Source organism: Staurois parvus, unplaced genomic scaffold (assembly GCF_062004578.1).
Source record: "Staurois parvus isolate SC_StPar_1 unplaced genomic scaffold, SC_StPar_1.0 ptg000282l, whole genome shotgun sequence".
Classification (NCBI taxonomy): Eukaryota; Metazoa; Chordata; class Amphibia; order Anura; family Ranidae; genus Staurois; species Staurois parvus.
Window position 1 is genome coordinate 14,681,917 of NW_028318078.1, and position 144,179 is coordinate 14,826,095.

The 144,179-nt window shown below is 43.5% G+C and overlaps 1 protein-coding gene across 2 annotated transcripts; it reads left to right on the forward strand.

Moving 5' to 3' along the window:
* The first annotated feature begins 49,741 nt into the window (after positions 1–49,741).
* Positions 49,742–84,608, forward strand: LOC149458684 (protein shisa-4-like). 2 transcript variants are annotated; one of them, XM_089681973.1, is made up of 5 exons: positions 49,742–49,895; positions 56,347–56,509; positions 71,967–72,079; positions 77,201–77,407; positions 83,160–84,608. In XM_089681973.1, exons 1-4 carry the CDS (start codon positions 49,754–49,756, stop codon positions 77,401–77,403), a joined length of 621 nt encoding a protein of 206 aa, XP_089538099.1. In that variant the 5' UTR covers positions 49,742–49,753; the 3' UTR covers positions 77,404–77,407; positions 83,160–84,608. The 2 variants fall into 2 exon arrangements, with proteins under 2 accessions (XP_089538099.1, XP_089538100.1); XM_089681974.1 differs by having other exon boundaries at positions 77,201–77,365.
* The last annotated feature ends 59,571 nt before the right edge of the window (positions 84,609–144,179 follow it).

Sequence of the window (144,179 nt, forward strand, 5' to 3'; positions counted from 1 at the left end):
AGTCTCGACTGTAAAAGGGGGAAGAAGGTATACCCTTTTACGGAGGATAGACAGTAGGACCTTTTTGCCTGGAGTATCAGCTTTACAGCCAATCAGCCCTTTTATCTTTGATCCATAGAAAAGTAGACAGACAAATATATAGATAGACCCCCACCGGGCATCCGCTTTTACCACAGAGTAAACTCAGACCAAATAATATGCCAGAAAAGTAATCCACTCTGGCCAGAGCACAACACATGGAAAAAAGACACAATACTGACAAGAACATTAGATGCCACACGCTCAACATGTTTCTGGCTGACATATTTTTCCTTGCTTATTCACAATCAAAGGAAAAAACTTAAGACCGACAAACACTTACTGTGTACTCTAAACAGTATATGTTACTCCTGGCCCTTTCTCTGCACTGTCTATGCTGTGCATTAAACTCCTCTATTATCTTTCTATAGTCTGTGTTACACTGTACATTATACTTTTGACCCATTCTCTGTGTAGTGTATGTTATACGTTGCACTCCTGACCTTTTTTCTGTATAGTCTTTATTGTACATTAAAAAGCTATGTTTCACATTACACTTCTAACCTCTTCTCAGCAAATTCTGATTCTTTGATATGAAGGGCTTATGGAGCTTCTATACTGTTCGCAAGTACGTCTCTTAGAGGCTGATCCCTCTTTGCAGATCCCTCTCCTAGGTCGATCACGGTGTAAAGAGGTAAATCGCATCTTAGAGTTTGGAAATGAAGAGTTGGAACTCTGCACTGCTGTCCCGTCGGCGTGCCCAGTCTCGACTGTAAAAGTGGGAAGAAGGTATACCCCTTTACGGAGGATAGACAGCAGGGCCTTTTTGCCCGGAGTATCAGCTTTACAGCCAATCAGACCTTTTATCTTTGGTCCATAGAAAAGTAGACAGACAAATATACAGATAGATAGACCCCAACCGGGCATCCGCTTTTTCCACAGAGTAAACTCAGACCAAATAATGTTCCAGAAAAGTAATCCACTCTGGCCAGAGCACAACACATTTAAAAAACACACAATATTGACAAGAACATTAGACGACACACGCTCAACATATTTTTGGCTCACATATTTTTCATTGCTTATTCCCAATCAAAGTAAAAATCTTAAGACCGACAATCACTAACTGTACTCTAAACAGTATATGTTACTCCTGGCCCCTTCTCTGCATTGTCTATGCTGTGCATTAAACTCCTCTCTTATATTTCTATAGTCTGTGTTACACTGTACATTATACTTTTGACCAATTCTCTGTGTAGTGTATGTTATACGTTGCACTCCTGACCTTTTTTCTGTATAGTCTTTATTGTACATTAAAAAAGCTGTTTCACATTACACTTCTGACCTCTTCTCAACATATTCTGATTCTTTGATATGAAGGGCTTATGGAGCTTCTATACTGTTTGCAAGTACGTCTCTTAGAGGCTGATCCCTCTTTGCAGATCCCTCTCCTAGGTCGATCACGGTGTAAAGAGGTAAATCGCATCTTAGAGTTTGGAAATGAAGAGTTGGAAGTCTGCACTGCTGTCCCGTCGGCGTGCCCAGTCTCGACTGTAAAAGTGGGAAGAAGGTATACCCCTTTACGGAGGATAGACAGCAGGACCTTTTTGCCCGGAGTATCAGCTTTACAGCCAATCAGACCTTTTATCTTTGGTCCATAGAAAAGTAGACAGACAAATATACAGATAGATAGACCCCAACCGGGCATCCGCTTTTTCCACAGAGTAAACTCAGACCAAATAATGTTCCAGAAAAGTAATCCACTCTGGCCAGAGCACAACACATTTAAAAAACACACAATATTGACAAGAACATTAGACGACACACGCTCAACATATTTTTGGCTCACATATTTTTCATTGCTTATTCCCAATCAAAGTAAAAATCTTAAGACCGACAATCACTAACTGTACTCTAAACAGTATATGTTACTCCTGGCCCCTTCTCTGCATTGTCTATGCTGTGCATTAAACTCCTCTCTTATATTTCTATAGTCTGTGTTACACTGTACATTATACTTTTGACCAATTCTCTGTGTAGTGTATGTTATACGTTGCACTCCTGACCTTTTTTCTGTATAGTCTTTATTGTACATTAAAAAAGCTGTTTCACATTACACTTCTGACCTCTTCTCAACATATTCTGATTCTTTGATATGAAGGGCTTATGGAGCTTCTATACTGTTTGCAAGTACGTCTCTTAGAGGCTGATCCCTCTTTGCAGATCCCTCTCCTAGGTCGATCACTGTGTAAAAAGGTAAATCGCATCTAAGAGTTCGGAAACGAAGAGTTGGAACTCTGCACTGCTGTCCCGTCGGCGTGCCCAGTCTCGACTGTAAAAGTGGGAAGAAGGTATACCCTTTTACGGAGGATAGACAGTAGGACCTTTTTGCCTGGAGTATCAGCTTTACAGCCAATCAGACCTTTTATCTTTGGTCCATAGAAAAGTAGACAGACAAATATACAGATAGATAGACCCCAACCGGGCATCCGCTTTTACCACAGAGTAAACTCAGACCAAATAATATGCCAGAAAAGTAATCCACTCTGGCCAGAGCACAACACATGTAAAAAAGACACAATACTGACAAGAACATTAGACGCCACACGCTCAACATGTTTCTGACTGACATATTTTTCATTGCTTATTCACAATCAAAGTAAAAAACTTAAGACCAACAAACACTAACTATGTATTCTAAACAGTATATGTTACTCCTGGCCCCTTCTCTGCATTGTCTATTCTGTACATTAAACTCCTCTCTTATATTTCTATAGTCTGTGTTACACTGTACATTATACTTTTGACCCATTCTCTGTGTAGTGTATGTTATACGTTGCACTCCTGACCTTTTTTCTGTATAGTCTTTATTGTACATTAAAAAAGCTGTTTCACATTACACTTCTGACCTCTTCTCAACATATTCTGATTCTTTGATATGAAGGGCTTATGGGGCTTCTATACTGTTCGCAAGTACGTCTTTTAGAGGCTGATCCCTCTTTACACAGTGATCGACCTAGGAGAGGGATCTGCAAAGAGGTAGATCGCTTCTTAGAGTTCGGAAATGAAGAGTTGGAACTCTGCACTGCTGTCCCGTCGGTGTGCCCAGTCTCGACTGTAAAAGGGGGAAGAAGGTATACCCTTTTACGGAGGATAGACAGTAGGACCTTTTTGCCTGGAGTATCAGCTTTACAGCCAATCAGCCCTTTTATCTTTGATCCATAGAAAAGTAGAGAGACAAATATATAGATAGACCCCCACCGGGCATCCGCTTTTACCACAGAGTAAACTCAGACCAAATAATATGCCAGAAAAGTAATCCACTCTGGCCACAGCACAACACATGGAAAAAAGACACAATACTGACAAGAACATTAGATGCCACACGCTCAACATGTTTCTGGCTGACATATTTTTCCTTGCTTATTCACAATCAAAGGAAAAAACTTAAGACCGACAAACACTTACTGTGTACTCTAAACAGTATATGTTACTCCTGGCCCTTTCTCTGCACTGTCTATGCTGTGCATTAAACTCCTCTCTTATCTTTCTATAGTCTGTGTTACACTGTACATTATACTTTTGACCCATTCTCTGTGTAGTGTATGTTATACGTTGCACTCCTGACCTTTTTTCTGTATAGTCTTTATTGTACATTAAAAAAGCTATTTCACATTACACTTCTGACCTCTTCTCAACATATTCTGATTCTTTGATATGAAGGGCTTATGGAGCTTCTTTACTGTTCGCAAGTACGTCTTTTAGAGGCTGATCCCTCTTTACACAGTGATTGACCTAGGAGAGGGATCTGCAAAGAGGTAGATCACTTCTTAGAGTTCAGAAACGAAGAGTTGGAACTCTGCACTGCTGTCCCGTCGGTGTGCCCAGTCTCGACTGTAAAAGGTGGAAGAAGGTATACCCTTTTACGGAGGACAGACAGTAGGACCTTTTTGCCTGGAGTATCAGCTTTACAGCCAATCAGCTCTTTTATCTTTGATCCATAGAAAAGTAGACAGACAAATATATAGATAGACCCCCACCGGGCATCCGCTTTTACCACAGAGTAAACTCAGACCAAATAATATGCCAGAAAAGTAATCCACTCTGGCCAGAGCACAACACATGTAAAAAAGACACAATACTGACAAGAACATTAGATGCCACACGCTCAACATGTTTCTGACTGACATATTTTTCCTTGCTTATTCACAATCAAAGTAAAAAACTTAAGACCGACAAACACTAACTATGTATTCTAAACAGTATATGTTACTCCTGGCCCCTTCTCTGCATTGTCTATGCTGTGCATTAAACTCCTCTCTTATATTTCTATAGTCTGTGTTACACTGTACATTATACTTTTGACCCATTCTCTGTGTAGTGTATGTTATACGTTGCACTCCTGACCTTTTTTCTGTATAGTCTTTATTGTACATTAAAAAGCTATGTTTCACATTACACTTCTAACCTCTTCTCAGCAAATTCTGATTCTTTGATATGAAGGGCTTATGGAGCTTCTATACTGTTCGCAAGTACGTCTCTTAGAGGCTGATCCCTCTTTGCAGATCCCTTTCCTAGGTCGATCACGGTGTAAAGAGGTAAATCGCATCTTAGAGTTTGGAAATGAAGAGTTGGAACTCTGCACTGCTGTCTTGTTGGCGTGCCCAGTCTCGACTGTAAAAGTGGGAAGAAGGTATACCCCTTTACGGAGGATAGACAGCAGGACCTTTTTGCCCGGAGTATCAGCTTTACAGCCAATCAGACCTTTTATCTTTGGTCCATAGAAAAGTAGACAGACAAATATACAGATAGATAGACCCCAACCGGGCATCCACTTTTTCCACAGAGTAAACTCAGACCAAATAATGTTCCAGAAAAGTAATCCACTCTGGCCAGAGCACAACACATTTAAAAAACACACAATATTGACAAGAACATTAGACGACACACGCTCAACATATTTTTGGCTCACATATTTTTCATTGCTTATTCCCAATCAAAGTAAAAATCTTAAGACCGACAATCACTAACTGTACTCTAAACAGTATATGTTACTCCTGGCCCCTTCTCTGCATTGTCTATGCTGTGCATTAAACTCCTCTCTTATATTTCTATAGTCTGTGTTACACTGTACATTATACTTTTGACCCATTCTCTGTGTAGTGTATGTTATACGTTGCACTCCTGACCTTTTTTCTGTATAGTCTTTATTGTACATTAAAAAAGCTGTTTCACATTACACTTCTGACCTCTTCTCAACATATTCTGATTCTTTGATATGAAGGGCTTATGGAGCTTCTATACTGTTCGCAAGTACATCTCTTAGAGGCTGATCCCTCTTTGCAGATCCTCTCCTAGGTCGATCACTGTGTAAAGAGGTAAATCGCATCTAAGAGTTCGGAAACGAAGAGTTGGAACTCTGCACTGCTGTCCCGTCGGCGTGCCCAGTCTCGACTGTAAAAGTGGGAAGAAGGTATACCCTTTTACGGAGGATAGACAGTAGGACCTTTTTGCCTGGAGTATCAGCTTTACAGCCAATCAGCCCTTTTATCTTTGATCCATAGAAAAGTAGACAGACAAATATATAGATAGATAGACCCCAACCGGGCATCCGCTTTTACCACAGAGTAAACTCAGACCAAATAATATGCCAGAAAAGTAATCCACTCTGGCCAGAGCACAACACATGTAAAAAAGACACAATACTGACAAGAACATTAGACGCCACACGCTCAACATGTTTCTGACTGACATATTTTTCATTGCTTATTCACAATCAAAGTAAAAAACTTAAGACCAACAAACACTAACTATGTATTCTAAACAGTATATGTTACTCCTGGCCCCTTCTCTGCATTGTCTATTCTGTACATTAAACTCCTCTCTTATATTTCTATAGTCTGTGTTACACTGTACATTATACTTTTGACCCATTCTCTGTGTAGTGTATGTTATACGTTGCACTCCTGACCTTTTTTCTGTATAGTCTTTATTGTACATTAAAAAAGCTGTTTCACATTACACTTCTGACCTCTTCTCAACATATTCTGATTCTTTGATATGAAGGGCTTATGGGGCTTCTATACTGTTCGCAAGTACGTCTTTTAGAGGCTGATCCCTCTTTACACAGTGATTGACCTAGGAGAGGGATCTGCAAAGAGGTAGATCGCTTCTTAGAGTTCGGAAACGAAGAGTTGGAACTCTGCACTGCTGTCCGTCGGTGTGCCCAGTCTCAACTGTAAAAGGGGGAAGAAGGTATACCCTTTTACGGAGGATAGACAGTAGGACCTTTTTGCCTGGAGTATCAGCTTTACAGCCAATCAGCCCTTTTATCTTTGATCCATAGAAAAGTAGACAGACAAATATATAGATAGACCCCCACCGGGCATCCGCTTTTACCACAGAGTAAACTCAGACCAAATAATATGCCAGAAAAGTAATCCACTCTGGCCAGAGCACAACACATGGAAAAAAGACACAATACTGACAAGAACATTAGACGCCAAACGCTCAACATTTTTCTGACTGACATTTTTCATTGCTTATTCACAATCAAAGTAAAAATGCAAGACCGACAAACACTAACTATGTATTCTAAACAGTATATGTTACTCCTGGCCACTTTCTCTGCATTGTCTATGCTGTGCATTAAACTCCTCTCTTATCTTTCTATAATCTGTGTTACACTGTACATTATACTTTTGACCCATTCTCTGCGTAGTGTATGTTGTACGTTGTACTCCTGACCTTTTTTCTGTATAGTCTTTATTGTACATTAAAAAAGCTGTTTCACATTACACTTCTTACCTCTTCTCAACATATTCTGATTCTTTGATATGAAGGGCTTATGGGGCTTCTATACTGTTCGCAAGTACGTCTTTTAGAGGCTGATCCCTCTTTACACAGTGATTGACCTAGGAGAGGGATCTGCAAAGAGGTAGATCGCTTCTTAGAGTTCAGAAACGAAGAGTTGGAACTCTGCACTGCTGTCCCGTCGGTGTGCCCAGTCTCGACTGTAAAAGGGGGAAGAAGGTATACCCTTTTACGGAGGATAGACAGTAGGACCTTTTTGCCTGGAGTATCAGCTTTACAGCCAATCAGCCCTTTTATCTTTGATCCATAGAAAAGTAGACAGACAAATATATAGATAGACCCCCACCGGGCATCCGCTTTTACCACAGAGTAAACTCAGACCAAATAATGTTCCAGAAAAGTAATCCACTCTGGCCAGAGCACAACACATGTAAAAAACACACAATATTGACAAGAACATTAGACGACACACGCTCAACATGTTTTTGGCTCACATATTTTTCATTGCTTATTCCCAATCAAAGTAAAAATCTTAAGACCGACAATCACTAACTGTGTACTCTAAACAGTATATGTTACGCCTGGCCCCTTCTCTGCATTGTCTATGCTGTGCATTAAACTCCTCTCTTATATTTCTATAGTCTGTGTTACACTGTACATTATACTTTTTACCCATTCTCTGTGTAGTGTATGCTATATGTTGCACTCCTGACCTTTTTTCTGTATAGTCTTTATTGTACATTAAAAAAGCTGTTTCACATTACACTTCTGACCTCTTCTCAACATATTCTGATTCTTTGATATGAAGGGCTTATGGAGCTTCTATACTGTTCGCAAGTACGTCTTTTAGAGGCTGATCCCTCTTTACACAGTGATCGACCTAGGAGAGGGATCTGCAAAGAGGTGGATCGCTTCTTAGAGTTCGGAAACGAAGAGTTGGAACTCTGCACTGCTGTCCCGTCTGTGAGGGACCGCCGAGCGGCACCACTAGCACTCCACTGGTCAGGCGTGCCCAGAGCGCGGAGTCTAAGCCCCAGGGTACTTGTTCACCAGGGCCCCTGATGGTGGGGATGGACTTGTAGTACCCCGGGACCAGGTCGCCACTACTGAGCACACCTGTCAGTGGTAGGGGTGTTCGCCAGGGGCTCCAACCAGGGAGAGCCAGATGTGAGGAGGTTGGGTGACCCCGATGGGATGGATGGATGGATGGCTGAGCAAGTGCGAAGGCAGACAGGCCGAGTTGGTAACATAGAGGACGGTAAGGTACAAGGGAGCAGGTAGAGAATCGTCGGGTCACACGCCAGGTCAGCAACAGTAGGTCAGATCTAATGAGGGGCATCCAGGGAGAGAGGTCAGGCAAATCAAGGGTCTGGGCAGGAGAAATCAGCAGGTCAAGAACAATCTGGGTCAAATAACTTAGGCACAGGTTCAGAATCACAGGAAGCAGGTAAGACCAGAAGGCAACGAAATGACAGCTCAGGGACATTTAAATATTCCGCCCTGTGCTGCCATTGGTGCCCAGCGGGCGGCCGCGGCTTCTATTGCGCGGCCGGCCCGGACCTAGTGCCCGTGTCCCTGCACAGGGCGGAGCAGTGCGCCTGCGCCGGGACCATCGCGGCAGGGATCGAGGGGATCCCTGACATTGCCCCCCCCTACGGGCAACCTCCGGATGCCCACCCGATCTCTCCACCACGGGTGATCACAAAGAAACCTCCGGAAAAGTCTAGGTGCATGGACATTATGGGCTGGTTCCCACGAATTGTCCTCAGGGCCGTAGCCCTTCCACTTGATGAGAAATTGGGTCTGGCCCCCCCTTCGTCGGCACTTCAGGATTGTCTCCACCTCGAATTCTTCTTCCTCTTCGACTGTTACGGCCTCCGGGGGCCTGGATTCTCGTTCCGGGAAGGCATCAGGGACTACCGGCTTCAACAGGGACACGTGGAAGACAGGGTGGATCTTGAGTGTCTCAGGGAGAACAAGTTCATAGGCCACGTCATTGACCATCCGTTTGATGCAAAAAGGGCCTATAAATTTAGGTCCCAACTTTTTTGACGGGCAGAGCATCTTAAAGTTCGATGTAGCCAGCCAAACCTTCTCTTCGGGCCGCAACACCAGATCCCCTCTTCGCTTACTATTAAAAGCCCTCTTGTAGTCTTCTTGGGCTTGACGGATGGCTTCCTGTAGTTTTTTATTGTTTGAAGTGAAAAAGGTTAGTGCATCCTGTGTCGCTGGAATTGGGCATTCCGGGACTAAATCCGGGAGGAAGACAGGGTGAAACCCATAGTTGGAGAAGAACGGGGACTGCCCTGTTGCTGAATGGCAAGCGTTGTTGTAGGCAAATTCCGCCAAAGGGAGAAGTGGCACCCAGTCGTCCTGAGAGAATGATGTGTAGCATCGCAAGTATTGCTCTAGGGTCTGATTGGTCCTTTCGGTCTGACCATTGGTCTGAGGGTGAAATGCCGAGGAAAGGGATAGCTTGATATCCAGGGCTTTGCACAATGCCCTCCAAAATCTCGAGGTAAACTGCACCCCTCGGTCCGAGACGATGTCTTCAGGGACCACATGCAGTCTAATAACCTCTCGAATAAAAGCTTGCGCCGTCTCGGCTGCTGATGGAGTCTTCCGTAAAGGAATGAAATGGGCCATCTTGGATAAACGGTCCACGACCACGAGAATTGCTATGTGGTCCAGTGAAGGTGGAAGCTCGACTATGAAGTCCATAGAGATTTTCTGCCAGGGCCTTATTTCTTGAAGGCTTGTTCCGCTGGCAGATGGCACAGGAGCCCACGTAACTTTTACAATCCTTGGCCATGTCCGGCCACCAGAAGGAACGTCGGAGAAGTTCCAGGGTCTTGACCGGGCCAAAATGTCCTGCCATCGGGTGGTCATGGCAATGTCCCAAGACTAGGGTTCGGGCTTCCTCCGGCACCACAGTCCTCCCTCCATAGGAGTCCCCCCTTGTTCTGGAGGGGCGCCCCATCGGAGGTAGACATTGCTGTGGACGCTCTCAGTATCTCGGAGCGAAGGTTCGTCTGGAGGGCCAAGAAGTTTCCCGCAGGCAGAATAGTGTCAGGTACTGGGATCTCCTTGGCGTCCTCGTACATACGTGACAACGCGTCTGGCTTCGTGTTTTTGATCCCGGCCTGTATGTGATGTGGAACTGGAACCTCGAGAAAAACAATGCCCATCTTGCTTGTCGTGGGCGCAAATGTTTGGCCGTCCTCAGATATTCCAGGTTCTTGTGGTCCGTGAATATCAGGATGGGATGTGAGGCACCTTCCAGCAGGTACCTCCATTCTTGTAATGCGGTCTTGATAGCCAGTAGTTCTCGATCCCCAATGTCGTAGTTCTTCTCCGCAGGGGTAAGTTTCCGTGAGAAGAATGCTACTGGGTGAAGTAATTCCTTGGCGCCCTTTCGCTGGGAAAGGATGGAGCCAACCGCGTTTTCTGACGCATCTACTTCTAAGATGTAGGGCAGGGAGGCATCGGGATGACCCAGAATGGGTGCCGAGGTAAATAGCTTCTTTAGTGCTTCAAAAGCTTCCTGTGCCTCTGGCGTCCATCTGAATCGTGTCCCAAGCTTGGTTAACTGAGTGATGGGGGAGACCAGACCCGAGAAGTTCTTGATGAACGTCCGGTAGAAGTTTGCGAACCCGATAAAACGTTGGACGCTTTTCCTGTCCGTGGGTTCAGGCCAATCTAGGATCGCAGAGACCTTCTGAGGGTCCATTGCGACCCCCGTGGTGGAGATAATCAGACCCAGAAATGTAACGCTAGCCTGTTCAAAGCAACATTTCTCTGCTTTAGCGTACAACCCATGCTGCCGCAACCGCCCCAATACCTTTGTTACATGTACCCTGTGCTCCCCCAGGGAGGATGAGAAAATCAAAATGTCGTCTAAGTAGACGATGACAAAGATATCCAGGAAGTCCCTAAAGATGTCGTTTACAAAGTGCTGGAAGGTGGCCGGCGCATTGCACAACCCGAAAGGCATGACCAGGTATTCAAAATGGCCGAAACGGGTGCGGAAGGCCGTTTTCCACTCATCCCCCTCCCTTATGCGAACCAAGTTGTAGGCTCCCCTTAAGTCCAGCTTGGTAAATACTACTGCAGCTTTTAAGCTCTGGAATAATTCTGGTACCAGTGGTAATGGGTAACGATTTTTGATTGTGACCCTATTCAGCTCCCGATAGTCAATACATGGCCTCAAAGTCTTGTCTTTCTTTTCTACAAAGAAGATCCTTGCACCTGCTGGGGAAGTGGAGGGATGGATGAATACCTTCCGGAGGCTGTCCTCAATATAATCCTTCAGGGCCCCTAATTCTAGCTCAGAAAGGGGAAAAATGTGCCCGAAGGGAATTTCATAACCGGGTAACAGATCAATAGGACAGTCATATGGGCGGTGGGGGGGTAGAGTATCTGCTCCCCGTTCACTGAACACATCAAGAAACTTATGATAGGCTGCAGGAATCACTTGTTTTAGGCTGGCATCCCCTTCAGAGCACAGGAGGACCTGGGGGACCTCCGGGCCAAAAGTTCGGCACAGTTCCCGACAGTATGGGGAAGGGAAAGAGACAACCCCAGTCTCCCAGTCAATTTGGGGGTTATGGGCCCGCAACCATGGGAGCCCCAGAATGACTGGGAAAAGGGGTGATGCAATAGCATCCAGGCGGAGGAGTTCCCGGTGCTGACCGGCAATGGAAGTCACAATGGAAGGGGTCTCCTGGTTAACCACCCCTGACTTTATCCGGGAACCATCAGCCAAAAAGATGTGAAACCCCTTCTCCTTTGGACGGAGGGGGATGCCCTGCTGGTGAGCAAAATTGATATCCACAAAACAGCTGCATGCCCCCGAATCAACTATGGCCGTCACCTCCACGGTCCTTTCTGAAAGCTGAAAGGAGAGGGGGACAACTAAGTATTGGGACGGATTCATATTGCCAACAGATAAAGAAGATGAGGTGAACTTACTCAGTTTCTGCGGGCAGGAACGTACCATGTGACCAGCTTCACCGCAGTAGAGACACAGGTTCTGGGAGCGTCTGCGCTGGCGTTCCTCTGGCGGTAGTTTAGGCCGTGCCAGGCCTAGCTGCATGGGTTCGGGAGCATCTTCAGACAGCAGGTTCTGGAAGTTTGGCCTAGTATGTTGACTGGATCCTTGGAATGACCCCCAGGTATTTCCGCGACCCTGACCAGACCTCTCCAATCTGCGCTCCCGTAGCCTACGGTCAATTTTAATGGTGAGTGCAATCAAGTCCTCTAATGTCTCGGGCACCTCCACCCGGGCGAGCTCGTCTTTCAGAGCCTCAGATAGGCCCATACGGAACTGGTGCAAAAGTGCAAACTCGTTCCAGCGAGTGTCTCCCATCCAGCGCCTAAAGTCAGAGGCGTGTTCCTCAGCCGCTCGCCGACCTTGTCGGAGTGCGTATAATGTGGCCTCGGCCGAGGCCGCCCGTTGTCGGTCATCGTATAAGATGGCCATAGCGTTAAAGAAGTTGTCAACCGTAACCAGATGGGGGTCATTATTTCCCCTTAGTCGGTGGGCCCAGTCTTGGGGTTCACCCTGCAACAGGGAGATAACAAACCCCACTTTCACCGATTCTGTCAAAAAAGTCTGTGGTTGCAGTTCAAAAAAGAGCAGACAGGAGTCACGGAATGACCGAAAGCGTGTGCGATCCCCGTGGAAGCGCTCGGGTAAGGGTACTCGGGGTTCCACCATAGGGAGTGATGCGGAAGGCCCAGGAGCCGGCTCGTGGGCTGCTGCGACTGGAGGTGCAGGAGCCGGGGCCTGTGAAACAGGAGCAGACATGGTGCAGGTCTGAAACCGATTCTCAATCTGCAAACATCTGTCCTGTAACGTGTTTACTGCTTGCGTCAGGGTAGCCAGGTGCCTGCAAACCTCCTCCATCAGGGAGGGTCCTCCTTGAGGCTCAGTCGTGGCCTTCTGGTACTGTGAGGGACCGCCGACCGGCACCACTAGCACTCCACTGGTCAGGCGTGCCCAGAGCGCGGAGTCTAAGCCCCAGGGTACTTGTTCACCAGGGCCCCTGATGGTGGGGATGGACTTGTAGTACCCCGGGACAAGGTCGCCACTACTGAGCACACCTGTCAGTGGTAGGGGTGTTCGCCAGGGGCTCCAACCAGGGAGAGCCAGATGTGAGGAGGTCGGGTGACCCCGATGGGATGGATGGATGGCTGAGCAAGTGCAAAGTCAGACAGGCCGAGTTGGTAACGTAGAGGACGGTAAGGTACAAGGGAGCAGGTAGAGAATCGTCGGGTCACACGCCAGGTCAGCAACAGTAGGTCAGATCTAATGAGGGGCATCCAGGGAAAGAGGTCAGGCAAAGCAAGGGTCTGGGCAGGAGAAATCAGCAGGTCAAGAACAATCCGGGTCAAATAACTTACAAGGCACAGGTTCAGAATCACAGGAAGCAGGTAAGACCAGAAGGCAACGAAATGACAGCTCAGGGACATTTAAATATCCCACCCTGCGCTGTCATTGGTGCCCAGTGGGCGGCCACGGCTTCTACTGCGCATGCGCGAACTCGAACGCCGCGGCCGGCCCGGACCTAGTGCCCGTGTCCCTGCACAGGGCGGAGCAGTGCGCCTGCGCCGGGACCATCGCGGCAGGGATCGAGGGGATCCCTGACATTGTCGGTGTGCCCAGTCTCGACTGTAAAAGGGGGAAGAAGGTATACCCTTTTACGGAGGATAGACAGTAGGACCTTTTTGCCTGGAGTATCAGCTTTACAGCCAATCAGCCCTTTTATCTTTGATCCATAGAAAAGTAGACAGACAAATATATAGATAGACCCCCACCGGGCATCCGTTTTTACCACAGAGTAAACTCAGACCAAATATTATGCCAGAAAAGTAATGCACTCTGGCCAGAGCACAACACATGTAAAAAAGACACAATACTGACAAGAACATTAGACGCCACACGCTCAACATTTTTCTAACTGACATATTTTTCATTGCTTATTCACAATCAAAGTAAAAAACTTAAGACCGACAAACACTATGTATTCTAAACAGTATATGTTACTCCTGGCCACTTTCTCTGCATTGTCTATGCTGTGCATTAAACTCCTCTCTTATCTTTCTATAATGAGGTATTACACTGTACATTATACTTTTGACCCATTCTCTGCGTAGTGTATGTTGTACGTTGTACTCCTGACCTTTTTTCTGTATAGTCTTTATTGTCCATTAAAAAGCTATGTTTCACATTACACTTCTAACCTCTTCTCAGCATATTCTGATTCTTTGATGTGAAGGGCTTATGCAGCTTCTATACTGTTCGCAAGTACGTCTCTTAGAGGCTGATCCCTCTTTGCAGATCCCTCTCCTAGGTCGATCACGGTGTAAAAAGGTAAATCGCATCTTAGAGTTCGGAAACGAAGAGTTGGAACTCTGCACTGCTGTCCCGTCGGCGTGCCAAGTCTCGACTGTAAAAGTGGGAAGAAGGTATACCCCTTTACGGAGGATAGACAGTAGGACCTTTTTGCCCAGAGTATCAGCTTTACAGCCAATCAGACCTTTTATCTTTGATCCATAGAAAAGTAGACAGACAAATATACAGATAGATCAACCCCAACCGGGCATCCGCTTTTACCACAGAGTAAACTCAGACCAAAAAATGTTCCAGAAAAGTAATCCACTCTGGCCAGAGCACAACACATGTAAAAAAGACACAATACTGACAAGAACATTAGATGCCACACGCTCAACATGTTTCTGGCTGACATATTTTTCCTTGCTTATTCACAATCAAAGTAAAAAACTTAAGACCGACAAACACTTACTGTGTACTCTAAACAGTATATGTTACTCCTGGCCCCTTCTCTGCACTGTCTATGCTGTGCATTAAACTCCTCTCTTATCTTTCTATAGTCTGTGTTACACTGTACATTATACTTTTGACCCATTCTCTGTGTAGTGTATGTTATACGTTGCACTCCTGACCTTTTTTCTGTATAGTCTTTATTGTACATTAAAAAAGCTGTTTCACATTACACTTCTGACCTCTTCTCAACATATTCTGATTCTTTGATATGAAGGGCTTATGGAGCTTCTATACTGTTCGCAAGTACGTCTTTTAGAGGCTGATCCCTCTTTACACAGTGATCGACCTAGGAGAGGGATCTGCAAAGAGGTAGATCGCTTCTTAGAGTTCGGAAACGAAGAGTTGGAACTCTGCACTGCTGTCCCGTCGGTGTGCCCAGTCTCGACTGTAAAAGGGGGAAGAAGGTATACCCTTTTACGGAGGATAGACAGTAGGACCTTTTTGCCTGGAGTATCAGCTTTACAGCCAATCAGCCCTTTTATCTTTGATCCATAGAAAAGTAGACAGACAAATATATAGATAGACCCCCACCGGGCATCCGCTTTAACCACAAAGTAAACTCAGACCAAATAATATGCCAGAAAAGTAATCCACTCTGGCCAGAGCACAACACATGTAAAAAAAGACACAATACTGACAAGAACATTAGATGCCACACGCTCAACATGTTTCTGGCTGACATATTTTTCCTTGCTTATTCACAATCAAAGTAAAAAACTGAAGACCAACAAACACTTACTGTGAACTCTAAACAGTATATGTTACTCCTGGTCCCTTCTCTGCACTGTCTATGCTGTGCATTAAACTCCTCTCTTATCTTTTTATAGTCTGTGTTACACTGTACATTATACTTTTGACCCATTTTCTGTGTAGTGTATGTTATACGCTGCACTCCTGACTAGAGATGAGCGAATTTTTCAAAAATTCGATTCGGCTGATTCGGCGAATTCCAGTATGAAATTCGATTCGATGCGAATTAATTCGCTACGAAGTTAACTTATTAAAAGGGTTTCTAGGCTTCAGAGAGCCTTTAAATTAGTGCAGAACACTGTACCTTTAATTTAAATGCCCTTGGAGATGAGGAAGGAGAAGGAGAAGGATGAGAAGAAGGAGAAGGAGAAGGATGAGAAGAAGGAGAAGGAGAAGGATGAGAAGAAGGAGAAGGATGAGAAGAAGGAGAAGGATGAGAAGAAGGATGAGAAGAAGGATGAGAAGAAGGAGAAGGATGAGAAGAAGGATGAGAAGAAGGAGAAGGATGAGAAGAAGGATGAGAAGAAGGAGAAGGATGAGAAGAAGGAGAAGGAGAAGGATGAGAAGAAGGAGAAGGATGAGAAGAAGGAGAAGGATGAGAAGAAGGATGAGAAGAAGGATGAGAAGAAGGAGAAGGATGAGAAGAAGGACAGTTCTGTGACAGTTTCTGTCTATTTCTGACAGTTCTGTGACATTCACTCCATACAGCGGTTTCAACCGCTGTATGGAGGGAATGTCCCAGAACTGTCAGAAATAGTCTATTTCTGACAGTTCTGGGACATGTATGGAGTGAATGTCCCAGAACTGTCAGAAATAGTCTATTTCTGACAGTTCTGTGACATTCACTCCATACAGCGGTTTCAACCGCTGTATGGAGGGAATGTCCCAGAACTGTCAGAAATAGTCTATTTCTGACAGTTCTGGGACATGTATGGAGTGAATGTCCCAGAACTGTCATAAATAGTCTATTTCTGACAGTTCTGGGACATTCCCTCCATACAGCGGTTGAAACATTGTATCTATTTGTTTCCATAAATGGATCCATTTATGGAAACAAATAGATACAATGTTTCAACCGCTGTATGGAAGGAATGTCCCAGAACTGTCATAAATAGTCTATTTCTGACAGTTCTGGGACATTCCCTCCATACAGCGGTTTCAACCGCTGTATGGAGGGAATGTCCCAGAACTGTCATAAATAGACTATTTATGACAGTTCTGGGACATTCCTTCCATACAGCGGTTGAAACATTGTATCTATTTGTTTCCATAAATGGATCCATTTATGGAAACAAATAGATACAATGTTTCAACCGCTGTATGGAGTGAGTGTCCCAGAACTGTTAGAAATAGTCTATTTCTGACAGTTCTATGACATTCCCTCCATACAGCGGTTGAAACCGCTGTATGGAGTGAATGTCCCAGAACTGTCAGAAAACATAGATACAATGTTTCAACCGCTAAACATGTGTTCCTTCTGTCAGAGAACTGTCAGAAATAGCGGAGCTCACTGCAGGGACACTTTTGCCGGCTGATCGGGAAATATTCGATTCGCGCACCCGAAGTAGGCAAAATTTCGGATTCGACGCGAATCGAATATTTCCTGAAATTCGACTCGAATTCCGGTTCGCCTGGTTCGATTCGCTCATCTCTACTCCTGACCTTTTTTCTGTATAGTCTTTATTGTACATTAAAAAAAGCTGTTTCAAATTACACTTCTGACCTCTTCTCAACATATTCTGATTCTTTGATATGAAGGGCTTATGGAGCTTCTATACTGTTCGCAAGTACGTCTTTTAGAGGCTGATCCCTCTTTACACAGTGATCGACCTAGGAGAGGGATCTGCAAAGAGGTAGATCACTTCTTAGAGTTCGGAAACGAAGAGTTGGAATACAATCTCCTATAAATTATCTATAATATTGTACAATCTCCTCCCCTATAGATTATCTTTAATATATAAAATTGTATGACCCTCCTCCATATTATAATTGTATGATCACTATTTATAGGTAAACATTTATAGGTAAAGTTGATCCAGGGAATATCCGATTGCCTCTCGGGGAATCAGGAAGGAATTTTTTTCCCAGCAGGTGCAAATTGGATCGTGCTTTGCTGGGGTTTTTTTGCCTTCCTCTGGATCAACTGTGGTATAGGATCATAACTTTTTTTTTTTTCTATGGTTGAACTGGATGGACTTTTGTCTTTTTTCAGCTGGACTAACTATGTAACTATCACCACCCTCACATATTAAATTTGTATTATTACCCCACCCCCACATATTATAATTGTATGATCACACCCCCACATATTATATTTGTATTATTACCCCACCCCCACATATTATAATTGTATGATCACACCCCCACATATTATATTTGTATTATTACCCCCACCATATTAGAATTGTATGACCACCACCCTCACATATAATATTTGTATTATGCCCACCTTATTATAATTGTATCTTACGTCCTCTATAAATTCTATATTTTTTTTTAATATATCTTTTTATTAACTTTTAAACACATAAAAACATATGCATAAGAACATAAAACATTGGTTCACATGTGTCCTACCCTTGCAGGGGTGGAGAAGATCAATCAACATTAGAGATGAGCGAAGTATTCAAAAATTCGATTCGACTGATTCGGCGAATTCATGGAAAAATTTTGATTCGAGTCGAATATATTCGCTGCGAATTTAACTTATAAAAGGGTGTTTCTAGGCTTCAGAGAGCCTTTATATTAGTGCAGAACACTGTACCTTTAATTTAAATGCCCTTGGAGTCTGCTGGGGAAGAGAAATAATACTGACAGTCAGTATGACATGCAGATGAGTGCCGTCGATCTTAGAATCACCGCACACTTCACTCATTTGGGCAGTCACGGGGCCAAAACCAGAGTGTGGTGCCACAGTGTGGCGGTGGAGGCAGCAGCAATGGGAGGCCATACAGCACCCTATGACAAAAATGGAAACCACCAGCAGTGTGAGGAGACCTGAAAGTGGCACATGGCAGAGTGTGGCGATGGAGACAGCAGCAATGGGAGGCCGTACAGGGACCCATGACACACTCTGGACCTGGCAGCAGCATGAGGAGGCGGTACGGGGGCCCATGACAGATTACGGGCCTGGGAGCAGCATGAGGAGTCGGTACGGGGCCCATGACACACTCTGGACCTGGCAGCAGCATGAGGAGGCGGTACAGGGGCGCATGACAGATTAGGGGCCTGGCAGCAGATATGGGAGGCCCGTAATCTGCCAGCACCCTATGACAAAAAATGGAACACACCAGCAGTGTGAGGAGACCTGAAAGTGGCACATGGCAGAGTGTGGCGATGGAGACAGCAGCAATGGGAGGCCGTACAGGGACCCATGAGAGACTCTGGACCTGGCAGCAGCATGAGGAGGCGGTATAGGGGCCCATGGCAGATTACAGGCCTGGCAGCAGCTATGGGAGGCCCGTAATCTGCCAGCACCCTATGACAAAAAATGGAACACACCAGCAGTGTGAGGAGACCTGAAAGTGGCACATGGCAGAGTGTGGCGATGGAGACAGCAGCAATGGGAGGCCGTACAGGGACCCATGAGAGACTCTGGACTTGGCAGCAGCATGAGGAGGCGGTATAGGGGCCCATGGCAGATTAGGGGCCTTGCAGCAGCTATGGGAGGCCCGTAATCTGCCAGCACCCTATGACAAAAAATGGAACACACCAGCAGTGTGAGGAGACCTGAAAGTGGCACATGGCAGGGGCATGATTCATGGCGGATTTAGTCAGTTGTGTCAGGAACTGGTGGTTTGAAATCCAGACTAATCCACGCCTGATTCATTTTCACAAACGTGAGTCTCTCCACACTTTGGGTGGACAGTCGTGTCCTCCGCGGAGTTACAATACCTCCTGCCGCACTAAACACGTGCTCCGATGCCACGCTACTGGCCGGGCATGACAGTCTTTCAAGGGCAAATTCAGCTAGTTGAGGCCAAAGGTCAAGTTTCGTTGCCCAGTAGTCAAGGGGATTGTCTACCTCGGTTGGCAGGGTGCTGTCCAAGTAGGCCTAAGCCTGTTGTTTGAGGTCCTGCTCCAGGTCCACCTGATGCTGCTGCTGCTGCGGCTGGTTAGTAGTTTCCTCACTGCGCTGGTGAAGAAAGCTACTCATCATCGACTGCAGACTGAGGCAGCCGCTGCTGGTGGAGCTGCCACTGCTCCTACCACCCCACCCCTCCCCTGCTGCCATGGCAGCGGAACGCGAGCGCACAGGGCCCACAGTGTCTGAGGATGGACGTTGGCGCAGAAAGGCAGAGACCAGCTGACTACATAGGTGTGTCAGGAATGGATTCAGCACTGGTGGTGGGACTCTCCTGCCGTGTGGGCTGCAGTACCAGAGCTGACCAGCGGGTGCTCTCAGCACTGGTGGTGGGACTCTCCTGCCGTGTGGGATGCAGTACCAGAGCTGACCAGCGGGTGCTCTCAGCACTGGTGGTGGGACTCTGCTGCCGTGTGGGCTGCAGTACCAGAGCTGACCAGCGGGTGCTCTTAGCAGCCAGAAGCTCACAACCAGCCAAACCTGGGGCTGATTACAGAAAGGTGTATATAAGGCATGACCAGGCCTGTGCTCTGGGCCTTGGTGTATGGTTTCCCATGAGCCCCTGTATCCTGTTCCTAGTTCCTGTGAGAAGATACCTTGTTGCCGACCCTGCCTGATCCTGATTCCTGTTGACCGTCTCCTGTTCTGACTACTGGCTCATCCCTGACCATCCTTCTGCCTGATCCTCTGTACTGCGCTGTCCGTGAGTTACTGAACCCGGCTTGTGACCTTGACCATTCTCTGCCTGCTCCTTTGATACCTTGCTGCCCGCACGTTGCTGACTTGGCCCGTCTGACCACGCTCACTACTCTGCCATCCATCCATCCTGCACGGATCCAGCCGTACCTGCACATACCTCTGGCGGATCCCTCTATCACTAGCAGGTGTACTCAGGGGCCGCGACCTGGTTCCTGTCTGCTCCAAGTCCATCCCCACCATCAGGGGCCCTGATGAATAGCAGACTGGGACTTAGACTCCGCGCCCTGGGGAATCCTGCCCTGAGGACCGCTAGAGGTACCACCAGGCAGTCGTTACAGAACCCTACGGCCGGCCTGACCATTCCACCTCTCCAGCCCTGATTACGCCTGTGTTCCTGCACCTCCTAAGATTAGTGGAAGGTTAGTTTTCTCACTGTGCGTTTATATATATATATGGGTGGCTAATAATAACCTGTATTATACTATACCTGAAACCTGCGTTTCCCTGTGTCAGTCCACACCTTTCTGGTCATTCCTTGATTCCTGACATCACACCAAGGCCTTTCCTGACCAGAAGTGGCTGCACAGGGAAGCCATCTTGACTTGTGAAGGATGCATCCTGATGAGGTTATATATTTGTCTATGCTAGTCTTTGTTGACAGGGAATATGCCTATCAGACTCTGCGCGAGTATACCCGGGATCAGCTGCTAGAGTGCATACGGGTCGCTCATTCCCTAGTAGGTCAGGACCTAGAGCTCTCTGAGGTGCAACCATTGATTCAGGCTTGTATTGAGTTGGCTTCATCTAGTACCCCTGAAAGCAGGGATGAATTTCTTCCTCCATTCAGGGCGAGTCAAATAATATCACTGGTATGGTTGTTGGAGGATGATCCGGATTGCTTCTTGGAGCATTATTCAGCATATTCACCACAGGTGCTAAAGAAGTGTATAAACGCAGTGCAAACTTTGATCAGACAGGCCTTGTGTAAGCTGAGCGTTGTCCAACCCTTACTGCAGACATGGTCAGACTTGTTACACCCAGCCTCAATCAGCTTGCAACGAACCAGTCCTGTTTCTCATCATTCCTCTGCTCAAAGCTCTTTTCCTGCATTCCCGACAGCACCCCCGGTGACAGCCCCCCCAGTGACAGCCCAGTATACCCAGCAATCTGCCACATGTCGGTACCCTACTCCCACTCACTGTACCATCCTGCCAGTTGACTCGGTGCCAGTTGACTCGGTGCCCGCTGTTGAGCCGGTTGACTTGATGCCTGATGACTCGGTGCCCGCTGTCGCACCAGTTGACTTGGTGCCAGTTGACTCGGTGCCCGCTGTCGAGCCGGATGACTTGGTGCCTGATGATTCGGTGCCAGTTGACTTGGTGCCCGCTGTCGTACCAGTTGACTCAGTGCCCGCTGTTGAGCCGGATGACTTGATGCCGGTTGACTCGGTGCCCGCTGTCGTGCCAGTTGACTCGGTGCCCGCTGTCGTGCCAGTTGACTCGGTGCCCGCTGTCGTGCCAGTTGACTCGGTGCCAGTTGACTCGGTGCCTGCTGTCGTACCAGTTGACTCGGTGCCAGTTGACTCGGTGCCCGCTGTCGAGCCAGATGACTTGATGCCTGATGATTCGGTGCCAGTTGACTTGGTGCCCACTGTCGTACCAGTTGACTCGGTGCCAGTTGACTCAGTGCCTGCTGTTGAGCCGGATGACTTGATGCTTGATGACTCGGTGCCCGCTGTCATGCCAGTTGACTCTGTGCCCGCTGTCGAGCCAGATGACCTGATGCCTGAGGACCCAGTGCCCGCTGTTGCGCCACATAACCTTATACCTGGTGACTGGGTGCCCGCTGTCGTGCCAGTTGATTCAGTGCCCACTGTTGTGCCAGGTAATTTGGTGCCTGTTGTCGAGCTTGGTGACCCGGTATCCGCGGTTCTGCTAGATGGCTCGGTGCCCGCTGACATGCCCGGTGACTCGGTGCCTGCTGACTTGCCAGGTGACTCTGTGCCCGCGGTTCTGCTAGATGGCTCGGTGCCCGCTGACATGCCCGGTGACTCGGTGCCCGCTGACTTGCCAGGTGACTCTGTGCCCGCGGTTCTGATTGATGGCTTGGTACCCGCTGACGTGCCAGATGACTTGGTGCCCGCTGTCGTGCCAGATGACTTGGTGCCCGCTGACGTGCCTCTGCCCGCTACACAGCCCGACATGCCAGCCCCTGATGTCCAGTTAAACTGGCCGATAACTGATACCCAGCCTGCTCCTGGAAATCCTGTGCCCAGTGACCTGCCTTCCTTGATTCTCCTACACAAAGAGAAGTCTACCAGCAGGAAACCCAGCCAGCCGGTTTACTCCGGCAGTAGGATATTCAGCCAGTTACCGGACCCGGGCGGTGGAACATTTTGCCCACTAAGGACTGTTTGGAGCGTCCTGAGGCCGCTCCTTGAGGGGGGGGTTCTGTCAGGAATGGATTCAGCACTGGTGGTGGGACTCTCCTGCCGTGTGGGCTGCAGTACCAGAGCTGACCAGCGGGTGCTCTCAGCACTGGTGGTGGGACTCTCCTGCCGTGTGGGCTGCAGTACCAGAGCTGACCAGCGGGTGCTCTCAGCACTGGTGGTGGGACTCTCCTGCCGTGTGGGCTGCAGTACCAGAGCTGACCAGCGGGTGCTCTTGGCAGCCAGAAGCTCACAATCAGCCAAACCTGGGGCTGATTACAGAAAGGTGTATATAAGGCATGACCAGGCCTGTGCTCTGGGCCTTGGTGTATGGTTTCCCATGAGCCCCTGTATCCTGTTCCTAGTTCCTGTGAGAAGATACCTTGTTGCCGACCCTGCCTGATCCTGATTCCTGTTGACCGTCTCCTGTTCTGACTACTGGCTCATCCCTGACCATCCTTCTGCCTGATCCTCTGTACTGCGCTGTCCGTGAGTTACTGAACCCGGCTTGTGACCTTGACCATTCTCTGCCTGCTCCTTTGATACCTTGCTGCCCGCACGTTGCTGACTTGGCCCGTCTGACCACGCTCACTACTCTGCCATCCATCCATCCTGCACGGATCCAGCCGTACCTGCACATACCTCTGGCGGATCCCTCTATCACTAGCAGGTGTACTCAGGGGCCGCGACCTGGTTCCTGTCTGCTCCAAGTCCATCCCCACCATCAGGGGCCCTGTTGAATAGCAGACTGGGACTTAGACTCCGCGCCCTGGGGAATCCTGCCCTGAGGACCGCTAGAGGTACCACCAGGCAGTCGTTACAGAACCCTACGGCCGGCCTGACCATTCCACCTCTCCAGCCCTGATTACGCCTGTGTTCCTGCACCTCCTAAGATTAGTGGAAGGTTAGTTTGCTCACTGTGCGTTTATATATATATATCTGGGTGGCTAATAATAACCTGTATTATACTATACCTGAAACCTGTGTTTCCCTGTGTCAGTCCACACCTTTCTGGTCATTCCTTGATTCCTGACAAGGTGGTTTTTATAGTACGTTATTTTGGCCTCCCTCTCAGCAGGTGTGAAAAAGGCCACCATTTTTGAACGGTAGCGAGGGTCCAACAAGGTGGACAGCCAAAAGTCATCCCTCTGTCTGATGGTTATTATTCGGCTGTCGCTACGCAAGCAACCGAGCATGCTATGGGCCATTTGTGCCAAGGAATGCGAGGGACTCCCTGCCTCCATCTCCACAGCATACTGCCACGGTGCGTCTGGGTCCTCTGTCTCCTCCTCCTCCTCCTCTACCAGATGCTCCTGCTCCTCCACTCCTGTCAGCTGAGTGGAAAAACCACCCATTTCACTCAATAATTCCTGAGCACAAATGTCCTCCTCTACCTCCTCCTCTTCTTCCTGTCCTGCCCCCACAGGGGTCATGTGGCGTTGAGATCTGTGCGCCACGTCTACCGCACCCTGACCAGCCATTGTTAACAGCATTTGTTCCAGGACGTGCAACAGAGGAATGACGTCGTTCATCCCATAGTCCTGCCGACTCATGAATAGCGTGGCCTCCTCAAAGGGCCTGAGCAAGCGCAGGTGTCATGCATGAGCTGCCAATGGCTGACATCTAAGTTACACAGGGAGTACCTTTATCCGCTTTTAACATCAGGAAATCTGTGATGGCCTTTCGCTGTTCGTAAAGGCGGTCTAACATATGTAGGGTTGAATTCCACCTTGTTGCAACGTCACAGCATGAGGAGTCGGTACGGGGGCCCATGGCAGATTACGGGCCTGGCAGCAGCAATGGGAGGCCCGTAATCTGCCAGCACCCTATGACAAAAAATGGAACACACCAGCAGTGTGAGGAGATCTGAAAGTGGCACATGGCAGAGTGTGGCGATGGAGACAGCAGCAATGGGAGGCCGTACAGGGACCCATGACACACTGTGGACCTGGCAGCAGCATGAGGAGGCGGTATAGGGGCCCATGGCAGATTAGGGGCCTGGCAGCAGCTATGGGAGGCCCGTAATCTGCCAGCACCCTATGACAAAAAATGGAACACACCAGCAGTGTGTGAGGAGACCTGAAAGTGGCACATGGCAGAGTGTGGCGATGGAGACAGCAGCAATGGCACGCCGTACAGGGACCCATGAGAGACTCTGGACTTGGCAGCAGCATGAGGAGGCGGTACAGGGGCCCATGGCAGATTAGGGGCCTGGCAGCAGCTATGGGAGGCCCGTAATCTGCCAGCACCCTATGACAAAAAATGGAACACACCAGCAGTGTGTGAGGAGACCTGAAAGTGGCACATGGCATGAGACACTGTGGACCTGGCAGCAGCATGAGGAGGCGGTACAGGGGCCCATGGCAGATTAGGGGCCTGGCAGCAGCTATGAGAGGCCCGTAATCTGCCAGCACCCTATGACAAAAAATTGAATACACCAGCAGTGTGTGAGGAGACCTGAAAGTGGCACATGGCAGAGTGTGGCGATGGAGACAGCAGCAATGGGACGCCGTACAGGGACCCATGAGAGACTCTGGACTTGGCAGCAGCATGAGGAGGTGGTACAGGGGCCCATGGCAGATTAGGGGCCTGGCAGCAGCTATGGGAGGCCCGTAATCTGCCAGCACCCTATGACAAAAAATTGAACACACCAGCAGTGTGAGGAGACCTGCAAGTGGCACTTGGCAGAGTGTGGCGATGGAGACAGCAGCAATGGGACGCCGTACAGGGACCCATGAGAGACTCTGGACTTGGCAGCAGCATGAGGAGGCGGTACAGGGGCCCATGGCAGATTAGGGGCCTGGTAGCAGCTATGGGAGGCCCGTAATCTGCCAGCACCCTATGACAAAAAATTGAACACACCAGCAGCGTGAGGAGACCTGAAAGTGGCACATGGCAGAGTGTGGCGATGGAGACAGCAGCAATGGGACGCCGTACAGGGACCCATGAGAGACTCTGGACTTGGCAGCAGCATGAGGAGGCGGTACAGGGGCCCATGGCAGATTAGGGGCCTGGCAGCAGCTATGGGAGGCCCGTAATCTGCCAGCACCCTATGACAAAAAATTGAACACACCAGCAGTGTGAGGAGACCTGAAAGTGGCACATGGCAGAGTGTGGCGATGGAGACAGCAGCAATGGGACGCCGTACAGGGACCCATGAGAGACTCTGGACTTGGCAGCAGCATGAGGAGGCGGTACAGGGGCCCATGGCAGATTAGGGGCCTGGCAGCAGCTATGGGAGGCCTGTAATCTGCCAGCTCCCTATGACAAAAAATTGAACACACCAGCAGTGTGAGGAGACCTGAAAGTGGCACATGGCAGAGTGTGGCGATGGAGACAGCAGCAATGGGACGCCGTACAGGGACCCATGAGAGACTCTGGACTTGGCAGCAGCATGAGGAGGTGGTATAGGGGCCCATGGCAGATTAGGGGCCTGGCAGCAGCTATGGGAGGTCCGTAATCTGCCAGCACCCTATGTCAAAAAATTGAACACACCAGCAGTGTGAGGAGACCTGAAAGTGGCACATGGCATGAGACACTGTGGACCTGGCAGCAGCATGAGGAGGCGGTACAGGGGCCCATGGCAGATTAGGGGCCTGGCAGCAGCTATGGGAGGCCCGTAATCTGCCAGCACCCTATGACAAAAAATGGAACACACCAGCAGTGTGAGGAGACGTGAAAGTGGCACATGTTTGAGGCATGATTCATGGCGGATTTAGTAAGTTGTGTCAGGAACTGGTGGTTTGAAATGCAGACTAATCCACGCCTGATTCATTTTCACAAACGTGAGTCTCTCCACACTTTGGGTGGACAGTCGTGTCCTCCGCGGAGTTACAATACCTCCTGCCGCACTAAACACGCGCTCCAATGCCACGCTACTGGTCGGGCATGACAGCCTTTCAAGGGCAAATTCAGCTAGTTGGGGCCAAAGGTCAAGTTTCGTTGCCCAGTAGTCAAGGGGATTGTCTACCTCGGTTGGCAGGGTGCTGTCCAAGTAGGCCCAAGCCTGTTGTTTGAGGTCCTGCTCCAGGTCCACCTGATGCTGCTGCTGCTGCGGCTGGTTAGTAGTTTCCTCACTGCGCTGGTGAAGAAAGCTACTCATCATCGACTGCAGACTGAGGCAGCCGCTGCTGGTGGAGCTGCCACTGCTCCTACCACCCCACCCCTCCCCTGCTGCCATGGCAGCGGAACGCGAGCGCACAGGGCCCACAGTGTCTGAGGATGGACGTTGGCGCAGAAAGGCAGAGACCAACTGACTACATAGGTGGTTTTTATAGTATGTTATTTTGGCCTCCCTCTCAGCAGGTGTGAAAAAGGCCACCATTTTTGAACGGTAGCGAGGGTCCAACAAGGTGGACAGCCAAAAGTCATCCCTCTGTCTGATGGTTATTATTCGGCTGTCGCTACGCAAGCAACCGAGCATGCTATGGGCCATTTGTGCCAAGGAATGCGAGGGACTCCCTGCCTCCATCTCCACAGCATACTGCCACGGTGCGTCTGGGTCCTCTGTCTCCTCCTCCTCCTCCTCTACCAGATGCTCCTGCTCCTCCACTCCTGTCCGCTGAGTGGAAAAACCACCCATTTCACTCAATAATTCCTGAGCACAAATGTCCTCCTCTACCTCCTCCTCTTCTTCCTGTCCTGCCCCCACAGGGATCATGTGGCGTTGAGATCTGTGCGCCACGTCTACCGCACCCTGACCAGCCATTGTTAACAGCATTTGTTCCAGGACGTGCAACAGAGGAATGACGTCGTTCATCCCATAGTCCTGCCGACTCACTAATAGCGTGGCCTCCTCAAAGGGCCTGAGCAAGCGGCAGGTGTCACGCATGAGCTGCCAATGACTGACATCGAAGTTACACAGGGGAGTACCTTTATCCGCTTGTAACATCAGGAAATCGGTGATGGCCTTTCGCTGTTCGTAAAGGTGGTCTAACATGTGTAGGGTTGAATTCCACCTTGTTGCAACGTCGCAGATCAGGCGATGCTGTGGAATTCCGTTCTGCCACTGCAGCTCAAGGAGGGTGTGCTTTGCGGTGTAGGAATGGCTGAAATGCATGCAAAGTTTACGTGACATTTTAAGGATGTCTTGCAGTGGGATGGTGGATTTTAGGAACCGCTTGACAACCAGATTGAACACGTGAGCCATGCATGGCGCATGGCACAACCTTCCTTGACGCAGAGCAGACACCATGTTCTTTCCGTTGTCGGTCAACATGGTTCCGATTTTCAGTTTGCGCGGAGACAGCCATCTGTCGATTTCTCTGTTCATTACACTCAGAAGTTCCTCCCCTGTGTGACTACGTTCGCCAAGGCATACCAGGTGCAGCACAGCGTGACACCGTTGCGCCCTGCACATGTGATATGCCGGTCGGGTAATGGGACTTGGCACGGGGGTGGCGGCTGAGGACAGGAAGGAAGAAGAGGTGGTAGAGGCGGACATCTTTTGTGGACCAAGGACGTGCAAACGTGGAGGCAAAAGCGGCGTGACCTGTCCAAGTTGCTGGTGCGGCTGTGACGGCACCACGTTCACCCAGTGGGCCGTAAATGACATGTACTGTCCCTGACCGTAGTTACAGCTCCACACGTCGGCGCTGCCGTGCACTTTGGCGGAGACCGACATGCTCAAAGACTGGCCCACCATCTCTTCTACATGTGAATGCAGGGCTGGCACTGCCTTTTTGGCGAAGAAATGACGGCTTGGCACTCTCCACCGCGGCGCGGCACAAGCCATCATTTCTCGGAAAGGTGCTGAGTCCACCACTTGGAAAGGGAGGGACTGCAGCACCAGCAACTTGGACAGGAGGACGTTCAGCTTTTGCACCGTCGGGTGCGTGCTCGCAAACTGTTGTCTCTTGGAAACGGATTCCAAGAAAGACTGCTGACGGAATCCGTGAAGAGGAGTAGCAGGAGAAGGAGCATCTGAACGAGCGGAAGATGGCAACGAGCGACAACTCCCCTCAGCAGAGGTGTTGGAGCCTTGACTGGCTGATAGAGGGCGATTGACGTCGGGTGACGGAGCAAGTAACGGAGCGGGTGATGGAGCGGGGGCTGGGGCGGGCAGAACCGCCGTATCTTTATCACGGTTTTCCCAGGCCACCAAATGGCGACGCTGCATATGCTGCCGCAATGCTGTAGTCCCAACATGGGCCCCCTGGCCACGCTTGACTTTCTGGCCACATAGTCGACATACGGCTACGTTTACTTCCTCGGGCGGCTTGACAAAAAATTGCCACACCGCCGAGTAGGAAACTTTGCCCTCGATACTCCTCACTGGCTGACTGCTGCTTCCTCCGTGCACACCGGCACCACTACTGGCCGTGGTGGTAGGCTGCAGTGGAGCTGGTGCTCTACTCCGTGGCCGTTTGCCTCCACTGACACTGCTGCGACCCTGCTGCCTCCTGGGCAACCCACCGACTGTTTTGCTCGCTGCCAAGCTGCCACCCTCTTCTCCTGATGATGCGGAAGCAATAGCCTGATGACGACGAGGCTGCCAAGTGCGATCAGCCTCATCATCATCAATTAGGGTCTCCGCCTCACTACTAGCCCCCTCGGCTGCGTGTGGGTCAGGAGACAGACCTGTCTCTAGACCGGCTACCGAGCCACTCTCCTCGCCAGTACTTCTTCGCCTGGCTGCTGAAGAGGCGGATGTCTCCCCCCGTTCCTGACCGCCCTCTGTTAGCTCTTCCTCACTGTACAGTGGGGCTGAGCCCACATCATGTGATACTTCGCTTGGTGAGGGAACACCAAAGGACAGGGGCAGGTAGAGGACACGTGATTTCAGTGGGCTTGCTCCCGGGCCATGCCAACTAACGGTTGTGTCTGACGTACCCACCGACCGTTGGCTGTAGGTGTCAGAGGTGACCTGGGAAGAGGAAGACGACCGAGCCAACCAATCGATGACGGCAGGGTTGTCGGTGGAGACACGACCGCTGGATGACACCGGGAGCACTGGCCTCTGGCTGCGAATAGTGCTGCCTCGACCCCTTCCTCTGCTGCCACGTCTGCTCGCTCCTAAAACATTGCCTCCTCTGCCACTCCTCTGCATGTTGTCTGACATACTCTTTAATTAAACGATTCTGTGTCCCTGAGTAACAATTCTGTGTCTGTCCCTGAGTAACAATTCTGTGTCCCTGAGTAACGTTTCTGTGGCCCTAAGTAACAGTTCTGTGGCCCTAAGTAACAGTTCTGTGGCCCTCAGTAACAATTCTGTGGCCCTCAGTAACAATTCTGTGTCCCTGAGTAACAATTCTGTGTCCCTCAATAACAATTCTGTGTCTGTCCCTAAGTAACGTTTCTGTGGCCCTAAGTAACGTTTCTGTGGCCCTCAGTAACAAATCTGTGAATGGGAATATCCTCCTGCGCTTGGTATGGGTGAGTCCCTATCCTAACAGCTGCTATCACTCTGCCTTAACCAATAGGTGAAAAAGTAACAAACACAAAAATAGTGAAGCGCTAAAACGAATCCCTAAATACGCACACAGTGCATATAATAATAAATGAAAACCATATCTCATAAATCAAATATATCCGTGACATAAAAAAATATATCAATAGAAAAACAAAATAAAACCTTTTCTATGCCCCTAAATTATTTCTTTAAATCAAACAATGATAAAAAATAGAAAATCCATGATAATAAGAATAAGCAGTGATGAAACAAAATATATATAAAAAACTGTGTTAATTAATATATATATATATATATATATATATATATATATAAATATATATATATATATGTGATAATACCAATAATAAATGTGACACCTAACAGAATAAAGGCATATAAATAGTGAATCTCAATCAAATACGTGATTATTGTGAAAACACCATATATTAAGCTATTACATAAAAAAATCCACTAAAACTTGTGATGTTTAAATATGAAAAAGTGTCCATAAATGAACAAACACAGTCCATGCAGTAAGGTGAAAACGACACTCAGTGTTCTTCACTTCTAGTGCTCATGAAAAAGAAAGGGAAGAAATCCTCCAATGGCAGCAATGCCTGCTCACCTCCCCAACTCGACCCGCAAAGGGCCACAAGGCTATATCTCTCCTCCAGGTAATCCTTTGCTTCCAAGCAGCTCAGTAAGGAATCACAGGACCTCCTCTCCACCTCCTCTCAAACGTCATATAGGACACAAACAGAGCTTCCCATAGTGTAATACCATTTATTTCAGACACTCCATATAGCAAAAAGTTTCCGCTCACATGCGTATTGTTAGTAAAATGCAATCCTCCTCATTCCCTGGGTGCATTCACATGTACATAGGGAAACCAATATGGTCGCTGTGCTCGGACATCCATCCCCACGTGACCGGAAGTGATGTGTCTCTGGGCTGGGAAAAGCGTTCCGACGCGTTGCGTCACGTGCGTCGTGACTTCATCAGGGTACCGCCCCCCAGTGCCAAAATGTATTTATATAGGGAATGGTCAAATTACCATTCCCAATAGAAGGGCGGCCCTTCTATTAGAGCACAGCGACCATATTGGTTTCCCTATGTACATGTGAATGCACCCAGGGAATGAGGAGGATTGCATTTTACTAACAATACGCATGTGAGTGGAAACTTTTTGCTATATGGAGTGTCTGAAATAAATGGTATTACACTATGGGAAGCTCTGTTTGTGTCCTATATGACGTTTTGAGAGGAGGTGGAGAGGAGGTCCTGTGATTCCTTACTGAGCTGCTTGGAAGCAAAGGATTACCTGGAGGAGAGATATAGCCTTGTGGCCCTTTGCGGGTCGAGTTGGGGAGGTGAGCAGGCATTGCTGCCATTGGAGGATTTCTTCCCTTTCTTTTTCATGAGCACTAGAAGTGAAGAACACTGAGTGTCGTTTTCACCTTACTGCATGGACTGTGTTTGTTCATTTATGGACACTTTTTCATATTTAAACATCACAAGTTTTAGTGGATTTTTTTATGTAATAGCTTAATATATGGTGTTTTCACAATAATCACGTATTTGATTGAGATTCACTATTTATATGCCTTTATTCTGTTAGGTGTCACATTTATTATTGGTATTATCACATATATATATATATATATATATATATATATATATATATATATATATATATATATATATATATTAATTAACACAGTTTTTTATATATATTTTGTTTCATCACTGCTTATTCTTATTATCATGGATTTTCTATTTTTTATCATTGTTTGATTTAAAGAAATAATTTAGGGGCATAGAAAAGGTTTTATTTTGTTTTTCTATTGATATATTTTTTTATGTCATGGATATATTTGATTTATGAGATATGGTTTTCATTTATTATTATATGCACTGTGTGCGTATTTAGGGATTCGTTTTAGCGCTTCACTATTTTTGTGTTAGTAACAAATCTGTGTCCCTCAGTAACAATTCTGTGTCTGTCCCTAAGTAACGATTCTGTGGCCCTCAGTAACAATTCTTTATCCCTCAGTAACAATTCTGTCTGTCCCTGAGTAACAATTCTGTGTCCCTAAGTAACGTTTCTGTGGCCCTAACTAACGTTTCTCTGTCCCTAACTCTCTCCCTGAATACAGCCAGGTCTGCCTCTGTTGAATGACTGGAGGCAAATGGAGAATTCTAAAATGGCCGCCATTTATAGCTCGACCATTACACTGTGCTGGCTGGCTGGCTGCTGATTGGCTAATGCGATCACATGTCATGAATGAATGCATTATGGGTCAGCGCGCCTTGTCTGCGCGCCTTCCCAGACATCCCCGCTCCGTCGCCGCACATGTCGCCGCCATTTTAGGAAAAATTTCGATTCGCGCATCCGAAGTCTGCTTATTTTCGGATTCAACGCGAATCGAAATTTTCCTAATATTCGAAACGAATTCCACTTCGCCTACTTCGATTCACTCATCTCTAATCAACATCCAAAAATTACAACAAGGCTGCATTGAAAGAGACTACGAGGCACATGGTCGTTGTTACCAACTGAGAGATAAATGTGTAAATATTAAGTGTCCCATACTAGTGCATATTATAACCAATACCATGTCCCAAGGATCAGTAGAAAATAAAGAGATAGTATGAAAATACAATATTACTCAGGTTATGGCATGTCAGAGGCAGTGGAGGGTTCGTCCAGCCATTTGGATCATACACTATCACATTTTTTGGGGCATCCTCTGTGCATATAAGTATCCTTATAAAGTGGTAAATTAGCATTAATTATCCGCTTCCATGACATAATAGGGGAGCAGGTTTCTTGCAGCACAGAGTGATGGCCTTTCTAGCGAAGTATAATAATAGACTAATCAGGGTACGTTCAGCCACAGTGGGCAGGAGATCACTATCCAGACCTAACAAACATACCGAGGGTTGTATGAGGACCGAGGTCAACATATTGTACAAGGATATTACATCCTTCCAGAAATCAGACAATGCTGCACAAGGCCAAAACACATGGGCAAAATCTCCCAGTGAGCCCCCACAATGCCAACATTCAAGGGAGTGTGATGAGCTCATTTTGTGGAGCCTATATGGGGTGTAGTAGGCTATAAATTCTATTTTTGATACAATGTTTCTGTCTGGATTATGGAAGTTATACAATTGTCTCCGCACACATCACCCTCAGGAGGTATGACATGCACACTACACACACAGCATAGTGATTGACACTCCCTACAGCCAATTATCTCAAAGCTCGGGTTCCTTCTGTCACTGTCCGTCCAATCACAGACCGCAGCTGTCAGTGCAGTTTGCTGGAAATGTATTTGAATTTAATGGGGTGAAGGGAGCCTGGCCCATACTCATCATTACCCCACATGATCTTAACCATTTGCACTACAGAAGATACCCCCCTTCTTGACCAGGCTGTTTTCTTGTGATACGGCACTGCGTTACTTTAACTGACAAGTGCGTGGTCATGCAATGCTGTACATATATGAAATTTATGTCATTTTTTTCACATAAATAGGGCTTTCTTTCATGGGTATTTGATCACCTCTGCATTTATTTTTTGTGCTATAAACAATAAAATTTTGATTAAAAAAAAACAATATTTTTTTTCTTTTTGCTATAAAACCTATCCAATCAAAAATTAAAAAAATAAAATTTCGGCCAAAATGTAGTCTGCTACATGTCTTTGCTAAAAAAAAAATCCCAATAAGTGTATATTAAGTGGTTTACGTAAAAGTTATAGCGTCTACAAATCGTGGTATATACAGTATACTGGAATTTTTATTTTTTTTTTATACTAGTAGTGGCGGAGATCAGCGACTTATAGCGGGACTGCAGCAGGCCTTCTGACACTGTGTGGGAACTGACTAACTGCCACTGACATCTCCAGTGACACAAATCAGGTGATCAGTGCTAATAAAAAGCACAGACACTGTACTAATACACTGGGCAGGAAGGAGTTAACATCTGGGGATATCAAAGGGTTAACTGTGTGTTAGGAGTGATTTTATTGTGTACAGTGTTGTGTTTTACTAAGCAGACCTGCTGCTTTCTATCTCTTTGCTGTGCAGATAGAAAGCAGCATGCCCATACTGATAGGACACACAGATCTCTCCCGTCTCAGCTTCGCCAATGATCACCGAGTCCCAGCAGAAAATCGTCGGCCAAGACACGGTGATTGACATCCTCAGGAGCCAATAGTAGCGCGGGTAGGGCAGCATGCACGCCCCCTACCCGGAAATGCAAAATCATGTATACAGTTGCATTCAAAATAATAGCAGTCAGACATAACTAACCTGATAAAAATGCATTGACTCCTGCTGCTCTTCTCTGGGTAAATGCATCTATTTCCTATCTCCGCTCTTAACTAGAAAAACGCATTGACTCCTGTTAAATTCAGAACAAATGGTGTATTTATATTTGTGTGTATGTTGACCAGTCCTCACCTCTAGCTGCGCTCAGGTTTACGACTGTAGCCTGTTCCCAATGAAACATCCCCCACTATTCATGAGATCCTTATCAGCTTCTAATTGGGGTGGAGTTGAATGCTCATTTGAGCATCTCCCTATAAATTTAGATCAGCTCATGGGGGGAGATCACTGATGAGGGGCACAGTCTCTGATGGGGGTGCTGCTTTTGCGTGAGTGCTGCGTTGAAGGAGTGAATAGAAGAAGCAGTTAAACACAGCAGTTGAACTAAAGCAGGAGAACTTAAGCAGCAGGAAGACACAACAACAGCAAGAAATTCTACTGCATGCTGGATAGACTGCAAGCAATCACCCTGGGAAACCTCTCTTACATACCTGAGTCCCACTCCGTGTACCTTTATATAATACGCCCCCTCTTCTCCTAATCATATTCTATCCTCTGTTCCCAAATCTCATTTCTTTACCCCTCTGCTCCACCCCAAAACTTGTACATCTCCCCCTCATTGCTATCATCTCCCTACTACTGCTCTCATCACCTCCCCAAAATACCTCTTCCACTCCTCCTTCTCATTTTCCTCTCCTCCGTTCCCAAAATCCATTCACTATATCCCTCTGCCCCTCCACGGCACCCACCACCTCCTCCTATTACTCCACTTTCCCACTGACCCGAACACCTCCACTAGTAGTTTCTCACGCTCCTGCACATCCTGCTCCCATGCCACCTTTCTCACCCTTCTCCTCCTCCTAACCGCGGGGGACATCTCCCCGAATCCTGGCCCTCCACCACCTCCCTTACCCGCACAACACCCTCCCGCCTCCACGTCCCGCCGCAACCCCCGCAACTTAGTATCTGTCCCCCTGCTCCCTAAAATCTCCCCCCCGTTTTCATGTGCACTCCTGAACGTCCGATTGGTGTGCAAAAAGCTTACCGCCATCCACAACCTCTTTGTTTCCCGCTCCCTCAACCTCCTGGCGATTACGGAAACCTGGATCCAGCCCACTGACTCTACCTCCCCTGCTGCACTCTCCTACGGAGGTCTCACCTGGACCTACTCACCCAGGCCTAATGGTCATAAAGGTGGTGGGGTTGGTCTGCTCCTGTCACCGCAGAGCACCTTCCAAGTCCTCCCAAACCCCCCTCTCTATGCTTCTCCTCCTTCGAGGCCCACTGCGTCCGACTATTCTCCCCAACCCCCTGAAGATTGCTGTGATATACCGGCCTCCTGAATCCATATCCCTCTTCCTGGATGACTTTTCCTCCTGGCTACCCTTCTTCCTCTCCTCTGAGCTACCCACCATCATCCTTGGGGATTTCAACATTCCTGTCAACCTCGACAACCCAGACACATCCCATCTCCTCCACTTAACCTCCTCCTTTGCACTTGCACAGTGCATACAATCCACCACCCACTCCCACGGTAATATCCTTGATCTTGTCTTCTCCAACCGCTGAGCTCCCCACAACCTCACTAACACCCCCTTCCCTCTCTCTGACCACAACCTGATTACCTTCTCTATCTCCACATCCTCTAACGCCTACCCCTCCAAATGTCACACTACTACCAGCCGTAACCTCCGCAACCTTAACCCTGCCCCCCTCCACTCTGCAGCTGATCAACTCCATGACAGCATCCTCCCCCTGTCCTGCCCCAACTTGGCTATGACTGCCTACAACAACACGCTGTCAACAGCCCTTGACTCACTAGTGCCTTTAACCACATGCAACATCAGAGCCCGACCGCTCCAGCCCTGGCAGACTGATCACACCAAAACCCTCAAACGACACAGTTGTGCCCTGGAGCGACTATGGCGCAAAACCAAATCCCAACAAGCCTTCACCCGCTACAAATCTGCCTTTCACACCTCCTTCCTCCATGCAGCCAAACAAGCCTACTTCCTGACCCTCATCAAGGCCCTCTCCTCCAATCCTCGCCGACTCTTCTCCACCTTCAACTCTCTACTCTCGCCACCCCCACCTCCACCTCCACCCAGTACCTCACTCACTGCCCTTCAGATTGCCAATCACTTCAAAAACAAGATTGACACAATTCGCAAGGACATCGCCGCAACTCACACGCCCTCTCAACCCGTCCCCTCTCACACAGCTACCCCCTCATCCCCCCTCCCCTTCGACATAACCCGCAGGGACTTCGTCGCTGCTCAAATTCCCTCCAACCCCGTTCCCCCTCACTCAGCTTCCCCCTCATCAGCCCTCTCCCATGGCCCCACCACTGCTCTGACCTCCACTTCCACCCCACCCTACATTCCTCATACTGAAGCTCCCCCAACACTCCGCACCTTTGACCTTACTACCATCGAGGAAGTCTCCAAGATCCTCTCTGATGCCTGCCTCACCACCTGCCCCCTCGACCCTATCCCCTCACAACTCCTACGACCTCCCTCCCCCTCCATCCTACGCTCCCTCACCCACATCTTTAATCTCTCCCTCTCCTCCGGCACTTTCCCCTCCCCTCTGAAACATGCACACATCACCCCCATACTTAAAAAGCCCTCCCTGGACCCCAATGACCCAAACAACCTCAGACCCATCTCCCTGCTCCCATTTACATCTAAACTCCTCGAGCACCTAGTCTACACCCGCCTATGCTCTCACCTCAACGACAACAACCTCCTTGATCCCCTACAGTCCAGCTTCCGTCCCCTACACTCCACCGAAACTGCCTTACTCAAACTCTCCAACGACCTGCTAACCGCCAAAGCTAATGGCCACTATTCAGTGCTCCTACTCCTTGACCTCTCTGCGGCCTTCGACACAGTCGACCACCCCCTCCTCCTCAAAAAACTACACTCCCTCGGCCTCAGAGATTCTGCTGTCTCCTGGCTCTCATCCTACCTGTCACAACGCTCTTTCAGCGTTACCTATAATGCTACCACCTCCCCCTCACTCCCCCTCTCTGTTGGGGTCCCTCAAGGCTCTGTTCTCGGGCCCCTTCTCTTCTCCATCTACACCTCCTCCCTTGGCCAACTGATACACTCTCACGGCTTCAACTACCACCTCTATGCCGACAACACACAGATCTATCTCTCAACCCCCCACCTCACCCCCTCGGTCTCCGCCCGAATCACACACCTACTGAGCGACATATCAGACTGGATGTCGCTCCACTTCCTTAAACTGAACCTCTCCAAAACCGAGTTTCTTGTCTTCCCCCCAGCCCGGACACCACTCCCCATTGACTTCTCCGTCACATCCAACAACGCCACCATCAAACCTGCCCCGCAGGCCAGAGTACTTGGTGTCATTCTGGACTCCAACCTATCCTTCCAGCCCCAAGTCCAATCTTTAACAAACTCGTGCAGACTCCACCTCCCCAACATCGCCAAAATACGTGCGTTCCTAACTCCAGAAACCACTAAACAGCTCATCCACTCCCTCATCATATCACGACTCGACTACTGCAACTCCCTCCTCACTGGCCTGCCTCGCCGCTGGCTATCCCCGCTTCAGTCGATCCTGAATACGGCTGCCAGACTCATTCACCTTTCCAACCGCTCCATTTCCGCCACCCCCCTCTGCCAATCCCACCACTGGCTTCCGATTGCGCAACGGATCAAATTCAAAATCCTAACGCTGACGTACAAAGCTGTCCACCATACTGCCCCGAACTACATCACTGACCTAATATCCAAGTACCGCCCAGCACGCACACTCCGCTCCTCACAAGACCTCCTTCTCTCTAGTTCCCTGGTCTCCTCCTCCCATGCCCGCCTCCAGGACTTCTCCAGGGTGTCACCCATCCTCTGGAACTCCCTGCCCCAACCCATCAGATTATCACCTACTCTCCTCTCCTTTAGGCGCACCCTGAAAACTCATCTCTTAAGGGAAGCCTACCCCACCCCCTGCTAACTTGCCGACCTCCTCCACTCTTCCTACCACTCCATCCCCCACAGCTATCTCCTCCTGTGCCACCATTCCTTCCCTCCTAGATTGTAAGCTCGAAAGAGCAGGGCCCTCAATCCCCTCATGTTTTGCATTGTATTGGTATTGTTCTGTCACATGTTCTGTCCCCCTTTGTAATGTACAGCGCTGAGTGAACTATTGGCGCTTTATAAATACTGTATAATAATAATAATAATAACCTGATCAATCACTGTTTTTGGTAGAAATTATATTTCTACATGGCAAATAATTTACTGGCAGGTGTAGTAGAGTAATAGAAATCCAACAGACCCAACAGTCATGATATGCATGCTGCTGATTCTGTGTAATTGAATCACTAATTGAAAGGGACATGTTCAAAATAATAGCAGTGTGGAGTTCTATTAGTGAGGTCATTTATTCTTTGAAAAACAGGTGGCAATTATTGCCCTTATTTAAGGAAGGAAGGCAGCAAATGTTGTACATGCTGGTTACAGTGCATTTCTCTCTGAAATTCTGAGGAAAATGGGTCGTTCCAGACATTGTTCAGAAGAACAGCGTACCTTGAATAAAAAGTTGATTGAAGAGGGGAAAACATATAAAGAAGTGCAGAAAATGATAGGCTGCTCAGCTAAAATGATCACAAATGCTTTAAAATGGCAACCAAAACCTGAAAGATGTGGAAGAAAGCGAAAAACTACCATTCGAATGGATAGAAGAATAGCCAAAATGGCAAGGACTCAGCCAACAATCAGCTCCAGGAAGATCAAAGAAGGTCTAAAGTTACCTGTGAGTACTGTTACAATTAGAAGACGCCTATGTGAAGCCAAGCTATCTACAAGAAACCCCCGCAAAGTCCCACTGTTGAAAAAAAGACATGTGCTGAAGAGGTTACAATTTGCCAAAGAGAACATTTACTGGCCTAATGAGAAATGGCACAACATTTTGTGGACTGATGAAAGTAAGATTGTTCTTTTTGGGTCTAGTGACCAGAGACAGTTTGTCAGACGACCCCCAAACACTGAATTCAAGCCACAGTAAACTGTGAAGACAGTGAAGCATGGTTGCACAAGCATCATGATATGGGGATGTTTCTCATACTACGGTGTTGGGCCTATTTATCGCATACCAGGGATCATGGATCAGTTTGAATACATCAGAATACTTGAAGAGGTCATGCTGCCTTATGCTGAAGAGGAAATGCCCTTGAAATGGGTGTTCCAACAAGACAACGACCCCAAACACACCAGTAAACGTGCAACATCTTGGTTCCAGACCAACAAGATTGATGTTATGGAGTGGCAAGCCCAATCCCCGGATCTTAATCCAATAGAAAACTTGTGGGGTGACATCAAAAATGCAGTTTCTGAGGCAAACCAAGAAATAGAGAAGAACTGTGGAATGTAGTCCAATCATGCTGGGCTGGAATACCCATTCACAGGTGCCAGAAGTTGCTTGACTCCATGCAACACAGATGTACAGCAGTCCTCAGAAACAATGCTTATACAACTAAATATTAATTAAGTGATTCAAAGGAAAGCAAAATTTTCCAACATTTTTCAGTTTATATAGTGAATGTTTGAGTTTGTAAAGAAGAATACAAACACTGCTATTTTTTTGAACAGTCTAATCACTTTTCTTAAATTTTGTTAGAGGAACAACACAAATTTGATATGTTTTTCTTCATGTTTTGATTTGGAATAGAATGTGTAGTGTTCCCAATGCATTTGTGTGTATGGAAATAAAAGCTATTAGAAGGATTTTGAGCTTTATTCACTTTTTTTCAACACACTTTCGTGAGGGAGGGAAGTGCTGGTCGGTGTCAGGGTCTCTCTTTGGGGGGGGGAGCCAATTCACGGGAAGTGAGGGGAACTGTCTCTAAAGTAAGGGAAATCCCTTGTAGTCACCAAAACTAGTGTGCCCATTGGAAGATTTTCCCTCTCTTCATCTTCTGGTGACCACTCAAAATTTGGGATTTCCTTTCAGGTTTAGTGAAATCAGAACAGAAAAAAAAAGTGAATCTCCTTAATGGCGACATACGCATGACAGGTGTTCTAATCCTTCTCCACTCTATCCAAAGCAAAAAAAAGCATTGCCTTCAGTTAGGTGGTATTCGTGCAGGTGTTTAGCCACGGTGCAAATCTCAGCATCAAGAATCTACACGTTCCTGCGATTGGGATTGACAGCTGTGTTTGGATAGCTACGGCCACAGCGCTTGCACACTGCAATGACAGACTGCTGGCAGCTGCAGCTATTTGGACCTGTTTGCACAGCCAGTGATTACCTGGGATGAACTTGCTTTAGAAAACTGACCTGCTGACCAGTGATGTATTTAGGTTTCATGCTGCCCTAGGCAACACAAAAATTGGCTCCCCCCCCCCCCAAAGAGAGACCCTGACACCGACCAGCACTTCCCTCCCTCATGAAGAAAGCCTGACATTGACCAACAACACCCCCAGCCCCCCACCCAAAAGAGCCTTCCACTACCACCACCCCCCATACACTGGCAACCCCCCACCCTGGGATGAGATAAGACACTCACTTTCACAGCTCTGGAAATCCCCAAGAACAAGAGTCAGGCTCTGCATACACCATCAAGCAGCCCGTGGCCTCTCTCAGATCCCACCTGGTCCCCATGCTGCATGTGTCCTTTCTTCCATCTCTTCTTTCAGGGCCGCACTGCCCCCTTAAACATGCTGCTGCTCCCCTGAAAATTGACACCCTAGGCAAATGCCTTGTTTGCCTTGTGGTAAATACATCCCTGCTGCTGACCCAAAAATGTATGCAGATTAGGACTTTCAAACTTTTCAACCTTCTTATGTGTTCCAGGCCAGCAACCTAGGGAGTGTACCACCATAAAAGCCAGCAGCTAACATTTTCAGAAGGAGATCAGCAGTGGCAGCTGACATACTGTATTACTGTGGTGCCAGGTTTACTTAAAGCCTACAGGGCCCTTATACCCCCTTCCTACCCAGGCCAATTTCCAGCTTTCAGTGCTGTTGCACTTTGAATGACAATTGCGCGGTCATGCAACACTGTACCCATATGAAATTTTTGTCATTTTTTTGTGACAGAGCTTTATTTTGGTGGTATTTAATCACCTCTGGTAAACCACTGAAAATTTTGAAAAAAAAAGTTTTTTCTTAGTTTTTGTTATAAAATTTTGTAAATAAGTGATTTTTCTCCTTCACTGATGTGCGCTAATGAGCCTGCACTGATGGACACTGATAGGTGGCACTGATGAGGAGGCACTGGTAGATGGCACTGATGGGCATTGACAGGCATCACTGATGGGCACTGAAAGGCAGCACTCATATATGGCACTGATAGGCGGCACTGACTGGCACTGATAAGCGGCACTGACTGGCACTGTTAAGCGGCACTAATAGGCAGCACTGACGGGCACGGATAGGCGGCACTGATGCACACTGATAGGCGGCACTGATAGGTGGCGCTGACTGGCATTGATAAGTGGCACTGACTGGCACTGATGGGTGACACTGAAAGGCAGCTCAGATGGGCAATGATATGTGGCATTGATGTGGCACTGATGGGCACTGAAATGTGGCACTGATGGGCACTGGCAGGTGGCATGGATGAGCACTGAGAGCTGGAACTGATGGACACTGACAGGTGGCGCTGCTGGGGCTACACAGATCATCAGGGCACACTGATCATCAGTGCTCTGATGATCTGTGTACATGTCCCCTCCGAGGAATGTCGATTTCCGCCTCTCCTCTCCTCACGAGCTGTCAGCGTGACAGCTCGTGGGGAGAGAAATGCAGATAACCAGCATTTCCCTGTCTACATGTGATCAGCTGTGATTGGACACAGCTGATCACATGACCGAGCCGACATCTTCAGCTCTTTCCGTTGATCGGTGATCTGCTGTGTCCGAGGGACACAGCACACCACCGATCGCCGTGCTGCCCTGCTCCCGGAGCCGCGCATGCGTGGTTAGAATGGGAGGATGTCATATGACGTCCTCCCAGAACGAGAGAACCGCCTTGCGTCCGTCATTTTACTATATGGTAGGCGGCGGTTAAAATGTTGTCATCTTTAGGGCTCTTGCACACGGGCCACCTGAGGCCTGTTCAATGCAACTGCTGCCATATATCCTCCACCCAGGCAGCCCAGTTGCAGCATACAGCCTTTCATTAACCACTTGCCCTCCAGAGGATTTATCCCCCTTCCTGACCAGGCCATTTTTTTGATACGATGCTGCGTTACTTTAACTGACAATTGCGCAGTCATGCAACGCTGCATCCAAATGCAATTTATGTCCTTTTGTCACAAATGGAGCTTTCTTTCTTTGCTCACCTCTGTGTTTTTTGGGGTTTTTTTGCGCTATAAACAAAAAAAAATGTTGAAAAAAAATATATATTTTTGACTTTTTGCTGTAAAACTTGTCCAGTAAAGAAAATTTAAAAAAAGTCAAATTTTGTCATAGATTTAGGATACAATGCATTCTGCAACATGTCTTTGCTACAAAAAAAATCCCAATACGTGTAAATTAATTGGTTTACGCAAAAGTTATGGCATCTACAGATGGTGGTATAGATACTGGAATTTTTAAAAAAAAAATTTTATACTAGTAATGGCGGTGATCAGCAACTTATAGCGGGACTGCGGCGAGCATTCTGACATTGGGGGGAACTAACTGTCCCTGACATCCCCAATTACACTAACAGAGTGATCAGTGCTAATAAAAAGCACTGACACTGTATTTATGACACTGGGCAGGAAGGGGATAACATTTGGGATGATCAAAGGGTTAACTGTGTGCTGTGTGGGTTTTACTAGGGAGGCATGCTGTTTTGAATTGCTCTGCTATGCACAGCAATACAAAGCAGCATGCTGGAGCTGACAGGGGGGAGATCTGTGTTGTTTACATACAGACCTCCCCCCCCATCAGTGATACTTGGTGATTGCCGGGTATCTCCAGCCAGGACCCAGTGATTGACAGCTGTAGCCGCCAATGGCAGAGCAGGTAGGGTGCGCATGCCCCCTACCCGGAAATATAAGTTCAAGTATATATACGTGATTTTGCATAGCCCTGCCGCCCTGTAGCAGTAGTTCTGCTATAGGGTGGTCAGGAAGTGGTTAAAGCTTAACTTGAGGTTTGCTATGACTTTAAGGGTGGGTTCACACTGCCTGCGCACTAAACTGCAGATGTTTAGAGTGTGGGCAGCTCTCCTTTCCACCAGCAGTAAGGTGTGGTGTAATGTGCGTTTTGTCACACAGTTCCCTCTTTTGTGTCAACTTTATTTAAAGTGCACAAAGTGGCCCTTCATTCATGTCACTGTACAGCAGCTTGATGCATTGTGCTGCTGTACAGTGACATGCAATCCCTTCCTGTACGCTGCAACAAAATGTAGCATGTCTGCATTTTATCGCAGCTCACTACAATAAACCTCCAGTGTGAACAGGACACATAGAAAACAATAGTTTTATGTGTTATAGCAGTGATCTGCATTCATCCAGTGTGGTAAAATGCAGGTCACCGCACTGTGTAAACAGGGCCTAAATTGTTTGTTTGGGCCAAGGTGTCACAAATGAATTTCTTCTTTCACTAACAGATGTGCCTGCCAGGAGAACTGTATAATTTGTAAGTAGAATTAGCTACATACTGTATACATTGCTTGTGTTCCAACAGCAGGATGGAGACTTCCTGTCCTGTTCCTTGAACAAAATCGAGTCGAGCTGAGCGCTGCTCAGCCATTCATAGTAAGCTTTGTATTTATAACTGAATACAAGGCTTCCTCTAATTGGCTGAGGTGAAGAGGCGGGCAGATGTCATCATAATCTCTACCTCAGCCAGTCAGAGGAAGCCTGGTATTCATTTATAAAATACAAAGCTTTGTATGAATGGCATCCCGGTTTGAGTTTATTTTGGGAACAGGACAGGAAGTCCCTGTCGCCCTGCTAGAACCCAGCACTGTATCCTGTATGTAACTGATGCTACATACATTTTATACAGAGCTCCCAGCAGACACATCTGTTAGTGAACAAAATAGTTTCTTTGTGCCAACTTGACCCAAGTGAAATATTTAAAGCCCTGGTGCCCAACCTGTGGCGCAAGGACTGCATGCGGCCCTTTGATATGATGTGCGGCCCTCCGTCCTCAGCAGTCTGTAGTGGAGACAGTGGAGGCTGACAGCATACTAGCCTCATGTAACATGTTCCCAGTTTTGCATTGTCTTCCGCAGCATATTCCCAGCCAAAAATGTAGCATGTCCACATTCTCTGACCCTCATTTCCTCTATTAGGTTTGTAGTTTCTGACAGTCCTCTCAAGCATTGCATGTATTGAACATTATTAAAGCGTTCAGCAAACTGTTGGCGCTATATAATCCTGAATAATAATAATAATAATAGTATGTGTGGCCCCTTGGTGATGTCAGGATCCACATTTAAGAGCCTCCTTAGCTCACAAGTTGACAACCACTGATTTAACCTCTTCACGCCAACTGTAGGCAAATATGCGGCCTCTCAGCTTTGACACCGAGCATCCACATATTTGCGTACCATTTGTAAACAAACATGTGCGGAGAGTGCTCGCCCTGCGTGCTCCCAGCACATGTGCCAATGTTCCACGGAAAGGTCCCGATCTCTCCTTGTGATCGGGACCTTTCCGATCATGTGACTGTCATGACAACCAATCACGGTGGTCACATGACCCTAAACCCCGGCCCGCCTCCCGGTGTCAGAAACCCCTTAAAGGGCCGGGAGGCACCGGCGTGAATGGGGTTAAAGTCATAGGAAACCTGGAGTTAGGCTACAAAATGAAATGCTGTACGCTACTGTACTTAGGGCCGTGGATAAAGGGGTACCACCGGTCCTCCTGTACGGGGGCCAGGCAGCAGGGGGCACGGAGGGTGATCAGCTCAGTTTGGGGAGACAATTACTGGAACCGATCCCCCTGTATGGCTCTCTCGGCACCAGCTGAAAGCTGGCTTCTTCTCCTCTCTCTCCCGCTGGCTTTCAGCTGCTGCAGAGAGAGCCATACAGGGTATTGTTCCAGTAATTGACGATTGTGCGCAATAGAGACATGGACGCTGTGTGCGACAGCCATCTTGTTCAGGTCTCAGCCATGTTGTTTTTCATTTATAATAATCTCTCTCTCTCCTCCCTTCTCTAGAAAATGGAATTTGTAGCTGTAAGTTGTAACAACTTCAAAAGAGCCTCTTATCTGAAATAAAACACAAATAGAGGCCAGCTCCAGAGCTGTAAACCGCTAATTAGTCCTGTGCAGGATGTCTGGTTTTCAGGAACTATGAAAACCCCTTTCCTCTGCCCTATCGTAAATCAGTAACTCTGTCAGCCCTCACACATGACCTGTTAGGCCATTAGGGCTCTAGGAATATAGAGCATGACATAAGACATCCATGCCACATGTCACAATTTCACATACAGTTCATAGCATCCAACAGGAACTGGGCACATTAATATTAGGTATATATTTGTATAGAGCATTTCATATTGAGCCAAACAAAGTCATACATGACTATGTTGGCACATATGAGAGAGAAGGCGACACCCCTTTAATATCATAGAAAAGGACTGACAGGCCTGGAGAAAGGAGCTCTTGTTTAACACCAATCAAGAAACATCTAATGGACTTGAGAGCCAAGGCAACATTTTTGCTCAGACAATTGGACTCTGCTAAATCCAGGACTTTGCAAGTATTCTGCCTTCTTAACTCCTTTTTTTTATTTCTCTGTTGCATTATTGTTCTCTTTGAGTCTTTGTAACCCCTTTTTCTGTAAATATTTTAATTGCACCATTTTGACCTTTTTAGTAATAAACCCTTTTTTGAAAAGTGTTGAAACTGTCTCTAAAGATTTTAATGCAAACTAAAGAATCCCTGTCTCTTGAAGAGTGCTACTGTATGTAATAATCCTCTGAATATCCCTGTCTGTGGTGACAGTGTGTGTTACAGACATTTATGCTAATATCATAGTGTTATTACTAGGATTTGTGAGTTTCCTCCTCTGTAAAAAGGTGGTGGTGGCAGTGTGAAGGGTTAATTGTGTGACCAGTTTTTTCTTTGTATGTTAACTTTGGAGGTTCAGTGGGTGCATTGGACACCCTGGCTGCCGTTGTGCTACATGCTGGGTGTCAGGTGTGCTCCCATGACCTTAATGAGGGGTGGGCTCCCTCAGGTTCACCTGCCCTTGTTTTTATCCATTTAAATGCATGTGCCTCCATTGTGAGGACTCTCAAGATTTATAGAGTTAGGACCACAGATACCCAGGGTGCCGTGATGTGGCTCTGTGGCTTACGTATGTATTTGCAAATGTGTGCTAACTAAACCCGTTTTTAAATGCATGTTCTTAGATAGGTTAATTTGGTTTTTGATAGTTGGCTAACTGGCTGGCAGTTTGAACTGGCTTTCTTATCCCCCTCTTTTGATAAGTTATACTTATCCATGTTCCTTGCCGACAAATACATTATTAGACTGGGGTAGGCTGGCAAGTTGAACTGGATAGTCCTATTTTTTAATTGCGCAATTAACCTGACCCAGTAATAATCGCTCTCAGGCTGCTGGCACATAGATTGTTGTCCTGTGAGCTGGGTGCAGCTGAGGGTACAGCTGAGAGTGGCATTGTTATGCAAGTGGCAGCGCTGTGTGAGATCGGCTGCTCCTTTGTCCCGAGTTGGTGAGAAGAGCAGGGGTCGGGTGATGCGTTCCGTCACACCCCCCACTGCAAAAATCACCCTACCTGTATACCATACATTCCCCCTGTTGCCCAGGCCCCCCCACCTCCACAGTGCTGCCTGCTTCCCTCCTCTCCTTTCCATTGGCAGCTGCAAGCACACAATAGGATCCTTCAGAATGGAGAGTGGGGGAAGGGTATGCGCCACATTTACCAGACCCTTTCTTTCCTGAATGAACACAATGAGTGATTGGTACTGATCACTCAATGAGTTCATTCATAACTGAAGCCTAGTAAACTGTGTTTTTTGGGGAGGAGGGGGGTCCTGTCAGATTGGCTGTTTGGGGCCCCGTAGTTTCTAACAGTAGCCCTGACTGTACTCATGTACTGTATATGGCAGTGCTATTGTAAACACAAGCACAAGCTTTTGCTGGAACACTGCACCTGGGCTGCCTAGGCAGAGAAAATACGGCTGCGGTTACACTGAACAGGCTTAGCTGATCCATATGCAAGATTAATTTTTTTTAGAAAGTTAGATTTTTTTTGTGTACAGTGTTTTATGTGAACTGATCTAAAATGTACATTTCATTGCTGCATAGAACACTACAAGTATTAACTTGCATCAAGGTAGATATGAATCATGGTCTGTTCTTCTAGGGGTGGAGATGCTATGAGAAGATTAGGTAAAGGCCCCCTTCCTGTAAAGGCAGTGCGAGCTCAGAGAAACGAAACTAACCTGACTAAGAGAATTCCCAGCATCCTCCACTCCACTGGGAAAGGGAGAATCACTCCCACACAAAGGAGGGGGGAGAGCTCAGGAGGAGACTGCTGCTGGCTGATGTTGCACAATATGGCTTCTAAATACCTAACTTTTGTTTTGTGGAAATTGCAAAGAAATTTACTTTTTATTTCTCAAAGTGCTTTGCTTTCGGTATTTGGCAACATACAGGAAATGCACAGGTTATCACTTCATATGAAGGGCTCTTGGGCACCGACATGAACATTTACTGATGTATATATGCAGGAACTTGATGGCAAAGCCTGGCAGAAAGATCCTCAGGAAAAAAACATAAGTTGCAGAGTGGCCTCGTTTGAAGTTCTCCATCCTCTTCTAACTGGCAGTTTATTTTATGCCTATACACTCAAATGTACTTGCATATATACGCTTAAATCACTGTGCTCCAATATAAAATGTTCAATTTCTGTCTCTGAATGCAACGCAGCATTATGGATCTTTACCAAAGGCATTGTGTGTGAATTGGTGTTCAGATCCATTTAAAAAAATTGCTACATTGCATAAGCACTTGATTACACCCGTTTTGCTCTATGAAGTGCGACTTGCGTTCAGGTCGCTCTTCAGAAAGCATTTGATAGGCTGTGAGGGGGCATTGGATTGTATACTTGCTGTCTGTTTTAATGACATCATCACGCCCATAGACCGGCTCTGGACACAAGGACAGCAGGAACAATCTACCACTACACCGGGGCAGCTGTCACTGTGCCGGGAATCCGGGATCACCCCAGTAACTGGCCAGGACCTTCACAGAGCCCAGAAGCTCAGCTGGCATCCTGCTCCTGCACCCCCTGTGATGGTGTCACCCGACGTGGCCCACACTCCCCTAGGGAAACCACTGCCTTGCGCCCCTGGACAAAACAAGCAGTTAACCCATGCAGTGCGGGCACTGCCTGGGGTTCTTCATTAACCCCCCAAATACATTGTACACGGCAACAAGGCCCCATTCATTTGAACAAGGTGACAGGATATAATTGCTGCTGCATCTATGAAACAAAGCATCAATGCCGCGGCATGTGTACACCCCAGGCTACTGCCTTTGCAGCAAAAGGGGGGCGATTGAGGGGCGGTAAAAACACAGCTCAATTGCAAGGTTTTTGCCACCTCGCAATTGGAAGTGTAAAGGATCCCTAAGGCTACGTTCACACTAGCGTTGTGTGCAGATGGCAGAGAGGCGTTTGGGAAGCGTTTTTACCGCTTCCCAAACGCCTCTGCCAATTCTGCACATTACAGCACATGGTGCTGTTCTAACGGGAGCGTTTGCGTCGCGTCCGTTGCTTCGCGGCAAAACGGACGCCTCTGATCGAGTCAGGAGGCGTTGAAGCCTCCTATTCTCGTCTATGGTGCCGCTCCGCAAACGCCCGGCCGGCGTTTGCGGTACGGTTGCGACACGGTTGCGGGGCGTTTGCGGAGCGGTAACACCACTCAAACTGCATTATAGGCGTTTGTGGGGCGTTATTAACGCTCGGCAAACGCCTAGCATCCGCCGCTAAACCACGCATGCGGCATTTCGGGGCGTTTGCCAAGCATTAAAAAACGCTCGGCAAACGCCGGACCAATGCTTGCCAAACGCTATAGGGGCGTTTGGCAAGCGTTGGTAAAACAGCCAAAAAATAGGCTAAATATATATATAAAAAATATCAAATAAAATAAATTATAATTTCCCTTTGGGATTAATAAAGTTTTCTAAAAAATAAATAAATACAAAATTAAAAATGAGAAATATATATATATATATTACTGTATGTACTTCTTGATGGCATTGATGAAATTAATGCAGTAATCCCTTTTATTTTGTACATGCAATAGATAGATAGATAGATAGATAGATAGATAGATAGATAGACACACATACTGTATATATGTTTGGCTGGGATATATGTGGTTAACAGGATGCCTCTCCCCACCTAGGTGAAGATAGAGAGGAGGGGCCTGTCATGCTACAGGAGGGATTTCTATTACAGAACAGAGCCCAGCAAGAGATTGTTCTAAGCGGGGAAAGAAGACTGAAAACTCTGTTCAACATGGATCAAATCTTCAAGCACCTTACAATTCTCGGTCTGATATGCATAACAAGAGGTGAGTGCAAAACATCCACACTACATGGAATAGCAAGGAGAAATTGGCTGCAATATCCATAAGGCTAGATGGACTTTGGGGAATTATTACAGTATACCTGGAAAATAAAACTTTTTTTTTTATTTTGGATAGAGTATAGAGAGGTCTGCTTGCTGTCACTTTCATTTCCCATAACATCAGAGCAATTAGGGCTTGTTCACACCATGAGATGCGTCTGAGCACACAAGCCTTTTTTGCATGCATGCTTTTTAATATTGTGCCACAGCAAACTGTATAGTACTGTGGTATCATGCGTTTTGGTGAACATATACACATTTGTTAGACACATGGGGATGCCATTAAAGGGTTATTAAACCCAAAAGCAAACATTTTAGTATATTGCAGCTTACCATTTCTTAGATGTGATGGCTGCATTCATTTCTCGTTTTTGGGTCTTCTTTCTTGCATTTTATTTTCATTTAGTAATCCAACCAGTAAGTCTGTTGTTTTTCAGAAGAGCAAGTTCTCCAGCAGAATGTATCAGTTACAGAGATGAGATAAACCATTTAACACTGACAGGTGTGCTTACAATGACAAAAAGGAAAAAAAAACAGTTTGCTGTCTGGACAGTGCTGATTGGCCCTGTGCTGATCACATGCATTCTGCCAAGAAAAAAACAAAAACACTCTAGCAATACACACTAAACAGAGCATATGCAGCTTGCCCCCAAGGCTCTGTTCTATCAGCAGATGGATTGAGGACAGTAGAAGAAGGGGAGGAGCAGAGAAGACAGGATCAAACATCCTTTTTACACTAACAAGGATAAGATAATGGATAAGTTTATTATGAGGATACAAGAAGACTAAGAAGTAAATGAAAAGAATAGGAAGATGGAGGGGTTTGGGAAGTAGATAAATGTAAGAAGAAATTGTATTTTATGACATTTTATTATAAAGTGGATTTTGTATTACGGAAAAATTAATAAAGATATAATTAAAAAAAAAGCCCAAAACAAAACATTCTTTTTACATAGGGGGGGTGTGGAGGATTAACCCCTTAGGTTCCACTGTGAGTATAACAAGCATGATTTACTGCATATACAGACTGATTTTACTGTTGTGGGTTTAGTAACACTTTAATTAGTGTATTTAAATCTGCTAGTACATCTAACACTCCCCTCCCACCAAACTGACAATGGTGATGTCCATATGTATCAGAAAACTCCTGCGCTTAGGGAGTGGGCCCGAAAAGGTTAGTAGACTGCAGTCATGTCTTGGCCCTCATGGGATGCACTCGCCTTGCTGCCCTCACAAGACTGGGGAGGTCTAGAGGCACTGCAATAACAAACAAACAGAGGGCGCACTGGCTTAGTGCATTATCCATAAAATATGGCTTTATTGTATAAAATTGTAAGTATTATACTCACAAAATAGACTAAAAGTACATGCTCCTCTCATGAAAGCAGCACAGTTCAATCCGCAAAACATCATGACGTAACAGAATGATGGAATCTCAACAGGTTGACGCGTTTCGAGGACTTATCCTCTTCCTCAGAGCCCACAAGACTGTTGGCTGCTCCCAGACTAATATATGGTGTTGGTGTCAAACCCAAAAATCAGTCCAGGGGTTTCCAGACCGCCTATGGGCGGGGACTATTCCTGTGTATCCCATAAAGCTAAGTGACAACCCCCACATGTATTTCTCTTACCGACTGCAAGGAACATGGATGACCTCAAACAATGACACCATTATCAAATCTAAAAGGAGTACGTGATTGGCAACTAAACGATAAAATAATATAACAATAATCATACTAGTATTCATTCAGAGTAAGTGGATTTGACTTACCCATTATCCAAATGCAAGTATTGTTTATACCATATCCATATCCATCTACAGTAAGGGTCAGAGGCCGAATATGGATATGGTATAAACAATACTTACATTTGGATAATGGGTAAGTCAAATCCACTTACTCTGAATGAATACTAGTATGATTTTTGTTATATTATTTTATCGTGAGGGCACTCTAATACAGGGAGTGTGTTACTGGCCAGAGCACCGGATAAAAACAGAGGGGGAAAACGCCTAAGGAAAGATAACTAATGCAGCCACCACATTTAATGATTGGTAAGCTGCAATATATTACATTTTGGGTTTAATACCACTGTAATAATTAATGTCACCCATATAATTTTGTATTCTTTCTCACACTGCATCTGGTGTGAACAAGCTCCCTAATGGAGACACAGACAGCAATACAAACTTGACAGGGGTTGTGACCCCATCAGCACTCTCCAAATCTAACAAGTTTTTCCTTTAGTTACACTTCAGATTTTTACTTTAAGGCTCATTTACACCTGCTTTGCTTTTTGAAGATCAACCCATGATTGGATCGCTCCTCAGAGAGCTACCTCAACACCTGTTTTAACTGCACGCATTGTATGCATTTGTGGGGCAGGTGCAGCATGGCCCCGTTCACTTGAAGTGTGACAGGAGTTATACATTTTTGCCACTGCATGTGTACACCCACCCCCAAAAGGGTTAGCGGTGGAGGGGCAGTTAAAACATGGCTCAAACAGGACTTTAGTCCTATTTAAAAAAAGATCAGCAGCTACAATTGTGTGGCCAGGAAGGGGGGAAGCGAGCCAAGCTGACATGATTCTAGCCTAGGCAAAAATTGCAGAAGTGGGTACCAATTTTGTTAGAGGAGGAGGGGGATGAGTGCAACTTTTGCTTTTAAGTGAGGGTCCACTTTAAGGCAGTTTCAACTAGGTTTAAACAGATCGAACTGTTAATAACAGGTTGCCTTTGTTCTTTCCTTTGTTTGTTTTTTCATAGCAAGCATTGTGCAAGAGGTTTTGCACATGTATCAAATTTCAGACATTTGTTTCCAGGGATGAGCAAGGGGTAAGATCAGTTCTAGAGGAGAAGAGAAGAGTTCTGGTGCAAATGTGTTTACAGGCGCTCTCATTGAAGTCTATGGGACGATAAACACTTGATTAGGCTAACAAATATCTCTTGTACTATTCTGAGCATAGAGTATACAGGCAATTGAGTGCTGAAAAGTGAACAGGCATAATTACAAACCATGGGATTTGGCAGGTTGAGCATGGTCACCGATAGGGAAACGCACTGCAAAAGTTCAGGTGTGAATGGAGGCTTAGACTGTTGTCACCAGAACAAGTGTCCCCATGGAAAGCATTCCTCTGTATTCCTGTTACACTCAAAGTTTTGGATTTTAGCTCACTTTCAGTATAGTTGACTGTGATCACCAGAGCATGTAAAAAAAAGGTAAAGTTTCCTAATGGGGACACATACAGCAACAGAAACCTAACAGACATTCTAACGCTTACCTACTCTATCCAAAACTAAAAAGAAATGTTTGGCTTTAGAATGGAAACATACTGAAAGAAATATAGGGGGTACTGTTGCTAACCTCTGTCTGGAAATGCTATTTGCTGGGCTATCTGTAGCATTTGTACTACAGACCATAAGGGTGCATCCACACTTGTGAATGCACTCGCTCAGCAATTACATGTGAGAACTTTATTGCGGGTTCCTGCAAATATCTGCGATAGGAACCCCCAATGAAAGCAATAGGAGGGTGCCAATCATTCACATGAGTGAATACATGTGAGTGGGCCTGATTAGCAGCAAGAGCTGGTAGCCTCCCATTGCATCTCATCACGGAAACTCCATCTGGGGTTTTCGCATATAATTGTCGAGCAGGTGCGTTCGCTATTGCGAATGCACTCTAATGAGCATGCAGAAAGTCAGAACTCCAAATATGCATCTTTGCTTGGAGTGACAAAATTAGGCTTCATGTACATGCCTTTATCTTAGGTTCACACCTAAGCATTTTCCACAGTGTTTTGCAGAAACGCAGTACAGTCCATTTAACATGATTTCCTATGGGACACATTCACATCTCCGCGATTTCACCCGGTGAAAGGGACAGGGACTTTTTTTAACGCAAAAAGTTGCATTTTTGGTTTTATATACTTCAATGGAAACGCTGCAGAAAAGCATATAGTGCGTTTTTGCCGTGTTTTTTTATGCGTTTTGCATTTTAAATCTGCCTAGCAACAAGAAAAATGAAAAAAAGAAAAACAAATGCAAAACGAGTCAAAAACGCAGGTGCAAAAACACAACGCAATGCAGAAATGGCTCAAACACAACCTGCATAGGTGTGTATGCAAAATGCATCCAGAACGCAGAACATGTGGCTTGAACAGGCCCTTACAGGGGCGATCTAGCGTGCAAAGTCTGTGTCATGACATTCCTGGGACCTGCTACTGCCACGTACAGCTGCCAACTGAAATGCATTCAAAGGGGCAGCTGTATGCGCTTGTGCGCTGGAGATTGCCTAAAACACACGCATGCGTTCTGACTTATGCTGCTAACCACACTATCTGATGTAACTGCCCCAGCTCACAACCATGTGTTCATGAAGCCTTACGTCTGGTACACACTACTAGTTTTTTTTTTTCCGTTTAACCCAGTGGTCAGGAGGAGCCGCTGTACAAACTATCTGATGTTAGTACAGCATTCTCCCCTGCTGTGCTATTGTGTTTTGTCAGGGGGGATGGCCCCCCACCAAAACACTCCGGTCAGCACTGCCATTGGCTGATAGCGCTGATCTGGCGCTGATCTTCAAACCTTTTTCGGTCATGCCCCTTGGAACACCCAGCTTCTGACGGACTGGCTGCCATACACTAAAGCTGAATGTCAGTCGGTTTGTATTGAACCGGCCAATGCCCCCCCAACATTTGGTTGTGTGTATTAGTCTTTAGAAAGTACTGAAAACAGTGGATTATGATGACAGTCAGGTGACTAGAATTTTCAGACAAAAAGGACAGCTCTGACAGCTTCCATATGTCTTCATTACATGTTTATTTTAAAGTCTACTCTTTTAGTAAATTATCTAGAATGCGTGCAGATGCATGACCACTACTTGTACCGTGTTTCGGCTCGGCTTTTACACCTGCAGGAAGTAGATCTATGTCATGTTGGGGGAGGGAAGTGTAGTGCAAATTGGAACAGTACAAAAAAATAGCCTCCGAAATATGTGCTTAAAGTAGTACTCCAGCCAAAAATAACAGATAAAAATGAATAGCCTGCTAGGAGTTAAAGTAGTAATAAATACAAAATCGTGCATTTATTATATTGCAGCTTACTAGTCCTTAGATGTAATGGCTGCATTAGTTTTCCTTTTTAGGCTTTTCCCCCTCTGTTTTCACCTGGTGATCTGGTCAGTAACACACCTCCTTTATCAATGTGCCTACACTCTGGATGAAGGAGCAACAGAGACACCTTTAGACAGCAGCATTGTCAGTCTGGGGGATGGTAGTGTTAGATTTACAAGCAGATTTAGATGCACTAAGGAATTTAAGTCAAACTCCAGCTGATACTTTGGCCGGATTCACATCTGTGCGCTGCATTTTTTCCTCTTCCATTTTTATGCACCTTTTGCATGGATTTTTAGGTGCACTGCCAATAAACTCTAATAAAATTCACATTTTATGAAAATGCGTCATTGCTGCACAGCACCTGCTCCCAGCTCGTTCCTCCATGAGGACAGTTCAAAACTGTTTCTTCTATAGATCTGTGAAATGCATTGGCTGTTTTTATGCTTTTTTTATCAAGAAATAAAATGATCATGCACAATGTGGTCTGATTTTGGTCTGGCGCTCCTTTCTATATTTCTGTGGTTTGAGTTAATGTTGGGTACCCAACAAAGTAAGGCTTGCTGTGTGGGAGCTTGTTTGTAACCTTTTCCACTATCTCAACACATTTGCAAGTTTCAAAGTTCCCAGCGCCTCTTAGAGTATGTTGTTCTGATGAAATTACAGGTGACAGGACCTCTTTATATCACCCACCCTGCACCTTCACCTTTCTCCCCTGATCCCAGGAGCACGGTCAATGGAGACAGTGCACAAATCCATAGGCAAAAATGGTCATTACACCAAATAGAGAAAAGGTCTCTGTATGAGAACATCAGGGGTCTATTAAACCCACAATGTCTCCCTGCCATCAACTGCAGCTAATCAAGCACAGATTGTGCTTGATGAACTGTTTCCCCTGCCACAGTAGCTGGGAAATGAATGAACTGAAATTGGAAATTACAAAATGTTCATCACTTCCAGGATCACATAGGAGTTCGGGATATGGGCATTCTTCGATTTTCTCCCTCTTAAGCACCTTGAAGTGAGTTATTGTGGTCCAGGGGTCTCTGGATAAACAGGAGAGGTATGGAAAACTGAATACTCACACAGTGCTGTGTTATCCATTGGCTGGGATGTGTAACTAACCAAGGTAAACCAATGTAACTGCAAAAATATCTATAAGGGGAATTCAGCTTTGAGAGTTTCATAAATACAGTATATGTTTCGTTTTTCATTATTTAATGTTACCTTTTTCCTTTCTCTATTTTAATGAGACAATTATCTGTTTATTTTGTTTGTTCTAGTTGTGGCTGATGACTGTGCACCCTATATAGACTCGGACTTTGCCATCCATCAAGGTCAGACCTGTATTCTATCCTTCTGTGCAGGGTCATGCACAAACCGGTATTGCAATATAATCCCTGGAACCCAGCTGGATCAGTCCCAGTTCCTGTGCATTTTGAACAAGTAAGAAGACATCACATATACTTATGAACTGAGATCTGATTGAAGAAAAAACATACATGGACTTTCTCGGTACCCCATAGACACATACAACAATTTATTCCAAAATATAAATTCTATTACACAAATCAAGTTAAAAATCACAAAAACAATAATAGTAATAACAGCCAAATACACAAAACAACAGTAAATTATTATACGCCAGGCTGAGCCATAAGGCTTACTCACTGCTTGAATGTGAAAGATAAGCCTGGCGTTTTCTAATTTACTGATGTTTTGTATATGTGGTTGTTGTTAAGTCTGTTTGGATTAACTATTAAACTATGCTACTATCTCTGGCTCCTGAAGACATGGCTCACACCATGAAACATATGGTTGGAGTTTGTGTTCCCTTGCATTGTACCTCACCCCGGATTTGGGTATTAGATCTATACCTGTACAGTTGCCAAGGGAAATGCTCTCCATGATTGTAGAGCCTGATCTTTAAATAATGTGTGATTTTTAACTTGATTTTTGTATTAAAATTTATATTTTGGAATAAATTGTATGTGTCTATGGGGTACTGGGAAAGTCCATGTATGTTTTTTTTTCTTCAATCAGATCTCTATTGATAAGCTGTGGTGTCCCCTGTACTTTTGGTTTCTTGATTTGGTGCTAACCCAAGATCTGGATATGGAAATATTTTAAAGCCTGTCCTCTACCATTTACTTTATGCATCTTTGTTAGCACTTCAATCAGACATGTTAGCAGCATACGGCACTCTTTATTCTCCTTGTTCCTTGCTTTTTCCCTTCTTTTTCCCATTGCCCCCCCCCCCCCCTCCTTTTTCTCTCCTGCCTGATTTTGGTATTTTGTCACTTTGAAGATGCTACACAGAGTTTCAGGGGAAAATCGATTGCCTACGGCTAGCCACCCTTCCACAACACATCACAAATTAAGGGTCATAGGCTGCCTGCCCTTCCCCAGATCAGGACTATACAAAAAAAAAAAATTGATAGGCAGACCTAAAAAGAGAGGTGGTAGCTGCCATGCATTGCTAATTTTGACCACACCCTCCTTCTCCTTCCTCTGATCCTCCTCCCCTTCCTCTTCCTCATCCACACACCTATAGCATTTATGATGTGTTTTTGTTGTGTTTTTGAGGCGTTGAAAAAGCTTAAAGAATGCATGATAAATGCCATGAAAGTATTGTTTCTCTAGTGGGAAGTGTTAAAAGTGTTGCTAAAGTCTAAACTTTTCTTTAACCACTTGCCCAACAGAGGATTTACTCTCTCTCCCCCCCCCCCCCCCTTCCTGACCAGGCCATTTTTTGTGATACCGTGCTGCATTAACTTTAACTGACAATTGCGCGGCCATGCAACGCTGCACCCAAATTTCATTTATGTCCTTTGTTTACCACAAATAGAGCTTTCCTTTCTTTTGTTGTGCGTTTTTTATTTTTTGCACTATAAACAAAAAAAGACCGACAATTTTTGAAAAAAAAACTATATTTGTTTACTTTTGCTATGAAACATTTCCAGTAAAAAATCAAATTTCCTCATCAATCTAGGACAAAATATATTCTGCTGCATGTCTTTACTAAAAAAAAAAATCCCAATATGTGTAAATTAATTGGTTTACGTGAAAGTTATGGCGGTATATACAGTTGCAAGAAAAAGTATGTGAACCCCTTGGGATTACGTGGAGTTTTGCATGAATTGGGCATAAAATGTGCTCTGAACGTCATCTAAGTCACAACAATAGAAGAACACGGTCTGCTGAACATAATACTACACAAACATTAGATGTTGCCATGGTTTAATTGCACATAACATGTAAACATTCACAGTGCAGGGAGGAAAAAGTATGTGAGGCCCTAGCTTAATGACTTCTCCCAGAGCTAATTGGAGCCAGGAGTGAGCCAACCTTGACTCCAATCAGTGTGATGATATTGGATGTGTTGCTGACAGCTGTCCTGCCCTTAAAAAACACACACCTGTTTTGGGTTTACTGGTTTCAAGAAGCACTGTCTGATGTGAACCATGCCTCGCAGAAAAGAGCTCTCAGAAGACCTACGATCAAGAATTGTTGCCTTGCATGAAGCTAGAAAGGGTTACAAAAGTATCACCAAAAGCCTTGATGTTCATGTGTCCACGGTAAGACAGACTGTCAACAAATGGAGAAAGTTTAGCACTGTTGCTACTCTCCCTAGGCATGGTCGTCCTGTAAAAATGACTGCAAGAGCACAGCGCAGAATGCTGCATGAGGTAAAGAAGAATCCCAGAGTGTCAGCTAAAGACCTACAGAAATCTCTGGCACATGCTAACATTTTTGTTGACACATCTAAGGAAAACATTAAACAAGAATGGAGTACATGGGAGGACACCACGGAGGAAGCCATTGCTGTCCAAAAAGAATATTGCAGCATGTTTGAAGTTTGCAAAAGAGCACCTGGATGTTCCACAGCACTACTGACAAAATATACTGTGGACAGATGAAACCAAGATTGAGTTGTTTGGGAAGAACACACAACACTATGTGTGGAGAAAAAAAGGCACAGCACAACAACATCAAAACCTCATCCCCACTGTAAAACATGGCGGAGGGAGCATCATGGTTTGGGGCTGCTTTGCTGCCTCAGGGCCTGGATGGATTGTTGTCATTGATGGGAAAATGAATTCCAGAGTTTATGAAAACATTTTGCAGGAAAACGTACGACCATCTGTCCGCCAACTGAAGCTCCGCAGAGGATGGGTGATGCAACAGGACAATGACCCAAAGCATACAAGTAATTCAACAAAACAATGGCTGCAACAGCACAGAATACACCTTCTGGAGTGGCCCAGTCAGAGTCCTGACCTCAACCCGACTGAAACGCTTTGGCATGACCTTAAGAGAGCGATTCACACCAGACATCCCAAGAATATTGCTACACTGAAACAGTTTTGTGAAGAGGAGTGGTCCAAAATTACTCCAGATCATTGTGCAGGTCTGATCTGCAACTACAGGAAACGTTTGGTTGAGGTTATTGCTGCCAAAGGAGGGTCAACCAGTTATTAAGTCCAAAGGTTCACATACTTTTTCCTCCCTGCACTGTGAATATTTACATGTTATGTGCAATTAAACCATGGCAACATCTAATGTTTGTGTAGTATTATGTTCAGCAGACTGTGTTCTTCTATTGTTGTGACTTAGATGACGTTCAGAGCACATTTTATGCCCAATTCATGCAAAACTCCACATAATCCCAAAGGGTTCACATACTTTTTCTTGCAACTGTATACTGGACTTTAATTAAATTTTTTTTTTTACTAGTAATGGCGGCGATCAGCGACTCATAGCGGGACTGCGGCGGACATTCTGACACTGCGGAGGAACTGACTTGGTGCCCCTGACATCCCCAGTGACACCATTACAGTGATCAGTGCTAATAAAAAGCACTGACACTGTACTATGGGCACAGGGCAGGAAGGGGTTAACATGTGGGGCGATCAAAGGGTTACCTGTGTGCTGCGTGCTGTTTTACTGTGTGCTGTTTACACTGTAAGCACACTGCTTTGTATGGCTCTGTTATGCAGAGCCATACAAAGCAATGTGCAGTAGCTGACGGGAGATCTGTGTTGTTTATACACAGGTCTCTTCCCCCGTTGGTAATACTCAAAAGAGCGCCTAGTGCCGGCAAGGAATCCCCGGCCGGGACCCGGTGAGTGACAGCTGAGGCTGCAAATAACGGTACTATTCCTACTCAGAACTGCAAAATCACGTGTTTATATATTTTGCGCACCCGTGTCGCCCTGTAGCAGTATTTCTGCGGTTAAGTCATACTCCCCTCTGTTTGGGTCTTGCGATCTTGGCTCCTCCTCCTTTATGTGTCCCCATAGCAAGCCGACAAAGTGTCCACTCGCTCGTGAGCTATGTTTCTACGGAGCCACACTCAATAGACACACACAGTGGGACTTAGTCCCACCCCCCCACTCTGCATTTGATTGACAGCAGCAGGAGCCAATGGCTGTTGCTGCTGGTCGAGTGCTGTGTAAAAAAGGAAGAGAGGGGAGAAGAGATGCAGCCGTGCACAGCGCTGGATCTTTTCTCCCCTCTCTTCCCCATCACAGGGAAGGGGGAGGACAGAGAAACTGAAAATGTTTTTTACCTTAATGAAAGCAATGCATTAAGGGAAAAAATATTTTTAGGTTTAGTATCACTTTAACCACTAGGGGAACACCCACAGTACATATACTGCGACAAGGCGGCCCCTGTGCGCAAGATCACGTATATAAATGTGATCCTGCATTTCTGGGTAGGTGCGCGCGCCCGCCCTACCTGCATCGCCGATTGCGGCCCTGGGAGTCAATCACCGAGTGATTGCAAGCAAACACCAACAGGCAGGATGGCTGCATTGTTTACATGGCGCATGTGGCACCGTAGGACCTATTGTGTGCCCACCCTTAGAAGTGGGTGGATACAGGGCGGTATATTCTAGTGGTGGGCATACTACACACTTTTTCTGCATACAAAAAAAAAAAAGAACATAGCATATATACCCAACAAGGACCAGCGATGTACTGGTACATTCCTAGACTTTGACTGGTTATACTAGGATGATGCCTACAGCTGCAGGCATCATCCTGGTATAGTTTTTTTTTCAGCTGGCGATTGGATTTCATGTAAAAGCAATCCTAGTGGCTAATTAGCTGCAGGATTGCTTTTACAAGCAGTGGGAGATGATGCCTGCCCCCTCCCCCACTGCCTTCCACGGACTTCTCAGGCAGTCCCGTACCATTGGAGGAACCTGAGCATGCAGCCGGTGTTTCTGCCAGTTCACCATAGAGCTGATTGGTGCCAATCATCTCTATAGTCTAAGAAATCAGAAGATACAAGCATTTCATCACTTCAATTTTGCAGGATATAAACAGCGCCATTTGTAAATTGGGAAAGCATCTGGTCACTCCGATCTTGGTTTGATTAGATAATGTAAGGGCAGTGGAGATATCTAGAGTCTGATAGACCCCAGATTTCAATGGTAGATGCATGCCTACATCATAAAAACGCATGAAATCAGCTTATATAAATAAATTGAAATAAAGTGCAGCATAAAGTGATAATCTTGTCACTGTTTAGTGACCAATCAAGTGCAAAGTGCCAGACTAGAAAATCAAGCAATAGTCCACAATAAAAAGTGCACAGGAGATCCAGATGATCTTTAAAGTCCAGTGGTCTAGTCTGGTGCTATGGTGGTTAAAGTGATAAGATTGCGCACTCACCAGATACGCAATCAAAATGCGCATTAGGAACTATCAATTCCAGAGGACTGAAGATCCCTCAATGGTCTGGTCTTGGTCAGGTGCCTCTCACTGCCTGGTATCTATTGCCATATGTGATGCAGCCGCTCTGTGGATATTAGTAGCTCACAAGAAGTCAGTCACTATGAGATTCATTTTTTGTATTCTGCAATAAATAAACCTGGTTGATCCTGCTGCTTTCTATCTCCCCCTTCTGTCTAAGTCCCAATGTAGGTGGGGATTTTGCAGAGCAGTGTTGGCAGGTCTGCACATGCTGAGTTTTAAGTTTTTTTTTTTTGTTATAAGCGCTCGCTTGTCTCTTCAGATGTAGCAGAATACATTTTGGCCTAAAATTATGACGAAATTTTAGTTTTTTGGATATTTTTTATAACAAAAATGAGAAAATATTGTTTTTTTCAAATCTTTTTTGTTTTATAGCGCCAAAAATAAAAAGCGCACAGGTGAACAAATACCCCCAAAAGAAAGCTCTATTTGTGTGAATAAAGGACATAAATTTAATTTATGCACCGTATTGCATGACTGCGCAATTGTCAGTTAAACTATATTGCATGACTGCGCAATTGTCAGTTAAACTAGTGCAGCGCTGTATAGCAAAACAATGGGGTAAATTGCAGTATCTATATTATAGTTTGTAGACTCTATAACTTTCATACAAAGCAATCAATATACACTTATTAGGATTTTTTTACCAAAAACATGTAGCAGAATACATTTTAGCCTAAATTTATAACTAACTTTGCATTTACTATATATTTTTTATAGCCGAAAGTAAAAAGTATCGTTTTTCTTCAAAACTTTTGCTCTTTTTTTGTTTATAGCGCAAAAAATAAAAAGTGCACAGGTGATCAAATACCACCGAAAGAAAGCTCTATTTGTGTGAAAAAAAAGGACATAAATTTTGTTTGGGTACAGCATTGCATGACCGCGCAGTTATCAGTTGAATTAGTGCAGCGCTGAGTAGCAAAAAGAGGCCTGGTCATTAAGGGGGGCAAATCCTCTAGAGGGCAAGTGGTTAAAGGGGAACTGATGTACTTTTGAGGTGTGATTAGGTTGTGATAGCAGGCTTTTTTGTGAATTCTCTGCAAAATGGTTTTGTATACCTTAAACTCTTTGACTCTTGGCTAGGTCCAGCTCAGCTTTAGTGAAACTAAAGGCTTTGCCTCTGACAATAATGCTCAATGCTTATGCTCTTGCCTGGCACTGGTAGTATTGCTGGTTGATAAATACAAAATCGGTATCCAAGACAATAACAAACTGATTAAATAAATACCCTATATATTGACACTCAAAAGTCACACTTTCACCCTTGAAAGTCCAAAATTATAAATCATAAACCTTTTTAGTGTCAGTGAAATAATTCCAAATATATTCTTCAATATAATAGTCCCAAATTCTAATCCATAATCTCCGTGTGCCTCCAAAAATGCCATGTATTATCCTCAGTATAGCAGTGATTAAATGTTGTTTATTTATATATATATATATATATATATATATATATATATATATAGTGTGTGTGTGTGTGTGTTTGTGAAAATTTGTGCAAACGCAAAAACAACGTGGAAACACTTGAAATAGTGAAGGACTCCGTGTGCACTCCTATATACACACTTCTCTGTGAACACTCCGTTGACACTTCTCCGTGGCTAAATTAAATACCCTTACCCTAAATATGTGATATAAAGGCCTTCTAAGAGAATAATCCAGTGGATCATCAATCATCAGAATTATCCCACAGACTTTATAATAGATGCCGGGTTATCCCTTCCTTCCAATCATGCCTTAATATTCCTCAGAGCCATCCATAGGCACTCATTCATAGAAAGAGAAATAGACATATAGTGTAGTATATCAAATCAACAAGATCCAGGCTTTATTCAGTATGCTTACATTAGATAAAATATAAAAACGCATGTATTCCCAATTCCCATCTCACGAGCAGCTTCCTGGGATGCCAATAGTGATATAACCTCACTTAAGATGGCCGCTCTGCAACTTCTGGTTACTGTGCAACGTCCAACGTCACGTCTCTTGACGCGTTTCGTCACTTCCTGACTTCCTCATAAGGGGTGTGTTCGTCAGATCGGCGGCCATATATATCTCTACCCCCCCTAATAGGCAATGAGCCTTAAGCTGCAATTTTTATCCAGGGAAAAAAACTTGTCATATATTACTAAGATTGACCAGCCTTTCTCCATCTATTATTGGAGTTGTATTGTGCAAATACCTTTTTATAGTACCTTTCTATCAGATATGTATAATGATAAATGAGCAGTTACCTAATTCGGGGAATGTAATTAGTATAACCAGGATTGTAAACAATACTAATACACATATACATAGAACAGGAATCTCTCTTCAAAAACATACTATTTGGTATAAAGTGCTCAGTTAAGAGATGAATAGTAAAGGGAACATAATAACTATAAAATAATACCATTTAAAATTACATCACAATTTATATCCAAAGTATATAAAATTATATAATAAATTATAAAGGGGAAAAATGTAAATTTATAAATATTATAGAATCCACCATCTAGTGGTGAAATACAAATATAACTCTACGTCTATAATAATTTATCCCAATCCTACCAAAAACTCTGCTCTATAAAACATACTCTCATTTGACCAGATGTTATTAAGTCTAAACCCCTATAATTTTAATATCTAAATATTATTTAAAATATAAATATTATTTAAAATAAGCCTAAAAACATATTCTAATCCATAAAATTAAAATAAGAAATTGTCATTAGATAAAATGTAATTAAATATTTAAATATATATATATATATATATATGACCCAGATCTTATTATGTATAATATTAAATTCATAAAATATAAGAATATTATTAAAACATTCTGTAAAAGACTATAATCACTATCCCTTCTCATTAATCCTAAAAGGATATCTATTAAGATTAAATATTTGAAATAAAACAGTTTAAATCTAGGTTTGCATTCAGACCTGTCGGTTTTAGTGTCTCCAATTGGAAAATCCAAAGAGTCTGATTTTTATTTTTTTTTTAAATATCTTGAATTTTATTGCCACCTCTCTAATGTGCTTCAATTTTATCTATAACACAGAATTTTAATGGCCTAGGGTCACAGTTATGGTAATCCCTAAAATGCCTAGATATTCTGTGATCCTTTTTTACCTTTTTTAATATTAGCTACATGTTCCCTAAGTCTTTTGTAAAGGGGTTATAAATTGATTAATACTTTTCCAGTAGTACAGGAAGTAAAGTCTGGTATCCATCTCTTATTTACACCAGTTACTTTACATATATTGCACTTTTTACACCGAAAAAAAGAAAAAACTGAGATTTTCGATTTTAAAGGTTTTTATCCGAGGAGAAATCACACTCTTAACCAATTTATTACAGAAATTCTTAGTTTTTCAATAGATGAAGGATGGTATGTCCGGTATTAGGGACCCCAAAATTGTATCCTTTTTAACAATAGGCCAGTATTTTTTAATAATGAATTCCATTTCCTTATACTGGAAACTAAACTGAGAAATAAAAGCATATTCCACCTTATTATCTTTATTTGGTATTTAATTCCGATTTTGCTTAATATTCCCTTCCCCCAAATAACCTTGACTAATTTTAAATCTGATTTTTTCCAATTTCTCAGGGTCATAATCCTTTTGTATGAATCTCTCCTTGATAATGCATGATTGCTCTATGTAATCACTTACTCTTGAGCAATTCCTCACAATACAAGTGAACTGACCCTTTGGTATACCCTGGATCCATTGGGTCCAGCTGCAGGTTGGAATATACCCATTTCTATCTGTATCCATAAAATATGTCTTGGTGTATAACCTGTTATTACATTTAAATATATTCAGATCCAAAATGTTTACCGATTCTGTATCTATATTATAGGTAAACCCTAAATCATATTGATTCTTCTCTATGTGTATTAAAAAATATCTGTAAAGAATCCAGAGGTCCTTCCCAGATCATCATAATGCCATCTATGAACCTTCTCCAAAGTTTCAGATCTGTCCATTCTCTCCCAAAAAATGTTCCCATTTTGATAAAAAAGATATTTGCCAGACTGGGCACAAATTTTGCTCCCATGGCCACGCCTTTATTCTATTCATAATATTCACCATTGTACCAAAATAATTTTTATTCATACTAAATTCTAATAATTGGATAATAAATTTTCTTTGCTTAATATGTAATTCTTCAGTGCCCATTTAATTGCTCTAATTCCATCATCATGTTTTATATTGGTGTAAAGCGAATTTACATCTATAGTAACCAAAAAAATCTCATGTGACACCGTCATGTTCTCAATTAAATTAATGATATCTTGTCCATCTTTAAGATAAGCTGGCATTAGTTTTGACTACTAGTTGCAAGAATATATATTCACCTATCCTAGAATGTATAGATCGTATACCATTAATGATAGGTCATCTTAAAGTGGAGCTCCACCCAAAAGTGGAAGTTCTGCTTTAAGGACTGCTCCCCCGCTCCCCATTAAGGATTGGCACCTTTGGGGAGCAGGGGGGCAGCAGCAGGTACCCAAATTTGACAGGTACCCGCTCCCACTTCTGGTCCGATCACCTCGGCGATCGGAAATGGAAGGTGTCCTCCCTCCCTCGCTGTAGTCTTTTGGGACATGTGACAGGTCCCAGAAGACTACAGGACCATTCACGAAGCGCAGCGTTACTCGCGCATGCGCAGTGGGTACCCAGCTGTGAAGCCGCAAGCTATCACAGCCGGGTGCCCGCACTAAAAATGCCAGCCTCCTGGAATACAAGAGGGCCGGTGAAACGAGCTAAGGGGGACACACCACGGGACCGAGGGACAGGTAAGTGGCTGTTTTTTAAAAGTCAGCAGCTACAGTTTTTGTAGCTGCTGACTTTTATTTTTTGATACGTCGAGTGGAACTCCTCTTTAAATGAGGTTATATCGCTATTGGCATTCCAGGAAGCTGCTCGTGAGATGGGAATTGGGAATACATGCATTCTTATATTTTTCCTAAAGTAAGCATACTGAATAAAGCCTGGATCTTGTTGATTTGATATACTACACTATATGTCTATTTCTCTTTCTATGAATGAGTGCCTATGAATGGCTCTGAGGAATATTAAGGCATGATTGGAAGGAAGGGATAACCTGGCACCTGATATAAAGTCTGTGGGATAATTCTGATGATTGATGATCCACTGGATTATTCTCTTAGAAGGCCTTTATATCACATATTTAGGGTAAGGGTATTTAATTTAGCCACGGAGAAGTGTGTATATAGGAGTGTACACGGAGTGCTTCACTATTTTTATATGTTTCCACGTTGTTTCTGCGTTTGCACAAATTTTTACACACACATATATATACATTTATTTATATATATACAGTTGCAAGAAAAAGTATGTGAACCCCTTGGGATTACGTGGAGTTTTGCATGAATTGGGCATAAAATGTGCTCTGAACGTCATCTAAGTCACAACAATAGAAGAACACAGTCTGCTGAACATAATACTACACAAACATTAGATGTTGCCATGGTTTAATTGCACATAACATGTAAACATTCACAGTGCAGGGAGGAAAAAGTATGTGAGGCCTTAGCTTAATGACTTCTCCCAGAGCTAATTGGAGCCAGGAGTGAGCCAACCTTGACTCCAATCGGTGTGATGATATTGGATGTGTTGCTGACAGCTGTCCTGCCCTTAAAAAACACACACCTGTTTTGGGTTTACTGGTTTCAAGAAGCACTGTCTGATGTGAACCATGCCTCGCAGAAAAGAGCTCTCAGAAGACCTACAATTAAGAATTGTTGACTTGCATGAAGCTGGAAAGGGTTACAAAAGTATCTCCAAAAGCCTTGATGTTCATGTGTCCACGGTAAGACAGACTGTCTACAAATGGAGAAAGTTTAGCACTGTTGCTACTCTCCCTAGGCGTGGTCGTCCTGTACAAATGACTGCAAGAGCACAGCGCAGAATGCTGCATGAGGTAAAGAAGAATCCCAGAGTGTCAGCTAAAGACCTACAGAAATCTCTGGCACATGCTAACATTTTTGTTGACACATCTACAATAAGGAAAACATTAAACAAGAATGGAGTACATGGGAGGACACCACGGAGGAAGCCATTGCTGTCCAAAAAGAATATTGCAGCACGTTTGAAGTTTGCAAAAGAGCACCTGGATGTTCCACAGCACTACTGGCAAAATATACTGTGGACAGATGAAACCAAGATTGAGTTGTTTAGGAAGAACACACAACACTATGTGTGGAGAAAAAAAGACACAGCACACCAACATCAAAACCTCATTCCCACTGTGAAACATGGCGGAGGGAGCATCATGGTTTGGGGCTGCTTTGCTGCCTCAGGGCCTGGACGGATTTATGTCATTGATGGGAAAATGAATTCCAGAGTTTATCAAGACATTTTGCAGGAAAACGTACGACCATCTGTCCGCCAACTGAAGCTCCGCAGAGGATGGGTGATACAACAGGACAATGACCCAAAGCATACAAGTAATTCAACAAAACAATGGCTGCAACAGCACAGAATATGCCTTCTGGAGTGGCCCAGTCAGAGTCCTGACCTCAACCCGATTGAAATGCTGTGGCATGACCTTAAGAGAGCGATTCACACCAGACATCCCAAGAATATTGCTACACTGAAACAGTTTTGTGAAGAGGAGTGGTCCAAAATTACTCCAGATCGTTGTGCAGGTCTGATATGCAACTACAGGAAATGTTTGGTTGAGGTTATTGCTGCCAAAGGAGGGTCAACCAGTTATTAAGTCCAAAGGTTCACATACTTTTTCCTCCCTGCACTGTGAATGTTTACATGTTATGTGCAATTAAACCATGGCAAAATCTAATGTTTGTGTAGTATTATGTTCAGCAGACTGTGTTCTTCTATTGTTGTGACTTAGATGACGTTCAGAGCACATTTTATGCCCAATTCATGCAAAACTCCACGTAATCCCAAGGGGTTTACATACTTTTTCTTGCAACTGTATATATATATATATATATATATATATATATATATATGGGATTAGAGTTTGGGACTATTATATTGAAGAATATATTTGGAATTATTTCACTGACACTAAAAAGGTTTATGTTTTATAGTATTGCTGGTTGGTTGATGCTTTTGCCCGCACACAGAAGCAAATGGTGTTACCACACAGCTGTGCAAACAGGAAGTGATTGGAGCTGCTCTGTCCTAGTTCTCTATTATTTCCCAGTGCATTCTGGGATACAGGAACCACCTTTGCCTTTCCCCAGGGCCCAGCTAACACTTTATCAATGCTTCACTAACACACAATAAAATGCTAATGGTGTGGTTACAGAGCATTACCATTGAAATCAATGGGGGCGGCTGACAAGTTTCCATGCCTCGTGAAAGAGAAATTCATATGGGGCACCACCTGCAACCATTCTGCAGAATGTAACTTAATTTTGCTACATACAGTCAGGTCCAGAAATATTGGGACATCGACACAATTCTAACATTTTTGGCTCTATACACCACCACAATGGATTTGAAATGAAACGAACAAGATGTGCTTTAACTGCAGATTGTCAGCTTTAATTTGAGGGTATTTACATCCAAATCAGGTGAACGGTGTAGGAATTACAACAGTTTGCATATGTGCCTCCCACTTGTTAAGGGACCAAAAGAAATGGGACAGAATAATAATCATAAATCAAACTTTCACTTTTTAATACTTGGTTGCAAATTCTTTAGACATCACCAGACGCTGGGTTTCATCCCTGGTGATGCTCTGCCAGGCCTCTACTGCAACTGTCTTCAGTTCCTGCTTGTTCTTGGGGCATTTTCCCTTCAGTTGTGTCTTCAGCAAGTGAAATGCATGCTCAATCGGATTCAGGTCTGGTGATTGACTTGGCCATTGCATAATATTCCACTTCTTTCCCTTAAACTCTTTGGTTGCTTTTGCAGTATGCTTTGGGTCATTGTCCATCTGCACTGTGAAGCAGCGTCCAATGAGTTCTGAAGCATTTGGCTGAATATGAGCAGATAATATTGCCCGGAACACTTCAGAATTCATCCTGCTGCTTTTGTCAGCAGTCACATCATCAATAAATACAAGAGAACCAGTTCCATTGGCAGCCATACATGCCCAAGCCATGACACTACCACCACTATGCTTCACTGATGAGGTGGTATGCTTAGGATCATGAGCAGTTCCTTTCCTCCTCCATACTCTTCTCTTCCCATCACTCTGGTACAAGTTGATCTTGGTCTCATCTGTCTATAGGATGTTGTTCCAGAACTGTGAAGGCTTTTTTAGATGTCGTTTGGCAAACTTTAATCTGGCCTTCCTGTTTTTGAGGCTCACCAATGGTTTACATCTTGTGGTGAACCCTCTGTATTCACTCTGGTGAAGTCTTCTCTTGATTGTTGACTTTGACACACATACACCTACCTCCTGGAGAGTGTTCTTGATCTGGCCAACTGTTGTGAAGGGTGTTTTCTTCACCAGGGAAAGAATTCTTCGGTCATCCACCACAGTTGTTTTCCATGGTCTTCCGGGTCTTTTGGTGTTCCTGAGCTCACCGGTGCGTTCCTTCTTTTTAAGAATGTTCCAAACAGTTGTTTTGGCCATGCCTAATGTTTTTGCTATCTCTCTGATGGGTTTGTTTTGTTTTTTCAGCCTAATGATGGCTTGCTTCACTGATAGTGACAGCTCTTTGGATCTCATCTTGAGAGTTGACAGCAACAGATTCCAAATGCAAATAGCACATTTTAAATGAACTCTGGACCTTTTATCTGCTCATTGTAATTGGGATAATGAGGGAATAACACACACCTGGCCATGGAACAGCTGAGAAGCCAATTGTCCCATTACTTTTGGTCCCTTAGCAAGTGGGTGGCACATATGCAAACTGTTGTAATTCCTACACCGTTCACCTGATTTGGATGTAAATACCCTCAAATTAATGCTGACAGTCTGCAGTTAAAGCACATCTTGTTCGTTTCATTTTAAATCCATTGTGGTGGTGTATAGAGGCAAAAATGTTAGAATTGTGTCGATGACCTGACTGTATCTGACACCAGTAAAAATACCAGTCACTATGTGGTCACATGCATAGTACCGTTAGGGACAGATACCTGCCATGACAATCCTGTTTAAATGGCCCTTGGCCTTTCTTTCATCGATCTATACACTCACCGGCCACTTTATTAGGTATACCTTGCTATTGCAAGGGAAAATATCCCCCACACCATTATACCACCACCAGCCATGCTTACATGTTGTTTATGCCAGATTCTGACCCTACCATCTGAATGTCGCAACAACCAGTGTGCCCATTCTCCCCTGACATTAACAAAGCATTTTCCTCCACACATCTGCCGATAATTGGATATTTCCTCTTTTGTGGACCATTCTCTGTAAACCCTAGAGGTGGTTGTGCGTGAAAATCCCAGTAAATCAGCAGCTTTTGAATACTCAGACTAGCCCGTCTGCGAGCAACAACCATGCCACGTTCAAAGTCACTTAAATCCCCTTTCTTCCCCATTCTGATGCTCTGTTTGAACATCAGCAAGTTGTCTTTACCACGTCTAAATGCATTATACAAGGGAAATTTCCCTATATATGCTAGATGTAGAACACTGTTTGTCAATCTGGATAGTACTGCTTGAAGATCCTGAGCTTCCAGTGTGATCGTCTCTTGAAGGATTTGCCAGTTTATATCACAGACTTATGCCCCAAAGGCACAGGATCCTCAATTCCCTGACACCGCTCAGCTGTCTATACAGATAAATGGGTTTTTCCAGCACCAAGCACCAGTATTTTGTGCATGCAAGGCTCCTACCAGTTCCTCAGTTCACATATTCCACAAGTTTTATTATGTGGATGTGGTTGCATTTGCTGATCCTAGCATTATACATGCATAAGGTATAGGCACTAGTTTAGGCTGTGCCCTTTGCTTTGCCTAGAGTCCAATCACCTGGAGGCAGAAGATAACCCTAACATAGATGATTACATACTGTGTCCCCCAATGTACAACTGGGGAAAAGGCACTTATGAGGTATTCAAAAATTACCTCTTTAACTCTGGCCAAAAATTTTTTTTTATTTTTAAGTGTAAAAATGTATAAGAATTGAATTTGTAATATGGAACGTGTCTCATTTCATAACCTTCTCCTTGTATTTCTTCAACAGCCTCTATTTCGTCATTGGAGCTGGTATTATTCTCTTTTTACTGATTGTTGCTTCAATTATCAGTTGTATCTGTAAATCGCTCTGTCTGTGCTGCAGACTTTGCGAACAACAGCGTAAGTAATAAGCCTATAACACTCTAAACTGTGTGATTGGATTGTCTGTTATATGCAGTGTACATTATTTTACAGAAAATAAGCCTTAAGTTGGCCCTAGATGGATTGAAATTTGGCCGGTTTAGAAGGACCAGCTGAATTTCCATCTATCTACAGTTGCAAGAAAAAGTATGTGAACCCCTTGGGATTACTTGGAGGCATGAATTGGGCATTAAATGTGCTCTGAACATCATCTAATTCACAACAATAGAAGAACACAGTCTGCTGAACATAATACTACACAAACATTAGATGTTGCCATGGTTTAATTGCACATTATTATTATTATTATACAGTATTTATATAGCGCCAAAGGGTGTGCTCAGCGCTGTACAGTAGCAAGGGGGACAGAACATGAGACAAGACAGTAACAATACAATAATTTTGAGCTTACAATCTAGGAGGGAGGGGAAGGTGACACAGGAGGAGATGGCTGTGGGGGATGGAGTGGCGGGAGGAGTGGAGGAGGTTAGTTGTTAGGTGAGGTCGGGTGTTTGGTGAGGTTGGGGTAGGCTTCCCTGAAGAGGAGGGTTTTCAGGGTGCGCCTGAAGGTGAGGAGGGTAGGCGACAGTCTGATGGATTGGGGTAGGGAGTTCCAGAGGATGGGGGAAGTCCTGGAGAAGTCCTGCAATCAGGCGTGGGAGGAGGAGACCAGGGAGCTAGAGAGTAGGAGGTCCTGTGAGGAGCAGAGGGCACGGGTAGGGTAGTATTTGGGTATCAGGTCAGTTATGTAGTTTGGGGCAGCATTGTGAATGGCTTTGTAGGTCAGAGTTAGCAGTTTGAATTTGATGCGTTGGGCAATCGGGAGCCAATGAAGGGATTGGCAGAGGGGGGAGGCAGATGTGGAGCGGTTGGTGAGGTGGATGAGTCTAGCCGCTGAGTTTAGGATCGACTGGAGTGGGGATAGCGTTCGTTGGGTAGGCCAAAAATACATAACATTTAAACATTCACAGTGCAGGGAGGAAAAAGTATGTGAACCTTTGGACTTAATAACTGGTTGACCCTCCTTTGGCAGCAATAACCTCAACCAAACATTTCCTGCAGTTGCAGATCAGACCTGCACAACGATCTGGAGTAATTTTGGACCACTCCTCTTCACAAAACTGTTTCAGTGTAGCAATATTCTTGGGATGTCTGGTGTGATTCACTCTCTTAAGGTCATGCCACAGCATTTCAATCGGGTTGAGGTCAGGACTCTGACTGGGCCACTCCAGAAGGCGTATTCTGTGCTGTTGCAGCCATTGTTTTGTTGAATTACTTGTATGCTTTGGGTCATTGTCCTGTTGCATCACCCATCCTCTGCGGAGCTTCAGTTGACGGACAGATGGTCGTACGTTTTCCTGCAAAATGTCTTGATAAACTCTGGAATTCATTTTCCCATCGATGACAACAATCCGTCCAGGCCCTGAGGCAGCAAAGCAGCCTCAAACCATGATGCTCCCTCCGCCATGTTTTACAGTGGGGATGAGGTTTTGATGTTGGTGTGCTGTGCCTTTTTTTCTCCACACATAGTGTTGTGTGTTCTTCCCAAACAACTCAATCTTGGTTTCATCTGTCCACAGTATATTTTGCCAGTAGTGCTGTGGAACATCCAGGTGCTCTTTTGCAAACTTCAAACGTGCTGCAATATTCTTTTTGGACAGCAATGGCTTCCACCGTGGTGTCCTCCCATGTACTCCATTCTTGTTTAATGTTTTCCTTATTGTAGATGTGTCAACAAAAATGTTAGCATGTGCCAGAGATTTCTGTATGTCTTTAGCTGACACTCTGGGATTCTTCTTTACCGCATTCAGCATTCTGTGCTGTGCTCTTGCAGTCATTTGTACAGGACGACCACGCCTAGGGAGAGTAGCAACAGTGCTAAACTTTCTCCATTTGTAGACAGTCTGTCTTACTGTGGACACATGAACATCAAGGCTTTTGGAGATACTTTTGTAACCCTTTCCAGCTTCATGCAAGTCAACAATTCTTGATCGTAGGTCTTCTGAGAGCTCTTTTCTGCAAGGCATGGTTCAGACAGTGCTTCTTGGAACCAGTAAACCCAAAACAGGTGTGTGTTTTTTAAGGGCAGGACAGATGTCAGCAACACATCCAATATCATCACACTGATTGGAGTCAAGGTTGGCTCACTCCTGGCTCCAATTAGCTCTGGGAGAAGACATTAAGCTAGGGCCTCACATACTTTTTCCTCCCTGCACTGTGAATGTTTACATGTTATGTGCAATTAAACCATGGCAACATCTAATGTTTGTGTAGTATTATGTTCAGCAGACTGTGTTCTTCTATTGTTATGACTTAGATGACGTTCAGAGCACATTTTATGCCCAATTCATGCAAACCTCCACGTAATCCCAAGGGGTTCACATACTTTTTTTCTTGCAACTGTATGGCCTGTCGGTTTGGGAAGAGACAGTACTTTTGCTATTTTTTGCTTGATCAGTTGAAACAAATAAGCGTGACCCAACTTCCATAAACAAATTGTGCCCTAGGGCCGCAGGTCTCAACAGCCAGGTTCCTGCGTACCTCAACAGCAAAAAGTTGATAATGAAATCTAGAGACCACCTGCATTCCTTACTATTATTAAAATCATTAGCAGTATCAAACATCCATATCTGCAAAAGAACGCTAATGCATTTCAGCCAAAGCTTTAAAGTGGTTGTAAAGACTAAACCTTTTTTACTTTAATGCATTTCCTGCATTAAGGTAAATAATGTCCCAGTATTTGTATTGCCCCCTCTCCCCCGTATACTTATCTGAGCTGCTGTGCCAGTCTGTAGTGGCCCTCTCCTCTCTATTTTCTCACAGAGGTAGCAGCGGGAGCCATTGGCTCATGATGCTGTCAATCAAATCTTGTGAGCAGAGAATGGGGAACAGGGCTGAGCTGCACTGTGTGTGTCTATAGATGCACACAACCCGGATCGGGAGCAAGTTTGCAGGTGTGCACTGATAGGAATCAGCTTCCTATGGTGCTGCACTGAGAAGAAAAGCCTAGAGTGCCGGCAGGGCAACCCAGAAGGGAAGGTTTTGGGTCACTCAATACCTTTTGCACATAGCAGGTAAGCATAACATGTTTGGTATTTAAAACAAAATGTCAAATTTACCAATTCCTGACCGCCCTATAGCAGAAGTACTGCTACAAGGCGGCAGGGATGCGCAAAATCACATGTATATATACGTGACTTGCATTTATGGATAGGGGGCGAGCATGCGTTCCCTACCCGCGCCGCTATTGGCTCCTCGGCATGTCAGTCACCGGGTCCCAGCTGCTGATTCTCAGCCAGGACTCGGCGATCCTTGGTGGAGCTGACCGGGGAGAGGTCTGTGTGTAAACATCACAGATCTCTCCCCTGTCAGCACTGACATGCTGCTTTGTATTGCTCTGCACAGTCCAATAAAGAGACGCTGTCAAATTTTTCTTCGGACGCATCTGTTTATTAAGTGTAAACACATTTTTACAACAATGCCCCCCAAAAAAACAAAATTTTTAAGTACGTTTATAATTTTGTTATTATTATTACATCGAGTTTATATAACGCCAAAGGGTTTGCTCAGCGCTGTACAATAGAGGGGGACAATACATGAAACAGTACAGCAACTACAAACAGCACACGAGGGTTAGAGGGCCGGGCCACATTCATGGCCGTCTTGGGCCACATGTGGCCCTCGGGCTGCAGGTTGGACACCCCTGCCCTAGGACAAGAACACTGCATTTCTGGCAAGATCCACAGACATTTTCTGTACTTTCCAAAAGTGTTCTTTGCCTGAAGAATGAAAACTAATGCATCCACTACATGTAAGGACTGACTAGCTCCAATATAATAAACATTTGTTCTTGGGGTTAGTTATGCTTTAAGAGCCTTGACCATTTGCCTATGGTTGAGTATTATAAGAAAGTTTTATTAAAAAATAGACATATCATGACATGCTATACGAGCTGTTTTTATAATTAAATTATATAAAAAATAAATACCTTTCTGTTTCAGGTTGCAGACAGCCTTAATTTTTCTATAACTGCTTTGAGAAAATGTTTTTGGCAACCTGTTGTATACATTTATATGTTGGGCTTACAGTGTTTATTGCAGTACTGGCACTGAAATGTGATTTACAATGAGAGAAGCCTGTTGCACTGCATAATCCTTTTGAAAAAAAAATGTAGCCCTTGGACTTGCACAAGGCCTAGCCCTACATGGGCAATTACATCTCTGCTACCACAAGATACTACTGCTTGTTGGAAGTCGCCTTATTTTCAGACACTGAAATAGATGTGATGCTAAAGAAATAACTGTTAATCAGCTGTTAAATCTTGCCACTATAGTCCTAGGCTTAAATGTCAGAAAAAAAGCAAGCAAGGACCAGTGTAGCCTTAAGCTTGAGTTCAGTACCTCAGAAGGGATGCAACAAGGACCTGCATAAAAGTTACTTATCCCAGGACTCTGCATTCACTATATCCAGTTTTCCACACTACACATGGAAATGCAGTTATTTTAGTAAACATAAACTGCTAAATACCTTTTCTCATCACCAATATATAGCAGACTTGTGGCTTCTATCGGTACCGGTGCCGTGCACCGGTTAATCTTGTAGGAGGAGTTTTTATTCTCCTCTGACTGTCCTATGAGGTTGCATGACCCCCGACCCTCAGGACAGCTCTGATTGGCCCTGTGCTCATCACATGCACCCTCCCAAAAGAAAAAAACTCTAGCAATACACACCAAACAGAGCATATGCAGACTTGCCACTGCTGCTCTGTACTATGGCAGATGGATAAGGGACAGTAAAAGAAGGGAGAATCAGAGATGACAGGATCAAACCGCTTTTTTACACAATGTGGAGGATTAACCCCTTGGGTTCCAGAGTGAATATAAGAAGCAAACAAGCATGCTATACTGCATATACAGGCTGATTTTACTATTGTTGGTTTAGTAACACTTTAATTTAGCTCAAGTCCTTGCAATGTATATAGTTGATCTGAAGATTTCACAGTTTTACGTATCTTTAGATTAGGATCACTGGGACACCTAACTGAAAGATAATATAATTGTTCTGCTGTAACTCATTAAAACTGGTGTTTTTCTTTTTCAGCTCAGACAGTGAGACGTTCTTTGACCACATCTATGTCTGTCACTAACATTGTTCCTCAACAACCCTTAGTAACAATGCCAGCAGCTGCCGGATATCAACCTGTGCCAAGTCATTCTATGTATTCTCAGCAGCCTGACAAGGCTTATCTTCCCCCACCATATCCAGGTGAGGTACCTGCCTATTCCAGCTATCCAACTAATTAAGGTGGTAAGTGACCTTTGTTTATTTTGCAGCCTTTCCCGCTAATGCCATGAAAGAATTGCTCCAGTCATCCGTCAACTAAAAAAAGATGTCGCTTTGGAAAGCTTTTACCTGTGTCCGTAGCGCTGTCCTTTTCTTTGCATCATGCTAATTGGCAGCACAGCGTTCTAAAAGCTTTAAGAGGTTCTGTTGCCTCTTGGAAGCTGAGTTCAGGTCTGCTCAGCTCTCACATATTATCTGGTTCAGGCCCGCTCAGTTCTAACATATTATCTGGTTCAGGCCCGCTCAGTTCTGACATATTATCTGGTTCAGGCCCGCTCAGTTCTAACATATTATCTGGTTCAGGCCCGCTCAGTTCTGACATATTATTTGGTTCAGGCCCGCTCAGTTCTGACATATTATCTGGTTCAGGCTGCTCAGTTCTAACATATTATCTGGTTCAGGCCTGCTCAGTTCTAACATATTATCTGGTTCAGGCCCGCTCAGTTCTGACATATTATTTGGTTCAGGCCCGCTCAGTTCTGACATATTATCTGGTTCAGGCTGCTCAGTTCTAACATATTATCTGGTTCAGGCCTGCTCAGTTCTAACATATTATCTGGTTCAGGCCCGCTCAGTTCTGACATATTAACTGGTTCAGCCCGCTCAGTTCTAACATATGATCTGGTTCAGGCCCACTCAGTTCTGACATATTATTTGGTTCAGGCCCACTTAGTTCTGACCTATGATCTGGTTCAGGCCCACTCAGTTCTCACATATGATCTGGTTCAGGCCCACTCAGTTCTGACATATTATTTGGTTCAGGCCCGCTCAGTTCTGACATATTATCTGGTTCAGGCTGCTCAGTTCTAACATATTATCTGGTTCAGGCCTGCTCAGTTCTGACATATTATCTATCTGGTTCAGGCCCGCTCAATTCTGACATGTTCTCTGGTTCAGGCCCGCTCAGTTCTCAGATGCTGAGGATCAAGTGTCACATAGGAGCAAAAATTTAACATTTCTGCACATTCCCTGAAGAAAGCATAAGGAGTCCATAAAAGTAATTTTCTTTCATGAGAAGGGTTGTAGTTTTTCTAAAATAATAATGTTGTTGTGTTGCCATTTAGAGAGGACATGTCTGCTGTGTTTTCATCAGCCATGCTTTTGCATTTAAAGTGTAAGCTTACCTTTACAGCTCAAGAAAAGGAAAACATTATTGTATCATTCGTGTGTGCATATCCTTGAGTGTCCATTCACACCATTGCAATGTGTTAAATGTACGCTGCTGTGTGTGTTGCGCTAAGGTAGCCCATACACTTAATTCGGTTGCTTAATGCATCAAAATGTACCAGAAAGGTGCGTTTATCATTTCCGACAGTGCACCACAGTACACAATATTCGGTGAATTACGTGTCTGTCAACAAGGTGCATTCTGGTGCCATTAACGCCGAATAGCACCGCATCACACAAACACATGTAGAGTGATGGGGGCTCTCTGCAATCCCTCTGTGTTTTTAAGAGCCTTGTCCTTCTTACCTGGAACTACAGGATATATTCTTTCTTCCTGTTGGCGGGGGAGCAAAGGAAAGAGGTGTGTATGCTGTTGGGGAAGGGAACATTAAAGCAAGCTTATTGCATTGCCCTAAGCATTTGGGGTTACGTGTGTGAGTGTACTCAACTCCATCATGAGCAGATGACGCAAAAAACAGAAGGGCAAAAGTTTTTCTGATCACACAGGAACATGCTAGGGTAGCTACAGTAACTTTTTGTATAAAAAAAACAAACTCCATTATTGCAACAACTGATTGCAGAGAAAGGCAAGCAGGGAACTCAGTACAATCTCAACTATTGATACTGATGTTATTTTTAATTCATTATCTGTAACCTCTTCTTCAGTTGTGAATCACTTTATAATAACAGGTAGGCAGGAGCTGCCAAGAACATGAACATGATCAATACGGACATGTGATACAAGGCAGATTCTTACTACTGTAGCAATTAAAAAAATACATACGTTATAACCAAATGCTAGTAATACACATACGCTGTATATCGTTAGTAATTTTAACAACCTGATTGACCTACCAAAATCTCCCATGTACATCCAGGACTAATAGATACCTGTCAACACGTGGTTATATATATTAGTGGAAAGATTAAATGGCCTGCCTAGCATAGCACTTGCACACTTGACACCTTGACATTCACACCTGAGCGTTTTGTAGCTCAAAGTTCCAAAACGTTCAACATCTAAAAGCCCCCAAAATTTCAAAGGTGGCTTTTAATATATGAGCGCCTGTACCTCAACACCTGGCACTCCAAAAAGCTACACGAGCTACTTTTTTACAAAATTAGGCATTTTTGAACCCATAGACTTGAATGGGAAACTCCTAAAAGTGCGCAAACCAATCACTTTAGTGTGCTTTTTCAGGCATTTATTTACCCTGTAAGAACTGACCATCTCTCCCCTGTGCTTTTTGATGGCTAAAACAAAAATGCTTGAAGCTTGAATACACATGTAAAATGTTTGAAATACACTTCTAAAATATTCGTATATGCATGCAAAAACACACAAAAATTCTGAAAGAAGAAAACTGAAAAATGCTGTGTGCATGTGTGAGTGCAGCCTAAGTAGTGGGCGCCTCTGCTCCTTTTACACATTTCTTTTGTCCCCGTGACAATATTGGAGGTGTTCTGCACACTGTACAGACCTCAACAAGAAATTTTATTTTCTGTTCATGTACTTGGCCTGTTGCTTTGCACAACTGCAGATGCACTCAGGGAAGGGCACCCTTGATAAACATTTCTTCTTTCTCATAAAAAAAGAACGCAATCAATTATATCTTGGGTAGAAAGGTAAACATGCTCTTTAAAGCTCGCTTGCACACTTTTTTTTTATGCTTTTTAGTGGTTTTACAGCTGCTATACTCCTATAAAGACATACGTTGAAAGGGTACAATTGCAGATCTTATGGACTGGTAATGGGGTTTAGCAACATAGGGGGCCCAGTACTGTCTGGCTGTGTAAGGACTGAGCATAAAGTGACAGGTTCACATTATAGTCTTCCTTTCCCACTACTTATAATTACTTGTCACTTGCTTCCTCATCAGAGTGAAATGATATATCTGCTATCCAGTATAGGGGAGGGTCCTTACCTCTGTGTGAGCTCTGACCAGGCTGACTGTAAGTTTATGCTGGGCCTTGCTGTAGTGGGTAAACAGGACGGGGGGAGGGAAATAGAAGGCAAGTATACACTATTACAAGACAAGCAGGCCGCGCCGCTCCAAGCCTCCTGTGCATAACTTCTCAGATCAACTTCCACACTAGGTGTCAGTCCCAGAAAGAGCACATCCCATTCCACACAAATGCTGTGGTACAAAAGCTGATGACATCAAACATTCAGTTAATTCTAGGTCACTGGTTTCTGCACAGTCAGTCCCCGTCCCTTGGCGAATCCCCTACTGATGCGTTTCATCTGGATACATCCTATGATTAAGCCCAATCAAGGTGATTGGCCAAGGGACGAGGACTGGACACAAGTCAGTGACACAGAGTAAACTGAATGGTTGACGTCATCAGAGTGCGGCCTTGAGTTATTGTACTACAGAAGTATAGCATTTATTAGTAATTTTTAAGAAGTTGTATGTGTGAACGGTGTCTGAAGCCTCTATAACTTAGAACGGTGTGTTCACAGACACTCCCCTATTTCTCAATCAGCTATTAACTGCAATATTGCATTGGATGGCGAAGTTCACCTTTTAGAACATGTTGTTCCACCCGTATTTAAGATGAAACATGTTCCTGTTCCTGCCGCCAGTCCCCCCAATACCCCCTCTCCCTGTGACAGCAGACAGGGTACTTTTCCCCGCACCCACTGTCACTTTTTGAAAAGCGTGCAGGCGTTTGGGGCTCTGCCCACACAGCCATGTCATTCATTCACAGTGTCCTGTGAATGAATGAACTACAAGTACCCTCATTCACCATGGCTGACAGCTTCTAGTTCTGAATGGACTGCAAGGGGGCTGATGAGCGTTCTCGTAGTTCATTCACAAGCCCTGCAGCTGCAGACAGCCTGTATGGAGGTACTGGCAGAAAGCTGCAGGACTTGTCTGCAAAAGCCTGACATTGCACCACTGATCACGGGTGAAATACTTTCCAGGCTCCTGCAGGAACAAATAATAAATGCATATTTTTTTTCTGCAAAGATTTGTGCATTTATTATTTTTTCTGCAGAGGTAAACTTATCCTTTAAAGGTAATATAGTGGACATTGCTAAGTGGGTAGGCCTTTTTACCTGAATCCCACCCCCATCCCTTCCCCAGAGCAGTGCTGATGTTACCACTCTAAAATGTAGTAATTATTTAGTTAGGCAAAGAGGTATAATAAAGTTAACCAATGCATTTCGACTACATTTGGTCTTACCATCCAGACATCAATAACCTCTGGTTATGAAAAGGTCAGGGTGTTTTTGTAAACCTTCTGTGCTGATAATCTGCCAGTGTATCAGTTGCCTCTATTTTTTTGTGGTCATAATATCAATATCCATTTTTGTACTTAAAAACTAGAACTAAAAATGTCATAATCTGTTTCTAGTTTGACCAGGCTTCCCCAGAATTTTTAAACAGCCCAGTTTTAGCTGTAGGCCTCTTTAACAAGGGCGTTCCAAATGCTGGATTTTCATCTTTCCGTTTACTGATCAAAATCGGACACCCGTGTACTTCTATGAACTAGCGGATGTAAACGGATGACCATACATTTACATCCGTTAATGTCCATATCCGTTAAAATCTGTTTTTTGGGGGGTTTTTTTGAGTGGAAGAAAACCCTATTTTTCTTCCGTAGAAAAAACGGAACGGATGTAACCGGATGAAAAACGGATGTAAACTGATGAAAAATAGATGTAAACTTATTTGCATTTCCTTTGAAAAATCGTGCCTGAACTGATGAAAAAACGGAATGCCCGTGTGAAAGGAGCCTTAGGCACATAGATGTTCCGTATGTCCGTTTTGCATCTGTCTGTTTACAGATGAAAAATGGACACCCATGTATTTATATGGACTAGCGGATGTAAACGATAATATCCGTATGCGTTAATATCCGATTTTTGTGAATGGAAGAAAACCTTATTTTTCTTCCATTAAAAAAAAAATTTAAAAAACAGAAGAAAAGCGGACAAAACCGGATGTAAACTTATAAAACAACAGATGTAATCTGATGAAAAATGGATGTAAACTGATGAATAAACGGATGAAAAAACGGATGTAAACAGATAAAAACTGTATGTAACCTGAAATGTTTTTTTCTTTGAAAACACATGACTGAACTTATGAAAAAAAGTAAACACCCGTGAGAAAGGACCAGTAGTGCAACTTCAGCCAAAATAGTTTACGTTTTTGACAAGTCTGGGGAAGTTTAGAACTTTTTATTGCTGTCTGATGTCTAACTGCCTTTTTTCTTCCATCTCAGTGGTAAATAGAACGAGAAATGACAGAAACCGCAATAAATTGTTGATTGGGGTTCTAGCCTTTTCCTAATGTTCTAGAAAAGATTGTGTTCCTCCTGTCTGTGTCCCAATAGGAGATTTCTCTTGACTTCCTGTACGGCAGGCATTGTTGGTGGAACTGGAAGTGCAATGGTCTCTATAATGGGCTACAAAGGACAGTAAAAACTGACACAGGTTTTATGCATTTGTGCTATACAAAACAAAAAAAAAAAGTTTTATCTGGATATTTTGTTTAATTCATGTAAATATGAATTTGTTTATCCTTGTTTCTTGCAGGTGCAGATAACTTCGCTTATGTGGATTCACCATGAACATATCATTCAGTTTCTAGTACCATGGGTAGTTGAGAAACCACTGTTTTGTAACGAACAAAAAAAGGTGTCAAACATCTTTGTTTCCTATTTCTATACACTTTCTTTGTAAATGTTTATTGCATTCACTGTTTTCATATTTCATCACCATTTTATTAGAGGTAGCCTATTAGTTAAGTTATACAGACTTTTATACTTGGTGTGCAGAAGATGTTGAAACCTATATGCTTTGTGTTAAGCTTTCATACAGTACAAACAAGAATTTTTGGTATTTCTCAGTGCTCCTTTACATGGGCACTCAGCCCAATGCAGCGACCAGAGCCATTTGCCACGCCATTCAGCCCATAGAAAGTGAATGGATAGGCATCAGCTGTGCACAGGGTACACAGGGATGGTTACACATACCTAATTTCATAGGCTCTGTGTCCTGATCCGTGCATACCTGTCAAACTCGGCTGTGTGGGTGAGTCCGCACAGCTTATGTATACCAATTCACATTCTATGGGTTGCTCTGGCTGCTACAAGGAGCTGAGTGCCTGTGTGAATGAGACTTTAAATGTAACTTTAGTTATTCAAAAATGTATGTCATGTGTATTATCATTCATAAACAATACTGCTGTCTGATTGTAAAGTAGAACACCAACCAAAACATTTTTTTTTTTTTTAAATAGTTGAAATGGTGAATCTGTGTTTAATTTTTGAGGGGAGATCCACCCTCTCTTGGTTGTAGTGACAGTTGTCACTGGGATAGGAAGTTAGAGGAAATACAGAATTATGGGGTTCTCAGTAGAAGGAAGGGTATATCCTCATGATTCCCACTCACTTCCTGAGACAGGAAATGCAGAGGAATCTCCTCAATGAAGAAAACGACTGCAGAAGAACCTGACAAGAGATTCTAATCCTTCCATCTATGATTCAAAATGGGGAAAAAAAAAGCTTTGACTAGAGTTCTCTTTAATGCTAGGTTCACATTACTGCGGGTGGTTGCGTGTGCAGGAATCGCAGCTGTTCCCACAGCCAATCCCTGCAGATGGGGGAAACACAGGGAAATTGTATAATGCAAAAGCCCCATGTGATTTCCCAGCCATTGCGTTTTCAAAATGCTGCAGGAACCTTTCTCTTGCGTGAAATTCAGGCACAGCAGCCCATTCGAATGAATGAGCTGCTGTGCCCACAAAAATGCAGCCCGCAAAGCTGCAATAGTGTGAATCTGGCCTTATTGTAAAATAGCCATTTAGTTCTTCCTTGAGAAGAAACAATCTTAAAGGGAAACTATAATGTTTTGGGTGAATGTTTTTTAGTTGTTTTTTTTTGTTGATACATTTTTAAACTATTGTTCTTTACATGTTTTTTTTTTTCTTACTGTATATTTTACAGTCTTTGTTTTATCAAATAAACATTTAACACATGACAATGGATTCCCAGAGTATTATGAGTCAGCTAAGGAGCCATCACAGTGATGCTATCTGTATTCTCTGAAAACCTCAGTCATCCAATAAAAGAGGAGTCATTCACTTGTATGTGTAAATTTCATATGGAGTTCTGAAAACAGGGAGAAAATGTGAAAGAAGCCTAAAGAGTTACTTGCTGGCTCAGAAGGAGAAAATAAAATACTGATGTGCATTATTTCATCTTTACCTAAACTAAGAAAAAAAATATTCATTATTTTCCTTTATTTTTAATGATTGCATTGATTAGAGACTTTTATTAATGACCCATTCCACTCGTCAAAGTTGCATTTAAGGCTTCCTGTCCATTTCTATTTGTCAGTAAAGCAAAAAACAAAGCCTCACTGTCACAAAGGGCTGTGTGACGATCGCGCGTCAGACCCCAGCCCTTCTCACCAAACTCGTGACCGAAGGACTAGCCAATCTAAAACCACGATGTCACGTGCGTAACAATGCCACGCCCACCTGCACAACAATTTTCCAGCTAACGGACCACAAATCGATGTACTGGCAGCCTGAATGCGATTGTTACTGGGTCAGGTTAATTACGCAATTAACCCTTCACACTGCCACCGCCTCCTTTTTGTACAGAGAAAGAGTAAACTGCTGCCGCGGGTTTGCCTGACCAGGGCACAGAGCCACTGTTCCCAGGGGTTCACCTTGGGGTGATATGCACGGCGGGAGAACCAGGTTCCTTCTGAGAAGGAAGCTGTTCTCCCCAGCAACACTGCTGTGCCAATCAAGTGAGTGGTCATGGGTGAGCACCAGACGGCTGTGACTATTCGGATATTGTTGCGACTGCCGGGGTGCCCACCTGTTCACAAAACACTTATGTTTAGGGGTGTCATCGGCTAACATATTAAGATGTAACTTCTTGTTGAGGTAAAAGAGATTTCCTTCTCCCATCTTCCTCAGGTCTAGGACGACATTTGACCCTAAGGTAGTGGCGCCTGTGTGTACCGGAACCACACAGACGAATTCTGGAGCTCGCCTCCCAGATGGGTCCACAGGTACCTTCATCCAAGATGAACAGTCCTCTTTACCTGATAGCATCCAGGACACCAGTTCCGCCAGTTTCCTGTCTGCCAGGTCAATCACAGGTCCAGCTGAGCCGTGATAGTTGCACCCAGGCGTCTTACCGTAGCCGGCTGCACCCAAGACTGACGTAACCTGCTTTTTGGCCTGGGGAGTAGGCCAGGCCACAACTGCCTCAGTCTTCCCATGCCCAGACCTCGGGGGGTCTTTTCCTACCGGTGGTTCCCAAAGCTGAACCACTGATGTGCCCCTCTGACAGTTACCATTCTTGACTGTCAGACTAGGCACGAGCAGCTTGTTCTTGACTAGTGACAGGGGCCCAAGTTGCTCTTCCCAGACAGGGTCGAAAACCGCAAGGCCCCTGAAGTGGGCAACTGCACACAGTTCCACTCCACATTGTAGGTCATTCCTGACCCCTGGGGAGATGGTTGGTGCGTTCTCAACCCCAACTAGCTTTCCCGTGAATTCAGGCAAGCCATATGGGGTGGTGCAGGCTGACTCGTCCTGAGCCTCCTGGGTTAGAGATGGTGGCCCATACCCCCTGCTTAGGTCTATGATGGTTAAACAGCGGGCACCTTTCGGAGGCGTCATTACCTCATGGCATGGGGTGTGCCACACCCACAGGGCTGGTGCTCAGTTTTCCAAGGTCCTCAAAAAGCCTGGTCATCTGATCCTGTTTGGGGATCGAGACTTTCGGGGATGCCCAGACTCTAGCTGACCCCTGGATTCCTGACTGTGCTATTCCCTCTGTCTCTTTGGCCCATTCAGCCTGCACCTCCTGGGAGATGAGGTTGGCTGAAGGCATGAGGGAGGGATACACTCTGCCGTCCAACTCCTGAACAGCACGGTGAGCTCTCCCCGGATTTTCCTGAACCCAGACACCATCTATCATAGGCATTGCCAGCAGTTTCTGTACCTGAGTGGAAAGGAGAGGAGATTGGAGCTGAAGGCCGCAGCCCCCTCTCTGAGATCCGATGATCCACTCCACGGAGACCCCTCGCACTTCCAATCCAGGTGTGTTGTCACTGCCTAGGACACATGTTTTCTTGCCTGGTGACACACCAGGACAGGTCAGATCAGATGACAAGCCCCCTGCTGGTAGACCATTCCATCCTCCCTGTCAGGCCTTTGTTTACCCTTCTCAGCAGGGAAGCTCACAGCTAGCTGGTGGCTGAAGTCCACATGTGAATTGCTTTTCAATGCTGCCTTACACGTGGAACTACAAGTCCCAGCCGACTGTCCAGTACCATGCAAGGACAATGGCTGAGCGCTTATCAAGGTAGAATCCTCTGGGCCTGGGCAAAGAACAGGCCTATCCAGACCATCCCTTTGCTCAGCCCCCAGAGATTTTACCTCTGCCCCCTTCACAGCACTGCGGGTGACCCCCAACAATGAAAATGCATCATTTGTATCATCATGACCATCATAATCATCATTAGCATTACCAACATTATCATCAACATTACTGACACTATCAATATCAGCATCACCGTCATCATTATCATTATCAACAGTTACGTTTATAATATCAATGACACATGAGTTCTATACCTCCCCAGGCAAGGGGATTTTCTTCTCGTTCTTCAGCTAATGGAGAATCCTGTAGCCCCCCTCCATTTCCAGCCCCCTCCCTCTGTCTATCCACAGGTTGCCCAGACATTACCCCAACATCTGCACACAGTACCTTGGCATGTCCACAGAGTTCCAGGGGGACCTTTCGGGTATTCTCGGCAGGGGCAAAATAGGAAACAAGAGTGCCTAGATCAGCACCCAACAGAACAGGTGTGGGAATTTCATCCGAGACCCCCACCTCCCTCATCCCCCTTCCCGCACCCCAATCTATGAATACCTTTGCACAGGGTATGCGTGAATGGGTCCCCCCAACTCCTGTGAAGGTAAGGAACTTTCCTGGGATGAGGTTCCTTTGCTCAATCACCTCTGGCCGGATCAATGTGACTTCTGCCCCGTGTCACGGAAACCAGTTACAGACTGGTTGCCCACAGTGACTAGCTGCAAGTTGGCGGGGGTTACTCGCATCTTCCTGCGGACGAACAGCACAGAAGAAGAGTTGCTGGCCGGCTGGCCAGGTGATGTCATCTGCTTTTGCTCAGGACACTGCGTCCTGAGATCTCTGGCTTTCCCACAGGTGAAACATCTGCGGATGTCAGTCAGGAATGGTTTGGCTCCAAGTGCTGCAGGTGTTGGTTGAGGGGGAGCTTGACTCACCGGCATAGGAGGGGTTGCTATGGGCGATTTCTCTCCTTTCCAGGCGTTTGGAGGAGCATTGTGAGGGTCAGCCACCCACGTATGGACGCAGGTAGCTGCCAAATCAGCTGCAGCTTTAGTAGATGCTGGTTCTCTCTCCAAGACAAACTGCCTGACGTCTGCCGCACAGATATGCAGGAGTTGATCTCGTATCATAAGATCTTCTAAAGACTCGTAGGAGTCCGCTTTCAGTCCTTTAGTCCACTGCTGGAATGTGGTGTGTAAGCAACTCGCCACATCTGTGTAAGAGTCCTTTTGCAAGGACCTGAACCGCTTGCGGTACACTTCTGGGGTCATCTGGTACTTCCGGACAATGGCATCTTTTAAAGCTTAATAATCGTCGTCCTGCCCCTCTGGCATTTCAACAAACGCATCCAGGGCCTTGCCTCGTAGCCCTGGTGTCAGGTACCGAGCCCATTGTGTTTGGGACAGATGGTACTGATGGCACGTTTTTTCAAATGACAGTAACTACGTGTCAATGTCACTATCTTTTTCCATCACTGGAAACTTGACTGCTGTGCTCACGGCTAGAGAGGCGTCCCTATGCTCTGAGGACCCAATGTTCTAAGCCTGTCGCTGCTGCATGAGTCGGATCATCTCCAGCTCGTGCCGACGTTCAGCTTCTCTCTCAGCCTGGCATTCAAGGAACCGCAGGTATTCCCCAGGATCTATCTTCATGATGCGCTTCAGGGCTTCCTGCATCTGAGGAGGGTCTCTGCTGGTTACAGGCACTCCGGTGCAGGCCCGTTTGGGCGGTGGTGTGAAGATAACATTCGGTGATCCTCCAGTGTCAGTCTCTGTATGCCCATCCTTCGAGGCCATCTCTGAGCCACTGGGAACGTAGGTAGCGGGAACCCCGTCATGGTCAAGTTCCCCCAAGTTCAGATCTGCTCGGATATCATGCTCCAGTAGGTCACGAATCAAATCACAAGTTTTGTGACCGACGTCCATTCCTCGTGAGGCACATTCCGCACTCAAATCACTTTTGCTAATTTTCTTGTATTCTGCGTCACCAGGCATAAATGCAAGCAAAGATAGAATAGAAAGTAGAAAAAGGAAGGAGCTGTTGCTATATGTCTGCCTCTCTCTCTCTCTCTCTCTCTCTCTCCCCCTCTCTCTCTCTATATATATATATGTTTCTAAGGACGGTTTCCACAAAGGTTACAATCCTTCAGTGCAGAGCTAATTCCTAACACTGCACTGAAGCTCTAATGCAACTATCCCACGTACACTGCCAGCCAATATAGGACGATCATGCGTCAGACCCCAGTCCTTCTCACCAAACTTGTGACCGAAGGACTAGCCAATCTAAAACCGCGATGTCACGTGTGTAACAATGCCACACCCAGCTGCACCCTGCACAACGATTTTCCAGCTAACGGACCACAAATCGATGTACCGGCAGCCTGAATGTGATTGTTACTAGGTCAGGTTAATTACACAATTAACCCTTCACACTGCCACCACCTCCTTTTTGTACAGAGAAAGAGGAAACTTGGCAATATCAGCAATAACACTATGATGGTTGAGATAATCGTCTGTATAGCACTGTCACCACAGACAGGTTATACAGAAGGTTAAACAAACACAGTAGCACTCTTTCAGAGGCAGGAATTCGTAAGTTGCATTAACGAGCTATAGAAACAGTTCAACACTATCAAAAAGAAAGATTTATTACTAATAGGTCAAAAGGGTGCAATAAAAATATTTACAGAAAAAAAATTAACCAATATACAGTCATGGCCGAAATTGTTGGCACCCTTGATATTTCTCCAGGAAATCATGTATTTCTCACGAAACGTATTGCATTAACACATGTTTTGCTATACACATGTTTATTCCCTTTGTGTGTATTGGGACAAAACAAAAAAAGGGAGGAAAGAAAGCAAATTCGACATAATGTCACACAAACCTCCAAAAATGGGCTGGACAAAAGTATTGGCACCCTTTCACAACTGCGGATAAATAAGAATGTTACAAGCATGTGATGCTCCTGTAAACTCACCTGGGGCAAGTAACAGGTGTGGGCAATATAGAAATCACACCTGAAAGCAGATAAAAAGGAGAGACGTTCACTTAACCTTTGCATTGTGTGTCTGTCTGTGCCACACTAAGCATGGACAACAGAAAGAGGAGACGAGAACTGTCTGAGGACCTGAGAACCAAAATTGTGGCAAAATATCAACAATCTCAAGGTTACAAGTCCATCTCCAGAGAACTAGATTTGCCTTTGTCCACAGTGCGCAACATTATCAAGAAGTTTGCAACCCATGGCACTGTAGCTAATCTCCCTGGTCGTGGACGGATGAGGAAAATTGATGAAAGATTGCAACGCAGAATAGTCCGGATGGTGGATAAGCAGCCCCAAACATGTTCCAAAGACATTCAAGCTGTCCTGCAGGCTCAGGGAGCATCAGTGTCAGCGCGAACTATCCGTCGACATTTAAATGAAATGAAACGCTATGGCAGGAGACCCAGGAGGACCCCACTGCTGACACAGAGACATAAAAAAGCAAGACTACAGTTTGCCAAAATGTACTTGAGTAAGCCAAAAGCCTTCTGGGAAAACGTCTTGTGGACAGATGAGACCAAGATAGAGCTTTTCGGTAAAGCACATCATTCTACTGTTTACCGAAAACGGAATGAGGCCTACAAAGAACAAAACACAGTACCTACGGTAAAATATGGTGGAGGTTCAATGATGTTTTGGGGTTGTTTTGCTGCCTCTGGCACTGGGTGCCTTGACTGTGTGCAAGGCATCATGAAATCTGAGGATTACCAAAGGATTTTGGGTCGCACTGTAGGGCCCAGTGTCAGAAAGCTGGGTTTGCGTCCAAGATCCTGGGTCTTCCAGCAGGACAATGACCCCAAACATACGTCAAAAAGCACTCAGAAATGGATGGCAAAGAAGCGCTGGAGAGTTCTGAAGTGGCCAGCAATGAGCCCAGATCTAAATCCCATTGAACACCTGTGGAGAGATCTTAAAATTGCTGTTGGGAAAAGGTGTCCTTCCAATAAGAGAGACCTGGAGCTGTTTGCAAAGGAAGAGTGGTCCAAAATTCCGGGTGAGAGGTGTCAGAAGCTTATTGATGGTTATAGGAAGCGACTGATTTCAGTTATGTTTTCCAAAGGGTGTGCAACCAAATATTAAGTTAAGGGTGCCAATACTTTTGTCCAGCCCATTTTTGGGGTTTTGTGTGACATTATGTCATATTTGCTTTTCTGCCTCTGTTTTATATTTGTTCCAATACATACAAAGGGAATAAACATGTGTATAGCAAAACATGTGTTAATGCAATACCTTTTTTGTGTGAAATACTTGATTTTCAGGAAAAATATCAAGGGTGCCAACAATTTCGGCCATGACTGTATATATATAAATATACAGCGAACAACAGCACAGCAAAGAGGTAACAGAAAGGAGGTTAAATGGTTAAAGTACTTGCCAATCAGCCTTGGGTTAAGCAGATCAAGTTTCAGAGCAAAAGGGCTTCTAAGTTGGTTCTGATGTTAAATGGGAGAATTTTTAAACTTCCACTCTTAGGCCTGACAGCCTATTTTGTGGTCCCCCAGCAGGGGGTGTCTCTGAAGCCAAGGACCAATGCCTCATTTGGGGAGGGATTGTCTGGGCGGAGACCCAAACTAGAACCAAAATCTCTCCTAGCTCATATTTTGGCTCATAACTTTTTCTAGGCACAAGTAACATTCCACCCGCGGGTAGATTAATATGCAGACGCATCTGAGGAACGGTTAGATATGAAATACATACTTGAAGGGTTCAAGAGATGTAATTTTCTGCTTTCCTAGGTATTCCAGTCAGGGAGTGTGACCTATCAAACGATTTGTCTGATCGTGAGAAATCTGAAGATAGGCCTTGTTTTTATGCAAGTCTCTCATATTCCACGATATGAGACACAGGGGAAAAATGGATTTTAAAAGTGTTATCTAGTTTCTTACTCCTCTGGAATGTCTTTGAACTCATGGGAAGGCTTGGGTTATCTGTTTAGAAGGTTCCAGATTGCTCAGCTTCCCAGCCAGCCCGGCACCCAGCTCAGAGATGGTTTATAGCTCAGAGCTCCCTGCTGTGCCCTGGCCTGCCTATGACACTTCAAACACACACACACCGACCAAATGTCACTGTGACTCTCAGAGAGGGAAGGGGAGAATGAGGGGAGATATGTTTGTACAAGATGGATGATCCTTTGCCAAGATGGAGGTTGGAGCCAAAATGGTTGGACCGCGTCCATCTCTGTGGCATGATTGCTACAGGCTGTTTTCAGTTTATTACAGCTGTAAAGTAAAATCCATTCACCCCAGTTTTTCCTTACATATGCTGCCAACTGCATCCACAGGAACCCTGACTGTGTAAAGTCTTTTTACTTTGAGTGCAAAACTGCAAAACCCACCTGTCTCTCATCAGACTTCCCTACTGAGCTGCCTTTGGCAACCCTTTCTCTGGCAGCGATAGCTCTAGCTATCTCTGACACACTTTCTCTGCCAGAACGGGCTTTTACTGTATTTTCACTGTGACAGACCATGCTTCTGTCAATATACAATATATAAATATTTATGCACACACACACACCGAAATAACGTACATAAATTGTGTTTCTCGTTCATTCAAGACACAGGAAGTCTTTTAGCCTTAGGGTTGTACTACCACCTACAGGAGGAACAAAACAGCTGTAGGACATCCCAGGAAAACCTTTCCTACCAACATGCCTCAGATTTTTGCTAGTGTTCTGGGAGCATGGACATCTTCATTTACCTCCATTGTCTGGAAGACAAATTTGTTTTGCTAGGACCCTTTTCTTCTAACTCTTCAAATTTCTTCTACAATTAGGACTTTTCTTTATACTGTGATGATACTTGAACAAAAATGAGCAGTGCGGTCGAGGTGCCAGAAAGCAGCCTTTATTGTGCCAATGCCACAAAAAAGCAGTGAGACATGTCAAGGTGTTGTCAGACATATTGTAACCAAGCTTTTTTGTGGCATTAGCACAGTAAAGGCTTCTTTCTGGTAACTCGACCATGCAGCTCATTTTTGTTCAAGTATTGTAGTATTGTCCTCCTTTAAAAATAACCATACAGTCTTTTTTCAGAGCAGCCTGTATTTCTCCTGAGGTTACCCATGGGTTTTTCTTTGTACCCTGAATAATTGTTCGGGCAATTGTGGCTGCAATATTTCTTTGTCTTTGTGTTGTTCCTCTAAAAAAATTGAAGAAAAGTGAATATTAGATTGTTCAACAAAATAGCAGTGTTTGTATTCTTCTTTACAAACTAAAACATTCGCTATATAAACGGAAAAATGTTTGAAGATTTTGCTTTCCTTTGAATCACTTAATTAATATTTAGTTGTATAAGCACTGTTTCTGAGAACTGCTGTACATCTGTGTTGCATGGAGTCAACCAACTTCTGGCACCTGTGAACAGGTATTCCAGCCCAGGATGATTTAACTACATTCCACAGTTCTTCTCTATTTCTTGGTTTTGCCTCAGAAACTGCATTTTTGATGTCACCCCACAAGTTTTCTATTGGATTAAGATCCAGGGATTGGGCTGGCCACTCCATAACGTCAATCTTGTTGGTCTGGAACCAAGATGTTGCACGTTTACTGGTGTGTTTGGGGTCGTTGTCTTGTTGGAACACCCATTTCAAGGGCATTTCCTCTTCAGCATAAGGCAGCATGACCTCTTCAAGTATTCTGATGTATTCAAACTGATCCATGATCCCTGGTATGTGATAAATAGACCCAACACCGTAGTATGAGAAACATCCCCATATCATGATGCTTGCGCAACCATGCTTCACTGTCTTCACAGTGTACTGTGGCTTGAATTCAGTGTTTGGGGGTCGTCTGACAAACTGTCTCCGGCCACTAGACCCAAAAAGAACAATCTTACTTTCATCAGTCCACAAAATGTTGCGCCATTTCTCAGTCAATGTGCTCTTTGGCAAATTAGAATGGTGTGAACCTCCTGCGCTAATATATAACACAAAAATTGAAAAAACTAAAATTAAAACTAACAGGGATGGTGTGAACCTCTCACACTACTATACACCAAAAAAATATAATAAATAAACTAAAAAGAGGAGCTGCCAACATTAAATCATATACCCATGATATAAATAAGAAACAAAATCAAAAAGAATGTGGCGCTACCAATACTAAAGTGAAAAAAGTGCCATTCTATAACAACCTTCATAAAAAATATAATATATGCAATAAGCCACATGAATCAACAATAAATATAATAATCATCAAGTGGTCATGGTGATCAAAATAAAACTAATAACGAAAACAGAGGAAGATGCAAATTTTATAAACACAGATTTTAGATATTAAAGAAAAAATGGAACCTTATAAAGACACCCAAGAAATGGATAACCTTGCTAAAAGACTAAATAAGGATCTAGAAAAAATAGATCAGGAAGTAAAAAATAAAAAGATGAAAAAATACCAAAGAGATGTTAACGATTTTAATAAAGATCAAGTTTTTAAGTGGCAATCCTCCAAAGGGGAGGTAGATTTGGCTTCAACTAATACTACTCCTATTAAAGAAGCACTAATAGAACCAACTAAAAAGCCAGTAATTGAGAACCCAGTATCTTACAAAAATCATTTGAAAGGGAATCCTCAAGTTAATAATCAACAAGGAAGAAAAAATTACCATACACCACAGAATGGATGGAGGCCCGGGTATAATAAACCACAAGGGAGAAATAATGGGAATGGGAAACCATTCTGCCCACCTCCCAGACCTTATTACCCTACATCTAATCAGTACCATCCACCCTACAGACCTCCTTATCCACCTAGACATGATAATAGGCCTTATCAACCTAATAGCCCCAGACAATACTATGATGGATGGCAAGGTCCTAGATTTGAAGGAAGAAGACCAGTCCCAATATTCAATAGATATGAGCCACTAGAATATGAATACCAACAAAGGAATTTTTTAGGGAAGGAGTATGTGGAAAGGAGTCCAATAAGGGAAGGGTGGAACAACAGAAGTCCAAGAAAACAAGAGGATGTAGAGCCGGACGGAAGGTCCAAAAGAAAAAGAGAGTAGTGGGGGAAGGTATCTTTAACATTAGTGGTATTGAGCTTACTAAGGAAGAAACTGTAGTGTTAGATAAGGGACTCAAATTTGCCCCACCTAAGACAGCCAATAAATTTTATATTTTTGTAGATTTACAAAAATTTATTAGGAAAATCAATATTAAAAAGTATTTTATGGGTGTTCCATGTGTGAAGACTGTTGTAGGTAGTGTTTCTAACAACAATATTACTTACACTACCTTGCGGAACAAATCTCTATTTAACCCTCAAATGACCAACAATAGTCAAGTTGAAGTTTTCAAAAAAAATGGTCAGTCAGGATTTAGAAACTCTCAAAATACCTAAGATACGGCAAAATATGACCATTCAAACTGGAATGAAGAGTCTCAGTAGTAGAAATGGTATAGTAATAAGGCCGGCAGATAAAGGAGGAGGGATTGTGGTTATGTCAAAGGAATATTATTTGGAAGAATTAGGGAGACAGTTAGAAGATAAGAGTACATATCAAATATTAAAGAAAGATCCCACATTGATGTATAAAAAGGAATTGGATATATTAATTAAAAAAGGAATAGATAAAGATCTATTAAATAAGAAAGAAGCAAGGTATTTAGTACCAGATATATGTAGAATTCCTATCATATATACCATTCCCAAAATTCCCAAAAACAAAAACAAACCCCCGGGACGCCCTATAGTAAATGGTATCGGTTCCCTACTAGCGCGATTAGGACAATATGTAGACTTTTTTCTACAGCCTCTGTTTAAAGATACTAAGTCCTTTTTAAGGGACACCAAACATCTCATACAACTGTTGGATGATGTAGAGGAGGATTGTAATAATGTTATTATGACCACAGCAGATGTATCATCCTTGTACACGATTATAGGTCATAAAGAAGGAAACTAACAAGATCACAGAGGAAGTATTGTTTGACACACAACTATTTCTGGCATAAGAATTCCTTTTATAATCAGATTAAAGGTGTTGCGATGGGGGCGCGTTTTGCCCCTAGTGTGGCTAATTTATTTATGGCGCATTGGGAGGAAGAAGCCATCTATTTCAATCCCCCGCGAGAACTAATCATGTATAAAAGATACATAGATGATGTGATCTTATTATGGAGAGGTAAAGAAGAGGGCTTAGTTAATTTTTTAAATGTTTTAAATGATAATAATAAAAATATAAGGTTTACTTGGGAATACGATTATGATAAAATTAGCTTCCTAGATTTGAACATTAGGAAGGAAAAGGGGAGAATTATTACCAGCACTTTTTTTAAAAGTGTTGATAGAAACGGATATATTCCAACTGACAGTTGCCATGATCCGCCGTGGCTTCTTAATGTACCTAAAGGTCAAATTATAAGACTAAGGAGAAATTGTACATTACAGGAAGACTATAATCACCAAGTTAATGTTTTAGGTCAGAGGTTTGTGGATAAGGGGTATTCTCAAACTATGATTAAAGAAATTATCCAAGAAGTAGGAAACACAGATAGAAGTGTATTTCTGAAGGATAAGGATAGAATAGAGAACCATGAAGATAAATTGGTTATATGTTTGAGTTATAATATGCAATATAAAAAGGTGGAAGCTGTATTTAAGAAACATTGGCCACTTTTAAAAGATGATCCGTTCTAAGAGATTTATTATCAGAATTCCCTATTTTTAGATATAGAAAGGCCCCTTCACTAAGAGATAAAATAGTTAGAAGTGTTCTTGACCCTCCAGTAAAGAATAGGAAAATGACCTTTTTAGATCAGAATGGCTTCTTTCCCTGTAAGGGATGTTATGCCTCTAAGGCCACTAAAAGAAAAAACCTGAAAAGAAATAGTTTTGTGTCCTATGTGAATGGTAAGGTGTTTAGTATTGATGAATTTATTTTCTGTAGAACAGAGGGAGTTGTTTATGCATTGCAGTGCAGCTGCGGATTGCAATACATAGGGAGAACAAAAAGACTCCTTTGGGTCAGGTTACGAGAACATGTGCAAAATATTAAAAAGGGTTTTCCCAAATATAGTGTATCTAGACACTTCGCTAAGCATCACAATAGTGACCCTTCTGAATTGAAATTTTGGGGAATCACTAAGTATAATAAACATTGGAGGGGGAGCCACAAGGTGCGATCTCTCAGTAAAATGGAGTCTAAATGGATATACATTATGCAAACTCAGGCACCTAAAGGCTTAAATATAGAATTTGATGTGAATTGCTTTATTGCGGACTATTAATACTGATACTTAAGAGATGTTCATTATGTAAGAAGAACCCAGTAACCATGTTATTAGATGGAAGTAAAGAATATCAATATATTTTCTGTCCGGTCATAAGTATAAAGAATATTGTTGGGGGTGTTCTCCTTTCTCTATATATATTATATTTTATTTAATTTATTCTTGGTTTTATTCATATGTATTTGTGTATATATACATTTATTATGTATTTATGTATAGTGATTTCAATAATTAATACATGTGTATACCCATTGCTTCTGGATGTGGTCTTCATGGTTTGACATTGGCCAATATTTAGGCGGGGTGGCTTTATATTGATTCTTTTATATTGATATATAGAAACCCATTAATTTATATAATGGGTCTCATTTGTTTTATTTTAGATAAGATGTAGGTTTTTTAGATAAGATGTAGATTTTTTAGAGCATTCTTCCTTTGTGGAGTAGGTTTACTTAAAGGTTTTTATGAATATTTTATTATTTATATATATATATATATTTTTTTTTTTTTTTTTATTTAATTAATTTTTAATATTAATATTATTGATTATTATTATTAAAAATGCATTTTAATTTATTTTTAATTATATATTTTTTTGGTAATATGTTAGTATATATAGATATATATATATATATTTATTATTAGAATTTTTTGGGGGCCTCTATATGAGACCCGGGCTTAAAGTATATGATTTTAATAGTATTTGTAAGATGTTTTTGTCTAAAGCTTTTATATCTAGGTTTTACTGGTTATTATAGTTCCTCGAGATAGTTTAGGAGCCGGATAGTGATTTGCTCCCTGTGGTCTTCATTAATATGGCCGCGGGAGACCAGGGTGTGTCTATGGACGAGTGCATGATCTGCCTTGGGTGGAGCATATCGCATGACACCTTGTATTTAAGAGAAGTTCGTCACTATGAGTGCCAGCCCTGAGGAAGTCACATGAAATTGTGACGCAATGCGTCGGCCTGACGTGGTGACGCACTTCCGGCGTGGTCGCCATCTTGGTGCACCTTTGATTCCTGTACACCCATGCAGAGTACACTCACAAGCATTGGGTTGTGAAGCTGTCATTTCTGAGGATCCATGTAAGTTGCTTTCTGATGTACATTGTTGGATCTTCATTAAAATAACCTACTACACTATGGGAGATTGTGTTTATGTCTTTACTGGCACATACCCCAAAAGAGGAGCCACTGCTTGATTGTCGACCCCTAGAGAGGGAGATCTGAGTGTGGGGAGAGCGGACCAGTGGACACCAGTATATGCTGAGAGGATCTGAGGGTTTGATCCCACTATGCGCTCTGGCCCTTGCGGGTCGAAGCTTGGAGGTGAGAGGCTAATCTAGCCGTGTGTTGGAGTTTCTGCACCTGGAGTCACTTTATTATATGGTCACGTTTGTTTGGAATTGCAGTAGTGGTGTCACCCACTTATCAGACATTATATTTATTTGGTTGTTCTTTAGAGTGGTATTTTCACTGTATTTGCACGTGTTACCGCGTTTTTTATTTTTTATTATTATAATTATTTTAAATTATATCCATGTGTGGGTTTTATCATTAAGAATTATTCACTATAGTATTAATACACTTAATTCATATATTATGTTTTGTTATGGTATATATGTATTATTAATTTTATTTTGATCACCATGACCACTTGATGATTATTATATTTATTGTTGATTCATGGGGCTTATTGCATATATTATATTTTTTATGAAGGTTGTTATAGAATGGCACTTTTTTCACTTTAGTATTGGTAGCACCACATTCTTTTTGATTTTGTCTCTTTGGCAAATTGTAACTTCTTCAGCACATGTCTTTTTTTCAACAGTGGGACTCTGCGAAGGCTTCTTGCAGATAGGTTGGCTTCACATAGGCGTTTTCTAATTGTAACAGTACTCACAGGTAACTTTAGACCTTCTTTGATCTTCCTGGAGCTGATTGTTGGCTGAGTCCTTGCCATTTTGGCTATTCTTCTATCCATTCGAATGGTAGTTTTTCGCTTTCTTCCACGTCTTTCAAGTTTTGGTTCCCATTTAAAAGCATTTGCAATCATTTTAGCTGAGCAGCCTATCATTTTCTGCACTTCTTTATATGTTTTCCCCTCTCCAATCAACTTTTTAATCAAGGTACGCTGTTCTTCTGAACAATATCTGGAACAACCCATTTTCCTCAGAATTTCAGAGAGAAATGCACTGTAACCAGCATGTACAACATTTGCTGACTTCCTTCCTTAAATAAGGCAATAATTGCCGCCTGTTTTTCAAAGAATGAATGACCTCACTAATAGAACTCCACATTGCTATTATTTTGAACATGCCCCTTTCAATTAGTGATTCAATTACACAGAATCAGCAGCATGCATGTCATGACTGTTGGGTCTGTTGGATTTCTATTACTCTACTACACCTGCTAGTAAATTATTTGCCATGTAGAAATATAATTTCTACCAAAAACAGTGATTGATCAGGTTAGTGATGTCTGACTGCTATTATTTTGAACACAACTGTATATTCTGTGTATCTAGGAAAGAATCCAGGCCTTTTTTGAAGCAATCTGCTGAGCTGGCCAGAACCAACTCTTGAGGGAGTCTATTCCACATTTTCACAGCTCACACTGTGCAGAAACCTTTCCGTGTTTAGAGATTAAATTTCTTTTCTTCCAGACCTAAAGAGTGCCCCCTTGTCCTCTGTGATGACCTCAGGGTGAATAGCTCTACACCGAGTTCACTATATGAACCACTGATGTATTTATACATGTTCATCATATCCCCCCTTAATCTCCTCTTCTCAAGAGAGAATAAGTTCAGTTCCTTTAATCTTTCCTCATAGCTGATCTCCTCCATGCCTCTTATCAGTTTGGTTGCCCTTCTCTGTACTTTCTCAAGTTCCCCAATGTTTTTGTGAATTGGTGCCCAAAACTGAACTGCATATTCCAGATGAGGTCTTACTAATTAATTTTACAGGGATAGAATGATATTCTCTCTCTGGAGTCTATACCTCTTTTAATACAAGAGAGGATTTTGCTTGCTTTAGAAAACGCAGCTAGGCATTGTATGCCATTATTAGGCTTGTGATCTACTAGAACTCCCAGATCCTTCTCCACCATTGATTCCCCCAGTTGTACTCCCCCTAGTATGTATGATGCATGCATATTCTTAGCCCCCAAGTGCATAACCTTACAGTTATCAACATTAAACCTCATTTGCCACATAGTTGACCAATTAAACAGTGCATTGAGGTCAGCTTGTAAGTTTAAGACATCCTGTAAGGACATTATTCCACTGAACAGCTTGGTGTCATCTGCAAAGACTGAAATGGGATTTGTAATCCTAGACTCTATATAGTTTATAAATATATTAAAAATAAAGAGTCCCAACACTGAACCCCAAGGTACACCACTGACGACCCTAGACCATTCAGAGTATGAATCATTAACCACTACTCTGATTGCTTACTACTTGTGAAATCTGTGAATGATCACAGAGGTCACATGGTACAAGGCTATTCACAACAGCCATGTACCCCTCCCACCATGGGGGAGGGGCCTGATTATGGAGCTCTGAGTGTGTTCTGAGAAGGAGCTCCGGACGCCCGCAGTATGAATGCTGCTAAGTAAAGCCTGACACTCACCCCGCTGTGGATCTTTCCCCAACAGCTTCTGCTGCTGGGAGTTCCCATGGAGCCTTGCCCCACTGTGTCCTGTTACCCGGTCCGGATAGTATACCACCGATCCGGGTGAGTGTAGTTCCTGGTTCGCAGGTGACTGGGGAATGCAGCCAGACCGAAGTCAGCTGTCAAAGAGGAGGGGAGAGGTGGTGACACAAGGCTGAGATCTACGGATGAGATTATTGAGGAGTGTCTCCTGGAAGCTGCAGGTAAATCTAATGCACCTGTCATCTGCGTCTGAAGAGGACCTTTGAGAAAAGCTGCTATGGAGGAGAGTATGGGTCTGACCTGTTATGAGGAAAAGAGAAAAATATGAAAGCACCCGTTGACCAGGTATTTTCTGGTGGAAATATTCAAAAGCAGAGGTCCCCCTACCAGATGATACCATACTTGGCACTTGGAGTCAAGAATGTCAGAAAGGAGTAAATAAAGCAAGGAACGGTGAACCAGGCGCAGATGGCAGAGGTGAGTTGCCGTGGTTCAGCGGCAGGAAAACTTTTTTTCCTGCTATATTTGTGCAGCATCTGACAGACGTATTATGAAAATACGTATGGAGAGTACTTGTGAACCAAAGAGTAGGATGCGGGGTGCTCTGAGGGACTAAGTGAAGTATTATATTTATACGCCCCCTTAAAGTGATTCGGGACTAAACAGAGTTGTGCCTGAGTTCTGTTATAACACTGTGAATAATAAACAGACTATTTTTATTAGCCAAACTAACATGAGGAGTAGATCTGCTAAGGGGGGAGGGATCAAATTTAAACACGAGTACAATTAAGAAGTATTTGCCAATACTGGAAAAAAGTCCAGAGAAACAAGAGCTTGAGAAAGATCAGGAAGGAAGGAGAGTATCGGATAAAGACCAAACCTGACTGTCATTTGGAATGCAGGATGGAAATTCGGTTAACGAGACTCTATATTCTGACAGTGTAAAAGATATAGTATGGTGGGTCAGCAGGAAGTCTTATCCCAAATTCCCACTAAAACCGAGATGGTGGAAATGTTTGCAAAATTGGAAGTATCAATGAAAAGTGAAATGGCGACAATTCACAATGATCTGGGACGAATGTTAGCAAGGGTGGAGGAAGTAGAAGGAAAAGTGGAAGTGCAGGCCCAGCAGATTGGTAATTTGGAACTACAAGTAAAAGAGAACAGAGGAATCTAGCATAGAAATTAGAAGACCAAGAGAATAGAGAAAGAAGAAACAACTTGAGGATTCGAGGTATACTAGAGGTTACAAGAGAAGAAGACCTGAGGGAAAAAATATGGAGGGTGTTTAATCCATTGATTGGAAAATCAGATACAAATCCCTTGAAAATAGTGCATAGAATTAGACGACCACCAGGAATTACATCGGAATCCCCAAGAGATGTGATTGTTCGCTTTTATTATTATGAGGACAGAGAAAAAATTTGGAAAAAATTGAGAGAGAGATCTGAAATAAAATTAGGAGAAACAAAGTTACAAGTTTTTGCGGACGTTGCCTGTGACTCTGTCTAGAAGGAGGATATTAAAACCATTGCTGGATCAAATGAAAGAGAAAAATGTTAGATATAACTGGGGGTTTCCAGCATGCCTGATCGGATAGAAAGATGGGAAGTTGGCCAGGCTCAGATTCCTAGAGGACCTCAAAGATTTTTGTGAAAAACTGGAATTGGGGGTAGTTGCAATAGTGGGGTGGTCAGAGGGGTTCAATGAGAGAGTGGACCTCAGAAATGAAAATTGGCAGCAAGTGAATAGAAAGAAAAGGTAGCGATGGAGGGAGATAGAGGGGTGAAGAAATTTAGGGAGTGGTGTGGGTGTTCCCCCCATATATATATATATATATATATATATATATATATAACATTTTTCATTTTTATATATATATTTTTTTTTTTATTCTTTCCTCTCTCTCCTCCTTATCCCTCCCCTCGCTGGAATAAGTCCTCTCCGCTGCTCTCCTTTTTGATGGAAATTTTTTTTTTCTTTATTATTATTAGGGGACTGGAATGGGAGAGGCGGAGAGGATCGGGCGTCTGGAGACTTAACAAAGATAAAAGTTTAACTCCCCTACGTGGAAAAGGGGAGATAGGATGGGGTACAAAGAAAAAAGTAAAAACTGGTCACCTACCCAGATCTATAACTAGCTTTTTAAACAGTGAACATGGAAGGCGTCACAAAGTAAAAAATAGGACTATCAAGTTCAACTTGCCAGCCTACCCCAGTCTAATAATGGCTATTGTCGGCAAGGAACAAGGATAAGTATAACTTATCAAAAGAGTGGGATAAGAAAGCCAGTTCAAACTGCCAGCCAGTTAGCCAACTATCAAAACCCAAAAGAACCTGTCTAAGAACATGCGTTTAAAAACAGGGGTTTAGTTAGCACACATTTGCAAATACATACGTAAGCCACATCACGACACCCTGAGTATCTGTGGTCCTAACTCTATAAATCTTGAGAGTCCTCACAATGTCTCTGGATGGGAGGAGATCAGAATAGTAGGGCAAGGTCGAGATTAAATGAATCACTTATGCAGGATCCGAAGGTGGAGGGAAGGTTAAAAGAAGAAATGGAGGAATTTTTTACCCTGAATGAAATGAAAGAAATATCGGTGGCCACTATCTGGGAGACACAAAGCCTATATGAGGGGAATTCTGATAGCTTTGGGGATAAAAAAAAAAGAACGAGAGAGAAAAATAAAGGAGGTAACAGAAGAGTTATATAAATTAGAACAGAATCATAAAAGGAAACAGGAAGAAGATGTATATCAGAGGATCACCCTTAAAAGAGAGGAATTAAAAGATTTAATGGAGCAGGAGACTAGGAGAATCTTCAACAGCATCTCAAAAGATAGATATAGATGGGGGAGTAGGCCAGGGAAATACCTGATGAAAAAGTTGAAGGAGAAGAAATCTAAAAATTATATAGAAAAAATTAAGAACGAGAATGGGGAACTGGTATATTCCACTACAGATATAGCCAATATGTTCCAAAAGTTCTATAGTAAGCTTTATGAGGTGAACCCTAAGGATCAGAAAGGAAAGGAGGAAGAGAAGAATAGGAAAAAGTTAGAATTCCTTAAAGAAGCACAACTACTAAGATTAGCAGAAGATAAATTGTTAGCCCTGGAGAGTATCATATTACAAGAGAAAATTAGAGAGGCCCTGAAGAGTATGGTGGTAGGAAAGAGTCCGGGACCCGATGGTTATACAGTAGGATATTATAAAAAATTTAAGGAAATACTGGTACCAAAACTTTGTAAATATATGAATGCATTAGGAGAGGGGACGGAAATGAGAAAGGAATCACTTCATGCACATATAACAGTTGCCCTTAAAGAAGGGAAGGACAGTGCACAATGCGCTAGTTATAGACCAATATCATTGTTAAATATTGATACAAAGCTATTTGCAAGTACCTGCCACTAGGTTGAAAGAACTGATGCCAGAGTGGATACATCTAGATCAGGTGGGATTTGTTCCAGGAAGAGAAGGAAGAGATAATGGTTTGAGAACACTGCTACTCTTACAGAAAGTAAAGAAAGGGAAACAGCTTTCGATTATATTGTCAATAGATGCAGAAAAAGCTTTTGATAGATTAGACTGGGGATTTATGATTAATACGCTGGAAGCGTTGGAAATAGGGAGTAAAATGGCAAGATAGATAAAGGGACTTTATAATAAACCCACTGCATCTATTGAAGTGAATGGGTCCTTGTCGATATCCTTTGCATGCATAATGGTACTAGACAAGGATGCCCATTGTCGCCATTGTTGTTTGTTATATCCCTGGAACCATTGTTGGCTATGGTAAGAAAGAATATAGATATTTGGGGAATTAAGGTGGGAGAAGTAGAACATAAGGTAGCAGCGTATGCGGATGACATGTTGTTTTACATTGTGAATCCTAGAATGACACTGCCAAATCTAATGGGATTATTAAGGAGATATGGGGAGCTGTCTAATTTGAAAATAAATCTATTAAAATCTGAGATTTTGAACATCAATATATCAAAAGTAGAAGCACAGTACCTACAAAATGACTTCCCCTTTATATGGAAGAGAGAGAATTAAGTTATTTAAAACTAACTCCTTCAATAAAAAATTTATATCAAGCTAATTATTTAATAATAATAATAATTAATATCCTATTAATAAACAAAGTCAAGGATGAGTTGAGAAGACTCTCAATAGGAGGGGTCTTGCGGATAGGTCGTATCAACCTGGTTAAGGCAGTGATAGTGCCAAAAATCCTGTATAAATTTCAGATGCTCCCCATATATTTACCAGGATCCTTTTTCAAGATAATAAGAAAAATGTTAGTGAGGTTCATATGGGCTAACAAGAAACCTAGAATTCGAAGTGAGATCCTATGTAACAACAAGGGGAAAGGGGGACTGAACTTGCCAAATATGAGGAAGTACTATATGTCGGTATTATTATCAACGGTGGTGGATTGGATTTATAATTCGGAAGGGAAAAGTTGGGTTAAAAGTGAAAATACACTAAGTAAAGTACAGTTGGAGAGGATTATTTGGATTCCACAAAAATATTGAGTGTTGGATGAAGAGAGTAGTACACTGACACGGGAGGTGTTAAGAATGTGGGAGGGGGGTGCACAAATCTTTGGGTTGGGAATATAACTCATTATTGATAGAAAAATATCACTTATATCACATAATAAATAAATAAATAAAATTAAAGTGCATTCAAAAAAATTAATAATATAAATTTCATATTCTCATGTGACAAATCTATGTAGTACACACTAATGTCTCCCTCTGGTGGGAGAAAAAAATAGTGCAACCAAATGTATTTATACTTTAGTGAATTAACACACACTGTGAAAAAACCTATTATACAGTGCATATAATTAGAAACTCCAATGTACAAAATAAGAGTGAAAAAATTAGTGAATAAAAACTCATATAATATATTGATTATCCACAATAATCCATCTCCTCTGGCAGACTCCTTATTCCATCTCCTCTCCTAATTATCCACTCCAGGCTCAGTCAGCTTGTCCAGGAAATGGAGGCCTCTTCCTCCTTCGGATGGTCGGGCGGCCCTCTCTCTCTCTCTCTCTCGGTGCTCAGTTTCCTCCCCGTGTTCAGGCCTGGAGCCGCACTCACTTCCCGTTCCGTCCTCACCCGGTGAGTTCTATACGACCCCACCGCCTTCCGTTCACTGGAATCTTACAAGAAGCCTGAACTCCACAAATACAAAATGTCGGCCATTCTTGTAAGATTCCAGTGAACGGAAGGCGGTGGGGTCGTATAGAACTCACCGGGTGAGGACGGAACGGGAAGTGAGCGCGGCTCCAGGCCTGAACACGGGGAGGAAACCAAGCACCGAGAGAGATAGAGAGAGAGAGAGGGCCGTCGACCATCCGAAGGAGGAAGAGGCCTCCATTTCCTGGACAAGCTGACTGAGTCTGGAGTGGAGAATTAAGAGAGGAGATGGAATAAGGAGTCTGCCAGAGGAGATATACCACTGAGGTGGAAACAGCTTTGGGGCCCTGTGTGGGTCAAGGAGGGGAGGTGAGCAGGCATTGCTGCCATTTGGTGGATTTAATTTCCACCCAGAAGTGGAGAACACGTGTGTTTTTCAAAAAAGCACAGAGTCACATGCATGGACATTTTTTCTTTTTCACTTATGATGTATATATAGTGTGTGTGAATAAGGCACTATTTTATGTGGATAATCAATATATTATATGAGTTTTTATTCACTAATTTATTCACTCTTATTTTGTACATTGGAGTTTCTAATTATATGCACTGTATAATAAGTTTTTTCACAGTGTGTGTTAATTCACTAAAGTATAAATACAATTGGTTGCACTATTTTTTTCTCCCACCAGAGGGAGACATTAGTGTGTACTACATAGATTTGTCACATGAGAATATGAAATTTATATTATTCATTTTTTTGAATGCACTTTAATTTTATTTATTTATTTTTTATGTGATATAAGCGCTTCACTATTTTTTTCTTTCTGTTTGGACTTGTTGGTGTAAGTTGAGTGACAGCAGCTGTATAATAATAATCATTCCATTGAGCGCAGGAGGATTTTTTAATATAACTCATTATTGATACCCCTGGTGGATACTGAATTTTTTTCCACCAGGAAATGATCACATTTCAGGGAAATTGTTTAGAAATAAAAATGCATGATTAGGGGATATTAGTTGATAAAGGAAAGTTATGTAAACTTCTGGAATTAAAGAGTAAAAAAGATTTATTTTATACACTGGATGAATTTATATATTAACAGCTGGGACATTTTGTTTCAGCACTTCCCCAACCATTGAGGATGTCGGAGGATATGCTTCCACTTGAAAAAATGTTGAGCTACGGCTCCGCCTATAAACATATAATTTCTAGAATATATAAGATTCTTATTGAATGGGAGGGACCAGAACCTCTGTTATTCTTAGAAAGGTGGGAAAGAGAGCTGGGTATAAAAATTAATGAGCAACAAAAGAATAAAATGTAAAAGTTGATACACGGAGTGGTAAATATAAACACAGTAGAAATGAATTATAAGTGTTTTGCTAGGTGGATTTGTACACTGAGTGTTGCACATAAACAGAGAGAAGAAATTTCACCACTATGTTGGAGGGGTTGTGGGAAAAGAGGGACTATGACTCACATTTGGTGGGATTGTATACAAATTCAGGGGTTTTGGCAACAGATAATATGATATATACAGGAGATTGTGGGGATAACTATCCAAAAGGACCCGTGGGTTTGTTTGTTCTATGGGAACGACCTGTCTATAAAACAGTATAAAAATAGTTTAATATACCATTTAATTAGCGCTGCAAAAGGATTAATCCCTAAATTTTGGCGGGTTCCAGATCCCTAAACAATGAGAGATTGGATGAGGAGGATTGAATATATATGCATGATGGAGGAGTTATACCACATAGAGGAGGATAAAACGGAAAAATTTTGCAAAGGATGGAATAGGTGGTATGTTTTTAAATCATTAGAAAAGTATCTCAGGATAATGGGTACTAAGTAGGTCAACTTAGGGAATTAAACTGAACAACTGTGGAGTGGTAATCATGTAGACTGACTATAGGTTTTTAGTAGAAAGGGTTAGAAAGGAATAGGGAGAATATAGATGGACAGGGGGAGCTATGGGGATAAGGGGGAGGGGTTGAGAAGGGGTGAGGGTATAGGAAAAGGACAGTTAATGTTGTTTATGTTTGAAAATGTATGTATTGTTTTAATTTGTATTGAAAGAAAATTTAATAAAAGATATTAACAAAAAAATTAACCACTACTCTTTGAATACAATCTTTTAGCCAGTTTTCTATCCATTTACATACAGATTTTTCCAAGCCCGTAGACTTTACCTTACACATTAGCCGTGTGTGGGGAACTGTGTCAAACGCTTTTGCAAAATCCAAGTATACCACATCCACTGCCAACCCTCTGTCATCACCCCTCTGTCATCATGGACCCATACCGTGGTCTCAAACAATAATATGGCTATAACTTGGCAGTGCCTAGTTGCCATAAAGAAGAACTTTATCAGTAGATTTGCATGGGATCTCTTATAATAGTCTAAGAAGGAGAGATTCGCTTGGACTTTTCCAAAGGTTGATATGTGTGACCAACTGGATCAAATTATATACCCTAGTCCAGAAGTGATAGGCTGCTGGGCAGGACCACCAAATGTGAAACATTGTTCCTGTGTTCGTGCACGAATAGTCATATTTTCAATATCAATGCCAAACTTTCATTTCTGTCAGGGTATGAAAATTTCTGATCACAACTGTATATGCTGACTGCAGAGGCCACAAGTGCAATCCTGATCCTTTTCACACAGATTCCATATCTGATCAAACACTGGTCTTGGAGCCAGCTGAGCCCTCAGCCGCTGATACGCTGTCTGATTGTGTGTTAGTCCAGTCTTTGCCTAGTGAGCTTAACTCGGGAATCGTAGTCCACTGCTGTTACTCCCATGTTAAAAGAGATTGTTTTGTGTATTGGTGCGGTGTGCACCACTATGAAACTAGAGCAGCCTTTTTCAACCAGGGTGCCACCTGTAGTCGTCAGGAGTGCCGCGGCATCCTGGTAAAAAAAAAGCTGTCATATGAGCCCGAGCTCCCGATCCCAAAACGAATTGTACTTCGGCAATGAGGGAGCTCAGGAAAGTGAAAAGAAAAGGAGGGGAAATTTATTGTGTTCTCTGCCTCCCCCTAGAGTGCAGTACCCGGTGTGAGGGAAGGTACTGTACTGCAACTTTTTAAATTAATCAGGTTAGAAGTATTTCAGAGCTGCGCTCGACTCAAACCATTTCAAAGACGTGGTTCTGGCCTTCTATGTTGCACCTTCCGCCCCTTAGCTGTAGGTTTGCATCAGTGGTGAGCATAATCCACTTGCCAGGATAGAGGGACTTGCCTGAAAACAGATTCCGTTCTGGAGGTCCACCCGCTCAAATCCAGACAGAATCTTGATGGGAGGAAAATCCACTGGGCCAGAGATTTCTTGCCCCACTAATGCAGAAGACATGGAATCTTCTCAGGTTTCCACAGAACTACTGAAGTGAAAGATATCTTTAACATCAAAAACAGGCAGTCTCTGTTGGGAATCATTGAGGGCAAGATTTGTTTCCAGGTACCAACCAACCAACCAACCAAGAAATGTAAAAAAAAAAAACCTTTAGTGTGTCTTGGGTCCTAAATCTAATTTGAACCCATACAGTGATTATGTGATCAATAATAAGGTGGCCTTTTTAGAAAATGCTTCACGAAAACTGACTCACCAAATAGGGTGGGGTTCCATTAAGGCTATGCACAGTAACAACTAAAAATGTATAGAGGTAGCGCCAACGAGGGCAGCAGCCTCACAAAAATGTAAGAAAACAACCTTTATTAAATACTGATCACATATATAACTGAATTTTCCCAAACCACTTTTAAAATAGGGGCTGATAATGTTGTCACCTCAATAATACCCCATTTGAGCCCGGGCTGTCACACACTACAGTCTTACCCACATGCATATCACTCAATACTGAGTATTTGAATCAGCGCAACTTGCTTTCAATACCACAAAATTGTACCGATGACTAGTCCTGTCACTATTTGGTGCATAGTTAGCAGCTACAAGGGCCCCCAGCATGGACACAGGTAGAGCTCACATACAACATCACCGTCAATGCATTTTACTCTGGCTGTGTCCATGCTGGCAGCTCTTGTAGCTGCACCAACTAAGTATGCACCAAATAGGGACAGGGCTAGTCACAGGCTTAGGATTCTTCTGGCCACAGCAGGATGCCCTGGGATGAGAGACAAGGTGGAGACTGACAGGTGGAATTTGACCTGCTAATGGGTTATGAGAAACTTTATACGCAAAGGATATGTGCCATGGGAATTTGGAACATTTGAATACAGGTGTTACAATGGCTTTGTTCTCCCCACTCAGATGCATGCCGCTGGTCTACTCAATGTCATCTGCTCCTCATTTGTCTCCGGCCATTGTTTCAATACAACAGCCTATACACGGTACAATGCTGATTGATCCAGCTGGGGACTATCCATAGTGGTGCAGTAATGATCTGCCTTTGAATGAGTACTTACATGCGTTATGAGTCAATGAATCTTTTTGGATCCAGCCTCCTTTTGGACACTTTATTAGGATAGTTACCCATGCAATTAGTATCTATGTTGCCATCTGCAACATTAGTATAGGAAGTACTGCCGTTTAGTATCTTCCCTTGATGCATCTAGGTGTTTGTCTTTACTTGCTTTCAGTATGCCACAGGGAATATCAAGTTCTAAGTACCTTATATCGCATATGAGATGGAAACTACAGTTGCAAGAAAAAGTATATGAACCCCTTGGGATTACGTGGAGTTTTGCATGAATTGGGCATAAAATGTGCTCTGAACGTCATCTAAGTCACAACAATAGAAGAACACAGTCTGTTGAACATAATACTACACAAACATTAGATGTTGCCATGGTTTAATTGCACATAACATGTAAACATTCACAGTGCAGGGAGGAAAAAGTATGTGAGGCCCTAGCTTAATGACTTCTCCCAGAGCTAATTGGAGCCAGGAGTGAGCCAACCTTGACTCCAATCAGTGTGATGATATTGGATGTGTTGCTGACAGCTATCCAGCCCTTAAAAAACACACACCTGTTTTGGGTTTACTGGTTTCAAGAAGCACTGTCTGATGTGAACCATGCCTCGCAGAAAAGAGCTCTCAGAAGACCTACGATCAAGAATTGTTGACTTGCATGAAGCTGGAAAGGGTTACAAAAGTATCTCCAAAAGCCTTGATGTTCATGTGTCCACGGTAAGACAGACTGTCTACAAATGGAGAAAGTTTAGCACTGTTGCTACTCTCCCTAGGCGTGGTTGTCCTGTAAAAATGACTGCAAGAGCACAGCGCAGAATGCTGCATGAGGTAAAGAAGAATCCCAGAGTGTCAGCTAAAGACCTACAGAAATCTCTGGCACATGCTAACATTTTTGTTGACACATCTACAATAAGGAAAACATTAAACAAGAATGGAGTACATGGGAGGACACCACGGAGGAAGCCATTGCTGTCCAAAAAGAATATTGCAACACGTTTGAAGTTTGCAAAAGAGCACCTGGATGTTCCACAGCACTACTGGCAGAATATACTGTGGACAGTTGACACCAAGATTGAGTTGTTTGGGAAGAACACACAACACTATGTGTGGAGAAAAAAAGGCACAGCACACCAACATCAAAACCTCATCCCCACTGTGAAACATGACGGAGGGAGCATCATGGTTTGGGGCTGCTTTGCTGCCTCAGGGCCTGGACGGATTGTTGTCATTGATGGGAAAATTAATTCCAGAGTTTATCAAGACATTTTGCAGGAAAACGTACGACCATCTGTCCGCCAACTGAAGCTCCGCAGAGGATGGGTGATGCAACAGGACAATGACCCAAAGCATACAAGTAATTCAACAAAACAATGGCTGCAACAGCACAGAATACGCCTTCTGGAGTGGCCCAGTCAGAGTCCTGACCTCAACCCCATTGAAATGCTGTGGCATGACCTTAAGAGAGCGATTCACACCAGACATCCCAAGAATATTGCTACACTGAAACAGTTTTGTGAAGAGGAGTGGTCCAAAATGACTCCAGATCGTTGTGCAGGTCTGATCTGCAACTACAGGAAACGTTTGGTTGAGGTTATTGCTGCCAAAGGAGGGTCAACCAGTTATTAAGTCCAAAGGTTCACATACTTTTTCCTCCCTGCACTGTGAATGTTTACATGTTATGTGCAATTAAACCATGGCAACATCTAATGTTTGTGTAGTATTATGTTCAGCAGACTGTGTTCTTCTATTGTTGTGACTTAGATGACGTTCAGAGCACATTTTATGCCCAATTCATGCAAAACTACAAGTAATCCCAAGGGGTTCACATACTTTTTCTTGCAACTGTATATAAATTGGCTTGCACTGCAGCATTCCCTGTGGTACAATTTTGTGGTATTGAAAGCAAGTTGTGCTGATTCAAATACTTAATGTTGAGTGATCTGCATGTAGCGTGTGACAGCCTGGGCTCAAATAGGGTAATATTGAGGTGACAACGTTGTCAGTCCCTATTTTAAAACTGGTTTGGGAAGATTCAGTTATATTCGCCTTTTAATGGAGATTAATTTTTTATATGTGATCTGTATTTAATAATGGATGTTTTTTTTACATTTTTAACAATATGCTGCAGTTGGTTTCCTTGTAAGGCTGCTTTCTATAGGTTAGTGCCTATTTGGTGCTCCCTATATAAATTTTTGGTTGGTACTGAGTTTCCAGGTAGCAAACATTAAAGTGGAAATGCAGTCAAATCATACGTATACTTAAAGTGTTACTAAACCCGGGACCCTGTGTGCATTCTATCTGGTCCCCCGTAGTACACAGAACATGGAAGTGCAATTAATTTATTAAATATAAACTGCTAAATACCTTTTCTTATCAGCAGTTAGAGCAGTCTTGTTCAGCCTAGCACGATAAAGCTTTTAGGAGGAGTTTTCATTTTGCTCTAAAAGGATGCAGGATCCCTGACCTCTGTCTGGACAGTGCTGATTGGCCCTGTGGTGATCACATGCACTCTCCCAAAAAAAAAAACCTATCTAGTAATATACACTAATCTGAGCATGTGTAGAGTGGCTCCACACGATCTGGAAGAAAGGGAGGATCAGAGAAGTCAGGGTCAAACAGCGTTTTTACACAATGCAGATTAACCCAGTAGGTTCAACAGTGAGTATAACAAGCATGCTTTACTGCATAAACAAACTGATGTAACATCCTCATTCTAAACCTATTCTAACTACCCTGTGAAAGGAGGGATGTCTATACCAGGGGCGGACTGACCATTTGGATACTCGACGCTGCCCGAGGGCCGGGGTCAGTAGGGGGCCCCATGAGATTGTGGTGGTTTATGTAAGGATTTATTCTACTTATAAAGGGCGGTGTCCCTTTCCCTTAGATGAAATATTACAGTGCCTCCAGCCGTTAAAATACGGCAAATATTTAGTAAACCAATAATTTGGACACCTTGATAATTTGATCACCACTTATTATTAGACCTTGAATTCTTTTAGCCAGTATGATTTTGTACCATACACACAAAATTTGCCTTATAATAGATAAATATAAAAATTTATTTATGTACAAAAATTATATATATATTAACACAAAACGCAAAAGACTGGTGATGAATGAATATTGATACACACGGTCAAAGATATATCCTACCAGTAACATACACAATAATAATGTTTCTAAATAATGAAATCAATATAACAAATTTTAGATAATAATGATATTTAAAATTAACTTTATTAATAACTAATAATTTAGAGTATCTCAGAGGTTATATTCTCACAAACCGTGGCCATAGGATTGGAAGAAGATATTCTCTGATAAATTATACTCTAATTATTAATATTTAATAACTCATGAAATGTGAAAAATTTGTAATATGACACCAAACAATTTTAGCAGTAATACAGGATCTCTCTCTCTCTATATATAACCACCCAATACAGCTGTGATACACTAAGGTAATTCTTATCACTCTACACAACAGATAAAATATGCAATGCAAAATTAAATGGACAGTCTCACCACACCCGGAATTCAGACTATGAAACTTTCCAGTGGATTCAGCTGGCAATGGAACGCCTTCAGAATGATGCCACAGGGGCAAGTGATAGATATGTAGTATAGTAGAGATTCAGAGGTTTAGAAGTTTAGGAGAAAGTTTTTTAAAAGTTTGAAAGGATGAAAAAGGGGTTATTCAGCAGAGTTGTATCTTCAGATGTCTTCAGATTTTCTTCTAGTGAGGGTTTTTTCAATCAGTCTTTTTTTCAATGAGGTTTTCTTTTTTAGTCAGGGTCCTTCTAAATAAGGTGCATGGGTTTTTATACCAACTAAACTATTGTTCTAAGATACCCTCCCACCAGGCTTCTTGATTGGCTAGTTGAGAAAGGTATGTACATAAGCTATTTCTCACCTGCCTGCCAGGTGGCAGTCTTGTACCATAGAACAATTTGAGTATTGATGATGACTCATACCTCGGGTGGAACTCAAGGTGATTTTAGGTAATAAATATACGTCTTATTCAGGCATATAGAGGTGACCATACCTATAATATTCTAAATAGGAACCATGGAATATATGTGTATATTCAGTTATTCCTCTCCCTGAGATACAAGCTTGTGTGAAAGCATTTGTTTCCTGATAAGACATACAACTGATGCTAACTCACAATATATCTTACTTTTTTTCTCATCTCAATACTCAAGTTAGTGATATACAATCCCCATTCTGCTGAATATTTTGTGGTGTGTGAAACATATTCTTTATAACATCCATAGATACTATGCTTTTTAGTAATATCTTTGTGGTTAGATATATTCAATTCTTAGCCTTAAAATGTCCTGAATTTAACCTTTGTTTCAGAATCAAACATTCCCATAGGTAGGAAAGACTCTCTGTTTACCTGGCTCTTGTGTTGGAGTCAGAGTAAACAACCATTGATACTTTCAACCTTAGTGGATAATAGCATATTGTGATAGTTTGAGAGGTTTGTTAGTTCATTACACTCCACAGGATTTTGGGTAAACTTTCGACCAGTGAATTTCCCGTCTCATCATTGTCTTTTAGTTAGATGTGATGACTCAGTATTTGAAAGTCTAATGTCTCATCTGGCTGTCTGTTTAACTTTTGTATATGCATTCTCCCCGACCCCAATATAGAAAAAGTATTTGTTGACAGTCCAAACAGTCTTATTGTCTTGGAAAAATCTCACTTCACTCATTATGTACATTTCTCTAGCTGAATGGTCATTCGACTTTTCAACCAAGACAAGTTAACCCTTAACATACGGCTAGGCTGGGTTGCTGTCAGATAAAGTCATGTTTTTGATACATAATTTCAAAAGGTCCACAACAAATCCCCCTTTTTTGGGGTACAGGCACGTATAGATGGGTGTCTGTATCGCAAACCATGAGTGGGACGTTTGACTAGGGTGACCGTTCGTCTTCTCAGATGGGGTGAATGAAATAAAGAATTTTTTTATAGAAAAAAAATGGCAGCGGTGATGCTGGTTTGGTCCTCAACTTGACTCGGCGTTCTCAAACGGACACTTCTGATGACGATCCTGGTTTTGTGATGAGGCCGGCCTGGCCTGGCACATCCACCTTGGGGTCCATGGGTCCTCCGCACGACAGGTCTCTTAGACGGTCTCCTAGGCGGGTCTTTTCCTCTGGACTGGCCCTTGGTGGCCTGGGACATCAGGTTATCATCTCCGGATTGATCTCTGGCATCTGGTCTTTCCCACAGGACATTATAGCTTCCTTCTAGGGTCTGGTCATTGACACCTCCGATCGCCGGTCTGGTCATCGTCTGGGCCTTCATTTCTAAATTATTAAAATGAACAGTTTAAGTATTGGATATATAGAAAATTATATTACTGGATCCTGTAAGGCAAAAGATGAATGACAATGTTCAAAGGAAATTTAATAATGATCTCAATATCTCCAGATAGGAACTGGTGGGTTAGTCTTCCAACAACTGCAATTGAGACTTCGGATGGCAAGCACGTAATTGATTGATGTGCACCCATCTATCACTGATTTCACCATACCGGGGAATCTGCAATTTATATGCGACCGGAGAAATTTTATCAATGATACAGAACGGACCTTTCCAAGATGGAAGGAATTTCCGTTCCTTGATCTGGTCTCTTGCAAAGTTGTATAGATAGACCTTGTCACCAATCTCATATTCCTTCTTAGAGGTCTTGAGATCATAGTATGTCTTAGCACTAGTTGCAGCTCTTTCCAAATTTCGCTGGGCAAAGGCAAAAGCATATTGCAGATGTTTACGTAAATCCTCTATGTATTGGTGTGTGGTGGTGGCATTGATCAAATTTTGATCTGTAGTGCGATACAATAAGTGCTGGGGCAGTACCATCCGTCTACCTGTCATCAGTTCAAAAGATGACATTTTTGTAACTGTATTCGGAGTAGCCCTCAACGCCATCAGGACCAGCGGACGTTTGACATCCCAATCTTTGCCTGTTTCCTTAACAAATTTCTTAAGGACGTTAACGATGGTCTGATTGTATCGTTCTACACCACCACTAGAGGCTGGCCAATAGGCGATATGCAATTTCCTTTTAACCCCCAAAATTTTCCACAATTTGGCCATCACTTCGCTAGTGAAGTGCGATCCTCTATCAGATTCTATCCTCTGTGGGAGACCAAAACGTGAAAAGACATGATTTATTAGCAATGCAGCACATGTCTCGGAGCTATTATTCAGTGCTGGTATACATTCGACATACTTGGTGAATAAACATGTAACTGTTAATATATACCGATTTCCTCGTGAAGATTTTGTTACGGGCCCAATAAAATCCATTTGAAGGTCTGACCAAGGCATACATATCCCCCTTTTCTGGAGAGGTGCTCTGTGAGTTGGTTTGGTAGGTTGAAATTGGGGACATATTAGGCAACCTTGGCAGTACTCCTTCACATCACGTAACATATGAGGCCAGTAGGCATAATCCCGCAGGATCTCATACGTGATTTTCTCTCCACGATGCCCGGAAGTAGGAGCATCATGGGCATGCTGTAGCATCAAACCTCTAAATTTAAGTGGGACGACCCATTGTTGTACGCCACCCTTTGAGGTTCGTATCAACAATCCCTGGTACAAAGAGAATTGGGATTTGGATTTCATCAAGATACGTAAATCCTCCTTCCCACTACATACTTCCTTATTTATGGGATTTTGGTTGGGATCTTCTATATGACTATAAAACAAGCCAATTATTGGGTCTTCTTTTTGGGCAGTAATTAAATCCTCACTAGGAGAATCGTGACTCCACTGTAATGCATTTGGATCACCAGCTGTTCTGGCCTGATGCCTGATGACAGCTTCAACCTGTACGGTACCTAAAAATTGATCAATGTCTAACAATTCACCGGTGATTGCCCCTTCCTTGGCTAAAGAATCGGCCAGATCGTTCCCTTCTTTTTCGGCACCTAGAACCTTGGAGTGGCCTTTGGTCTTCTTGAAGTGCAGGGTGATATCATTGGACCTTACCAGTTCATCGATGTGACAAAAGAGCTTACCATGTTTCACGGGTTTGTGATTATTCTTGTTCATGTTGTTTCGCTTCCACCTAGGGAAATACTCCACAAAACTATTCCTGACATAATTGGAATCGGTTATGATGGCACACTCTTTAATGTTGAACTCTATAGCCATCTCAACTGCTCTAAGGATTGCAGCAAGTTCAGCAACCTGACTGCTTTTTGGTCCAAGTTTGTATCCCACAGAAATTGGGGTGACACCTTGGGTCCAAACGATTCCAATACCTGCCACTAGTTGGAGCTGTTCCCCATCCTTGTGATGAAAAGCACAACCATCTACATATACACACGGCAGCTGTTTACAGTATTCTTCATCATAAACCTTGTAGGGAGAGAACAGTTGTTCTTCCAGAAAGTCAGTGTCCGGGGCCTCCATAGCAGGCGTAGTTGCGGAACAATCATGGAGCTCGGCTAGGCCCTGGGCTACTGGACTTTCCTTGTTCTGTTTATAACGAATTTCAAGAGGCCACCCTTGCAAAGACAAAGTCCAAGCAGTGATGCGGCTATTAGACACATTTCCTCCCCTGATACGTTCACTCTTTAAATACTGTAAAGGCTGGTGTGCCGTTTCAACAATGATTCTCTCTCCCTGAATGTAACTGCGGAAATTCCGTAATGCCCACACGGTGGACAATAGAGCTTTTTCACAGTCACTGAATTTTACCTCAACCGGGGACAAAGTTTTACTGGCATAGGCAATCACCTTACTGATATCATCACGTTTCTGGTAAAGAACGGAACTCATACTTACCTGTGTAAATCCTGTCTCTAGATAGAAGCTCTTACCCCCTTCGGGATATCCGAGACACGGCGCTTGTGTAAGACATTCCTTTAACTCCTTCATGGCGTCCACCTGTTTCTTACCCCACGACCATCCGACATCCTTTTTCAGTAGGTGAAGCAACGGCTTGCTTATCTCGGCGTAATTATTAATACATTTACACGAGTAGTTTACCATACCTAGGAATGATCTCAATTCTTTAAGGTTAGTAGGGACTTTACAGTTCAGAACCGCCTCAACCTTCTTCTTTTGTGGGTTCAAACCTTCAGCAGTAACTTCATGGCCTAGGAAGTTCACCTTCGTGCGACACCACTGGGCTTTTTGTAAGGACAGTTTAACTCCTGCTGCTTTCAATTGGCCCAAAACATGCCGAAGTTCTGTAATGTGCTTGGCCATATCAGTACTTTTGATCAGGATATCGTCCACATATGCCAACGTCCCCCTTTCGAAGGCGTCTGGCATGGCCTTGTGCATGAACACAGCAAATTCATGTCCGGAATTTATGAATCCGAAAGGCATTCGCACCCAACAATACTGTCGATTTCCAAAACTGAAAGCCAGTTTGTATTGGTCTTCCTCACTCACCTTAATGGTCCAATACCCCTGTGCACAATCCAAGGCTGTAAAAACTTGGCATCCTTGGAGCTGGGCGAGACATTGGTCAATGTATGGGACAGGCCATCCTGACATGTACACACGTTTGTTCAGCTGACGGAGGTCAGCGCACAACCGCCATTGTCCATTGGGTTTTAAAATACCCAGGATCGGGTGGTTATAGGAGCTGTGGATGGGCCTAATTATACCCCTTTCATGTAACTTCCTGATAATCTCAGCTAGAGATTCATAGGAAGCTAATGGCAACCTATACTGTCTTACGAATACTGGTGGGGCATCTGGATCTGTTTGGATCCTAGCGATGTGTAGGTCAGTAGTCCCACAATCGTAAGAATCCTTGGCAAAGATCTCTTGGAATTCAAGGAGAAGCTCTCGGAGCAATTGTCGATCGAGATCACTGGAACACGCATCGGCGAGGGCCACCATCTCTTCAACTAACTCCTTGAATCCAGGAAAGCTTTCCGGCTGACCTATCTCATATGCCTCTTCAAGTTTTGTGGTGAGGTCATCGGGCATGTGATGTGTGTGTGTGTTCTCCTGCCATCCAGGTTCTTTGGGGTACTCTTGTTCTTTGATTGGGTGATCAAAGACAATTGATGTCTCTTCGATTCGACAGGTACCATCTTTAGAATCGAACGGATAAATGGACTCTATGGTGAAAATACCCTCTGGTAATGAATGGAATGTTTGTTCAATTAATTGTTCCTCCGACAAATATTCATCGGGGATGAGTCCAATCACCTGGTTAGTGACCCCAAAGGTGTAATATTCAGTCTCTACCGCTAGACCAATAAGGGTCTCTTTGGGTAAGACGATGTCCTGATTGGACAGATTATGTATGTAAATGTACATCGGGGATTGATGTGTGTTGACTAGGGGCGTGTGTGTAATGTTCAGTCCTTCCCCTGCATTTTATGGGAGAGGCATACTAATGCATCCGACCCCTTCAGTCTATGTCCCTTTTTAACTTGGATGGGGAGTATGAAATTATTTATGCCCTTAGGAATGGTAATCTTCTGGGCTACCTGGACTTCAACAGCATAAGGCATCTGTTGCTGGGATTTTAAGGCTAAGTCCAGATTTTGGTATTTCTCGGGGTCTCCCTTTAGTCGACTCCATAGACAGTCATTAATTAGGTCGACTTGCATTGCAAATCGATGTAACACATCGTTGCCAAAATAAATTTTAGTTTGGGGATTATCCAAGACTAGGAACACATGGGTGGCTGTTTTGTTTCCTACAGTGACGTTTAAGAGACACCTAGCCATTGAATTATAATCATCAGTGTCATCAATGGAGTCTGAAATCCAAGGACGCTGGGGTGTGGAGAAACGGATCATTTCCATTTCGGTCAGGTGTTTTATCAGCCCATGGCTTACAAAGCTGTGTTCCTGTCTCAAATCTAGTTTGGCATATTTTGACCTATTAAGACCATTTATCCGGATGGGGATAAACAAGTCGCTGTTAACCCTTTCAATACCTGTCAAGAATTGGGTGTGATCTCCCCCTTTTCTTGGTTTATCCTCCTGATGAAAAGATATCGTAAGGATGTAATCTTGGAGGGAGATATCTTTTATTTTATCTTGGGGAATTCTAAAAATGTGATCCTTATCTCTTCTGATAGGGTTATGGTCATCAGGTTTGATAACCGTTACATCAGGAAGTTGACTGTTCCTGAAATGGATTTCTAATGATCCAGGCCTTTCTTCCACCAGGTGGCAGTGTTGTCGGGAATGGGGAGTTTTAAGTTTCCCATATTTAATTGGGGTATTTACCTGTGACCACAGGACTTGGTTCACACAGTCAAATATTGTGTTCAGCCTTTTTAGAAAGTCCATCTCAATGATCATGTGGTGCTGGGAGATGCTGGCAATGATGATGGGGTGTCTCAGTTCCTTGTTACCCAGTTTCAGTTTAAGCCAGGCGGTACCCATGACTTGTAAAGGGTCTCCACCTACACCAATCAATGAGCTGTCAAAGCTTTTAAGTCTTGGCTTAGTGGGCATGACATTCGCCACTTTATCAAAATGTTCCTGTGACATGATGGTTGCTTGAGATCCAGTGTCTATTAGGCCGACAATAGAGAGATCACTGGTAGAGATGAGCGAATTATTCAAAAATTCGATTCGGCTGATTCGCCGAATTTCAGGAAGAAATTCGATTCGATGCGAATTTATTCGCTACGAAGTTAACTTATAAAAAGGGTTTCTAGGCTTCAGAGAGCCTTTAAATTAGTGCAGAACACTGTACCTTTAATTTAAATGCCCTTGGAGATGAGGAAGGAGAAGGAGAAGGAGAAGGATGAGAAGAAGGAGAAGGAGAAGGATGAGAAGAAGGAGAAGGAGAAGGATGAGAAGAAGGAGAAGGAGAAGGATGAGAAGAAGGAGAAGGATGAGAAGAAGGAGAAGGAGAAGGATGAGAAGGAGAAGGATGAGAAGATGGAGAAGGAGAAGGATGAGAAGAAGGAGAAGGAGAAGGATGAGAAGAAGGAGAAGGAGAAGGATGAGAAGAAGGAGAAGGATGAGAAGAAGGAGAAGGATGAGAAGAAGGAGAAGGAGAAGGATGAGAAGAAGGAGTAGGATGAGAAGAAGGAGAAGGAGAAGGATGAGAAGAAGGAGAAGGAGAAGGATGAGAAGATGGAGAAGGAGAAGGATGAGAAGAAGGAGAAGGAGAAGGATGAGGAGAAGGAGAAGGATGAGAAGAAGGAGAAGGATGAGAAGAAGGAGAAGGATGAGAAGAAGGAGAAGGAGAAGGATGAGAAGAAGGAGAAGGATGAGAAGAAGGATGAGAAGAAGGATGAGAAGAAGGAGAAGGATGAGAAGAAGAAGGATGAGAAGAAGGATAAAGATGAGAAGAAGAAGAAGGATGAGAAGAAGGAGAAGGATGAGAAGAAGAAGAAGGATGAGAAGAAGGATGAGAAGAAGGAGAATTCCAAGCCGGCAAAAAGTGTATCTGCAGAGCTCCGCTATTTCTTAGGCTATTTCTGACAGTTCTGTGACATTCACTCCATACAGCGGTTGAAACATTGTATCTATTTGTTTCCATAAATGGATCCATTTATGGAAACAAATAGATACAATGTTTCAACCGCTGTATGGAGTGAATGTCCCAGAACTGTCAGAAATAGCCTATTTCTGACAGTTCTGGGACATTCCCTCCATACAGCGGTTGAAACATTGTATCTATTTGTTTCCATAAATGGATCCAATTAGGGAAACAAATAGATACAATGTTTCAACCGCTGTATGGAGTGAATGTCACAGAACTGTCAGAAATAGCCTATTTCTGACAGTTCTGGGACATTCACTCCATACAGCGGTTGAAACATTGTATCTATTTGTTTCCATAAATGGATCCATTTATGGAAACAAATAGATACAATGTTTCAACCGCTGTATGGAGTGAATGTCCCAGAACTGTCAGAAATAGCCTATTTCTGACAGTTCTGGGACATTCCCTCCATACAGCGGTTGAAACATTGTATCTATTTGTTTCCATAAATGGATCCATTTATGGAAACAAATAGATACAATGTTTCAACCGCTGTATGGAGTGAATGTCCCAGAACTGTCAGAAATAGCCTATTTCTGACAGTTCTGTGACATTCACTCCATACAGCGGTTTCAACCGCTGTATGGAGGTAATGCAACAGAACTGTCAGAAATAGCCTATTTCTGACAGTTCTGTGACATTCACTCCATACAGCGGTTTCAACCGCTGTATGGAGGTAATGCAACAGAACTGTCAGAAATAGCCTATTTCTGACAGTTCTGTGACATTCACTCCATACAGCGGTTGAAACATTGTATCTATTTGTTTCCATAAATGGAAACAAATAGATACAATGTTTCAACCGCTGTATGGAGTGAATGTCACAGAACTGTCAGAAATAGGCTATTTCTGACAGTTCTGTGACATTCACTCCATACAGCGGTTTCAACAACATTCACTCCATACAGCGGTTGAAACATTGTATCTATTTGTTTCCATAAATGGAAACAAATAGATACAATGTTTCAACCGCTGTATGGAGTGAATGTCACAGAACTGTCAGAAATAGCGGAGCTCTGCAGATACACTTAGCGGAGCTCTGCAGATACACTTTTTGCCGGCTTGGAATTATTCTTATTTTCATCCTACTTCTTCTTCATCCTCATCCTCTTCTTCTTCTTCTGAGGATGAGGATGAAGAAGAAGAAGAAGTAGGATGAAAATAAGAATAATTCCAAGCCGGCAAAAAGTGTATCTGCAGAGCTCCTCTAAGTGTATCTGCAGAATAGAGGAGCTCTGCAGATACACTTTTTGCCGGCTTGGAATTATTCTTATTTTCATCCTACTTCTTCTTCTTCTTCTTCTTCATCCTCAGAAGAAGAAGAGGATGAGGATGAAGAGGAAGAAGAAGAAGAAGAAGTAGGATGAAAATAAGAATAATTCCAAGCCGGCAAAAAGTGTATCTGCAGAGCTCCTCTATTCTGCAGATACACTTAGAGGAGCTCTGCAGATACACTTTTTGCCGGCTTGGAATTATTCTTATTTTCATCCTACTTCTTCTTCTTCTTCTTCTTCTTCTTCATCCTCATCCTCATCTTCTTCTTCTGAGGATGAGGATGAAGAAGAAGTAGGATGAAAATAAGATTAATTCCAAGCCGGCAAAAAGTGTATCTGCAGAGCTCCTCTAAGTGTATCTGCAGAATAGAGGAGCTCTGCAGATACACTTTTTGCCGGCTTGGAATTATTCTTATTTTCATCCTACTTCTTCTTCTTCTTCTTCTTCATCCTCATCCTCAGAAGAAGAGGATGAGGATGAAGAGGAAGAAGAAGAAGAAGTAGGATGAAAATAAGAATAATTCCAAGCCGGCAAAAAGTGTATCTGCAGAGCTCCTCTATTCTGCAGATACACTTAGAGGAGCTCTGCAGATACACTTTTTGCCGGCTTGGAATTATTCTTATTTTCATCCTACTTCTTCTTCTTCATCCTCATCCTCATCCTCTTCTTCTTCTTCTGAGGATGAGGATGAAGAAGAAGAAGAAGAAGAAGAAGTAGGATGAAAATAAGAATTCCAAACCGGCAAAAAGTGTATCTGCAGAGTTCCACTATTTCTGACAGTTCTCTGACAGCTCCTTCACATGTACAGCGGTTGAAACATCTGTTTCCGAATAAAAACATCTGTATCCTAAATGGAAACAAATAGATACAATGTTTCAACCGCTGTACATGTGTTCCTTCTGTCAGAGAACTGTCAGAAATAGCGGAGCTCTCTGCAGGGACACTTTTGCCGGCTGATCGGGAAAAATCCGATTCACGCACCCGAAGTAGGCAAATATTCGGATTCGACGCGAATAGAATTTTTCCTGAAATTCGTATCGAATTCCGGTTCGCCTGGTTCGATTCGCTCATCTCTAATCACTGGCATCCTGCACCTGCACTGTGGCATAATATCTCCCATCAGATTCAGTCAGCTCACACATGAAATTAGCGTGGTTGAAGATCTGTGGGCCCTTCAATGACATATGACTGGCTCTTATCTCCCCGCATGTGGTGGACACATCACCCTTATCCTCCCTGGTGGGATTCTTGGACTGTTTCAAGACAGAAGCACAACTAGAAGTTGGTGCTCCGTCTGGCTTGTCCATCCCGACGACTTCCGATGTCGCGACTATATTGGGGGCAATAGATGGACACGTTGATATATGAATCGTTAATAACCAACAACTGGTCCCCCTTTGCCTGAGAACTAGATTCTCCATTAGTAGGCGTGTCAGGGACGGGACACACATCTCCTGTCATTTGACTCAGTGTTCTCCCCTGTTGGTTTAAGGCTTGGTTGCCTGTTAATTCTGTGATCCTTGGTTGGTCACAGGAGCTGCTCCTAAAAAAGGATTGGATGAAAATTTAGTGACAAGCCTGTCCATTTGTTCAGCCATTTTGCTGACCTGTGCCTCTATTTGCCCAATACGCTCAGAGGAGTCATTCTGTTGATTCTCCCTCTTCCTATACTTATGCTTGTATTTTGGACGGGACTGGTAATGAGACTCAGAGTCAGAACTACTGCTCTGGTCCTGATGCCATTTTTCTCTCTGAGGTTTCGGGGTTTCCCTGTCATTAAGGGGAGCCTGGGGTACTGTATCCCCCCTTTGAGCTTGAGGGTGTTCTTGGCGTGGAGGAAATCTTTGGAAGTCAGAGTTCTTATTAAAATTGGGATTCTTATTGTAATTATGGTTCCTATTGAAATTGGGGTTCCCATAAAAATTCCCATGTTGTTCTTGGTGAGGATAATAGAACCTCCGAGGATACCATTGCCCCCTTTGATTCTCATCACTATACTGGCCTTACCATACTTTTTATTCTTCTCACTTCCACTACCGTAATTCCCTAGCTTTTGTCTATCCTTCCTCACCCACTGGTTTTGGGGTGCAAAGTTATGGACCTCCTTCACATGCTGGGTTTGAGGTACAAATCTAGGGGAACCATTGGTTTTACCCCCATGGACTACTTCCGCATATGATTTCTTCTTCGCCTGCAAATTTGGATTTGGAGGGGAAACGGTAGTGGCTGCTACTATCTTGGGGCTATTCTTAGGTTCTCTTTTTATCCCGCCCTCACTGGACTGTTGGATTGAGAACAAATAGTCACTCTCTCTCACCAACCAATCAAGAGAGCATCCCTTTCTGTAATCCTTTGCAAGTCCCAATTTTATGTAAGCAGGTAATGCTTCATAAAATAAGGTCTTGAATTCTGGCTGGTTAGGATTGGGATCCTTTTCAGCCAGGAAATAGGCATTTCTGAGGACAGCCAAAAATTCTGCAGGGCTTTGGTGAGGACCACACTTCAAATTATAGGCCGCAGCCTTGGCAGAGGTTACAGTTTTATAAGGCCCAAATTCCATGTGGCACTTATGTTTAACCTCTCTCCAGGACTGATTGGAATAGGCCCTCAAGGTATCAAAGAATTGCCGGTATTTCTCTTCAAATACCCATGGCAGCAATTCTATTTTGGTGTGGTCATCTCTAATGCCCAGAATTTCTAACGTCTGTTCATATGTTTTCATGTGTTCGGTGATCTCAAGGGACCCTTTCTTAGTAAACATAGGAACAGTGTCCTTCAGGAACTTAATGACCTTTGGGGTGTCATATCTTCTGAATGACCCCTGGGATTTCCCTTCTTGCCTATATGAAACCTCATACTTTTCTTCTGAGCGCTCTGGAGTGTATCTTATGAGTCTAGGAGGCGACCTATATTCTGTCTCTGCCTCACTATCAGGTACTTCACTGTGATGCGGGTATCCCCGCTCATCAGCCTCCTGCTTGACTGGGTTGGTCCGGTTTTGGACCCCAGAATTTATTTGGGCCGTCAACCTCATGATCTGCTCCTCCAGAGTTTTCTGCTCAGATTTTATCAATGTAAGTTCTGACTGGTCATGCTTATCCCCTGGGTGAACTTTAATTTCGACAGGAGATAACCTTTCTGATCTGAAGTACTCCACTTCATCTTTTAAATCCTGATACTTCTTTTGAAACCGTTTCAGTTCCTGAAAATTTCTTTCATACAGGTCTTGAGCACTTTGAAAGTCTCTGACCAATCTAGTTTGATACTCCTTGGATTCGTCTAAACGAATACCGGCATGACCAAGCTTCCCTTTCAAAGACTCAATGTCCTGATTTCTGCTTTCCAACAGGAGGCGGGCTTCTGACAACTCTTCCTTTAAAGTTATGGTTTGCTGGGCAGCTCCATTGCTCATGAACCATAACATCGGCCAGGCTTCTAAGAGAAGTCTGTCACGGCTTTTATTACTTTCTGTTTGAGCAAATGCTACTAAAAACTCAACAACCTGACCCTTTTGGTTGAACAGGTCCTCAAAGGTGCTCATAGCCTGCTTTTTCTCTTCATCCACAAATTCATTATTGTTATCCCCTAAACCTAATCTCTGGCGGAGATAATCTATTACTGCACATTCTGCATACTTCTGCCAAGTACCGACAGCTTTTCGGGCTGGCTTCGGAGTTTCCTCCTCAATATCTTGGGCCGCCAAATTTTCCTCGCTGTACTTGGAAGAGGTGGATCCGTGATTACTGGATGCCATTTTGATACAAATATATGTTTGACCAAGTGTACAAATATACAATCACCAGTGCGTTTTGTATTATGGTACGATTTCTATGGCTCTCAGCAGTGCCTCCAAATTTATCCTGTGGTGGTTTATGTAAGGATTTATTCTACTTATAAAGGGCGGTGTCCCTTTCCCTTAGATGAAATATTACAGTGCCTCCAGCCGTTAAAATACGGCAAATATTTAGTAAACCAATAATTTGGACACCTTGATAATTTGATCACCACTTATTATTAGACCTTGAATTCTTTTAGCCAGTATGATTTTGTACCATACACACAAAATTTGCCTTATAATAGATAAATATAAAAATTTATTTATGTACAAAAATTATATATATATTAACACAAAACGCAAAAGACTGGTGATGAATGAATATTGATACACACGGTCAAAGATATATCCTACCAGTAACATACACAATAATAATGTTTCTAAATAATGAAATCAATATAACAAATTTTAGATAATAATGATATTTAAAATTAACTTTATTAATAACTAATAATTTAGAGTATCTCAGAGGTTATATTCTCACAAACCGTGGCCATAGGATTGGAAGAAGATATTCTCTGATAAATTATACTCTAATTATTAATATTTAATAACTCATGAAATGTGAAAAATTTGTAATATGACACCAAACAATTTTAGCAGTAATACAGGATCTCTCTCTCTATATATATAACCACCCAATACAGCTGTGATACACTAAGGTAATTCTTATCACTCTACACAACAGATAAAATATGCAATGCAAAATTAAATGGACAGTCTCACCACACCCGGAATTCAGACTATGAAACTTTCCAGTGGATTCAGCTGGCAATGGAACGCCTTCAGAATGATGCCACAGGGGCAAGTGATAGATATGTAGTATAGTAGAGATTCAGAGGTTTAGAAGTTTAGGAGAAAGTTTTTTAAAAGTTTGAAAGGATGGAAGAGGGGTTATTCAGCAGAGTGGTATCTTCAGATGTCTTCAGATTTTCTTCTAGTGAGGGTTTTTTCAATCAGTCTTTTTTTCAATGAGGTTTTCTTTTTTAGTCAGGGTCCTTCTAAATAAGGTGCATGGGTTTTTATACCAACTAAACTATTGTTCTAAGATACCCTCCCACCAGGCTTCTTGATTGGCTAGTTGAGAAAGGTATGTACATAAGCTATTTCTCACCTGCCTGCCAGGTGGCAGTCTTGTACCATAGAACAATTTGAGTATTGAAGATGACTCATACCTCGGGTGGAACTCAAGGTGATTTTAGGTATTAAATATACGTCTTATTCAGGCATATAGAGGTGACCATACCTATAATATTCTAAATAGGAACCATGGAATATATGTGTATATTCAGTTATTCCTCTCCCTGAGATACAAGCTTGTGTGAAAGCATTTGTTTCCTGATAAGACATACAACTGATGCTAACTCACAATATATCTTACTTTTTTCTCATCTCAATACTCAAGTTAGTGATATACAATCCCCATTCTGCTGAATATTTTGTGGTGTGTGAAACATATTCTTTATAACATCCATAGATACTATGCTTTTTAGTAATATCTTTGTGGTTAGATATATTCAATTCTTAGCCTTAAAATGTCCTGAATTTAACCTTTGTTTCAGAATCAAACATTCCCATAGGTAGGAAAGACTCTCTGTTTACCTGGCTCTTGTGTTGGAGTCAGAGTAAACAACCATTGATACTTTCAACCTTAGTGGATAATAGCATATTGTGATAGTTCGAGAGGTTTGTTAGTTCATTACACTCCACAGGATTTTGGGTAAACTTTCGACCAGTGAATTTCCCGTCTCATCATTGTCTTTTAGTTAGATGTGATGACTCAGTATTTGAAAGTCTAATGTCTCATCTGGCTGTCTGTTTAACTTTTGTATATGCATTCTCCCCGACCCCAATATACAAATAGTATTTGTTGACAGTCCAAACAGTCTTATTGTCTTGGAAAAATCTCACTTCACTCATTATGTACATTTCTCTAGCTGGATGGTCATTCGACTTTTCAACCAAGACAAGTTAACCATTAACATACGGCTAGGCTGGGTTGCTGTCAGATAAAGTCATGTTTTTGATACATAATTTCAAAAAGTCCACAACAAGATACCCCAGGTACCTTTTTCATAGGCTTTTTTGAGTTTGGGCAAGGACACAGGGGCCCCATGATCCCTTATTGCCCGGGGGCCCCATGAGTTGTCAGTCCGCCCCTGGTCTATACTCACCTATGTGGAGAGCACTCCGGTCCAGTCACATGATCAGCTCTCAGCGCCAGATTCTGTGTAGAGGAGGGACAGCTGAAAATGGATGCCCCATAGTAAGCCTATCATAGGCTCTGCAGCCATTGTCGGCAATCTCACTTCTTCACTGAAACTGGCCATGAGAGAGATCATGTTACCGGACCAGAGAACCCTCAGCATAGCAAGTATAGATATCCTTCATTGACAGGGTAGTTAGATTAGGCTTAGAATGGGGGGGGGGGATTTAAAGGATAAGTTCACCTTTTGGAACATGTTACATGTTCCACTCGTATTTAGGGTGGAACATGTAACATGTTCCAGCAGCTGCAGCCTCTTCCCCTACCCCCCCCCCCCCCCAGTGACAGGGAGATGCAAATTAAGCCTGTCCAGGGATGCTTTCTCACATCCTTGCCAACGATCCATGTGGAGACTGGAGAGCTGGGAGGAAATTATGTTGCACACAACGCAGCTTGCCCTACACGTCATTGGCTGGATACCTCTTCTTCATGGATTGGCTGAAGTTTGCAGGAGATGGCTTTGGCTCCAGTTAACATCATCCAATCCTGCGGCGGGATGCGAAACATCAGCGCAGTGTGTGGGGAACAGAGAAGCCATTAGAAATTTTGGGGCCCCTTTCGCAGCTTTAGGCCTGGGCTCCTAGGCCTGACCCCCTTACATCAGAGTTTATCCCTTTCATTAGGGTCTCCAAAGTCCCCCCCCTTACATCAGGGTCCTCAGAGTTCCCCCTACTTTCAGTGTCCCCAGAGTCATCCCCTTCTTACATCAGGGTCCCTAGAGTCCCTTCTTAAATCAGGGTGCCCAGAGTTCCCCCCTCCTTAAATCAGGGTCCCCAGACTTCATCCTTACATCAGAGACCTCATTATCATTAGGATCCCCAAAGTCTCCCCTTACATTAGGATCCCAAAGCCCCTCCTCCTTAAATCAGTGTCCCCCCTTACACCAGGATCCCAAGAGTTCCCCCTCCTTAAATCAGGGACCCCAGAATTCTCCCTTACATCATTGTCCCCCTTTCATTATAATTCCCAAAGTCACCCCTCTCACATCAGGGTCCCCAGAGCCCCCCTTACATCAGGGTCCCAAGAGTCCCATTTAAATCAGGGCTCCCCAGCGCACCCCTTACATCAGGGTCCCCAGAGCCCCCTTACATCAGGATCTCTAAAGCGACCTTACATCATGGTCCCTAGAGCCCATTCCCTTTTAATAGGATCCCCAGAGTTAGAAGGGAAGAGCAGAGTGGAGTAAGGATAGTGAAGAGGTTTGAGAGAATAGCTGGAGTAGAGGAAGGGGGGGGGGGGGGTATTGTGAAGACCCCAGCTTACATCAGGATCCATTCCTTGTCATTGTAGCAGTCGGGTTCAGAACAGGAGGAAGCTGGAAGGCTGGGCACTGGTACTGGATAGGTTTGGAGGATGAACTTTCTTCTCCTGCTCCTCCTCTGAGTGCTGGGGCTTGCAGGAGGGGCAAGCACGTGATTGGATAATAGGACATGGGTGGTCCTAGCAACCAAACCCTTGTACCAAGAACAGTGGGCAGCGGCAGATGCTGTCAGCTGCTGTACATTCAGGGACAGATATGATTGCTGCACAGCCTGCGCTGTTGCTGAGCAATGCGACTGTGACAGCAGGGGCACCGACTGGGTATCTGGGCAGGATGCTCTGAAGGGGGAGAGATTGGACCCGTGGCTGCACCCTAGCCAACAGTGCACCCTAGGTGGCTGCCTAGTTAGCCTAGTGCTAGCACCAGCCCTGCTTCTACTTTATTTCTTCATTCTTTCTTGGTGTTAGTAAGAACTTCAATGGAAGAGTGTTGAAAATCACCCCCTAGTTTTATATGTAAAAGTCAAGTGCCATCCATATTTTACAGTAATGCTGCACAGCATGTAAGTGTTTTTACTAGGCCACAATGTGAGACTGAAAGACTTGGCAAGTATAACTAAATTTCCAGCACCAAAAGCTAGAAAAAAAACTAAACTGATTTGCTAGGCAGTATGTACTCTGTGTTAAAGTGTTACTAAGCCCACAACAGTAAAATCAGTCTATATATGCAGTAAAGCATGCTTGTTATACTGATTGTGGAACTTATGAGGTTAATTCTCTGCATTGTGTAAAAAGGCTGTTTGATCCTGTTTACTGTGATCCTCCCCTTCTTCTGCTTTTCTCAATCCATCTGTTGATAGAACAGAGCCTTGGGGACAAGCTGCACATGCTAAATTTGGTGTGCATTCCTAGAGATTTTTTTTTTGTCTTGGGAGGGTGCACAGGGCCAATCAGCACTGTCCAGACAGAGGGTCAGGGGTCCTGCAGCCTCATAGGACAATCAGGGGAGAATGAAAACTCCTCGTACAAGCTGTAACCAGTGCTCAGCTGGACACTGATAGAAGTGACACGACTGCTCTATCTGCTGATGAAAAAAGATATTTAGCATCCAGGGAATATCCAATTGCCTCTCGGGAATCAGGCAGGGATTTTTTTTTCCTGCAGGAGGAAATTGGATAATCCTTTGCTGGGCTTTTCTTTTTTCTTTTTGCCTTCTTCTGGATCAACTGTGGGTATAGGATTATAACTTTTTTTTTTAATGGTTGAACTGGATGGACTTGTCCTTTTTCAACTATGTAGCAGTTTATATTTACTAAAATAATTGTATTTCCATGTTCTGTGTACTGTGGGAGACCAGATATACCGTATTTTTCACTCCATAAGACACACTTTTTTCCCCCAAAAAAAAGGGGGAAATGTCAGCGCATCTTATGGAGCGAATATAAAGCAGCCGGTCCGGTATTTCTGCCACCACGTCAGAATTTCGGGCCAGCCGCTCAGCTCTTCTCTCCTGCAGGACCTTACCTGTTCCTCGCTCCAGCGCTGTAGTCTTTCGGCGCTGGTTTCTGGGATAGCCAGGTACCCACTCCGTATGCGCGAGAAGCGCTGCGCTTTGTGAATGGTCCGGTGTCTTCTGGGACACGACAGGTCCCAAAAGACGCCGGGCCATTCACAAAGCGCAGCGCTTCTCGCGCATGCGCAGTGGGCACCCGTCTGTCACAGAAGCCGGCGCGGGAAGAAGAGGAAAGGACGACTCCGTGGAAGTGGGAGCGGGTACCTGTCAAATTCAGGTACCCGCTCCCCCTCCCTCCCCAAAGGTCCGCAGTCTCTGGTCATCCCCTGCACTGCCTGCAGTCTATGGTCATCTGTACTACGTCCCTGGTATTTTCCCTGTACTATGTCCACAGTCTCCGGTCATCTGTACTATGTCCACATGTGTGTAAGCAGGTTAGTGAGTGCACTCCAGTAAGCGGCAAATGCACTAAAAAAGAAACCACAAAGCCTTTCCTACTGAAATTGACAAAATAAAAGTGCAGCGCTACAAACAATATCATAGCAATTATGTTGAAATGACTAGCAAAAAAAGTTAATTGTCCAATGCAATAGTATGAGATGTGGTAAGCAGTTCAATTATGAAAAAACTTCCAACAACGCTGGTGTAATCCAATCCAATATCAAGGAGTAGGTAGATTGCCCACTTACCAGAAGCGCAATCTCAATGCGCATGTACAGGTCACATGTAGCCGAGGTCTCATGTAGGTACTGCTTGGTAGTACCCTGGTGGTCCCTCAATGGTAAGGAAATACTGGTCTGGTCGGATCACACTGCTTCTTGGATCCACACAGAAGCCTAAAGTACTGGGGCTGAGGTATGGGGGCTCAGTGCCAGGTATAAGAAGTAAAGGTGCTCATAGTGTAGTAATTTTAAATAAAAATGTATTAAATCCAATGTATAAAAATCAGATTAAAATTACAAAGCACATGCCTGCAGCCTGTAGCCAGTTAAAGAGGCTGTAAAGAACATCTAAAAACACTGACCAGTGAAACTCAAGGGTTGGCCACCGGACCTCCTGATCCGGCAGCGTGACGTCAAGGCGTGCGAAGGCTCCTCCTAGACGCGTTTGGTGTCAATACATATCTACAGTAGGGGTGATGCCATGCATGTCAGTTCTGACGAAGTCCGCGGTGATTGGCGGACAAAACGCGTCAACGTAATAACGTCACTACGCTTGGCGTCTTCATAGGGTGCGGTGCCCACGAGGAGGAAAGGAGCGGCGTTGTTACAGCTCCATGCTAGGAAGGCACGTGGCTCTGGAAAACTACCATAAGGCTACTATTACAGCAGTCCGCATATGGCAACTCTAAATAGGAGCATACCTTCCACCGGTGGCAAGTTATCTTTGGCTATTTTGCTTAGTTAGCGGCAGTTGCTGTTTAGACTCATAGAGCCTATATGGAGTTGATAGGGAACGCTATATGTGCTTACTACTCCTGTTTTCTCAGGGAATTTTTTGGAAATCCTCTTTGGAGGAAGATATACACTCTTTGTCACACGTGCTGTACGCTGTGATATAGCTATATCCTTAAGGAACCGCTTTACAAATCTCAGTTTGAGCAATTTTTGGAAACCCTTCATTGGGTATATAGACTCAGGTATACAGTGCCTGCTACATATATAATACTCTTTTTGAAATTAATGTATTGAGACCAACTGGCTTCCCACCTATATATGCACTACAGAACAAGCATTAAGGACCTGATCTTATTTCAAGTCGACGTGAGTCCTCTTGATCTTCACTGATGGTAATATATACCTTTATTTTGTCGTTTTCTTACTATTAAGGGTTTTGCTTGATGTTTATGATCTATATAACTTTATATATATCTTTAGAATCACCTGTTACTGTGGACTTTGTTTCACTTGGGGTGGTTACCCAGGAAGTCTCTACATTTATCTTGCTGGTATGACAGCCAAGTTACTGAGAAGGTAAAGATAAGTACTAATCTATCTCTGCATGGGGCAGCTATGGTGTGATTTATGTGCTATTTAAGCTTTTCTATCATCATATATTTTTGTGTTCCAGTTTCCATTTACCAGGAAGCTATTCTACACATCCTGGCTTATATCAAGAATACGTCTGAAGAATAGATGGCGAATCTAAATACAAGTTTGAACTATATGGAAATCTAGGATCATAGAGCTAAAAAATATCCCATTGCCTTATATGGTTCCCTATGTGCCAAAATCACCCAGATTTGAGGACGCCAAGTGCTTTTAAATGATTTTATCTGTTTGATATGTTCACCGTACTTACGCTTAACCTCCCCAGGATCTATGTGATCAAATAAAGTATTCTTTGTAACGATTGAACCTATATTACTCCGCGTGGATCTTTAAGTAACCTCTTTTCTTTGGGTGGTGCTGCTCTTGTCACACTACCATATTGTTTACTATGCATTTTTCGGTTTATGAATCCACACTTTTATGATAAGTGAGTCGGAGATAGTATTATGACACAAATTACTTGTGCCATTACAGGTGGCTTTTTTCTAGTCTATTTTTGTGATGCCATGCATGCCTGACGTCTGGTTGCTCCTTTATATATTCAAAAATCGCACCAAAATGCGCCGGCACCGTCTTGCTAAAGATCGGCGCAACTGCCATTTTTCTGGCGATTTGGAGTCTTAAAATTGGCCACCGCGTGTCAAACTGCGCATGCGCGAATGGTCCGGCCGCCGTTTTATCGGTTGGATAGTCGCACATTGCCGCACTCAAGTGCGCATGCGTGGACGGGGCGGCCGCCATTTGCCTGTGGATATTCGTAGGGAAGGGGAAAAATTGGCTGTATGCCTAGGTCTGCTTAAGACAGAGATATATTCCAAAGAAAATTTGTTCATTTGGCAATAGCAGGCCACAAAACTCAAATAATAGGCATACTGGGGACTATATAAAGTCCCTTTTTTTAAATAAAAATAAAAAAAAAATATGGGCCTCTGATAACTATGTATAATGTAAATTACAATGCATGCGCAGGACACACGGACACTGACTCTCCAGTGGTTCCTAGATCCCAGCATACATATATGGACAAGTATGAAGCAAATTAAAAATAAATATAAGATACCGAAGGTGTAAACCAGATCTAAAATGAGGAGTATAGTCCCTCTCGTATCTAAGTATGGTATAAAAAATGCATGTACAGAAGACACAAATGCCATATAAATAATGAATCCTACATCTATGGCACACGAATGCAAACGAATGTGAACTAAATAGTAACAATAAAATAAATGTGAACCCATAGGGGTATAAAAGCACAACAAAATTATATATTATATGTAAAGGAAGGCGGAATAATAGCCGCTGTGAGGTGTTCAAATCAAGTCGACCTTCATAAACGCATGTTATAAAAAGATAAATTATAAATTATTAAAATAAAGAATAAAACAACAAGGGCATATGGTGTAACCATATCAGTCTGAGTCCAGTAGAGAACAACGTAAGTTGTATAGGGTGCAACTGCCGTTGCTGTGTAAATTAAATCCATAAAAAAGAATCAGATAATGAAACATAATAAAACAGTATATAATCCATAATATTACATACAATAGTCAATATGACCTTCTCACTTATCCAGTAGCCTGTCAAACAGATAGAATAAATTAAAGTGACCAGATAGAATGCTGTCATGTGTAAGCTCAGTCCATGTATAAGTCTCAACTACTGTCTATGAAACAATTTAGATCCAATTCCACATTATGGCCCAACGGTGTCATAGACTTAATCTCAAAGATCCATTTAATCTCTAGACAGGAGACTTCCCTGCTTCTATTAGAACCCCTCCAGTGATGTTGTGTAACATCAATGTTTGTAAACTTGAGGGAAGAGGGATCTCTATGGTGATGGTCTCTGTAGTGTTTGGATAAGGAGTGTTCGCGGAACTATGTCCACAGTCTCTGGTCATCCCCTGTACTGTGCCCGCAGTCTCTTGTCCATCTCCTGTACTATGTCTGCAGTCCATTGGTTCAGAATATTTTTTTTTTCTTGTTTTCCGCCTCTAGGTGTGTTTTATGGTCAGGTGCGTCTTATGGAGCGCAAAATACAGTAGTTAATGCAGGGTCATGGGTTTAGTAACACAGTAGTTTTTTTATTGAGATGGAAAACCAAAAATAGTAAATAGTTTCAGCAGTTTCTAAGCCTTTTTGATAGTCTAGTATTTCAAAGCAAGAAATCATTCAGATTACATATAATATGCGCATGGCATATTTTCCAAGGTTGAAAAAAAGCCTTTCTTGGACAGGCAGCAATTTCTGAGGGAGCACATTGCAATTGGGAAACAAAAAAAAATAATTAAAAGAAAAAACAGACTTCAACTTAAAAAGGAGACTTAAGATGAAGAATGTGAGGCTTCATTTACACGAGCAGCTGCTAAATGTGAGTTTAGGAGCTTTTGACATTTTTGCCAAAGCTCCTACACTCAGCTCCATAAAAGCCTATGTGTCTTTTAACAGAGTTTAAGAGCTGCTGTGTTTAGATGAGGTTAAACCTCCCTCTCCTGAACACGAAAGAAACGCATTCAGGAAAGGAACGTTTTGACCGCCGACCACAGGAAACCACAAAATGTGGTAAAAACATGACAACCGCAGTACCGTACTTCCCAGCGGCCGGCGGTCTGAGCAGGCTCAAATACAGGAAGCTTTAGAGATTTGCACCAGATGCAGTATTAAGTCTGTATCAGAGGTTACCTTGCAGCTTGTGGGCCCCCACTGCAAAAGTTGACCTGGGGACCTCCACTACCACCCACCGCTTCCAACACGTGCCAAAATACTCCAATTTTTTTTCGATCTTTATTTATATATTGAGAAGGTAGTTCAAAAGATATTGGAGAAGCTGTCCACATTTAGATATACCATATTTTCCGGCGTATAAGACGACTTTTCAACTCCTGAAAATCTTCTGAAAAGTCGGGGGTCGTCTTATACGCCGGTACGAGCCGGTGTCAGGGCGGCACTTTTTCGAGGGGCGGCGCCGCTGCCCCTCCTCCTCCAACGAACACTAAGTACAGGGGTGGACAGAGGGGCTGCTGTACCTTACCTGGCTCCGGTCCGACGATGATTCGGTCCAGGAAGCGCGGCTGCTCCTTCTCTCAGTTCGGCCGCTCGATGGTCACGCGGCCGCTCGGCTCCGCCTCCTCACCGGTGATTGGGCGCCAGCACTGGAAAGTCACACAGGCGACCAATCACCGGCGAGGAGGCGGAGCTGAGCGGCCCCACGAAAATCGAGCGGTCGCACTGGAAGAAGGAGCAGTCGCTCCTCTCCCCCACTGACACTAACGATGGGGCACTATTCCTCCTCCCCCACTGACACCAACAATGAGGCACTGTTCCTCCACCACTGACACCAACGATGGGGCACTGTTCTCCCCACTGACACCAACGATGGGGCACTGTTCTCCCCACTGACACCAACGATGGGGCACTGTTCTCCCCACTGACACCAACGATGGGGCACTATTCCTCCTCCACTGACACCAACGATGGAGCGCTATTCCTCCCACTGACACCAATGATGGGACACTATTCCCCCCACTGACACCAATGATGGGGCACTATTCCTCCCACTGACTAATGATGGGGCACTATTCCTCACACACTGACACTAATGATGGGGCACCATCATTGGTGTCAGTGGGAGGAATAGTGTCCCATCATTGGTATCAGTGGGAGGAATAGTGCCCCATCATTGGTGTCAGTGGATGAAATAGTGCCCCATCATTGGTGTCAGTGGGAGGAGTAGTGCCTCATCATTGGTGTCAGTGGGAGGAATAGCACCCCATCATTGGAATACTACACTGAAATACCATACCATATTGAAATCAAATCTGATGTTTTTTCATTTTTATTTGGTGTGCGTTGGAAGAGGGGTAGTCTTATACGGCGAGTATAGCTCAAAACCCTATATTTTAACAGGAAAAGTAGGGGGTCGTCTTATACGCCCAGTCGTCTTATACGCCGGAAAATACGGTACCTCTCCAATTATTGTAAAATGCCTGTCACTGCAAGGACACACAGAAAACAATTGTTTCCCATGTGTCCCATTCACACTGCAACGCAGACTGGAGCTGTGCTGCAGAGTGCTGAAATAAAATACAACCATACTGCAGCAGTTTATTTTATTTAACTTTTATTGCAACACACTGTACAGAATTGAATGTTACTGTATAGCAGCACATCGCGATGGTGTACAGTCCCATTAAAGAAGTGTACATTTGTATAATTCAAATAAAGTTTGTCCAAAACTTTAAAAAAAAAAAAGCCATGTGATGCACTGAATCGCACACCACATTGCCCTTACCGCAGCAGGGAGTAGACAGCTGCCAGACAGGTATAGTTCTCTGGCAGCCTTTAGCTCAGTGTTTTTCAATCACGGCACCCTTTAAAACTATGCAAAATCTTGAGGTACCCCAGTGTATAATCTAAAAATTAGAGGTGCACCTGAAAATTCAGGATGCACTTGGCCGAAAACTCAAACTGGCAGTGTAGTGATCTGTCATTGGCCGTGTCCTGTCAACACAGCCAGTGACAGATTGTGCCGGAGGGTTTCCACTTGGCCGTCATTGTACAATAGTCCAGGTGGGAAGAAGTTAAAGGGTGTCAGGTGCGTACCTGACGCCCATCCCACGCACAGCCTGCGCCCCCTGATGCTCATCCCACACACAGCCTGCGTCCCCTGACACTGTCAGGAATGCATAGAATGGGTGGGTGTCAGGTGCTCAGGCTGTGCATGGGATGTGTATCATGACCCCTCTGACACCCATTTTATGTATAGTCTGCGGCCCCTGAAACCAGTTCTATGCATAGCCTGCTCCCCTCACCGTGTAGTAAACTTAAAAGCAGCCCAGCTCGGTCCATCAAGCGGCGAGGCAACTAACACTGGACATGCGCCAAGGCATCACTGTGCAGCCGTGCCTTCCTCCTGTAGGAGGAGGGGTCAGAGCATCCCACAGCTCTCCCCGGTCAGAATGGAGCATGGCGGAACCAATATGCAGCAGCACTCTCAATCTCCTCTCCTGCACTGGTCAAAGGACATTTTCAGCACCTGTATCATTTAATTTTTTCATATCGGCAAAATGCAGATACGGTTTATTTTGGTCGAACAATTTGGCAACTGAAATTTCGGTGCACCCCCAGTAAAAATGCTTGCAAGAATATAATACCTTTTATTTACATCCCCTCAGGGAAATCATTAAACTCTTTTTCCTTTTTGCTCTCTACTCCTCTCTTGCTGTCTTTTAAATTCTCAAACTTTACTTCTCTCTCATTCTCTCTTTCCTTCGCTCTCTTTCCCATCTCTCTCTCTCTCTCTCTCTCTCTCATTCTCTTTCCCCATTTTTTCATCCTCATTTAATCTCACTCCATTAGTTCTGTGCCAGTTCACACCAGAAACTGCAGGTGATATACACAGTGACACTCTGCAGTTCCGGTGCGATTCACATGCAGTTCTGTGCAGTGTAATCTCAGCCCATTCATTTTGGATGGACTGAAATTACACCGCACCACAAGGAGTGCATGCACTGCTTTTTAAAATGCACCGCAACAAAAATACCATGCGATGTGGTGTGGGCAAACACACTGTTTGCAACTTGCATTTGGGGTGCCATTAACTTATTATTCACACCCACTGCAGATTGCAAATGGAGTGTTTTGCATGCAGTGTGAATTGCATAGGAACGCAAAGCATGTTCCTGTGCAATTCCTTTGTGGGCCTGGTGTGAACCAGCCATCGTGGTTTCTCTATGTGTTCATCTCTCTTTTGTCTGTATGCAAAAAAAAAAACAAATCAATAAAAGTTTGGCTTACTGCACACTGAAGGACATTATCATTACACGTTAGAATAATACAGGTAGTCAGTGTCCTAACCATTCCCAGAGCACTTTTCAGGCAAGACTTTAGTATGCATATTGTGAAAGTTAATGCTGCTGTCTGGTGAACAATGGTAACATTAAAGGGTTACTAACCCACAACAGTAAAATCAGTCTGTATATGCAGTGAAACATGCTTGTTATTCTCACTGTAGAACCTAAGGGGTTAAATCTCTGCATTGTTCAAAAACCCTGTTTGATCCTGACTTTTCTGATCCTCCCCTTCCAGTGCCCCCCTCTTATCTCCTGATAAGACATATCGTGCGGAGTCACTCTGCACATGCTCAGATTGGTGTGTATGTATAGCTAGAGTTTTTATTTTTTCTTGGGAGAGTGCATGTGATCAGGACAGAGCCAGTCAGCACTGTCCAGCCAGAGGGCAGGGGTTCTGCATCCTCCTATAACAGATTGAAAACTCCCCTACAAGCTTTAACATGTGCTCTGCTGTACACTGGTAGGAGTCACAAGACTGCTATATACTGCTGCTGAGAAAAGGTATTTAGTTTATAGTTACTAAAATAATTGCACTTCCCTGTTGTGTACTGTGGGAGACCAGATATAGTGAATTCAGGGTCCTGGGGTTAGTAGCACTTTAACACATTTTACCTGTCTGTACAGAGTTTGGACTACAGAGCCTGTCAAAGGTCTCAGCCTCTCCCAAACAGCTGCAACTCATGCAGTTATCTTTTCATTTTGTGTCCAGTTCTAGATAAGACATCACAGGGCATGTGAGAAGGTGGCTGGGCAGAGGGACCATTGGACAAGGTTTCTTGACAGGATATTTTAGGATTGAATGCTAATTCTATCAGCAAAGTAAAAGGAAAAACGGCACATTGTGATGCATAGGAGGAATCTCTGCTTCCCCTTTAAAGAACAGTAGTTGGCAGGGAGTTAACAGGCAGTCCCCAGGGCCCCCCTGGAGCAGGGGATAGGTCACAATTGCGAATTTTGCAACCCCTGTAATTATGCCAATGGTCTGTATGGACAGGTTTCAATTACTGACTGAGCAAGCATATTACATCTAGCAAAAAAAAAAAAAATTGTGTTTTGATTCAATATATAACGACTTCATGGACAGGCTGCAGTTTCTGTGCCAATGAGTGGGCATATTGAATTTGGAAGTAAAAAAAATTCTATGTCTTATATGCAGATGAGAAAAAGGTTAGAGATTTGCATCACATATATTAAGGCTGTATGAGCAGACTCATTTTTCATTTTTAGATGCAATATGCCCACTCAGAAATGTCAGTGTCTACATTCCAATCAAACAGGCATTTTACAGTTTTGCACAACATCTATGAAGCCTTTTTCAAAAGTCCACAATTGAGCAGGCTTATTGCTTTTGGAAAAATGACTGTTTCTTTGCTTCAAATTTAAAAGAAATACATTGCTCAGATTTGTAGAACATTTTTGGAGCCTTTATAGAAGGGATAGGCAACCCCTGGCACTAGTGCCCGAAGTGGCATGCAACAAGGATGGCACCCAAGGGGAGTCCTGGGAGATTCACCTATCAAACAATAAAGCTGGCCAGCGGCCGATGCCCACACACCTGTTGCTCTCTCCGCACTGAAGCGGTGGAGTTGGATTCCCCATGCTGCTTGTTATCACTTTGCTGTACCAGAGGAAAAAAATAATAAGCCTTCCTCTTTTAGCCTGTGTTGGCTCATGGCCAGGCTTTATTACCATTTATGTACCTGCCCTCCCTCTAAACCTCTCTGGCTATATCTCCTCCAAGCTGAGCCAGGTGCATTGATGCTGAAGGTGAGAAATGTTCAACTTCAAATGGCCATTAATCCCTTCCACCAAAATCTTTTATGAGTAACTCAACAAAAAGAAGGATTTCATGTGGAGGGAGATGGGTTTTAAAAGGCTTTTCTAACACAATAGCTATTGGGAAATAATTTAGGCTACATTCGCACAGGCATTTAACTACGGTGCAAATGGCAGCAGCTGATACATGCTGCTTTGTTTGACACCAATGAGTAGTTAGCTGTGGCCACCAAGGCCGTACAGTACACTATGACAGGTTACTAGGTGCTGCAGCTATTCGTGACTGTTCACAGTGTCAGTGATTAATGGCAGTGATGGCTGCTTAACACACACTTTGTGTGCATTCAGCAATGATCACCACAGGTAATCGCCGGTTGTGGGAATAGTCAAGAAACACCTATGGCTGCCAGTAACTTGTCATAACGGTGTACTGTATAGGCTCGGTAGCTGCAGCTAGCCATTCACCGGTGTCAAAATCAGCAGATTCCTGCTGCTGCCGCCATTCACCGTGTCATCCAAATAAAAAGGAACTACTACTTTAAAACACGGTTTGGTAACTACTACTTTGGAACACCTATTGGGAACTACAACTTCAGAACAGATTTTGGCAACTACCGCCAAAAAAATAGAAATGGGAATTAAGAACTGCAGGAACTGGGACTCAATTCTCCAGTTCTACTGCACGGTAGAGGCGGTGTAGTCTTGACTGGAGCATCTATATGCAAACAGCTTGGTCCATTTGTCAGAAGGTGCAGGAATTGAGGCTTATCTGAGGCCTGAAGGAGCAGAAATTGTGCTGATCTGGGGTGTGAAAGTGCAGGAATTGGGGTGGGCTGACGTGTGAAAGTCCATTAATTAGGTGATGAAAGATGTGAAGGTGCAGGGTTTTGTGGGAGCTGAAGTGTGAAGGTGCAGTAATTGGGATATGAGCTGTATGGGTGCAGGAAATGGAGAGCAGCAGAGGTGTAAAGTTGCAGGTGGGAAAATGCAGGAATTGGGACTGACCTAAGGCCTGAAGGAACAGGTATTTGGTCTGATCTGGGTTGCAAAAATGCAGGAATTGGTGTGAACTGAGTTCTGGAGGTTCAGAAATTTGCTCTCTCCACACAGGCAGTGGATTCCATACTACTTCCTGGCCTGGACGTGGCTTTGGATTGATATTCATAAGGTGAGTTGGCCCTTGTGGTCACCGCTCTGAGGTGAGGGGTCATTTCTGCCATTTAGAATTTTTTTGCACCGTGTTTGAAGATCACCTACCACGAGCACACAGCTGTTGATCTACAGTTACTCTGCATGTTGGATACCCACAGTTTTCCAGCACTAGTGTGAATTTTATACAGTTTTCTCTGGACTTTTATTCATGGTTACATGTATATTTTACTTCAATAAGAGTGATATATTTTTTTCATTTCTATATTGGTCACTTTTGCCATGTTTTCACCCCCAGAGGGGTCACATGATCTATAATAATATCAGTCCCCTAGTGGACTAGGGGTAGCTGGTTTGCTGTTTTTTCCAATTGGGAAAGGGTTCACTTGTCCGAGTACAGGTTTTACCGGTTCACCAACAGCAGCACTTTATGCAATCCATATGGATCATCACTTTGCTTTGTCACCTTTTTTATTTCAATTTACTTGTCATGTGTATGCTCATTTTATATTTCCTGTGTTTTGCACTGTATTGTTAGCGCTTCACCATTTTTTTACTATTATATTGCACCTATTGGAACCTGGTTAGGTGATAGCTATTCGTTCGTTTTTATTGTCCCCATTTAAGCGCAGGAGGGTATTATCTTTTGTCAATACAGCAACAGTACAGTTCAACACAAGAGGTAAAGGAGGGCCCTGTTTCTCAGAGCTTACAATCTAGGAGGGGCAAGTAGTACAAAAAGGTAACGGTGGGGGATGGACTGGTTGGAAGAATAGAAGATTCCCTTACACTGTTCAACAGGTAAAAAGTTTTGGGCATAAAATTAGCTAATCTTACATAATTTTGGGGTGCTGAAAACGAAAATGACTCTAAAAAATGTTGATTGGCTCTAGTTTCCATGATATATTCACCCATCTAATGACGTAAGCCATTCAAAATGATGATGATTTGTTAAGGCAATGGACAAGAATAAAGCAGGTTTCAAGTACCTGATTAGCAAATTTCCAGCACTTAGTGCTGCAAAAATAAAGTCTTTGTTGGGCCACAGATTCGTAAACTTATTCACGATGATGAGTTTCTTTCTCTGTTGCGTGGAAAGGAAAAGGCTGCCTGGACAGCATTTGTATCAGTGACATCAAATTTTCTTGGAAACAATAAAACACCAGACTACAAGAAAGTGGT

Excerpts from the sequence above, each read along its gene's own strand:
- LOC149458684 (XM_089681973.1), top strand. The coding sequence starts at position 49,754 with ATGCTACAGGAGGGATTTCTATTACAGAACAGAGCCCAGCAAGAGATT. Across the intron at positions 56,510-71,966 it reads TTCCTGTGCATTTTGAACAA|CCTCTATTTCGTCATTGGAG; the intron begins GTAAGAAGACAT and ends TTTCTTCAACAG. Across the intron at positions 72,080-77,200 it reads CAGACTTTGCGAACAACAGC|CTCAGACAGTGAGACGTTCT; the intron begins GTAAGTAATAAG and ends TTTCTTTTTCAG.